Source organism: Raphanus sativus, chromosome 6 (assembly GCF_000801105.2).
Source record: "Raphanus sativus cultivar WK10039 chromosome 6, ASM80110v3, whole genome shotgun sequence".
NCBI lineage: Eukaryota > Viridiplantae > Streptophyta > Magnoliopsida > Brassicales > Brassicaceae > Raphanus > Raphanus sativus.
In genome coordinates this window covers 22,704,927-22,823,467 of record NC_079516.1, presented here as the reverse complement: position 1 = coordinate 22,823,467, position 118,541 = coordinate 22,704,927, and the positions used below count along the sequence as shown (strand labels likewise).

Here is a 118,541-nt window from a genome sequence, read left to right as displayed (position 1 = left end):
TCCCTAATATTTTTTTGTACATATTTATTAACCATAAAAGTTGGATTTTTTAACTATCTTCCAGAATTTTTGATAGAGATAACCTGTCATTTATCTGGTCAATGAGTTTGTAACAAATGTGACTCAAGAAGGGGAGAGGCCCATTTGTTTTTTTAATTAAAACCCAAAACATTTTATTTTATCTTTGTCCCACATTGAAAGTTTAGAAAACTTAGCTCTCTTCTCTTTTCTAATATAAAAAACTTTATAAAAAACTATACACTTTTTCTTTATTGATATTATTAAAATAGAAGTACAAAATAGAAATACCCCTTAGTTTTACAACTTATTTACATTAGAATGTCACTGAAGTACTTATTGAATCTATATTTATGTATACTTGTCTTTTCATAATATAATAATAGATTTAATCATTTAATATTTTTACTAATTTAAATAATAGATTTTCTTAGTAGAATCTTAACCTAAATAGACTTTCTAATTTGTTCAAAAAAAGACTTTCCAATAGATTTTTAATAGATTTCGTATTAACATAATAATATTTTTAATATTTATTAATAATAAATAATAAAATAAAAAATCACAAATCTCAATCACTTTCTATAACATATAAATAAAAATATAATAATTTATTCATAAATTATTAGTACAATGCTTTCATAATATAAGTCTAGTTTGTTAAAAATAATAGATTTTTAATATGATACTAGAGACGTGTCCGCGCTTCGCGGTATTCTACTATTTTTTGGTTGAATGTGTTATGGGTCGTCGACTTGTATTTTTTCAGTGTTTGGTACCTAGTTTGAGAGTAATACAAAATTATGCATTTGAAATTCTTTTTCCTTATCTGTTCAAATGCAGAATCAAATGATAGCATGTGGAACGTCCATGATATTAAGGTGAGTTTAGGATGTTATGTCATGCTTGCATATAGTCGTATTGTTGCTAAATTGTGTGTGAATTTTAATCTTAGGTTACTATATCTTTTTTATTAAAAGAAAAGTACCATTTTATCTATTGTTTAGAAGTCACATAGGACCATTTTTTAATTATATACTAGATTAGGACCCACCCTAAAGGGCGGAAATTGATTTGTCAAATTTCAATTAATAATATATGGTATATATAATATGTGTATATAATATTATATATATTTTGTGTAACATTTATATATATATATATACATATTAGACATATATAATATTTTATTAAATATATATAAAATTTAATAGTGTTATAATTTGTGTTGTACTTGTTATTAGTTTGTATTTAATCTTCTTTCATTTTTAGTATAATAATTTGCCTTGACACACCATTTACCTTTTAACTTATACACATAGTTATGCCATTTTTCAAAAAAAAAACTTATACACATAGTCTCGTAAAATGTAATATATAAAAAAATATATTTAAAAAATCTACTAACCATATGCCACCATTATTTGGTTGTTTGAACAAAAAAAATCATGTTCTTGCATAACTGTGTATGTTGTGATATGATGTAGGTGAAGAGTAAATATATGGAAGTAAAGTTAGTGATACGAACATGAGCCTATGTTGGTCTATGCCACAATTATTTGTTTTTGGAAGATCAATGAGCATAAGCATACACGGTCTTTGTATGCTTACGTTGTAAATGAGTCGGATATTTTTTCTCTTATGTTTGGAATGATATGGAACTCGTTGATTTAAGAGTGGTTCAGTTTTATATGATCTAATTATATTAAGAGATTAACCAAAAATATTATAAAAGTGTTACTGGTTAGGTTTAACTAATCTATATTGGTTAAAATTTGGTTTAATTTAAGTTGGTAGGTTGCATTGTATAGGAGGCATGATATATTCTAGCAACAACTATGAAAGAGTCCAAAATTTAAATGAGAACTTCAAATTGTAGATAATCCCTAAATTAATAGATTAGATTATTGTTTTATGTATATATCAGAAAATATGTATTAGTTAATCACCCTATGATCTCTCTTCCTTCTATAACTATCCTAAAATCTATACTATTAAAGTACAAGCATGTTTTGGATTTTTACTCTTTTTACCCCTACCAAATAACATTTCCTTTGTATTCATTAAGGGTATTCTGGATATTATGCGCCAATTTATTCTTAATTATTTTTTGATTTGTCATTAATCACCGGTTTCCTAATTTAATTTCGGTCTGCAATTATTTCTTTGTTTGATACTGCATCGATTATTTTCATGTTTGATACTGTTATTAACCACCGGTTTTCTAATTCTAAAATTATTAATTTTGACAACAATCATTATCATTTAGAACGATTTTGAAAAATATAAATATATTTTAAACAAATTTCCAACTTATGATCACCGAATTAGTCTTATCATTAGAAAAAATCATAATATTAAAAATACCGGGTTACAAACCGGTAATTCGTTCAACCGCAGGTCCGAGTCGGGTTTCAAAACACCGATCAAAACTATAAAACTGTTATATTGATTTATATTTAAAATATCTAATTCAAAATTAAAAACCTAAAAATACATGTACAATATAGTTTTAACCGAACATAAACCCGGATATAAAACACATATATGAGATGGGTTATATAAATGCATATACAAGACGGATTATATAAATGTGATTATATAAAATATTCACCAAATATAAACCCGCGCTTTGAAAGCGCGGGTCAAAATCTAGTCTATACTATTAAAGTACAAGCACATTTAGATTTTTACTATGTTTACCCTTATTAAAAAGGCTTTCTTTTGTATTCATTAATGACATTTTGGACATTTTACATTGGTTTCTTTTTAAATTGTTTTTGGTTTGTCATTAACCACCGGTTTCCTAATTCAATTTTGGTATGTGATTATTCCGTGTTTGATACTGCATCATTTTAATATTTTTCCAGCCGGACATGTTTGAAACTGCATCGTTTTTTCTCAAACTATTTAATGGTTTTGTTTTAAACCGTTTTCTTAAATATAATCCCAACTATCTAACAAAAAATTATTTATAAAAAATAAAGATTGTTTATTGGTTCAACCAGTGGTTCAACCGGTAACTGGATTTCGATTTTAGTAGTTTTTATTGGATTTTCAAATTTTGTTTTTTTTTCAAACCCGAACTGAATTTATCTTTGATCAACCGGTAATCCGTTCAACCGCAGGTCTCAATCGAATTTCAAAACACCGATCAAAACTATAAAACTGTTATATTGATTTATATTTAAATTATCTAATTCAAAATTAAAAACCTAAAAATACATCTATAATATAGTTTTACCGAACATAAATCTGGATATAAAATACATATATGAGACGGATTATATAAATATATATAAAAGATGAATTATATAAATGTGATTATATAAAAATTTTACCAAACATAAATCCGCGCTTTGAAAGCGCGGGTCAAAATCTAGTCTATACTATTAAAACAGGATCCTATTGTGTTTTTTACGTAAACATGTCATTTCTTTTTAAATGATTTTTTTGCATTTTGAAGGATAAAAAGGGTATTAACCTCATTGCCATTAAAAAACGTTTTCCTATAGCTTCTCATATTTTTTGGTAACAACTTTATTGTGAATCTTCTTTGATTGACAATCAAATATGTCTAACGTAATCTATCGTAATCTATCCACCACATCAAACAATTATAAGTATTTCAATTTTCCTAATATATATCTCCGAGAATCTTTCTCAATTATGAACGATATTATTAAAACTTCTTGAGCACTACTCTTTCATTATATAAAGGAACCAAACCATCGTAAGCAGTTAACATTTTCGTTTGAGTATGTTAAGCTTTCATATATACGCACCCGGGTTCGAACCGCTGGCCAGGCAATTGGGGTATCTAATTCCCCATAGTACCAAATGGTCCGCCTCGCGCCGAGGGGTTGGCCCCTGGGGGTGGAAGTCCCTCCAGATTAAACAAAAAAAAAAAAAAAAAGCTTTCATATTTTCTTAATCAATTGAATCTCACTATTTTATGTTATTTTGTAGATCATATACTCTTTTTCTATATCGTTTCAGTAACAACGTTTTTCGCTTTTAAATCTGGTAAATAGTTCTGTATTAAGTTTGTTTCAGTTTTCATTTGTCTTCTTAATCGTTTGAATCTCACTGTTTTAATGTTATTTTGCAGATCATATACCACTCCTATATCATTTTAATAACTCTAGCATTTTCGTTCCTAAATCTGGTAAACAATAATATTTTATGTATGTTTCATTTTCAGTTTTCTTTTTAATCATTTGAATCTCAATGTCTTTATGTTATTTTGCAGATCATATACCTCTTCTTTTATATCGTTTCCATAAGACTAATATTTTCTGCAATGAATCCGGTAAATAATTGTGGTTTGATTTAATGTTCAAAGGTTTTGTGGTTTAAATACTTAACTTATTTGTGTAAATACATGTATATTTGGAGATTGATACTAATACTTGAGTGTGAGTTTCCAGTAAGTTACATATTGTTTAGCTCACAGATTTTGGACAATGTTTTGTAGGATGCGTTCACAATCCTTTTTTTGGTAAAAGTGTATTCACAATCTTTTTTCTCTTTTATACTTTTCTTCTTATCTTTTTGTTTTTCAGCATACTTATATGGTAAATCTCTATAAATTTAATTTATACGGTTTTGTTATGCTTATGATCCATTTTTTTTTCTTTTTTCTATTTGTTTTCTTAGATTTTAGGCGGAGACGATGGTTTAGACGCTGTAACGAGGAAAATCTAATGGGACTGATTAACGCTCTGGACGCTGATCTTTGTTCTTAATTGTTACGAGGAGCCTGGTGAAGGTGTCCATGATCAGCAAGTCTCTTCTTTCTTTGTTCGTGTTCATTATCTCAAGAACGCAAAATTGATTGTTGGTTAAATTATCTTATATATTAAGCTAATTTTGTTTCCTCTGTTTCTCCAGATCAATGAAATTTTTTTTTAGTTCTTCTTGCCCTTAAGAAGAAAAAGTGGGATGATGATATTGGCTGTTTTATGGAGCTGCAAACAGGTTGAAGACAGGCGATGCTGATTTGTAGAAGATGACCGGAAACCTTCGCCGTTCACCGGTGGCACACAATTCGAGAAGCTGTTTCATCTTCTATTTTATGCAGCCACCGTGTAGTCTTTTTTTGTAACAGCAACACGTTTTCATTTTTGATGTATGATAAACTCACGTGTTTAGAGTTTCTTGGCCATTATCATTAAATTCTCTGTATTAAGTATTTGGACTTTAAATTAATAATATTGGGTTGACAAAAGAAAAGCTTCATCTAAAAAAGAAAAGAAAATGGGTGATTGTTTGGAAACTTGATTAGTAGACTTAATGAATTCTGTTTGGACACAAGAAAAATTATTTTTCTTCTACTAAAATCGAAATCAATAATTAAATTTACTCATCGATTAACTTCTCCTTAATACAACACTAAACTAAATACTATCTATATTTTATTAAAAATAATAGTGAACATTTTATTAAGTATAAAACTTTTCTAAAATGAAAATTTAATAAATAAAGTTGATATGATAAATATGTAAGAAATAAAACTGATATTATAAATTTATAAAATTGATATTATAAATATGATATTATAAAAATCATTTGAAAATAATTGAGCACGTGTCAAACAGATAATTTAAAATATTTTAATTCTCATATATATACACACTTTCATATCCGACTCAGACACATTGCTTAATCTGTGATTCCGTTGGCCCGTAGATAACCCGTAAATAGCATATAATTTGTTGGTGTTTGGAGACTTAAATAAACCTAAAAGATACAAATCCTAAAAAAATCATTAAAACAGTTGATACATATTTTATGTTGAATACATTCGTTTCAAAAAAAATTGACAAAGGAAACAAACCCGCGCTTTGAAAGCGCGGATCAAAATCTAATCTATACTATTAAAGCAGAAGCATGTTTGTGAATATGCCCCTGAAATTTTTATGTTATTACAAAACATTCCATTTACTTTCCTTTTTAAATGAAATTGTGTAATTAAAAGGGAATTTTGGCCACTTAAAAACTCAATAGAGTTTTAAAATAATTTGACAGTCCAATTTTTTTTGTTCAATCAATACTATTAAAACAGGAGAACTTTTTATCGACTATGTTTTGGACTATCAAAAAAGTTACAGTCCAACTAATATATTTGACTTATCTTATCCTAAATAATAATTATCGCAAATCTAACTACCTCCTTATTATTTTGACAACGATTTCATGGTTAAATAATTAACTGATCCTATGAAATTAATATCAACGTGCACTTCTATAATGATTTCTACAAAATCATTGTCTTCCATATAATACATTCGTAGTTTTTGAACCCACCCAAATGTCTGTGACCTTTTATGAGTTGATTCTATGAAATAGATATCGACGTCCACTTCTCGCAAGTAGATAAAATCATTGTCTTCCATATAATTCATTCGTATAATATTTCTCATATATATAACATATATAACATACTTAGTGTACTTATATATAACATAATTAATCATATTAATCATATTAATGGTCCAACCATTACATTTATTTAATTTCTTAATATTTCTCTTATAACCAACATAATTATTATTAAATATATACTATACCTAACCAATTATTTTAATATTTTCAAAACAAGATCTTTAAAAATATATTCTTAAGTATCTTTTACTAAGATTGCATCTTCATAATAAATATATTTTATTTAAAATGTAAATACACATTTCTTTTTAATATTTACTTTTAAATCATAAAAGTCATAATTAATAACTAACTGTAGTTAAAAACAATTTTAATTCATTTCTTATTCATATACTAAGAAATAAAATTCTATAGTATATATATATATATATATAATTATATTCATAATTAAATTCCCACATCAAGTAATAAATATAAAGTAACTTAATCCATCTATTAACTATTTTCTAAATTATAAAATAACATAATAAAATAAATGCATGAGTTTTACAACATATTTCAACTTATTAAAACAAATATTAAAGTACGATATATAAAATAATAAATAATTTCATAAGTTAATATATATATGTATATATTAAATATTTGTAAAATTTTAATTTATTTATCAAGTATAAGGCGGATTGAATGACAATAGTTAATTTTTTTTAATAATGCTAACCAAAAATTATAATAATAAAATAAATTTTATCAGTATAAAAGATTACAACAAAATTGCGGGTTTAATAGAATTTTTAAATAGAGTTTAACTAGATTACATATAGAGTCATCGATGTTATCGGTTTAGCTGCGGGTCCGGACCGGGTTATAGAATATTGAATCTAACACTTCATATGTAACATTTAAAAGTATGTACGCAATCAAAATTGCGGGTTTAATAGAACTTCTAAATATAGTTTAACCAGATTACATATAGAGTCATGGATGTTATCAGTTTAACTGCGGATCCGGACCGGGTCAAAATCATCAAAATGCCGCCCTTTTAAAGGGCGGGTCAAAATCATCAAAATGCAAACTTTTAAGATTGATAATTATCTTAAACATTTAATAAACGCAAAAGATCAATTCATAGGATGATGAAAAAAAAAATTTGCCCGCCCTTTAAAAGGGCGGGTCAAACTCTAGTCAATACTATTAAAACAGAAGCAATTTTTATCTAGTAGTCTATCTTATTTTTCTCAATCTAATATTAACTATGTATTGTTCCTTCCCTAGAAATCGGTTGGTTATTAATTTGGACATATATGTACATTAATAAAAATCATTCCACACAATACACGTCCTATTGTATATTTCTTAATTTCGTACCTTTTAAAAAGTTTTATTCTCTTCAATGTTTTTGTTATTATCATTCTAATTCTAACGTTTGTTTCTACACATATGATAAATCCATCCTTACTATCTACTACTGTAAGTGTATTATTATTTCATTGAATGACAAAACTATTAATATGTAACCATTTCTATGTTGACATCAATCCTCATATTATTCATCCGTAATCACAAACTTTTACATCGTCGTTGATAATATGAAGTACTAAACTATAAAACAATTTAATTCTGAAGATGTTAGGTCGCACCTGCATAGTTTGATCTTCCAAGTAATTATTAGCCATCTACACCATACGAAAGCTCCTTGAACTCCCATATACGAGAAATATATACCAGAAGTCCTGCAAACATCTTTATCAAATCAATGCTCATCTATCATTCACCATAATTTTAGATACACTTAATTTATTGAGTGATTATAAAATACTGTATATTATTATTAATATTTATGATCAATTATATTATAATGCATTATTCTAATTGTTTAACGTAAATCCATCGTTCAAAATCCTTATCCCAACAATATATTGTTTTAAATAGTATTTATTGATAACTACTAAGTTATACTAACAACTTATGTTACAAGGTTGTTGATTTTAACATGGAATATTTTATTTTGTTCCAAGCGGATACTCCAAAAATATCTATTAACAGAAGTTAAATCATAACTCAATGCTTATAAAATGTGGAAATCATCTACACAGACACCAAAACTAAGATAATATCCTAAATACGATAAGATCGCTCCAGTTCCCGGAAAACATTACAAAGGTGATGCCATGTATGATTACATGGACGTTTTATGGCAAAGTTCTTCATACTTGGAATCAATCCAATCCTCAGTCCGGTGGTTACCTAAACATGTTGTTAGTTGATAATCAGGTTATTGTTAATATAGTTTCAGTTTCGACTTTTTAATTGAGTTAATCAATATTCTTGACGTTTTACGTGTTTTTTATATCAGGGTGTATGATTCACGCCATCTGCAAGAAGTCCTACTTTGCTAATCATTTGATGTCGCATTACCGAGATGGATCGTGGATATTTGTTACTAATTCCATTTTGGGTGCTCTTTTTGGAGGTTTTGTAAAGACCAAAAATGTCTTTAGATGTGGATTTATGTCAGGAATTAAGATAAGTCGATCTTTGATCCATCAAGATGTCATTTACATTGATTTGGATGAGTTTCAAACTGTGCAATGTAAATTTAAAGATGATAGAAAGTTTGAGTTTTCCTGGTAAAGATGTTAGATAATATTGTTATTAATATATTGTGTTTATTGATTATGTATTCCTCTGTATGTTTGTTTTAGATCTCGGTCTATCAATGAATCCAACTGGAGGACTTTGAAGATTGAATTACGTTTCCTTTCACCAGCAGTTCATATCGTTCAATTCTGTCACCCACCCAAAAGGATTAACGTACCAGAAGATGGTGACCATGTTGATCAATATACTAATAGTGGTCTAACGAAGACTACTAGGTTATCTACATGGTTTGAATTGAACAAGGCTAATGATGTGGCCAGAAGCCTTGCCTTCGGTGAAACTCCTACAAGATTTGTTTGGAACAAGACAGAGAGGAAATTTTATTGGGTTGCTAGAAGTTTCTGCAGTGGAAGGATTTTTTTTCTACAATGTTTTCCTTTATATGATCTCTAGTGTTGTTTTCTATTATTTTTAGGATGGTTTTTTGTTTTGGATTATGGTATTTTATTTTTTTTCTATTGGGTTTTTGTTTGTTTTTGCTATGTTTTTAATCTTTTCCTAAATAAAATAAAACTATTCATAACCATTTATACCATTAGCAAAACATTTGTCAAACTATATTTACAATTTATATAATTTTCAAATAGGAGTAGTAATTAAATCACAAACAAAATAATGATACGGAATTCAATACTCCAACCGCATTCAAAATGTGGGATCAAAGTATTACCATAATATAGTTGTGATCTTCTGTCATGTATCTCCAACGTATATATTTGGTTCCTAGCAATTTTAAAAAAGGTTTGTATACCGGTTAAAAGAAACATTTACTATAATATGGTTGATATTCTCATATTTTGTTATATGAAAATAACTGTAAAGTAGTTAATGGTATTACATTGATATATTAAATACTGATAACGTAATTAATATAGAGGGCGGTTGTACTTTCAATAAGTACTACCATAGATGCACTAAATATATGCTTTAGCAAACAGAAAATCCACCAGTTATAATTTGGGAGTAGATTTAATGATTTACGAGATTTTTAACAACAATTAAATCTTTTAACAAACGATTTTATTTTGTGAATCTACTACCAACAAGATCAGTTTCGAAATAAAAACTGCTGTACCTGATTATATATTGTATATTTCAAGTATATTCTTTATTTTATCCTATTTTACAAATCTTATTCTTATCCCCATTCTCATCACAAGTTATTATATATGCACTTTATAAATGGTCTCTCGATCATCTAAAACTAATAGAACTGTTTATCTTTTTCTAAAGTTATGAGTTCAATATTAAGTGTCAACAACTTACGTGATGTTAAGCCTTACAAATCTACGTGGAGGGTCCAAGTTAAAGTGCTTCATACATGGAAGTCGTTCACTCCTCAAGTCGGTGCTTCACTTGAGATGGTTTTAGCTGATGAAAATGTATGTTATATATTCCAACTTTTGTTCCGTTTCTAACTACATTTGAGTATTTTGACGTTTTTACTAAATTTTTATATTTTAGGGTGACAAAATACACGCCATTTGCAAGAACCCTTTCATTGGAGTTCTCGAGGGACATTGTCGGGTTGGAGACTGGATAATCATAGATAACTTTTCTATCAGTCAAGCAAGTGGATTTCATAGACCCACAAACAATGTTTACAAGATTGCTTTTGTTGCGCATACTGCAATAAGTGATTCAGCATGTAGGTGCGATAATATGTTCCTCGATCTAAAGAGTTTCGATTCAATCCTGAGTGGTGGACTTAACCCATGTTATCTTATTGGTAAGTTTATTTATACTTTTCATCAATGTTTTTTTGAATATGTTACTTTCTTGATGTTTATAAGTGTATTACAGTGACTGCATAATATTATTTTGTTTGTTATATAGATATCATTGGTGAAGTCATATCTATGAGCGGGCTTGATGTTGTTCAGAGTCAACGAAAAGAAATCAAGAAAGTTGAGTTTATTCTCAGGGATGTCAAGTATGTTTTATTATATGGTGTCGTTTGGTTTATATTTGATGAAATAAAATTATTATCGAATCTTGAATTTTTAATGCTATACAGTGATCACCGTCTCAAGTGCTGTTTGTGGGGAATATTTTCTGAAAATGTGACTAATGAAGTCAAAATTCTAAAGGTTGGAGATATTTGTTTGATACGATTTGCTAAAATCGTTAAATACAATGGTATTGCTGTACCTTTTTCTGAATAGCTTTATCATATTATGAAACTCTACATATATGGATTTTTTATAATTATTGACTTTGTTCAATCTATGAAATAGGAGAGTGGCAAGTTGCTAATACCTACGACGCATCTTTGGTGTCTAAATCCTCAAATCGTTGAAGCAGATGTCCCAAAACAGATGTTACCACTTAGCAACTACCATATTGAATCGCTATTTCTTTTCTTAGATATATTTCTAATGAGTGATTTATTTGAACGAGTTAGGTTTCAAACTAAGGACAAATCAGTCATGCTCAACCAGGTTGATGACTTCAAGATTCCCATTCAGCAGAAGCGCAAGAAATGGAGTCAAAGTCCATTTCGAACCATCCAGCAAATTAAACGCACAGATAATGTTAGTTCAATTGCTGTATATATTTTTTCTTAGTTTAACTCATGATTTTAATATACTAAATTATTTTAAACAGGGTGGATATGCCAGAGTTATTTGTACTGTTTATGCTATTGATACACAACATGGATGGTATTATATTGCTTGCGCCTTATGCAACCATAAGGTTAACAAAATGAGAATATCATTTAATGACCTAAACGATACTGACTGGTGGTGTGAGTGTTGCAACACTGTTGTTACCAAGGTTTCACCAAGGTTGTTGTTTCATTTTTTTTTAACTCTAATATTATTATTTGTATTTCAAGTTTAATAAAAGGTAAATGCTTAAAATGTTAAAATTATTTGCCAGGTACAAGTTGCATTTGCTGGTACAGGATTCAACAGGAGAGTCTAACATAATGCTTCTAGATTCAGTTGCAAAGACTTTTGTTAATGCCTCTGCATCAAAACTTCTTAATTTTATATATATTGACCCGCCCAACCGGACGAGTGTTTAATTTTAATTTTATAAACATAAAAGTTTTTTCGTCATTAGTAATAAATAGTTTTAACATTAACCATATAAATGATAATATGATTTTTTCAAACACAACAATGTTATATGTTTGGAGTTTTTATGTTATAACAATAGGATAATGTATTGGGAAAACGAACTGGTTTGATAATGGTATAAATAGATGTTACATTTAATAGAGAATCAAATATTGATTTTTAAGCATTCTTAGGAGTCGATGGTTTATTTAGACGTGGCATATCATTAAGCATATGTTTAGTAATTAATAAATGATAATTGATTTCTAGTAAGGATCCATTTTTTTAAAAAAAAATCACACATAAATCAAGGTTATGACTTCTGTTTTAATATATAAGGTATATATATATTTTTTTAAAAAAATTAACAAATATTTTGAGAAATATTTTAACAATATCTTAATTGTCAAAATTATTATACTGAACTAAATATGATAAATTTATATTAAATTGATAAATTTATAAATTTTATTTTCAATAATGCAGAATATGTACGATAAAATTAAATATAATACTATGACAGAACTACTTAACATTCTGAAACTATATAATACATGTATAAAATCAAAATATCTTACATTTTTGTATATATAATAAAATGTTGCTAAAATGAAATTTAGTTTTGAAGGTCAGTGAATCATAATTGAGTAAAATTTTAATACAAAATAATTTTCAAATATGTTATTTCATGCATATATTAATTTGTTTAATAAGTAAATATAAATACAAAAATAAATATATAATAAAAGAGAAAATACATGTGACAGTTCTAAACAATTAATTAATTACAACATGTAAAATTTAAAATTATTATATTCGAAATATTTACATAATACCCCCGCAGATCAAGATCTAGTAGCAATTATAAATCATGTCACTCTTTCATCCGTAAAGATCAACTCTATAGTTGCTTTTCTATCTATCTCCACGAATGAATCAACTTCATTTAATTTGGAGTAATTTATTCTGGTTATAGTTGGTTAAGTACATATAATAATTTGCACATTAGACTGGTATGGAATGCTCATTTAATTTGAAATAATTTATTCTGGTAATAGCTGCCAAAAATTTAGGAGTATTGTTGTAACTATAGTGTCTAGGAATGAGGCTATAATAATTATTTGATTAGTTAATTAATGTAACATGAGTTTCTAGGAATAGCTAGGTCCATTTTTTTAAAAAAAATCACACATGAAATGAAGTTGCGACTTCTGTTTTATAATATTGCTAAAATAAAATTTAGTTTTGAAGGTCGGCGAATCATAATTGAGTAAAATTTTAATACAAAATAATTTTCAAATATGTTATTTCATGCATATATTAATTTTTTTTAATAAGTAAATATAAATACAAAAATAAATATATAATAAAAGAGAAAATACATGTGACAGTTCTAAACAATTAATTAATTACAACATGTAAAATTTAAAATTATTATATTCGAAATATTTATATAATACCCCCGCAGATCAAGATCTAGTAGCAATTATAAATCATATCACTCTTTCATCCTTAAAGATCAACTCCATAGTTGCTTTTCTATCTATCTCCATGAATGAATCAACTTCATTTAATTTGGAGTAATTTATTCTGGTTATAGTTGGTTAAGTACATATAATAATTTGCACATTAAACTCGTATGGAATGCTCATTTAATTTGAAATAATTTCATCTGGTAATAGCTGCCGAAAATTTAGGAGTATTGTTGTAACTATAGTGTCTAGGAATGAGGCTATAATAATTATTTGATTAGTTAACTAATGTAACATGAGTTTCTAGGAATAGCTAGGTCCGTTTTTAAAAAAAAATAACACATGAAATGAAGTTGTGACTTCTGTTTTATAATATTGCTAAAATGAAATTTAGTTTTGAAGGTCGGCGAATCATAATTGAGTAAAATTTTAATACAAAATAATTTTCAAATATGTTATTTCATGCATATATTATTTTTTTAATAAGTAAATATAAATACAAAAAATAAATATATAATAAAAGAAAATACATGTGACAGTTCTAAACAACTAATTAATTACAACATGTAAAATTTAAAACTATTATATTCGAAATATTTACATAATACCCCGCAGATCAAGATCTAGTAGCAATTATAAATCATATCACTCTTTCATCCGTAAAGATCGACTCTATAGTTGCTTTTCTATCTATCTCCATGAATGAATCAACTTCATTTAATTTGGAGTAATTTATTCTGGTTATAGTTGGTTAAGTACATATAATAATTTGCACATTAAACTCGTATGGAATGCTCATTTAATTTGAAATAATTTCATCTGGTAATAGCTGCCGAAAATTTAGGAGTATTGTTGTAACTATAGTGTCTAGGAATGAGGCTATAATAATTATTTGATTAGTTAATTAATGTAACATGAGTTTCTAGGAATAGCTAGGTCCATTTTTTAAAAAATTCACACATGAAATGAAGTTGTGACTTCTGTTTTAATATATAAGATATTGCTTCTTATTATGTATTTATTTTATATTTAATTTATTATGATCCCGACCTGTAATTCAAAGTGCTAGATTTTCTTGAGAATTTTGTTTTGTTTATTCAGTTTATATAATAAATTATTGTATATATAAAAGTTTAAGAAAATTTAATTTTGTATGCATGTATTATATAGTTTATTAATGTTAAACCATTCTACCAACATATTATATTTTTAGAATAAATGTTTTATATTTATGAAAATAAAATATACTAACTTATCAATTTAAGATAATTTTATCCTTTTTAGTTCAATATAGTAATTTTAATTAAAATGTTAGATTTGTTAGAAATTGCATACTTCAGAATTATTTTGTATTTAATTTACTATAATCCCGACCCGTAATTCAGAGTGCTAGATTTCTTTTAGTAATTTGTTTTGTTTATTCAGTTTATATAATAGATCATTGTATATATAAAATTTTAAGATAAGTTAATTTTTCATATATGTTATATAATTAAACAGAGATGGATATTGCTTTCCAACAAAATCTTTTTAAAATCTTTGTAAAATTTATTTTTGAAAAGTAATCATTTTAAGTGGCTATTATTATTATTACAATATTTTATATAATTTTATTTTTTGTTTATAAATCAAAACTAAATTAAATTTAAATTTCTAATTATATTTTATGACAACTAAAATTTAAATTAATCAATTTTCGAAAATAAATTTTAAAAGGATTCTGAAAAAATTCTTCAAAGATTTAGTGAGAATTTTTTTAAATTAATATTTATTTTTATCTTAAATAAAAATGAAGATATTAAATGATATTATTTAATATGAAGATTAATAATAGATAAAAATGCAGTTTGACCAAGTCTAGTAAGTAGTCCATTTTTCAAAAACATACATGAATTAGAAGTCATGACTTCTGTTTTAATATAATAAATTAAAATTAAAATTAATCTCCTTTATATTTTATCTTAATCACAAATGAAATACAACTTATGTTTAAAACTGAATGCATATGAAAACTTTAATATATGCATATTATGATAAGCATAATTATTTCTTTTTCAGGAAATTACTTATCTTTGATTTTTTGAATTCCTCTCGATCTCTCCAGTTTTCTCTTCTGGTTTCAGATATATATATAGCAGCCATCTGGTATGTATCCTTTTTACTCCAATCTCTTATAGGGAGGAAGATGTATACTCCTCAATCGGCTACTATTTCATATTCCTCTCAAGCTCTCCAGTCTTTTCTTCTGGTTTCAGAGACATAGCATTCATCTGGTATTGTCTATAAAATATAATATCAGTCTTACATATATAGAATATATATCTATGTGATGTATTCATTAAAAACCAATGTTTTGAAAACCGGACCGGACACCGACTCGGTGAAGCTACCGGTTGACTGGTTAGACCGGTTCAACCGATCGAACCGGATTTTTTATTTATATAAAAATGTATATAATTATATATTTATACTATATAAACTTTACTTCTACATATAATACCTTCTCTATTCCTTTTTTATTAACTCAAAATAAACAACAAACATAAATCTGATTACTATGTAAACTAAAAATTAATAAAAAAACAAATGATTTACAGCTAAAACAATCATATTTATTTATTTTTACAACTAACATTTTAAATTTTAAGAATATGACAAAATAAAAATAGTATATGAGAGTCAAAAAAATATTTTTCACATTTTTTTCTTAGAAACATAAAAAATCAATCAAATAATTATAGTTGAACATTAATTATAAAATATTAAATTTTAGCTAGTAATAATTAAAAACACTTAATTATATGTTAATTTTTAAGAACCGGGTTTTAAAACTAAACCGGGTCACCGGTTTTACCGGGTTTCAGCCGGTTTTACTGGTTTTTATCAAATCCGGGTTTTAAACCGAACCGGACTCGGCTTCTTCAGCGAGTCACGGTCGGACCGGTTCGACCGGCCGGTCCGATACGGTTTTCAAAACACTGTTACAAACAGAGTACAAAACCAGAAGAAAATTTAAAATGAAATATTTAATATACGAATATACATACCTTTTGAACGAACATAATATAAGACCTTTGCTATTAGTTCATAGCTGGATACTGCTGCATGCAAACAGATTTGCATGTACCTGAACAGAACAAAAAAAATCTGTGTTTTCAGATTAAGTATATGAATCGCAATATCACTTTCGATTGAGAGAGGAAACGATGTTATACCTTAATCTGTTTTGATTTTGATCTTTTTTTACTCATATAGAAGACATAAACCTTTGGATTCATCATCGTTTGTAGATTCTTTCGTCATCGCTTATTTTTCGGTGGAGAGACAGTTCTCGATCTGTCTGAAAATATTTTTTTTTCTTTCTAGGTTTTACAGAAGAAAAATAATAACGATAAATAAATATTATAATTTTCTTTGTTGGGTTTTAAACTATATAAGAATATATGTTGGGGGCCCAAACGGATGTATATTTAAAATAAATATAATTTTGTTTGTTATTATGGTTTTGTATGGATTAGTTATATTTTCTTTTTGAATATTATAATTAGTTATATTTTCTTTTTGAATATTATAATTAGTTATATGTTCAACCTCATTTTTTCTTAATTTTTAAACACAAATATTTATAAGTAACATATAAAATAATTTATAACTAAGAACATCTATTACAAAAAAATTATATTATTTTATATAAAAGTATTTAAACTTTTTTACTAAACATTATTAATTTAAGTATTTCAAATTACTTTTAATATACTATATTAATTACAAGTAAGTATAATATCAAAATATATTTATATGAAAAATATTTGAGACTTCATACTATATTTTGAAACAAACAAAATATAAAACTGGTGTAAATATAGTAAACAAAATCATAACACACATGATATACATCATTTAAGTACATATATATATGTGGTGTCAATAAGTATGTCAAAAACACATATCTTTTGGAGTTTTGAATTGATGGCACTACATCAGACATGTTGCAAATCTTATACAGTATAACCTCTTTAAATTAATAATTGATAGATTAATATAATTTCATAGTCTCAAATTGAGTTTTTGGTTCAATTAGTATCTCGATAAATTAATAATCTCTATAAATTAATAAAAATTATAGTTTTGGTGTAGTCCCAACATTATTAATTTATAGAGGTTTCACTGTATGTTAAAATATCATCTGAGGCACATTAACATCGTTAGTTTTGTTTATTAAATTAATGAGTTAGATATAATTATTACAAACTTAAGCTATATATAAAATGAGGCTAGATAAATTTACACCGAACATAAACCCGCACTTTGAAAGCGCGGGTCAAAATCTAGTCTATTATATTAAAAGAGAAGTCACAACCTTGATTCATGTGTGATTTTTTTAAAAAATGGACCCTTAACTAGAAATCACTTACCATTCATTAATTACAAAACATTTGGTTCAATAATAAATCATTCCTCATAAATTATTCCTAAATATCAAGATTGGTTAACAAACACATATTTTAATACTTAATAAATGATTTATATTTGTGTAATTTAGATAATTCCACAATTCTAGGGAACCATTTTTGTCAGTTAATTATTAGTCGATGGTTATATATATGATTAATAAGATATGCAAATAAAATGAATCATGATGGTATTTTGATATTAGCACTTGATAATAATTTTATTTTGGTCAAACACTTGATAATAATATAGGTAAATAGAATACATATGTTAGTGGACGGTTTATGTCAAATTATTTTATTTTAACTAAGGTTTCTAATGTGTTTTATTAAAAACTGTGTTTTATTTTTTGACCTAATATATTTTTAAATACCTATGATATTTAACATAGCATTACAATCTACACTTTTAATAATACACTAGATTTTGATCGTTTTTCGAAAGAGCGGGTATATTTTTTTTGAAAAAATTAATTTTATATTTGAAAATTTTAATTATATATATGTTTAATATTAATTTAAATTGATATAATTGTTCCTTAAATAAATAAAATATGAAAATTTTAAATTTTGAAAAGAAATATAAAACAAAAATATATATTTTCTTGAGAGGGCGGATCATGCTCAAATTTTTAAAAAATATATTGGTAAATAAAATAAGGAAATAATGATCCAAAAATATATATTATATAGAAGAAGATACAAATACATGTGAAAATTTGAAAAAACATATTCAACAAAAAAAAATATAAACGGCATAATTATTATGTTTTAAAAAATGATAGACACACTTCATATATAATATAATATATACCAATTTAGAATTAAAAATAAAATGTTAATATAAAAATAAAGAAAATAAATGAAAACAAACACCCACATGGTTGTGCGGATCGAGATCTAGTTTTTATTAAAAGAAAAATATCATTTTTATCTAGTGTTTAGAAGTCACATAAGACCATTTAATTATATATTATTGTTTTATGTATATATAAGATAATATGTATTAGTTAATCACCCTAAGATCTCTCTTCTTCTATAACTATCCTAAAATCACGTAATGCATTTATAAATTAGAAGTTTTGTTATTTATTACCCTTAGTTTCACGCCATGTATATTGAGTTATTCTTTGGTTCACCCCTAGAGGAACTTTTAGGTTCACCCAACCAATAGGAATCAAGTATTTCGTAATTAATATCTTTTAAAAAGGAAACGAAATATTGTCAAGTTATATTATATTTTTTAAATAAATAAAATAAAAACAAATAAAAATAATTGTCTTTATAAAAAATGATTTTTTAAAACTATTTTTAATATCGTCAAAAAAAACACTAAACTCTAAACCCTAAATCCTAAACCCTAAACCCTTGGGTACCCTAAACCCTTGGATAATTTTAAACTCTAAACCCTAAACCCTAAATTCTAAACCCTAAACCCTTGGATAAACCTTAAACACTTGGATAATCCTAAATTTTAAATCAAAAACACTAAAAACTAAAACACTAAATCTTAAAAATACTATTATGGTTTAATGTTTTTAATTTAGGGTTTAGTATTTATCCAAGGGTTTGGGATTTAGAGTTTAGAGTTTAGTTTTTTTGGTGACGAAGTTAAAATCTTTTTTAAAATCTTTTTTTTGCATATATTGTTATTTTTATTTATTTTTAATATTTTTATTTTAAAAATATAATATAACTCGACAATATTTTATTTCCTTTTTTAAAATATATCAATTGTGAAATGAGTGATTCCTATTGGTTGATGAACCTTAAGGTTCACTCTAGGGGTGAACCCAAGAATAAGTCATGTATATTTGATTATTTTCTTAACTAAATCACGTTATACAAATCACAAAGAGATCTTACACAACAATCATTTATTATTTTCCAAATTTATTTTTTTGGAAAAGTATATTGTTTTGTATTTATAGAAGAGAATATCGTTGTGGAAGCCCCCTTGGTCCAATGGTTTGACTAAGGATTCATGTAATGCTTCTACACCCAGAGGTCTGGAGTTCAAACCCCAGAAAATACCAAATTATGCAGATTATGGAGAAACGGATTACAGAAGATCTTCAGCTTGGTGCATGGCGTACCATCGAACATGGATCTCATAGGACGGCTCGGAGAGGTGCAGTCAGGCGTGTATTCTCACAAGATGGTAGAATTGTCGGCTGTATAATCGTCTTTGTAATATTCTCATCATTGTAATAGCATAATTAATCGATAATAATCGATCCAGACGTTCAAAAAAAGAAGAAGAGAATATCGTAAGTCCATAGGTGTCCAATCCAGATATCAGTTCGGTTTCGTTTCGGTCTTTTCAGTTTTTTCGGTATTTTGGTTTATAAAAAATAACTATAATATTAAACCATATTTACTATACTTTAGTTCGTTTTATATACAGTCTGTTTTTGGTTCATTCGGTTTTTTTATCAAAAGACCATAAATATAATTATGTTTTATAATATTATGTGAATTTTACTTTGTATAATTAGATATCAACTTTAATATAACAATACAATATTTTGGATTTTAAATAGGCTATTGTTTATTGGGGTTTTTACAAAAATGACTCAAAACTTTGAGTCAAACACAAAAATGACCTATGACTTTTTGAATCTTTGTTTTGCCTTATTCAACCTAGAAGTTCTAGTTATTTACGAAAATGCCATTACATTTTTTTCTTTTTTTATTTGAAAATGATGATTTTATCTTATCATCCTCATGTTCACCAAGTATTTACAATATTGCCATTAACATCAACTAGATTCTGATCCGCGCGTCCGCATAGGTGATTATTTTAATTTTTATATTGTTCAATTTTTTCACAAATAATTGATAGTATATATTTTACCACTTACCAGTATTTAATAGATGTTTAATATATTTTTGTAGTTTATATGCATCATTTTTTTTTATTGTTGTCATTTGTTTTGGTTCATTATATATATAATATTATTTGTGAAATAACTTTTCATATATAATATATATATATATATACTATTATTTACGAAATAATTTTTCGCATTCGAACTCTCATTTTAAAAGTTAAAGCGGCTAATATCGCTTATACTCTTAATGAATAAAATTATGAATTTTAATTTTTTGATTAGATAAATGATTAAAATTAATAATAATAAGAATTATTTAAAGTCTAGAAATAACAGGAAAAGAAAGTTGCGGATCAAGAGAAAGAGAGATGATCGGAAGTGAAAAAGAAAAATCGGAACTCCATCGCTATTTAAAGGAAAGCCTCAAACGGCTATATCGCGGTTCCCGAGAAACGTAATAATTGCCTAGGTTACGCTATAACCGCCATAATCGTTCCACCTTCGCCCTAGAAATTCACGCGCATGGCCGTTATACGGTGCGAAGTAACAGACGAATCAAAGCATTGAAAACCGGAAAAATCTAACCAATTCCCAAACCGAGCAAACCGAACCGTCTCTTCCCATTTCGATCAAAGGAAAAGAGACTGGGGGACAAATGTTGGACTCAATTTTGGACATAGGCTGAATGGGCCATGTTTAAAATGGGCCGTAAAAGTACAAGACCCATAGCGACGTCAACGAAGTAGAAATGGAGGTCGCCGAAGTCGAGAAGGTCGCAAAAGCAGTTGCAAGGATAGCAGAGTCGAGCTTATAAAAGGGAGAAGAGATTAATGTTAAAGATACAGAGAAAACCCTAGAGAGAGCACACCACACATTTTCACCTTTCTCACTTCGTCTTAGATCTTATTGTTTATCGATCTTCTTGTTATAATCAATTTCTTTGTTATTCCTTGTAATCGACCTTTTAATCAATAAAAGTCCATTTTTGTCAACCGAATTCCGATTACATCGTTGTGTTATAAAGATATGTTGCCTACATCTTTTGTCACTTCCCTAATTTATTTACAAACACTATAAAATACTGAGTGTAGATTTTAGATTCTACAATGATGATTGAAGTCTAGGATTGGAGTACTAGATACCTGAAAATATGTTCCGATAGATGAGCATCAAGAGAGTTGAAGATGGAGTCAGAGGATCTCAAGATTTGACGATGGATATAATCTAGCATTACTTTAGATTTAAACATAATCTAAAAACTAAATAACTAATACACATAATCCGCGTGCTTACTTTTAGGTTGTGTTTTGGGATAACAAAAGGACATTAACCAAGTAAAAATACATTGTATACAAATAAGAAATACAAACTAATACAGACAATTCAATGAAACACTTTACAACAAAAGCTAATCAAACAGCTAAATGTTGAGAAAGCCCGGTTTCAAACTCATGAATTTTCCCTGCTGTTCATGTATCACATTCATCCTTTCAACTTCCCTTTTCCTACCATCATCAGTTTCTGAGTCATCATCTGAGTCATCATCTGAGTCATCATCATTTAACACGATAATATCCGGACCACATGTCTTCTTCACGTTCATTGATATATCCGGTCCCTTAAAAGGCGTTTCTGAAACACTATCCGCATCATCTTCGGCGTCCGATGTTTCTTCATCAGACTCATCATCGTCATCCAACAGTATAATAATCTCATCTGGCCTAGAGACACATGGTGGCTTTGACTTGGACACTTTGACCTCTTCATCTGCCTGCAGATTCTCAATATATTTGTGATAATCGATTGATCCAAGCTCTTTTCAATCTCTAATGTAAAAATTAGTTATCACCTTGTTCTCACTTCCAAACTTCCTCTTTGAAGGCAAAGCTACACAACCACCGCTTTGTTCCTTCGAAACATCCACACTAACCTAAAACAAATATTCTAATGTCTTTTTGTGTCCTAGATTTGGGAGAACAAATAATTTATAACAGAGGCTCACCTTTTCTGAACCACACAAGCCTCTGGTCCTGACGCCCCGGGTGTTATTTTCAACCTGCAAAAACATCTTCGAACTCACAGAAGAAGACAAAACAGCTTCTATGCATGTTTCCTCAGTGGTGCTTTCAATATTCTTCTCAAAGACCTAAGAACCCATATCGAAAGTAGAGAAAAATCATAATCTCAAGGTTATGCACCACCAAAGTACTAGGAATTTGGATTAGTGACCGTCAAAATTAACTCTAGACTTAAAAACTGTTTTTCTAAAAAAAAAATTACTTATCAATTCAATCAAGCATTTCAAAAAGTACTCCCAACTGAAACCTTAAATTTCAAAAATACATAATTTCATTCCAAATACTCTAGAAGGCAACATTGCCATCAGCCTTCGCAGGATAGAATGGCAAATACACATCTATTGGTTAATGTAAGCAGACAGAAACCAAAAATAGTAATAACAACAATTTAAAACATATTTAAGTCTTACCGTTCTAGGATGCCATGTTTTTAAAGATTGAACAACTGGCTCGAACGCCGCAGCATTTTGCATTGATCGCCTGATGACACTGATCACAGCATCAACATTACGCTCGATGTAAGGGAGCTTTGACTTTAACAACCGTCGCAACTTTCCCACATTAATTGGCATTTCCTTCGCTATTATTATTAGTAATTAAAACAAATCAGCACCAAGTCAAAACCACTTAATTCCAAGGTAAAAGAGATCATATCCAAAAACCTGGATATGTGGAAGTAAAATATCTACCTATTTCAAGAAGAGTTTTATTTGGTAATACATAACCAGTGCTCTCATCGTCTGCTCGTGCAATCCGATCTCGCCATTCACAAAGCCCCTGCAAGGCATCAACTACTGTGTAAGCTCCATACGATAATATTGTGAATGTTGCCTTGCCTCTGGGCGCAAGTTGAGAAAATACCGCAACAATGGCAAGTTGAACCGCATTGAAATTAGCTGCCTGAACCCTGAAAATGCCCAAACGGAAACACATACTAGAGATTAGTCTTGGTAGCTATATCATGCACGGAGGGTAAGATCTAACTGGGAACTGCACTTAGCATAAAAAGCAGAAAACGATTAAGGGATGACCAAAAACCATGTACAACAGGCAACCAATAAAACTAAAGAGTATATATTCTTTCATGAAGGGGACAACAAGCAACAAACCCATAAATTTGAAGATATGAATTCTCAGTCAGAAGCTCTTTCTCATATAGTTGCATGCACACATCATAGCTGCGCTTGTAAACCTGCTAACTCCAGCAATTTCGTCAAAATAATTATTCAAAAGCTGAAGAAGGACACGGTGCATCCACTGAATGCATTGGAATATAGAACGCAAATCGTAGATAGCATAATACTGGGAAGAAGATGCATATGCGAATAAAACGATCTTGCCAATAGATAATGATTATCACCTCTACCAGAGGGGAGTCAGGTTTCTCGTCTTCTTTTGCTACTGTGTGCAAATCTATTCGCATTACATCATAAATGTACAAAAGATAATGTGTATCTTCTCTAGCATATCTGCCACCATACTAAAAAGTATGAGCTCTACTCAAAATCCAATGCATAACAATAATGACGAGAGACTAGAGATAACAGAGTCAGAAAATATATTAACCTTGTCATTACATCTGGAAGGGGTCGTATTCTCCAGTCTGCATTTTGGTATCTGCAGCCAATTGGGACAATGACGTTGAAGTGAGAAGATGAGTGCGTAAGAACAAATAACAAAGGCTGAATTATGACCCACTGTTTATTTGCAGCAACTCCACAATAATGTTTCAGAAGAAATTCAAGACTATTTCTCTCCAGCTTTAGCACTCTTGAGGCCTGAAAAATTCAAGATAAACAACATTCCCACAAAAAATAATATCCGGAAACAAAGAGCAGCGTTGAAGAGTATTTTCGAAGCTGAGTGCCTTCTAACTAAAACTATCATCTCATAGCCACAAGAATGTCAAGAAGTTTACTAAATGACCCAGCGCATATAGGTGAATGCTGTTCCACTGTCGTTAATGGACAAAATAACAAAGGCTAAGAAAAATGATTTCTTTTTTTCTCCATTCGTCAACATTGAAAATGTGTTTTGCAAAGGTGGTTTTTTGTTCCTACAAGAGACATGGCTTGCAAAGACAAAATCCATCAGAAATCAAACCTGTCCTGTGTCAAAGAGATTGCATACATATATGCCGAAGTCACGTTGAAGCCAAATAATATCTCGATCTGCTCCATGCATTACCTAGTAAAATTCAATTTGTTTATGTTGCAGTAGTCATACAGAAGGGGATCTGTGGAATGAAATTTTAGGCATTTTGGAGGAAACCTTTTTCTTTTTAGGGTCTTTGAAGACGTCCCGGAGAAAAGTACCAACGTGATCCCAAAGCTTGAATGTATCAACTATATAATCTTCCGTTCTTGTAGATATTTGCATCAAGCATGTTAATCCTTGAAAAGACCTATACTGATTATGCTCCAGATCAACCTACAAAAGAGCAAAAAAAAACAATGAACTTCAGGTTAAGCAAGATTTGTCCAAGACAACCAGTATCACTAACTCATCACTTCTGTCTGTCAACGTAAAATCTAGTTGGGACAGAGACTTATAGCCTGGGGAGAAGGTACAATCCCAAATCTCCGTTCTCCTACTAAAATTGACTAGCATATTGATAGTTCACATCCATTTTAGTTTCAGAAAACTTCCTATAGTTTGACCAAAACTCATAGCATAATCAAACTCTTACAGCCTCCACCAGAAAGTGTCATGTTTTTAACAATGCATTGCACATTTTTCTATCAAAAAAAAAATAGGAAAGAAAGAAAGAGAGAGGAATGTACTTACAGCAAACTCTTCAACACTAGACAGTTTCGCAGCTAAATCCTTCAGATCAATGATTTCTTGAACAAACTTGAATGGAGTTCCTTCCAAAGGGAGGGGATCAACAGGTTTCATCTCTGATAGATTTTTATCAACAAAGTCCATCACCGAAAGTTTCTCCTGAAAAGTATTGCAAACACACATAGAATAGAAGATCAAAGATTACCAATTCTGGATATGTATTTAGACAAGGCTGCATGTATCAACACTAACCAGTGGATGAATAAAGCCGAGATTGTTGTCCTTCTTTTCCAGCCAAACATGCTGAAACGGTACATTTCGGTTGTTGACCAAAATCTTATACTCCTCCTGAGGCTTCTTTATCGTTGCTATATGGAATGAAACCTTCTTTGCCTTTCCATCAATTTCCTTCTTCTTTGGATTTCCCAAATCCAAATCCTCATCGATTCTCTGGAGAACTCCATCGTTCAGGTTAACAAGCCAGTCATACGCATCATCATCATCTCCTGAACATCTCATCTGTTTCCCACAGAAGCCACCTATCGTCTCAAGAACACACTGCGAGCTTCCTGAAATCTCATCGATCCCACGCCTGAACTCCTCCTCGATCGTGTAGAAAAAGTGGAAATCGTTATTCGCTGGAACTGCAAGAGATGTAGAAGCTAACTTTGAGAGATTCTCCGGCAGACAACCACCAATCAACGCCTCCAGAGATTTCAGCCCCGGTGAATCGTCGCGTGCCATGCTTATCAGCTTACGGTCGCCGTAGGAGTAGGCCTGGGACTTATTATTCCGGGATCGAATCCGTTCCGAAAATATCCGCGGGATGAATCCTGATAATAAAACTAAGGCTCTGTCAAAACCAAATTTTGGATATCTTAATTTTCAGCTCCGGATATCCAAATCCGGATCCGTATATATAAAATATATTAAATTTATAATTTTATAATATTATATTTTTAGTTTCTTAAGTATTATATTTTTATTTTTATTTATAAATCTTGTATAAATATTTAATTTATGTATTATTTTAGATTTTTATATTTTTATAATTATTATTTTTATTTTATTAATTATTTTTATGTATTCGGATCCGGATACACGGATAATATGATATATAAACAGATACTCGACGATATCGAATTCTGATCCGGATACTAAATTCACGGATCCGACGTCCGGATACGGATACTCCAAATTTCTTGGATATCCGGATTCGTCCCACCTCTTCATAGGATGAAGAAAATATATTCAAGATACAAATTAACCACTCGTTTCTATTGTTACATAAGTAGTTTAAACAACTTGGATAAAACATACGCAATATAATAAAAATTAAAAATATATAGTATTGACAAATTAAATATATATGTGTGTTTAATTTTTTTAATATGCATACATTTATGGCTTTTTATATAATCATCTATTTATTGGACTAAGCATTTGTAATTTTAATAATGGACCAAAATCTATTTTGAATTTGTGATGAACTTGACCGATTTGAGTTTAAATTTTTTATCACCATGTTTATACTTATAAAAACCGTAATGTGGTAATCAAGTAAATATTTATTACAAAAACAAGTTCTACAATTCTTTTTAATATTTTACTTTAACATCATTGAGAATCATTTTATTATTCTATTTCCAAAATCGAATTATTTTGACTTTAATCTTCTACATAGTTTAAACGGGTTTCAGCTCGACGACTAAATTGGGGCAGTTCATTTTCTTGTTTTAAGTCATTAGCTGAATCCCCTAATATATATTTGAGAAGTGATTTGCCATTTATCGTCACCACATTAATTTTGAAAAAAAAATAATGACATGGCACACTAAATTGATGATATGGCTTGAAGCAAATTATATTTTAGGTAAGTTTTTTAAAATATGGTAATAGCTCATAGATTATCATTATATAGCAGTAGATAATATAATAGTATAAATAGAAATATAATATTATTTTTAAATTTTCAAAATTTAGTACTATTTTATAATTATATAATTATTTAGTAATTTTCTAATCTCAATACTATTAGTTTATTTTTAATATCCATAAATTTTAGAAATATTATTTAGTTTTATGTTTTGATAATTAAATACCTAAGAAAAGTTTCTCTTAATTTACAGAATTTGATTTGATATATTTCAACCAAAAGATATACATAAAGGAATATTTTCAAAATTGTATTTTTAAATATATAGATATATATATATATATATATATATATATATATATTACTAAATATACATTTAATAAAAATATTTATTTAATATTAAATTTTTACATATGATTAAATTAAGATTATGTATTGTAAGCAAATAAGAAAATCAAAAATTAACAAAACTTTTATTTTAAAATAAATTTTAAATTTTAAATTTTTTTATTTTTGCACATGGTGCAGGAAAACATCTAGTATATATATATACAATTTATTTATAATTTTAAAATTCTTATATATTTTAACTGAATATTAAATTACGTCTATATGATAAAAATTCATCAAAATATATGTTCTTATTATTGCATTAATTTTTTTTAAATAATGTATTATTAATATTTGAAATTAAAATTTCTCGATATAACTGAATATTCTCTTTTTGATTATACAAATTTAATTTTATATGATTAATATTTGGTATGCATTTCTCAGTTCTTTTTTAATAAACGTTTTATAAATTAAAAACCAGTTTTCAGATAAAAATTATTCTTTTTATTTATAAAATGTTTTCATTTTTTATTTTCATTATATTAATTTATAAGTAGTTATATTACCTAAGAAGTAAATTTAATTATCTATTGATGGCAACCAATCGTATATTGCTTGTGAAAATCTCTTACAGACTACATGAAGGATCATGGAAGAAAAATTTGGCATTATAATGAAAAATGAGATTAGTTGATCTTTTGATTATTGAATAAACATATTGGCGTATGACTTACAGGATATCATGATACTTATTTATTTTTATTTATTTTCTATTATATATATTGGATTATTTTAACTAATTATTTAGCTAAAATAATAAAAATAAGATAAATTATTAAAATATTGAAAACATGACGAATAAGTAGAATTACCTAAAATTATGGAGAATACGAATATAAGCAAATTCACTTCTCAAATAATAATATATATAAATGATGTCAAAAATAATACAATATCAATATTTCAAATAAAATAGTGGAGTTTAAATTAAATCAACTTTTGTTAATATATTAATATACAATTAATTATATTGACATGTATTAAATATATCAAACTTACTATAAGAAATCAACTTATAAAAAATAATGTGTCGGTCAAGCTCTAATCTTATTATATAAAGCTTGGTTCTTCAAAATTATTAATTATCATGATTGTGACATGTGTAAATAAATTTTTAAGATTGTGGCATGTGTCAAAAATATGATATAATTCTCTTTTCTTTATTATTTAATAGAGATTTCAAAAAGGAAAACCTTTTAAAAACGAAAGTTTCTAAACAATTACTATTAAATAATTTTTATAATTAATTTTCACTATTAACTAAAATTTAGAATTATTTCTTCAATATTATTTTTAGTATATATATTTTGAATCATTATATATTTTACATAGTCTTTTAAAATTCTATATTATAAAATATTTGATAGTAATTTCTTCTTTTTTTTAAGACTAAACAAAAATAATAATTGCAAAAAGGTATTAGAAAGTTAATTCTTTTTAAAAAAAAATTATAATGTTTATTCTTAAACTCACTAAAGATAGAGAATTATAAAAGATAAATTCAAATTTTAAAAAAAAATTAAACAAACAAATGGTAAAATCCCACAATTTCAATTATTTAATAAAAAACATGGAGAAAAACTAACTTTATAGTAAATACTATTCCTTTTTAAAAGCCTAATTTAAAAAAAATTGTAAAAGTACTCTTATTATTTTCTTATAAGTAACTAACTTTCCTTTCTAATAGATAATTGTATGTTAAAAACTATGACCAAAAATAGTTACAAACTTTTCACATCTATATTTAGGTTTAAGCTTCCACATATTATTTTTACAAAACACAATAGTATTTACATGAAAAGTATTACCTGGGTATTTTCTTTTAATTTCTTGATACAACTCAACATTTTATTATCATTATTACATTTTATTATAACATAACTTTCAATTTTGATGTTGTTGTTTACATCATATATTAAACAGATACTTTTCTATTAAAAATAAAATAGTTGCATAAAAATCATAAGGAAAAACTAATAAAATAATTAGTTTTCCTTTTTTTAAAAAAAAGTATAAATAAAAATGTAAAGGTAAAGTAATCTTATTTTTCTTATAATTAACTAAATTTATTTTTTAATAATTCTGTGTTAAAAAAATATAAAGAAAAAATAACTTAAAATTTTTCACCTGATGTGATTGCGACATGTGTCTATTAATAAAAAAAATAGATTTTGAATGTGTCAATCAAAACTGACATTATGTGAAAATAATTTTTTTTCATAAAATCTTAAATAAAAGAGATTTCTAAAAAAAATGATTTTCTAATCTTAACCAATTAAGATTTTTTCCCCTTTTCTTTTAAATCCTAACCAGAGAGAATTGTAAAATAATAATAGTAATTTTTAATTTAAAAATTCAATGATAAACATGATACTAACAATTATTTAATTAACAATACAAATTGAAAAAAAAAACATTAGTGATATTGAAAAAAACGAATTTTGAAAATGCCATCTTTTAAAACTAATTAATATTAATTGGAAGTAATTATTCGATAGAAATTTTGTTTTTATAAATCCTAGATGAAATATAATTGTAAAAGATTAAGTAATATTAATTTCCTTTTCTAAAATATAAAGCTGTAAAATAATATTTGATAGTTTTTTTCCTTTTTTTCTAAAATAAATCCTAAACAAAAGAAATTTGTATCATATTTCTAAGTCCTAACCAAAAGAGAATTGTAAAAAAAAAATTATAATATTTAAAGAAAGTATGTGATGATGAACATAATATTAAAAATTCTTTAATTAACGAAACGAAAGAAGTGTAAAAGTGGTATTGATACAAATTTTTAATAAAAGCAATTTTAAGATTATTTATTAATAACTAGAAATAATTATTTGATAGCAATTTTTTTTTCTGAAATTCTAAAGAGAATATAATTGTAATAGGTTATATGACAAATTTTTCTTTTCTAAAATCTGAAAAAAATAAAAGAGTATTTAATTTTTAAATTTAATTTATTTATTGTAACTAAATAGGAGATTTATAAAAAAAAAAATTTTCCTTTTTAAAATCCTAGCAAAATAAACTTTTTAGAACTTATTTAATAAAGCATTAAGGTAGTACATAAGAACATTTATAATATTGTTCTCGACTCGATTGATGTATTTAACTTTGATTTCTTTTTACCTTTCATTCAATTTCTTATTTTGGGTTGTGTTGAGTTTAAACGTTTAGGTATAGTATATTCTTTAATCCTAATTGCAAAATTTACAACATTGATCCATGAACAATGATTATAAAATACAAATATTAACTTGAACTTATGTGTGAAAAAGAGTTTTTAATTATAAAATAAATTTCATATAACAGAAAATCATAAAACTATAATAAAATGATTTTTATTATGTTTTTATTAAATAAAACATCAAACAAAACCCGTTAGAACGCAATGGGCTCATATCTAGTTTGTTTATAATATTAACTTCGCTTCTGGTTTGTTTCTTGTATTAAAAATTCACTTTAATTTTTGAAATTTAATTTATCAACTAAAACCACCTCAACTAAACCAAAAAATTGCTCAAATCCACCACCTTTTAAACTTTTTAAGTATTATTATGGAACTTTTAATTGTCAACAATCCGCGTTTAGTACATTGAACTAGTTGCCGAGATGGTAGGGGTGGGCATTTCGGTTTAGTTTCGGGTTCAGTTTGGGTTCGGGTTCGGTTTGGGTTCGATTTGGTTTGGGTAATTTGGGTTTTATAAAACTCAAACCAATTAAAACCAAAGTAGCTTTGGTTTGGGTTAGGTTTGGGTTTAATTCGGTTTGGTTCAGTTCGGTTTGGTTTAGATTTAGTTCGGTTTACATTATTATGGTCTAGTTTGGTTCGGTGTAGTTCGGATTGGTTATAAAATATGAAGACATCAGTTTTATACTTTTATTAAAAAATAATTAACTCATAAACGATAGAGTGAGAATATAAAAACTTATGCTACATGATTTTATATATAATAGTATTATTTGAATCGTATTTATAATTTTTTTAAAGATATGGAAGTTATGAAAAAATGAAAAACGAAACTTTAACTAAAATTTACAATATGTTAATATATATATATCATATATATTTTTACTATATATATATATATATTGAATTATCGGTTTGGTTCGGTTTGGTTAGGTTTAAACCCAAACCAAACCAAACCGTTCGGATTGAGTAAAACACGAACCAATTGGATTACATAAATAACACAGTTTGGTTTGGTTCGGTTTAACTTCAGTTTGGTTGGTTCGGTTTGGTTTGGTTTGAGTTTTTTTCCCACCCCTACGAGATGGTCATGGTTCAGTGGTCATGCCTTGTGACAAAGTTCACCTTAAGGTTGATGGGCTAACGGCCGGCCCGTTGTGGCCCAAAGTTGAAAAAAAAAAGAAAAGTACATTGAACTAGTTTCACGCATGTTGTCACGTGCTAGTTTTCCAAGAGCCGGATCTTTTTTGGTTTTGGTTTTGCCTTTTTAACATACAGTAGTTCAACTTCTGGACATTACTTTGTCGCTCTCCAGCATAACCTAGATTCCACCAATTAGGGAAAGTTTAAGGTATTAGAGATTTTGCAGCAAAGAAATCCAGCGATGAGTCGTGGAAATTACAAAAACCCGTGTTTGACTATGCATCAGCCATGGGCTTCGCTTCTGGTCCATGGTATTAAGCGCATCGAAGGCAGGTCCTGGCCTGCGCCGATTCGAGGTATAAACCTGAATTTTATCTCAAACAATCATATCCAGATTTTGAACTCTTTGTTTTGTATTCGATTTAGCTTTGTATTGTTTAGTTGCATCAACGCTGACTGTACTTGCACAGGTTTCAAACAATCATAACGGGGTTTCGTTAATTTGAATTTAGAATAAAAACTTCACCCAGAAATTGAGCCTTGTATGAAGTATGTGTGTTCTATTGGATACGTTAATCACTTCTAAAATGGTGGAAGTTTTTACCTTTTATAGGTCGTCTATGGATTCATGCTGCTAGTAAAGTTCCTGATGAAGCTACAATAAAAGCAATGGAAGCGTTTTATCAAGAAATTTACACTCTTGACGGGATCACCGATATTCAGTTTCCCCAGCATTACCCAGTTTCTAGACTAATAGGTATTTTTACTAAAGATTAATAAGTTCTCGTCTAAGCTCTGCCTGATTTGCATGGATAATGTTTGATTCGGTTTTGCTCGTATAGGATGTGTGGATGTTGTTGGCTGTGTCAGCTGCGATGAACTTAAGAACTGGGAGTCTTTATCTCAAGGGGTAGAACAATTTTGTTGTCTTTCTTACTGTGTTTCTGTTCTTTGAAATATTAAATCTGCTCCTTGTCCATATTTCAATAGTATAATGAGCAAACCATAAATGTTTTTTGTATAACAGGTGAGGCTTGAAGGACAAACCGATTTTTGTTGGCTATGTGAGCAGCCACAGGTGAATGATTACTCACTTCATCTTTTGTTTTTTTTTTTATTATTTTGATAAGCTATCGACCATTTGTTTCTATGGCTCTAGAAACTGATTATTCCGTTTGAGATGCGCGGGTACCAGGGAGTTTATAACTTAGAAAATAAGGTAATAAACTTTTATTTAGCACATAAGATTTTGGGGTGCGTAGCGTAGTAACATTTACTTGCTGTGTTTTTATTTATTTAATGAAACAGATTCATGCCGCAGCAGCGAGAGGTCTTACGCCTTCTCAAACTCCTTTTCCGGTGAAATTTCCTCTTCCAGACCCAACATGCACCTTTTCTTTAAAACCGGGTTCTGTTTCCTCTACAACACAAGAGAAGAAAAGACTTAAGACAGAACAACTTACCAGTCTCACAGCTGCAATTGCGGGCGCACGAGCAGCGGCTACACAATTTTCGAAGAAGGGAAAAAGCCCCCGAACCAGTGATACCAGTGCCTACATAACTAGAAGCAAGAGCAAAGCTACTGAAGACGACGCAGAGCCCCTATATAACCCAGTTTGTGGTTCTGACCGTACCACAAATATGGAAGAAGGATGCAGCGGAACCAGCAACAATGTGGAAGATCACACAAAATCGACAGTGAACTACAGTATGGAATCTAGTAAAAGAAGTGTAGCCACAAGGAGAGATGACAGGAACACAAGTGTTGGTGAAAGAAAGTTCGATCCTGGAACTGCCCGGGTACGTATATTTATTTATATTAATTACTTCTGACTGGAATATTTTTCTTTCTTTTCTACTTTAATTTAGTTTTACATGCGTGTCTCTCAGATTATGGCCGCTGCAATAAGGAACCTGAAGCCATCGTCTTAATCTACTGTGACCAAGTATTGTTACATAATTTTTTCATTAATAGAACTACAAGAAAAAAAAAAGATAACTAAAACCACACCTTTTCTTTGAAACGCCCTTAGATACTACAGATTCTGATTGCTCTATGTAGCTTTGGTTTGGTCTTTGATTAGTATTTTAATAGGATTGAGGTGGAGTGATGAATTGTGGTTATTGAATCTGTTTCGAGGCTGTAGTTCTTTGATGTTGTTGTATTTTCAAAATAATGTTTATTATCCCAATCTTGGCTGTTATTTGTTTTTTTCTTTGTCGTAACTTGTTTCTGATAACAAACATTTGGAAAAAAGTTTTTTGAAAGTGGACTACAAATCTCATACGGGAGTTTTGTCTTGAAATCTGTAATTTCACAAACTTAAAGCTGAAATTAATTAACGAAAGCCATATAGATCCTATCAGTTACATGGCGATGTTAAGATGTAAAAAAAACTTGAAATTGACTTAGATGGATTAGACATGGTTAAAACTTAAAACTAGATTTTGATCCGCACGTCCGTGCGGAGGTATATTTAAAAAATATATTGCTATTTATTTTTCATGTCAATATCAAAGCTGGATAAAAAATTCAAATCTGAAAAACCGAACCGATCACGATCCGAAAGAGTAATACCAAACCCGAACAATAATTGATTAAATATCCAAATTATTCAAAATTTTGATATTTAGACAACCGAAACCATAACCAATTCGAACCGAAGTATTTTGGATATACATATTAATTATTTTTAGTTTTATTGTATATAAAAACATCCAGAATATATATGATACTTTTAGGTTGGTTTAAATATTTAAAAATATATAAAAATAGTCAAAAATAAATATCTAACATAGTGAAAGTACACTCAAAACACCAAAAAATATTTAAAATAATTATTGATTATTGATCCAAAATTTAAACCAAACCAATTTATATGTTAAGTTTAGATATTCTGACATATATTATTCAGATTTATATACAATATATTATTTTATTTATAGATTTTAAGAAATTCAAAATATATAATGAATTTTAAAAATTAATTTAAATGGGTTATTTGAACCTGAACTGAACCCGCAAAAATCCGAATATAATTCGAACTAAAATTTAAAAGTATCTGAATGGGGCTGAAATCTTTGACTCCGAAAACCCAAAACCCAAACAGATCCGAAACGAACCTAAATGGATACCTGAACGCCCAGTCCTTGTCATAATTCGAACTGAAATTTAGAAATATATGAATGGGGCTGAAATCTTTGACCACGGAAACCCGAAACCCAAAGAGATCTGAAACGAACCGAAGCGGAATAAATACATGAACGCCCAACCCTAGTCACTATTATGTATCATATATATGTCATCGTATAATTAATTGTATTGGTCCATCATATAAATAATCATATAATTAATAGTATTTTATATGTATCATCTTATAAATAATCACATATATTATATTCTTAAAGTTTAATATGAAATATAAAAACCATAATTTAAGTTGGTATATGAAATTAATCTTTTTGTTGTATTTTTTATATATATATTGAAAACATTTTTAATAATGGTTATTGTAAAATATTTTAATAATTTTTTTTTTTGAATATATGCATATTTTAAATCAATTTTTGATATAAATCAACTTTAATTATTATTTTGATTTGAAATATGTATATAAACAATGTTTTTAGATTATTTTAGGCAAAACAATGTTTTTAGATAATTAGATTAGTCCATTTTGTATATTTTAAAACTGATATACTTTTATCCATGTTTCAAAATTTTAATATTTTGCATTATTTTTTTATGAATTATTATTAATTTTATGATATATTTTTCTTAAAAATTGAACTCTTGAAATTTTTATATTTGACTAAACAAAATAAGTTAATAATATTGTTTTTAAAAATTGTTATATATAATATACTATTTATATTTCAGTTTGTGTTTTTATTTTCACCATAAAGAATTGTAAATAAAAAGAAATATAAAAAGAAGGTTGTTTAATTTATTGTAAAAACAATGGCTAAATTTTTTAATAAAAAGAATTATTAATATTATTCATGTTTCCAAATAATTCTCATTTGTTATTAATTTATTTAAAATACAATTGATTAAATGTGTAAATAAAAGAAAGTACACATCTCTACTATCCATGTTTCCAAATATATCTCATTTATTCTACTATTCATATTTCTAAACATATCTCATTTATTCTACTATCCTTGTTTCCAAACAATCAAATTGTGTACTTCAACTTTAATAATATAGATAATATAGATGATTTATTCTTAACAACCCCAAACCAAAACGATTAAACCGACATAAAATTTACACTCTGGCATACTTTCTTCTTGCTCCTCATCACTTTAGCATACTTTTTTTTTTGCCGTCTACTATTATTAAGATGGGCCAAAAAGGCCAAGAAAACAAGAGATATACAAAGAAAGCCCAACCCTGGGCAACAACACAAACAAAACAAGCAGGCCCATCAGGCCATAAACCAATTCCAGCCCAAAACCGAAAAGGTAACCCGAACCACCGCGCACCGCTCAACGTGGAGAGACGACACGCCAACGGCACATGTGGCGAGAAAAACGAACCGTCACCATCAAAATTGGCTTGGAATCACCGCCGGGACCGCTAAACGTTTCTCCACCGGAGCAAGACCACCATCATCGTCTACGCATGAAAGTCGCCACCGTTACAATCCAATCATCGGACCACCGGATTCCACCGGGAAATACAACTCGAACACTGAAATCCACTTTCAACGACAGTGTTAAAAGTCTCGGGCTTCAGTTTCTTCTAGACAAACGCCGCAGCAGAGAGAGAGCTTCATCAATTGAAGCAATATCCCATCCAAGCTCGGCCACCCCACATGAAAACGAACCTCAACAGCGCGAGCACTTCCACAGGACACGACGATAGCCGGCGACCACCTCCGAGAAAGAAAACGGCGCAGCCCCATAGTCAACAAGCCAACCATCCATCTATCGGTAGATGTGATGTTGGGAACAAAACCCGGCGACGGTGATGCTCGAGAAGCCACCGCATCCCGGCAGAAGAAAAAACCAAAGGAAAGGGAGCGCAACTGTCCCATCTCCGCCGATAAAAACATGCAGCAAAGAAAAGAAAAGAAACATAGCCGGACCGACGGCAGCTGTGAGAACCAAAACCGTTGGTCGGAAGCAAAGATCACGGCGGCGGTTCTTAGAGAGAGGTCAGAGCGAGTTTGCTAGAGAGAGAATTTTTTCTCACACAGGTTAATAAATCTTTAACATACTTTTCCAATGTCACATACTAATCAAAATGTATTACAAACAAATCAATCAAATCCATTAGTACATCTAATTACAAATACATTAAATTTCATTGAATTCTTTCAATTAAGTAAAAACTCTGAATATAGATCGGATTTCAATGTATTGTTGGTTTGATTGGTTCAGTGGTTTTTGCTGGTATTTAAATGGTTTTGACGGTTTCTTTTGCAGCTCTGGTCCAGTTTTCTTTTTAAAAGAGTCGAAGAAATCAATGGACAAGATCATCACTTTTGTCGGGTTTTTTTTTTTTATGTTCTTCCACCGCGTGCCTAATCCTTTCCTCTTTGGATGATAAAACCCCAACCTGCCAGCGAACAAACAAGCTTTCTCAAATCGATTAAGGCGATCGTAATTGGAACATAGATTAGGGTTTCGAAGATGTGCTCGTTAACGATTCAGTTCTCGCTCTTACAATCACTGTCTCGCCCCTCCTCGTTATTTTCATCCAACCTTGAACCTAAACTGTCTACTTCCTCTGTGAGCTTCCCATTGAAGATGAAGCCGAGAATTTGCAGTAAAAATTTGGTTCTGAGAGTTAAGGCTCATGGTTCGTCAAATAATCAGCCCTCTGAAGAGTTCACACCTCCCAGTGGCAATCTGGTAAATTACTAATTTTGGGTCGTTTAGCTGCAGCTTCTTCACTGTTCGTAAACCTAATTCGTTACTTTTGATAAAGCCCAAAACCCGGAGGGACATTTTACTCGAGTATGTTCAGAATGTGAAACCGGAGTTTATGGAGTTGTTCGTTAAACGCGCGCCTAAACATGTAAGCTTCTGATTTATTTTGAAGAAGAGCTAGAACTTGTGATTTTATATGTTTCTTGTAATGTGATATTAGGTGGTTGATGCAATGCGACATACTGTGACTAATATGATTGGAACGCTACCTCCGCAGTTTTTCTCCGTTACAGTCACCTCTGTGGGTGCTTCTCGTAATCATACGTTTCAGTAGCTGTGTCCTGTGTTTTGTATTGATGTTGCTTTTTGGTTTTATAGGTTGCTGAAAACCTGGCACAGTTGATGATGAGCGTATTGATGACCGGGTACATGTTCAGAAACACTCAATATCGTCTTGAATTGCAACAAAGTTTAGAGCAGGTTGCTCTTCCTGAACCACGTCATAAAAGGGTAACAATTTTCTAGAGAAATTTTTACTTGGCCTGTGTATGTGTAAAGGACATCTCAGAAACTATAATTAAATTTGTTAGGTTGAGATGGAACATATTGGTCTCGTTTGGTCAGTTGTTAAGACCCTTCTTGCGTTAATTTACTTCTCTTCAGTGATTTCAATGAAAAAAAAACTATCACATTCTCTCTCTGTAGCTGGATTATGTGCGTGTTTGATCTCTAAAATTATTTAAGTGATTCTGGTTTTCAATTCTGATTAAGCCAGGGGGATGATCAAGACTATGCACCTGGAACGCAAAAGAATGTATCAGGGGAAGTGATCAGATGGAATAACATTTCTGGTCCCGAGAAAATTGATGCGAAAAAGTATATCGAGCTTCTGGAAGCAGAGATCGAAGAACTGAACCGTCAAGTAGGGAGAAAATCTGCGAATGAGCAGAACGAGATTCTGGAGTATCTAAAATCTCTCGAGCCTCAAAATCTTAAGGCATGAGAAGAACTCACTCATGTATTCTTGTGAATTTGTCTCTTATCAAATAATGGTGTCTTTTCTCAATTGGAATGCTTTGAATTTTCGTAGGAGCTTACAAGCACTGCAGGCAAAGATGTTGCTGTGGCTATGAATGCATTTATCAACCGGCTTCTAGCTGTATCAGACACAGATCCAAAGCAAATGAAGGTCTAGTGTCATCAACTTCTTTAGCTGAATCTTTGTTCTTCGTTTTGTTTTGTTATATAACGTGACTGATATCAATGCCTTGGTGGTGGCTACACAGACGAATGTGACAGAGACAAGCGCAACGGACCTTGCAAAATTGTTGTATTGGCTAATGGTGGTTGGTTATAGCATTCGCAATATTGAGGTCCGGTTTGATATGGAACGTGTGCTTGGTAGTCATGCGAAGCTCGCCGAGTTGCCTCCTGGTGAAATTATTTGAAAACCCAGAGCTTTTTTCTCTCCAAAAGAACTCAGATTTCGTGATTGCTATTTTTAAATTGATCAAACTGAATTTTCGGATAAGAACAATTGTGTAACATCCGATTTGTAGTATACAGAAAAATTTAAAATTTTGATTTGGTTGGAATAATAGAAGGATAAGCGATTTATTCCTGATTTAAGATATTGTGCGGTTACGGAGAAAATTCATAATGCTAGAAACCTATTAGCCATAGACTGTTAGGTGTTACAAATGGTATCAAAACTAAAACCAAGTTCAAACGAGTGTGGAGTCTTATGTGAAATCAATCTAACATGAATACATTGCTCTAAAAGAATGGTAACGTGAGTGAATTGTAACATCATGATTTATAGTATATGGAAATATTTAAGAGTTATAACATCATGAATTCCTATGAGGGTTATCAGTACTATGTTATAGTACCAAAGTGCATTTACCTATAGTATATGGAACGATTGAACGTCGCACAAAAAAAAAAATGGAACGATTGAACCATTGTCTTTGCCTGTGTTTCAGTTAGTTTTTGCAATTGCAAAAATCTTTCAATAAAAACCTATTTCAAATAACCCACCAACAATTCTAGTACGCTGAATTCAGCTTTGAAACATGTCTCCTAACAACGCTCCTAACACCTCTTTCAAAAACCATCACCCAGAATTTAAAAAAATTTCATCCACCACATCAGATGGAAAGAGATGAAACTAAGCAGAGGGTGTTGACATAAGCTTGAGATAACTTAGGAGAGAAGTTATCCTATGAGATTAGGATAAGAGTTATCTATAAAGTTGTTGTTATCTTAATGAGTTTAAGATTTATCTTGTGTTGTTTTACCTAATGATATTAAGAGTTGTCATGACTATATAAAGAGATGTAACATGACTTGAGAAGTTGTGAGTTTGAGATTAATATAAGTGAGTACTTATTGAGGAATTCTTGGTGTCTTGTGTTTACGTTTCAATAAGTGGTATCAGAGCATTATTGAAAGCTTAAACAAAAACTTCCGAGAAAGACAAAGTAAGCACTGAGAGACGACAGAGATATGGGAGACAAGGATATAGTTGTGGCGACAAGCAAACCAAAGGGAAGTAGACTTTCTGCAATCCAATGTCCGATGCTTACCACCACAAACTACACAGTGTGGAGTATGCGGATGGATGTGATGCTCAAAGTACATATGGTGTGGGAAACAATAGAACCAGGAATAGATGATGGAGATAAGAACAATATGGCTCGAGCTCTACTGTTTCAGTCCATCCCAGAAGGGCTACTACTACAATTTGGTACTCTTAAGACAGCAAAAGAAGTTTGGGAGGCAATAAAACAGAGACATATAGGAGCTGACCGGGTGCGTGAAGCTAGGCTGCAGACATTAATGGATGACTTCCAAAGACTAAAGATGAAAGACACAGAGACTATAGACGAGTTCTCTGGAAGGATCACAGAGATATCTTCAAAATCTTCAGCCTTAGGAGAAACAATTGATGAGCCAAAGCTAGTAAAGAAGTTTCTTCATAGCCTACCAAAGAAGAAGTACATACAGATTATTGCTGCTCTTGAACAGGTTCTCAACCTTAATACCACTAGCTTTGAGGACATAGTGGGAAGACTGAAAGCATATGAGGAGCGAATTCAAGATGAGGATCATAATGAGGAGCAAGGAAAGCTCATGTATGCGAACATGGATGCTCAAGGAGACCAAGATGGTGGTAGTGGACGAGGAAGAGGACAAGGTGGACGTTTCTCAGGTCTTAGAGGAAGAGGACGGGGAAGGTACAATAATCAGAGAGACTGGAAACAAGGACGAGATACCTCGAAAGTTGTATGCTATCGTTGTGACAAAACTGGTCACTATGCGTATAACTGTCCTGACCGTTTACTGAAGCTTCAAGAGACACAGGAGAATGATGATGAAAGCACTCGAGAAGCAGAGGAGTTGATGGTCAATGAGGTAGTTTATCTAAACGAGCAGAAAGTCACACCAAGCAAGTTTGATATACACACTGATCAAGACAACATCTGGTACTTAGACAACGGAGCAAGTAACCATATGTCTGGGAATCGAGATTATTTTTCTGTGATCGATGAGAAGGTGACAGGAAAAGTGAGATTCGGGGATGACTCTCGAATTGATATAAAGGGTAAAGGATCGATAGTGTTCATAAGCAAAGATGGAAAGAGAAAAGTCTTGAGCAACGTATATTACATTCCGGAGTTGAGAAGTAACATCGTCAGCCTAGGGCAAGCAACAGAGGCTGGATGTGACGTACGAATGAAGGAAGACTATCTCACGCTATATGATCAAGAAGGAAAACTACTTGTGAAGGCTATAAGGTCCAGAAATCGGCTATACAAGGTAGTCATGGAAGTTGATAATACTAAATGTTTGCTTCTAAGACAGGACAGTGATTCTACTCTTTGGCACTCAAGACTTGGACATGTGGGGCTAGAGAACATGAAGTCGATGATGAGAAAGAAGATGGTTACTGGTATACCTAACATACGAGTAGAGAAGGAGAAGTGTGCATCATGTTTTCTAGGAAAACAGACTAGGACAAGCTTTCCAAACGCAACTTCGTTTCGTGCTTCACAAGCTCTGGAACTCGTACATGGTGATCTCTGCGGGCCAATATCACCATCAACGGCAGGAGGTAATAAATATATCTTCGTTCTAATTGATGACCACACACGCTACATGTGGTCAATCCTGTTGCAAGAGAAGAGCGAAGCTTTTGCTAAGTTTCAAAGGTTTAAAGAATTGGTTGAGAGAGAAACTGGAGAGAAAATTAAGATTTTCAGAACAGACAGAGGAGGGGAATTCACATCAAACGAGTTCAAGAGTTTCTGTGATAGTCAAGGGATACAACGTCACCTCACCGCACCTTATTCCCCACAACAAAATGGGGTTGTTGAGAGGCGAAACCGGACTTTGATGGAGATGACGAGAAGTATCATGAAAGCTATGGAGGTACCAAACTATTTATGGGGAGAAGGAGTGAGACATTCGACTTATGTTATCAACCGAGTGGCAACCCGTACGCTTAAAGTCATGACTCCATACGAATGCTTGAAGAAGAAAAAGCCAAACGTTGAACACTTACGTGTTTTTGGCTGTGTCTGTTTTGCAAGAAGTGAAGCACCGTATCTGAGAAAGCTAGATGACAGGTCTAGAACGTTGGTGCATCTAGGAGTGGAGCCAGGGTCAAAGGCGTATCGCTTATATGATCCGATCAACCGGAAGATAGTAGTAAGCCGGGATGTGGTTTTTGATGAAAACAGAGTATGGAAGTGGAACTCAAGCAAGAAGGAGAAGCAAAACTCGGTAATGATCACACTCCCAGAGATCCAAACTCGAGAAGAAACTGATAAAGCTGCTGAAAGTTCTAGCGAGGAAGATGAAGTAACTAGTGATACTGAGATAGAAGAAGAAACAGAGGAGCATCCGATGGTAAGAAGATCAGCAAGAGAAAGTGTCAAGCCCAGATACTTGGAAGACTATGTGCTATTATCTGAGTCAATGGAGGAAGCAGAGCGGATTCTTTTGACCATTAATGAAGAGCCATGGGACTGGAATGAGGCCAGAACAGAGAAGGTATGGAGAGACGCATGTGAAGAGGAAATAAGCTCAATAAAAAAGAACCATACATGGACTCTTGTTGACCTTCCGGCTGGGTGTAAGGCAATTGGTTTGAAGTGGATCTTCAAAGTGAAACATAATGCAGATGGAAGCATAAATAAGTACAAAGCTAGACTCGTTGCAAAGGGTTATGTTCAGCGTTACGGAGTGGACTTTGAGGAGGTATTTGCTCCTGTGGCTAGGATGGAGACAGTACGAGTAATCATTGCATTAGCTGCATCTAATAGATGGGAGATACATCACCTTGATGTAAAAACAGCCTTCCTCCATGGCGAGCTACAAGAGGAAGTGTTTGTTTCTCAACCTGAGGGGTTCAAGATAAAAGGAAGTGAGAGCAAAGTCTATAAGTTACATAAGGCTTTGTATGGTTTGAAGCAAGCCCCGAGGGCATGGAATATCAAGCTAAATCGGATTCTGAAGGAGCTTAAATTTGTCAAGTCATCTAAAGAACCGTCTCTGTTTCGAAGAAGAATGCCTAACTCACTGCTACTTGTAGCAGTTTATGTTGATGATTTGCTGGTTACAGGTTCGAGTCTAGAAGATATATGCGAGTTCAAACAAGAGATGGCACTAAAGTTTGAGATGAGTGATCTCGGGAAGCTCAACTATTATCTTGGCATCGAGGTTCTTCAGGTACAAGGAGGAGTAGTTCTGAAACAAGAACGATATGCTGTCAAGATCTTGGAGGAGACGGGGATGGCTGAGTGCAATGCGGTTCATATTCCAATGGAAGTAGGGCTCAAACTATCTAAAGCGACCTCTGAAGAAGCAATCAATGAAAGGGCGTTTAGAAGAAATATTGGATGTCTACGATATCTAATTCATACGAGACCTGATCTAGCTCAGAGTGTTGGGGTCCTAAGCCGCTATATGCATGATCCTAAGACGTCACATGGAGCTGCGCTCAAACAGGTCTTACGTTATCTAAAGGGAACGACTTCTCTTGGTTTGTTCTACAGGAATGATGGAAGACAGGAGCTCGTAGGGTACAGCGATGCAAGTTACAATGTGGATCCAGATGATGGGAAGAGCACTACAGGACATATCTTCTATTTGAACGAGTGTCCGATAAGTTGGTGTTCACAGAAGCAAGAAATCGTTGCACTCTCTTCCTGTGAAGCTGAGTTTATGGCAGCCACTGAGACTGCAAAACAAGCGTTGTGGTTACATGAACTGCTTGAGGAGATTACAGAAGACAAGGAGAATAAAGTGGTCATTCGCTGTGATAACAAGTCGACAATTGCATTGACCAAGAACCCGGTGTTCCATGGGAGGAGCAAACACATTCACAGGCGCTTTCATTTCATAAGAGAATGCGTGGAAGATGGACTTGTGATCGTAGAGCATGTAGCAGGGAAGCTGCAAAAGGCTGATATCCTAACTAAGGCACTTGGGAAGATCAGTTTCAAAGAGATGAGAGAAATGATTGGAGTGCAAAGTGTGTCTAAAGATGATCTCAAGCTTAAGGGGGAGATTGTTGACATAAGCTTGAGATAACTTAGGAGAGAAGTTATCATATGAGATTAGGATAAGAGTTATCTATAAAGTTGTTGTTATCTTAATGAGTTTAGGATTTATCTTGTGTTGTTTTACCTAATGATATTAGGAGTTGTCATGACTATATAAAGAGATGTAACATGACTTGAGAAGTTGTGAGTTTGAGATTAATATAAGTGAGTACTTATTGAGGAATTCTTGGTGTCTTGTGTTTACGTTTCAATAGAGGGATGAAGTAGTTTCCATGTTTTAGAACCGACTTGTCCATGTTTTAGATCGTTTTTGAAATAGTGTACAATGTATTTTCAAACCAAACAAAAATTATAAAAACGTTTCATGATAACTTAAAAGTTTCTATATACTAGATTTTGTAATCATGATTTGGAATCACGGATTAATTGTCTGGAAGTCGAGTCAATGCGGTTATAGATGGAAATATCAAATTGAACAGGCACTTTCGAGACCAGATAAATTACTATGATTATATTCAGCATAGTAGAGCATCCCAACCCTACTTCTTGATACAAAGTGGGGGATCATAGCTAGTGAAGAGAGGATATTTTCAAACAAGTATATAAAATTTAACATCTGGAAGAAAATATTGTCAAGTAGCTTATGGAACTTGATCATCATTTAGCCGGCCTTTGATATCATGCCTTAGTAACTCCGTCTATTCCTGCAAATCCTCAAGCACAAGTCTGATAAGGGGGTTTTATCTTAAATATGGCACAACAAGTAAACTGGTTCTTTGATGCTTATATGAGCAAGACCTTCATCACCGCAGAGCTCATCCTCAAGGTCTTCTTGACTCATTGCAGTATTTTCGACCATTGCACGAAAGACATCTTTTGGTGGATCAGAGTGCTCAATCATTTGCACCATGGGTTGAACATTTGCCTAAGTAAACAAAACCAGTATAAATTCACTATACAGGATAGACCAAGAGGCTACTGGAAAGAATAAAAGCTGAGCCGAACCAAAAACTGACATTCTTTAACTCAAAATCAAAAATTATTAAGCTAGTCCATACTAGATTCTGTTTTTCTACGATTATAGATTTTGTAATCCAAAACGAAACTAGCCGGATTGAATAAGATGTGCTACCTGTAAGGGTTGATAATAATCAGGCTGCTGTATTAGGAATATAAATTTATTAAACCAACTATTCGTTTAGCTTTTTGATCAAAAAGTTGTTTTTAATTTATTAAGAATATCCGTTTAAATCTACACATATATATATATAAATATACACAATTATGATTTAAAAACTAGATAACTTTCAAAGGGTTATTAAGATTTGTGAAGATGGTAATCATGGGATAATTTTTTATAGCTAAAATTCACCATCTCAAAGAAAGAAAAGATGCATTGAATGAAGAATTTTGCTCGAGTTCGTCGAAGGAGTTTAAAATGTCCTTCGATGCAATTAATCGATGCATCCCGTAACGGTTTACGGTTCCAAGGCGAAGAAGCTCGTACGAAAAAAACACGAATGTGGCGTGATCCAGGGATTCGTTCCACAGAACCCTCCCGAAACTTCATTCTCGTTGATGTAATCAGAGCTTGAAGAACACAATGAAATTTAGAGGTTGATGGTCAACTTTCTTAAAGACGATGAATATGGGTCATGATATTATTTTTAACAGCCTAAATAACAAATATCAAAATCTAACAATTTAAACCGTGAAGTTCACATCGATTATTGACTTTAAATCCATGAAACATTGCATTTTAATGGGGGACACCTGTCACAACGTCAGGAGACGACCTTGTGACGTGGAATCCTAGCTGGCGCGCGAAGGAATGAGATAACATATTTTTAAATATTTGATTGTGTTTGTTATTGAATACAACTATTTATTTTCTTTATTATAGATTTACATATTTTAAACTTCTTATAAACAAATTTAAATTAAAATAATTTAGCATACATATAGATCTAGATGTAGATGATGATGACGTTAATTACTGATATTATATATGTTTAAAAAATAAATTCTTATTTTAAATATTAGGAATATAAATTTATTAAATCGACTATTCGTTTAGTTGTTTTTAATCAAAAAGCTGTTTTTAATTTATTAAAAAAATATCCATTTAAATCTATATATATAAAAATATATCCAATTATAATTTAAAAACCAGATAAAATTCAAAGGAGTTATTAGGATTTGTGAAGATGATCATCACGAGATGAACCTTTTTATAGCTAAAATCCACCGTTTCAAGAAAAGATGCATTGAACGAAGAATTCTGCTTGAGTGCGTCGAAGGAGTTTAAAATGTCCTTCGATGCAATTAATCAATGCGTCCCGTAACGGTTTACGGTTCCAAGGCGAATAAGCTTGTACGAAAAGAGACGAATGTGGCGTGATCCAGAGATTCTTCCCACACAACCCTTCCGAAATTCCATTCTCGTTGATGTAGTCAGAGCTTGAAGAACACAATGAAATTTAGAGGTTGATGGTCAACTTTCTTAAAGACGATGAATATATGCTATAATTTTATTTTTAACAGCCCAAATAACAAATATCAAAAATCCAATAATTTAAACCGTGAAGCCCACATCGATTATAGACTTAGATTAATGAAACGTTGCATTTTAATGTGGAATACGTGTCACAACGTCAGAAGACGATTTTGGGACGTGGAATCCTAGGTGGCGCACTAAGGAGTGAAAGAACATATTTTTATATATATAGATAGTAAATATACCATATTGTTTTTTTCCTTACATACAATTAATAAATTACGCATACTAAATTTCTTATATTATAGATTATATAACAAAACACTAAGCAAATAATGCATGTTTATTAAGCTTTTGTAGTTGAATATTAAGTCAAAACATTAAACAAATATAAAGAAATTAGAAATGTATACAATGTAGAGTATAATAAATTATATAATAAAACTAGGATATGATCCGCGCTTTGCGCGGGGTGAAAAAACTAATAAATTATTTTACGTACGTAATATTTTTTAAATTGTTATATACATGTATAGTATGAATATGTAAAATATGATAAAAGTGAGACAATGATAACACGAATATATGCATTAGAGGATACAAATAACAAACATCATGTCTTATGTTGAAAAGTTGAGGATCGACATATTGGATTAAAATAAGATTACTTTATGGATTTGTATTTGTTTTAAAATATAAGAATCTATCTCAAGTTTGAAATGGGTCATTCACTTGAAACTTATAAGACATAATTGTTGACATAAAATAAATGCTGAATAATATTTTTAAAAACATAAATAAGACATTAAAGTACTATTAATAATAAAGCAGAAAAGGAGCGCAAAAAAATTAAAAAAAACATTAAAAAAAAAGAATTGCCACTTATAGAAATTAAACTCCATTGTCTGCAATCCTATAAAGAGAACAAATAAAGGTTAATAGTATAACTATTTACAAATTTAATTAAGAAAGGCATAGAAATTAAATATAATACCTCTTCTTGAAAGCATCGATTTCTGGAACACCGTTTGGTTCAAAAACAACTTTTGAAAATCCATCAATGTTAGTAAGCTTCTTGAAGCGATCTTGCAAAAAAATACAAAAATGTGTTATTATAATTAAAGTATATATAGGGTTGAAATATTATTTTATACAATAAGTATTAAATATTACCATCTCTCCAATTAATTTGCCAATACTGCTAGGATAAGACCTGCGCTTCCTGAATGTTTAATTCAATAAAATGAACAGCTACGTGTTTAAGTATTTGTGTGGTGTAATCCAATAATATGCTTCCTGAATGTTTAATTCAATAAAATTATGATTTTCTAAAATCCCGAAAATACTAATATACATTACTCTCACTTGAGAAAACCGGTAAATTAAATTAAGATGTAAACCACTGATCTAGCATTTTAATATTGATTTTTTATTTTTTATTATAGAATACAAATTGTGGACCAGAACCAAAAGACTTCTAGATGGTGGAATATTAATTGCATTTTCGTATTGTAAAAATTTAAACAAAAAAACGTTAACATTTTAGAGAGAGAGCGAGACACATTAACATTTACATTTTGAATAAGTCATGGTCGTAATTATAGAAATAGTTAGCTATCAATCATTAATTTGGTTTCAGTTACCACTACGTTCCATAGATTAGGTCATCAAGAACAAAAATCAGTAATTATAGTCAAAATGTAATGAAAAATCATGCTGTAAATTTGTGACATACCAATGGCAATTGATGTAAATAATCTAGTAATTTAAGGATTAATGCATAGGAAGGCTGAGGTGTATTGTGAGGAAGACACCTATGCAAAATGGCAACATGGTAATAATTCTACTCTTTAAAGGTTATTCTTTTTAATTGCTCCTCTATTAATACTAAGGGGATATATTAATAGTAAATGATAGAACCAAATTCGACAGATTTACTAAACTTTCTAGTTGAATATTATCAAAACTATACGTACACAATCATCAATTAATGATTTTTTAAACACATTAAATGATCAAACATCTAAGGAAAGCCTTAAAAGGTTATTTATTATCATATTCAAATCTATATTATTAAAGTTAAAGTACAAATTGGAGATGTTTGGAAACAAGGATAGTAGGATAAATGAGATATGTTTGGCAACATGGATAGTAGAGATGTGTACTTTCTTTTATTTACACATTTAGCCATTGTATTTTCAATAAATTAATAACAAATGAGAATTGCTTAGAAACATAAATAACATATTTAATACTTCTTTTTATTTAAACATTTAGCCATTGTTTTATAATAAATTAAACAACCTTCTTTCTATATTTCTTTTTATTTACAATTCTGTCACTATATTTACAATTCTTTATGGTGAAAATAAAAACACAAACTGAAATATAAATATTATATAAAACAATTTTTAAAAACAATATTATTACCTTATTTTAAGTCAAATATAAAAATTTCAAGAGTTTAATTTTCAAAAAAAAATTATCATAAAATTAATAATAATTCATAGAGAACTAATGCAAAAAATTAAAACTTTGAAACATGGATAAAAGTATGTCAAGAAGAAAAAAATAATGGTTTATGTTATTAATAAAAATTAGAAATCCATTATATCAGTTTTAAAATATACAAAATAGACTAATCTAATTACCTAAAAACATTGTTTTGTCTAAAATAATCATAAAATAAAATTTAAATTTTATATACATATTTGAAATCAAAATAATAATTTAAAGTTGATTTATTTCAAAAATTGATTTAAAATATGCATATATTCAAAAATTTATTTTTACTAAAATATTTTTCAATAACCATTTTTAAAAAATGTTTTCAATATATATAAAAAATACAACAAAAAGATTAATTTTATATACCAACTTAAATTATGGTTTTTATATTCACATTAAACTTTAAGAATATAATATATATGATTATTTATAAGATGATACATATAAAATACTATTACTTATATGATTATTTATATGATGGACCTTTTTTTTTTTACGACGAAATGCTATTCTATTATTTATATGATGGACCAATACGATTAATTATATGATGACATATATGATACATAATAGTGACTAGGACTGAGCATTCAGGTATCCATTCCGGTTCGTTTCGGATTTGTTTGAATTTCGGGTCTTCATGGTCAAAGATTTCAGTCTCATTCAAATATTTCTAAATTTCAGTTCGAATTATGACTAGGGCCGGGCGTTCAAGTATCCATTCGGGTTCGTTTCAGATCTGCTTGAGTTTTGGGTTTCTGAGGTCAAAGATTTCAGCCCCATTCAGATATTTCTAAATTTCAGTTCGAATTATATTCGGATCTTTGTGGGTTCACTTCGGGTTCGATAACCCATTTAAATTATTTTTTTAAATTCATTATATATTTTTAATTTCTTAAAATCTATAAATAAAATAATATATTGTATATAAATCTGAATAACATATGTCAGAATACCTAAACTTAACATATAAATTGGTTTGGTTTAAATTTTGGATCAAAAATCAATAATTATTTTAAATAGTTTTGGTCTTTTGAATGTACTTCCACTATGTTAGATATTTATATTTAATTATTTTATATATTTCAAATATTTAAACCAACCTAAAAGTATCATATATATTATGGGTGTTTTTATATACACTAAAACTAAAAATAATTAATATATATAAGTATATATATCTTTTTCGGATACATTTTGATATCCAAAAAACTTTGGTTCGAATTGGTTATGGTTTCGGCTGTCTAAATATCAAAATTTTGAATAATTTAGATATTTAATCAATTTTGGTTCGTGTTTGGTATTACTCTTTCGGATCGTGATCGGTTCGGTTCTTCAGATTAGAATTTTTTATCCAGCTTTGATATTGACATAAAAATACATAGTAATATATTTTTGAAATATACAAAATTTAGTTTAAATTACAATGTAAATATTTAATTAATATATAAATATGTCACACTGTTTAAACAAAATATCAATGTAAAAGTATTGTACAGTTGCTAACTAAAATCATTTATTTTAACAACAAGTCAAATAAATATGTTGATTGGAGAGAGAATAAAACAAAGCGAGAGAAGCACATAGTTTACCAAAAACATTATATGTGTCGAATTTATTATAAAGAAAGTTTCACTAAAATAAATACATTTAATAACTACAAACAAATAATATATTTTATAAAAGTGAAAAATAATATCCGCGCTTTCGAAGCGCGGATCAAAATCTAGTTTAGTTTTATAACATAAAGTCTTAAGCGATCAATTCAATAGTCCGCGCCTTGCAATCCTAGTAAGATCGGTTCAATCAATCTATATATTTATATAAAATCGGGTTTAAATTCCTCCTAGGGTGTCCACGTAGGCAGACAGCCTGGAAACTCCTGTGATATCATGCCGCCACGCGTCCCGTGTATCGATTCGCTTACTCTGTTTTCTAAGCTTTTAGTATAAGAACTTTGAAGCATTTAGCAAAAAAAAAAATTTGAAGCATTGATTTTTTTTTGGTTATTGTGATTTCAACCATTGTTTGATAGGGTGCAACGGTTTATGTTTGTTGTATTGTGAGCTGCTAATAGATTAGCAATTAGAATGTTTACTATGTTCTCTTATACGAATGGAAAATAATTTTGCTCTGAAACAGTCAACTAAATGTCATTTTAGTGATTAAGGTTTGCTCATATCAGAACAAGAGCTTTACTTCATCATCACTTATGAACGTGAAACATGTTAAAATTGTGGCTTTGATTGAGCTTCTATTCCTCACCTCTATTTTTATCACCGTCAGTGAAACATACTAAATGGCGCGGTCAGCAATTTCCTTATCCTCCTGGCTTACCCAGCATTTGGGACTTGCACCAACTAGGCGAATAACCACACCAATCTTTATGGAAACTCACGAAGAAGTATGATCCTGTAATGTTACTACACTTGAAAGAGTTTCAGCTTAAAGAGTTGCAGAAGATCAAGGATTTTCAGATGAGCCAAAATTTGCTAGCTTGAAGCTTTTCGTTGTTACCCTGAAGCATGTGTTGTAATGATTTAAAACAATCTGGACTTTTGCATATTGTATGTTGCTATTTGTAACTGAAGTTTGTTCTTACGTGAGGGAAAACTGCAGAGCCACTATGCAAAACGTTGTAAATAGTGAGCCTATTAGTAAAAAAAAAGTGAAAGGTCATACCCATATACTAGATACTGGTTAAAATGGTGAGAATAAAAAATAAAAAAAAACTTATTAAAACTCAGGATTAATCAGATTAGAAGTAACGAAAACGTTTTAGGCTTTGATTTTGCACCTTAAAGATCAGTTTAGCTAGAAATTCTAATCTCATCTTTTATCTTCCATGATCTCTCAACATAAAAGTAACTAAAAAGAACAGAAAATAATAAGAGAAAAAAAAAATGGAAGAGACGATCAACATAAAAGTAATTAAAAAGAACAGAAAAGAATAAGAGAAAAAGAAAAACTGGAAGAGACGATTCGGGAGGAAGAGACGTCTCTAGACAATTCATGACAATTGTCATATTGAGAGATTTTTCATAATATACCCATTCTTTTCTTCTTGCAAGCATCACTATGTTGATATTCTTATTATTTCCTGCTTGCGAACAGCTGACGATTCCAACCGTTGCATCATATAAGATGATATTTCAAAAATCTTATTGAGGCAAATTTTACTCTTTGGGAACATAATTTCTAGAAGAACAGGTGCGGCCAATGTTGACTTGGTTACTGTTATTATCCCAATGTTATCACTACAAAATCGATCATCACTACCTTATGCTTCATTGATAGATCCCGGGCTTGCTGTTCATCATCTTAGCACTCTTTCTCTTAGATTCCTTTTCTCTATAGAACACTGAAGAGAGCCGCTACTACATTGCTTGAACAACTTGCAGTTCTCTTCATTAAGCTATTGCATACAAGTTCTACTTCTTGTCCTGCTTTAGCAAGATGAGGCATTCTTCCTCCTTCTCAATCTCCTTTACCATCGAAATCAAAGATGCAAACCTTTATGTTGATGGCCTTAACTCATCCCATCTGATCAACAATGACTGGTCTTGAATGTTCTCCACGAAGAACACACACGCTAACTTAGTCTCTTCTTCACTAATGAACGATGCCAAAACTGAATAAACAAAAACTTCTTCTTGTTGTAACAATGTGAATCTCTTGTCTCATTCCACTCGACGCTTCTTCATTACATCAGACATGTTTCTCACTTGTTTCTTTAACTCTCAGATCCTAGATTCCTCTTTTCTCACCCTCTCATCCGATTTGTTCACCAAATCCATCAACGCTTGACGGTCTTGATAATAAAGAAAGCATTCTCTTTCGCCTGAAACACGTGAAATAGACAGCATAATCAACAAAAGGTGTCAAACTAAATGTAATTTCACAGCAAAATCTACCTATTGAACCAAATTTATGTGATGTCCTCTCAGATAAAAACTATTTTATATTAAATTTATGTGATCCTGCTGAAGAGTGAAAATAAAATTTCGATATAAAACTTTGAGAACTCTGGGATTCAACGCCTGATTATGTTTTTCAACCACGAAGATCATGCTCCTCCTAGACGACAGCTTTAGTTTTAAACTAAGATGATCAAACACATGTAGGAAAAGAAACTACAAACAGTTTCATGATTCTATCTCTAATTGGCTCGTTAAAGATTTGGAAACAAAAGGCTGTCTGTTATGAGTATAAACGCCGGCGTTAGTTTTAAACTAAGATGAGCATGAAGTTTAAGAACAGAATCACCTTAGCAGGTGTATGGCCACACCCAGCTCTCCACCGCGCTCGCTACCCAAAATGAGAGACCTTGACGGTTGAAGAACAGCAGCAAGCCTGCAAATCAGAGAGAACGATTGATGGGTTAGCCATTATACTAAAATAAAAATCCTAGAAATATTAAGACTTGTGAGGATGATGCTAAAGGGTTGAAGGCTGACCTTTTTATAGATTGAGATCCACAATCTGGAAGAGAGATAAGAAGCATTGAATGATTAATCATCATGATCGTGGGAGAAGCATTGTATTTCCTAATGTTTAGGGGGAGAAAGTTAGCCGAACCGACACGAAGAAAACTCCACAACGTTAAACCACAAACACCGTTACAGAATCTAGACAGTCTCGGTGCCGATCGAAGACGAACGAAGAACACGAAGGAGAGCTTTTGATTGGGGTTTCGTAGGAGACTGTGTCGATGGGCCGCAGAAGAAGGTCTGGAAGCACTGGACGAAGCCCACCGCGAAGCCTGTAACCATAAATCAAAGCTTTAGTGAAACGGTGCGGATCTGATGTGTCGACACAGCAGAGCTCCTATTTATGACGTGACATCTGAGCTGGCATCCCCAGAAAAGATGAAAAGCTTCTTTTATATATAAAGATAGATTGATGTATTGTTTTTGTGTAAAAAAAATTGTGGTGTTGTGTTATTTGGATAACTATGTAATGCATGGCTGCTATGGAAAGAAAAATGTTGAATAAGCGGGGGCCGGGCCCATTGGGTTTCAGCCCGTTTCAATGTCACAGTGTGAAACGACCAAAAAAGAAAGAAATAGAACAAAGATACTAATTTTCAAAGAAGGAAAAAAACAAAATCTGCTTCTCTGTTAGCTCAAAGATCAACCATGGAAGCTACCGCCCTAAGCTCTGCGGCCACCATCGTCTCTTCCTCATCTTCGTCGCTATCCATCTTCTCTCCGAAGAAGAGAACACACTCATCTTTTCCGAGAATCGTCCGGCTTTCGATGAGTAAACAAACTTATGCATAACTTCTATTCCATTGCTTAATTATCATCTCTCAGGCTTTACTTTGATTATTTTTTATTTTTTATTTTTTTATATTCAGAGGACGACAAAGATTATGATCCCAAATCCGAATCGGATTCATTGAGCCTCGTTCCTCTATTCCAAAATCGAACTCTCTCGAATGTAAAATCTCGATCTCAAACATAGGTTTACTCTTTTCAATTTTTTTTTTTGAAATTTGGATTTGTAGGATGAGGCCATGGGATTGGTCTTGAGCGCCGCGTCCGTCAGAGGCTGGACTACCGGTTCCGGGATGGAGGGGCCGTCTCTTCCGGCCAAGGCCGATGTGGAGACGGTTTCAACATTTCCTTGGTCACTATTCACGAAATCGCCACGTAGGCGTATGCGCGTCGCCTTCACTTGCAACGTTTGTGGACAGAGAACTACACGAGCCATAAATCCACATGCTTACACTGACGGCACCGTCTTCGTGCAGGTTATCTTCCAGAAAAAGTACAATTAACAACTAGCAAGTTATGGACTGAGAGTAAATAGTATTTGTTGGTGATGCAGTGCTGCGGATGCAATGTGTTCCATAAGCTGGTGGATAATCTGAACTTGTTTCATGAGGTGAAGTATTATGTGAGCTCTAGTTCCAACTACCAAGATGCAAAGTGGGATCTTGGGGGATTCAATCTCTTCCAGATGGGCGACGATACTGATGATGATGGCGGCGTTGACGGCCACGATGACTCCTTCCCTCTTTAAAGACGTTGGGGGCTAATCAATAATTTGTGCAAACGAATGTCATATGTATATCTCTGTATATAGCTATCATCTAGCATGAATAACACCTTTGAAGTATCTCTGTTCCCATTAATAATAAAGTGGTCATATATATGTCAATGTTAAGAATCCGGCATTGCTTCCTTGTCTTGGAATGACTGTATTCTGATTTCACCGTGAGAGATCGATTGATATCTAGTAGATAGGAGCCTCCAGTTTCTTACAATTTTCAATTTTGGTTTGGTTAACGTATGGCTTAAATAACCTATACAGAGGCGTTTTTGTGCTATACTAAAAAAGACTTGGCGACAGCTTCGGGAACATCATCCACCTGTTACACGGAGCTTGATTGTCTGGTTTTTCTCATGCCCGCCCTACACAGACATGCTTTCATTACGTGGCTTGAAATCATAGACAAGTTGACTACTTGAATAAGAATAGGGAATGGGGCATTGATCAACCTTATGATAAACATCACGCTGGACTGGGATAGAACCAGTGGCGGAACTAGGAAAAGAAGCAACTAGGGTCGATAACTTGCGTATATAAAATTGGCTATTTATTCACGGGGTCAAACTACTGAGATTTAACCAATTAATCAAAGATATTTTGCAATTTTTATGCCTAGATTAAATTAAATTTTAAATTTTTGATGCATACTTCTTCGCAGGCTCCACCACTGGATGGAACGATTAGGTCACTCTCCAAATATTGCTTTCGTCGAGCTGAAGCATTGATTCTCTGCCTTGTCTTCCAAGCTGCAGTGTACTGAAAATGGATGGAAATAACGAATGGGAGAAGACATCAGAAGCAGCGTCACTCATAATTCAAAATGAAAAATCGAAAGCAACTCTCAAATCTTTCATCACAGTATGGAGAAACAGTAGAATTCCTCTCCAATTGGGACCTCGCTTGCCAAACGTGAAGTGAAATTATTAAAACCTCAATTTTTCTTTTTCTTTTTGAAGCAGTTTAGCTCTGATTTTTTATACTCTCAGCTCTGCTTTTTTTCCAGTTACAACAGACCACTGTAGGTCTTCGTAAATAAACCAAATTTTCTTGTTGATTAAATACAATTTCACATTTTAAGGAAAAATAAAATAAATTTTACCTTTTCACTTTCTATTTTATAATACAAATATGAGACTATTGTTTCTTTAGACCAACCTAATATATGAACAGAAACAGTCTTAAACCTTAACCTTGAAATATATGGTGTCTGTCCTAGCGGCTGATGACGAGCCAAACATGCTATTAAACAACAACAACAAAAATAAACATTGACTTATGTATCTAGAGCCTGTACATTATGATTCGCTATAAAATCATGGTTTTGAGCTGACTGGAATTATGGAGATCCCATATCTGCCACTGGAGCTGTTGCTCTGATCATGAGACTTTGGGTAAAAGCTACTGTCTACCACAAAGAAAATGAAGAAGCAAATTTAAACCTAACAGACAAGTGTTATATGAAACTGACTACTGATAGATAGATAAAAATAATAATTGCTTTTTTTTTTGAAAAAAAGTTTAGTGTTCTAAACAAAATGTCGTTCTGAACTTATTTAATTTGATTCACAAAGAGCATCATTACTGGAAAAAAAAATCCTAAGAATTAGGGGGAAATTAGTTTCAAAAACAAATTAGGGTAAATTGACAAAAAGAGTTATCAAGTACAATTTAAAGGTTCTCTTAAAACTTAATACAATAAGAACGTCATTTAGGAGTTTGAAGAAACTTAATTTTTAATTTTGTTAACATACGCTCAGAGGCATAAAATCAGTACTGAATTTAATCTATTAAAACAGAATCTTATTTTTATCTATTTAAAAATTGTTTTAAAAATTTGGACCTTTTCAAGTTTGTTACTATATCGCATATATTTTGGATCCTTTACTTGCTGCATTAATAATAGAACCAAATTACTTAAACTAAACCAAAATATAATCTATTACAACCATCCAAAATTAAACTAAAACTAAACCGATAGGTTTTTACTATTAAAAGAATAATACAGTAACTCAATTGGACATTATGTTAGTATAATATATAATATATGTTAAATATATTTTCTAAACACAACATGTAAATATAAATTATCTTAAACATATTTTTTTTCTATAATATAAATAAATAAAATTTTAAAATATATTATATGCAAAATGTATAAATTATAAAACAAAAAAATTGAAGGAAGTTTCTTTATTTGATTATTTCATATTTTTAATTTTTTTGTACCTAACTCGAAAATATATTAGTAAGTAATAAAAATCAATAACAAAGTAAAACGTTTGAAACAAATCATTATATATTAATAAAATCAAATAAAAATATAAACAATAATATTATATAGTTACATAATATAAACAATAAAATATTAGTTATACATTTAAAACATTTTTAATAATATAAAATACATATATAAATAGAAAAATATCCGCACGAACGTGCGGGTTTAAATCTAGTTTTAGACTTAAATGTAATGTAGGTGAATTTTATTATGAAAACCGTATATGCTTCGGCGCTGAACACATTCTTGTGCATTTGAATAGGACCCACATTTTTTGGAGCGCACAATTTAAAGGAAATCCTTTATAAAATAATTAGTTTTTCATATATAACTTAAAATAAAACTATAAAATATACAAACTAAAAACTTTCATATAAATAAGTTAGTTAAACTATGTAATATGTAAACATTTTGTGGAAATTATTTCAAATCTTTTCACATATCAGAACTCGGGATGTTAACCTAAAATAACTCTTAACTTTCAAGAAATAAACACTATTTTTTAACCTAAAATAACTCTATTTGAGAAATGAAGATAGTTTTAGTGTTTTGTTGGTGGTTTTGCCATTATTAACTTTTCTTTGTATTTTAGGTTCTAAACCTAAAAACATTTGAAAAAGGTTCAGTTTTCATATTTGATCAATATGAACCATAAATCTGGTTTAAAAAAAATGAGCTTGCATAGGGTCCATGTTTACTTTGAGATTTCGATTTAAAATGCAGAATGGCGAAAGTTATGTTACCATAGTAAACCCCGCGCACATAAGACTGAACCCTGGGAAATCAAATGGTGCTCTTTCAGAGAGAAACCAGCCTAGAAGAAGCAAAGAAAAGAGCACTTGTGTCAGTAGCAAGTATTGTCTATTTTTTTGATACAAAATGTCCTGTATTTTTAATTGATAAGTTTCAGTAGTTACTGTTGCACAAAAAAAAAAGGTTTTAGTGGTTACTGAACCTGTTAGAGGTGAAAATGCAAGCGGAGAAATGACGTTTGCAAGAGAGCATATGCTTGAAATAATCCCTTGGGCCTTACCCTGAGTTGAGTCAGAGAGAAAGTTTAAATGGTCTGTTACAAAATTGACTTCAAACTAAGCTCACAAAATAACATAGGTCTCATTTCCTTAGAATACCAATTAGTTTTTAATTCGAAATATATATTAAAATTTATAAAAAATGATGTATTAAAAAGAATATCATTTAATTTTATTATATTTAGAAAGGGATGTATTTTATATTAAAATTTTTGAATAAAATATTTATTTTTAGTTTGGATGTTGAATATATTTGATGTTTGGTTGTGTGAAGAATAAATTTTATTTCAAACTATAAACATTTATTTAAATTCTTTTCTAATATTATAATGCCAAATCAACTTTTAAAAATAGTTTGTAATCATTTTATATGTTTTTAGGAAAACATTTTTATTAATGTTATATACGTAAGTTTAATATGTATTCAGTTAACTAAAAATATTTATAAATTTTAATAACAATTCAATATCTATAAATAAAATTTAAAATAAATACAATTGTATAAGACTCAAAATAGATTAATTTATGTATTTAACGTTTTAGCATTAAAGTTTTGATGCTTTCTATGTTTTCAATTCAAATAAGTTAATCCATTTTAATTTCACAGTGATCAAAGTTTATTCTAATATTTTATGACTTAAGATTTAATATGTTATTTTAATCAATTTACAAACAGAAAACATCAACAATAAAACAAAATACCATAAAATAAAGTAACATAATATTTTATCTCGTTAATTATTTTTCATAAAATAAAAAGTATAACAAATTATTTAATAATCTCTAAACTAAAATTAATTATATCAACTTAAATATTTATAAATATGTTAAAATACAAGTATTCATATTTTGTGTATAATATAATATAAATATAGTATATGTTCTAATAATATTTAATTTATTAAGCTATTAAATATATTAATGTTTTTCATTATCTAATTATACTTGTGAAATATTTATTTTTATAATTTTATAATTTTTTAAATATTTTCTATATTTAGAATAAGAATTATTTTAAAAAATTATAACATTTATTTAACATTAAAGAACATCATTTAATGGTAAAATAATCTCATTTGTAATGATTCATCTTGTTAAATATAATCTAAAGTATAGTTAATAGCCAAAATACCTTTAATGAAATTTTATGAGTAGTTTTAATTTCACTGGTATTTTCAGAATTTTACATCAACAAAGTTAGTTCCATATGGATTCTATTTTATTAGAATATATTTAATGACTGTCTTATAAATAATTTCTTCCATTTTATCTTACATCAAAAGTTCTAGTGGTTTGGATTACTGTAAAGGAAAATTATAAGTACTTGCATTTATTGAATGTCTGTGTGTGATAAGCTCTTCTACCGATTTTAGAAAGTTTTATTATTTATTTAATTTTTATAATATACTAAGTAATTATTTTTTCTATGATGTTTTGATGTCTGGACATCAATTTTACTATACAAAGGTTAGAGCCTAAGATTTAGGATTAGTTTTGTTAAAGAGTATAATTCAAAAAATGATAAAAATCATCTGTTTCAGTATATCAAAATTTCTACATTACTTTAGTTCTATTTACAAACTTGATACCCAAAATTGTCATTTTTTAATTTCTTTTCAATTTTTCTTTTGACATCTATCAAATAAAATCAAAACTAATGTAGCTTCTTATAAGCGAAGAATTGTTTACCTGTTCATATGATGTTACTTGTTTGGAGACAATGCTCCGCATCTGCAAAATTGAACTACTAATAATATGAAATCAAAATAAATTGGGTTATAAGAAAAGATGTTAAAGTTGGATTATAATTTATAAACACAGAACCAACGAGCATATGATTCAGAATAAGATCAGTAGTCAACTCAAATGTGATTTGCGTGTCTCCAAAAAAATTTCTCTCAAAATGAAACATGCAATAAATCACGTATATTTTGTTTTGCCTTTCTGGCATTGGGCTTCGTTTGGCACTGGCACCGCGGTAGAGCTTCCTTTTCTTTTGTCCGGGTTCATTGGATTGGTGGAGGTGTTACGATGGGTTCTTTTACCGCTGATATGTCCTGCTTGAGAATGGCATCATGTTTTACTTTGTTTAGCCACCACCTCTTTGTGAACGCATCTCTCCTCTAATTAGTATATGTTGTGGTTGTGGCTCCTTGTTGAGCCGTCCGATTAAGGTGGTATAACAACGGTTGCTCTGTTTTAAATGCTTTCAAGCCATAACCAGTTTTACCTTGTTTCTCTTTTAGCGATTGGATATTAGTTCAGCAATGATCTTTTATCTTTATCTTGTTGACTTAACTTAAGCTTAAGCTTGAAGTTATCTAGATATTATCCTAATGAGTTTAGGATTGGGAAGATTTGGTTTAGAGTTATCTAGTTATGTGTTTTCTAATGAGTTTAGGAAACTAAGATATAGTTATATAAGAAGATATCATGAGATGATATAATGTATGAGTTAAGAGTTTTAGTTTTGTAAAAGTTTCTAAAGCATTGTGAGATCAATAAAGAGTTTTGAGTTTGAGTTCTTGATTGTTGAGTTACAATCATAGTTTTTGGTTTCAATAATTGGTATCAGAGCTTCCTTGCTGAAATCAAAACCGATCGTGTGAGAAAAATAGAAGATAACCAATATGGGGGATTTAATGGTAACCAACTATAAACCGAAGGAGAGTGGATCTTCAGCAATTCAATGTCCTATGCTTAGCGCCACCAACTATATGGCAAGGAGCATGCATACGGATGTTTTATTTAAGGTACATAAGGTTCGGGAAGCTATTGATCCAGGAACTGAGATGGAGATAAGAGCAATACGGATCGGGCACTCCTACAAGTTGGTAATCCAAAAACTGCAAGAGAGGTATATGGGATGCGATTAAGCACATATATTTGGGAGCAGATATGGTGCGAGAGGCGAGATTGCAGACACTTACGGATGATTTCAATCGACTGAAGATGAAGGATACTTAAACTATAAATGAGGTTTCAGGTAAACTCGTAGAGATATCTTCCAAATCTGCAGCCTAAGTCAAGATTCTTGAAGAACCAAAGCTCGTAAAGAAATTCCTGAGTAGCCTTCCAAAAAAGAAATACATATCCATTGTTGGTAGATTGAAGGCCTATGAAGAGAGGGTTCAAATTGATGATCAACATGAGGATCAAGGAAAGCTTCTCTATGCTAATACGGACTCACAAGGGCAACAAGAAAGCTATGTTCACAGAGGAAGAGGAGGAGGTGGTCGCTACAATAATATATGACGAGGAAGAGGACGCTATAATGGCCGGAAGCAAGGAGGCAAGGAAACAATTGGAGGCAAGGAAACGACTGGAGGCAAGGGAGTGAGAATGAGAACGATAGCACACATGAAGCCGAGGAGTTGATGGTACATGAGGTTATTTACCTGAATGAAGGAAAGGTCATACCAAGCAAGTTTGAGAGCAGTCTGGTGTTGATCATATTTGGTATTTAGACAATGGAGCTAGCAACCATATGACGGAAAATCGAGGTTATTTTAAGACAATCAATGAGAAGATCACATGGAAGATGTGTTTTGGTGATGACTCACAGATCGACATAAAATGAAAAGACTTGGTTCTATTTATCACTAAAGACGGGAAGAAGAAGGTGTTGGCTGATGTATACTTCATACCGGAGTTAAAGAGTAACATAATTAGTCTTGGTCAGGCCACATAATCAGGTTGTGATGTTAGGATACTATTTAACACTCCATGATCGGAAGGAAACTGGTTAGTAAAGTCATTAAGGTCAAAGAATCGCTTATACAAGGTCATAATGGAAGTTGAAGGAATGAAGTGTCTCCAACTTGAGAAGACTGGAGACTCAAGCGCTGTGTCATGCGAGGCATGGACATGTTGGTATTGATTCTATGATGACAATGATGAGCAATGAGATAATCACAGGAATGCACAAGATGAATATTGAAAAGGAAACATGTGCTTCATGTCTTATGGGAAAACAAAAAGGGTCTCCTTCGCGAAAGCAACAACTTATCGTGCGGAACATATACCCGAGCTCCTTCACGGTGACTTCTGTGGACCAATCTCGCCATCAACAGCCGGAGGTAACATATATATTTTTGTTTTGATATATGATAAATCGAGGTATATATGGTCAATTTTTCTAAAATAGAAAAGTGAAGCATGTGATCGTTTTAAGAAGTTTAAACGCGTTGTTTAGCAAGAGACTGGAGTTACCATCAAGACAGTCCACACAGATAGGGGAGGAGAGTTCACGTCTCAAGAGTTTCAAGAATTCTGCGATGATCATGGAATTAAACGTCACCTGACCGCGCCCTACTCTCCACAACAGAATGGGGTCGTTTAGAGACGAATGGGGTCGTTGACATAGTGTATCCAGCTTGTGACAATGGAGAGGTTGAAGAATCTGAAGAAAAGGAAGGCAGTGATCGTGGTGAAGAAGCGGAAGATAGTAACATAAGTGATGATGAAGTCAAAACAGAGGATCAGCCAAACCTGAGAAGTTCAACGAGAACAATCACAAGACCGAGTTACTTAGATGACTATGTTATCAAGACAGATGTGATCGAGACATGGAGGCTTCTTCTTCTCATAAATGAAGAGCCATGGGACTGGAATGAAGCAAGTGTCGAGAGGGTATGGAGAGAAGCTTGTGAAGATGAGATTACATCTATAAAGAAGAACAAGATGTGGACACTTGTTGAGCTTCCTGTTGGATGTAAAGCTATTGGGTTGAAATGGGTTTTTAAGATAAGAATGCAGATGGGAGTATAAGAAAATATAAGGCTAGAGTTGTAGCTAAGGGCTGTGTGCAGCGTCATGGCATTGATTACGAAGAAATTTTGCTCCTGTCACAAGAATAGAGAGTGTTCGTGTTATCATTGCTTTAGCAGTGTTCAATGGTTGGGAAGTTCACCATCTTGATGTCAAGACGGCATTTTACACAGAGATTCAGCTGAAGAAGTTTATTTGTCTCAACCCGATGGTTTCAAGTTAAAGGGGAGTGAAGATAAAGTTTACAGGTTACATAAAGCTCTCAATGGCTTAAAACATGCACCAAGAGCTTGGAAAATCAAGTTAAAATCGATTCTCAAGGAGTTAAACTTTAGAAAGTGTTCTAAAGAACCATATCTGTTCAAGAAAAGGACGAATGAGCATCACCTCCTAGTAGCTGTTTATGTAGATGATCTCTTAGTCACTGGTTCAAATCTGGATGTTATATGAGAGTTTAAGGCAGAGATGGCGGCAAAATTTGAGATGACTGATCTTGGACAGCTTACTTACTACCTTGGGATTGAAGTGATTCAGTCTGTAGCTGGCAATGTTTTGAAACAAGAAAGGTATGCGTCCAAGATTTTAGAAGAAGCAGGGATGAATTAGTGCAATGCAGTTCAAATACCAATGGATTCTGGCTTAAAACGGTCCAAGGCAGAAGAGGAGAAGGACGTTAATGAAACAGAGTTTAGGAGAAACATTGGGTGTCTCCGTTACTTGATTCATACGCGTCCTGATCTTGCTTACAACGTAGGGGTTCTGAGTATATATATATATATATATATGCATAACCCTAAGGTACCACATGCAGCGGCGTTAAAGCAAGTACTTAGGTAGGTACGAGGCAGTTGTTCACCTGGCTTATTCTACAAACGAGAGAACGAGAAAGGGCTTGTGGGATACAGTGATAGCAGTTACAATGTAGTCCCATATGATGGAAGAAGTAAAACTGGGCTTATCTTCTATCTCAATCAGTGCCCGGTTTCATGGTGCTCAACAAAACATGAGATCATGGTTCTTTCTTCGTGTGAGGCTGAATTCATGGAGGCAACAGATGCAGCCAAGCAAGCTATTTGGCTTCAAGAGATTATGGGGGGAGATCGTGGATGAGCCTAACAAAGCAGTGATACTGATTGACAATAAGTGTGCGATTGCATTGACAAAAAATCAAGTTTTCCATGGAGGGAGAAAATATATACACAAACATTTCCAATTTATCAGAGATTGCGTGGAAGATGGGCTTGTATCCGTGAAGCATGTAGCTGGAAAGGAGCAGAAGGCTGATATCTTGACTAAGGCACTTGGGAGGTGTAAGCTTAAAGAGATGAGAGACTTCATTGGTGTTCAAGAAGTGAAATAAGTAGATGTCAAGTTTAAGGGGGAGATTGTTGACTTAACTTAAACTTGAAGTTATCTAGATATTATCCTAATGAGTTTATGATTAGGAAGATTTGGTTTAGAGTTATCTAGTTATGTGTTTTCTTATGATTTTAGGAAACAAAGATAGTTATATAAGGAGATATCATGATATGATATAATGTATGAGTTAAGAGCTTTACTTTTGTGAACTTTTCTAAAGCATTGTGAGATCAATAAAGAGTTTTGAGTTTGAGTTCTTGATTGTTGAATTACAATCATAGTTTTTAGTTTCAATATAGCTTACAGGTAGAGCTGAAAATTTGAATCATATCCTGCGGGATCCACCCCGATTAACCCGTTATGGAGCCGATATGGATTGAAAATTTTGAAAAATTTGAATGTCTTGCCAGACCGGATCTAGTTTATTTATTCGAGAAGAGTCGCCAAACCCATAAAATTTATGTTAAAGATTATTTAAAGAAGAATTCATAAAAATATTAAAAACTAAAAATATTTATAAATTTTTTATTATACATATTTATAATTTTAACTATAAATATGTGATCTTTAAATATCAATTAAAATATGATCAAAAAGTATTCTATTATAGTTAATATTGTTGTCGGACCTGGAAGTTATCTACAAATTAAGTGGAGCGGTGCCAAATATATATTTTCTCTGTGGCTTATGCAGATCAAAATTATAAATAACAGTGACTCAGCCCGCAGCAGGGCGGGTCAAGCTGAGCGAATTTTTGATTGATTTCCAACGTTACTTGCAAGTTATTGTGTGGTGTGTGTAGCAGATTACCGAGCCCAACATTTTATGTTGCGGTACGGATAGTAAAACTACTGAACTGTGGGTAGTAAATTGTTGTTGATTTTATAGGGTTATTCATTTGTTTTTGTATAAGGTAGTAAGACAACTTAACTAGGATGCTTGATTCTCTCCAATCCGACATCGTAAACGATACTAATTATTTTTTCAAATTAACTTTATTGATAAAGCAGAAAGATGGAAAGGGAAATGGCTTCATGAGATTTGTAAGCAAAATAAAAGCTTATATTATCACCAAAATATAAAGATTTAAATGATTTAAAATGAGGAGAGACTAATAAAACTATGCTCAAACTCTAGGCAAAGTTAACATATTACAATGACTTTAAACATTTATTTATATAGTTGAAGACTGTTATTTTAGAGAAATACATTATATTAGCCTCAGCCCGCAGCAGGGCGGGTCAAGCTGAGCGAATTTTTGATTGATTTCCAACGTTACTTGCAAGTTATTGTGTGGTGTGAGTAGCAGATTACCGAGCCCAACATTTTATGTTGCGGTACGGATAGTAAAACTACTGAACTGTGGGTAGTAATTTGTTGTTGATTTTATAGGATTATTTATTTGTTTTTTTATGAGGTAGTAAGACAAATTAACTAGGATGCTTGATTCTCTCCAATCAGACATCGTAAACGATACTAATTATTTTTTCAAATTAACTTTCTTGATAAAGCAGAAAGATGGAAAGGGAAATGGCTTCATGAGATTTGTAAGCAAAATAAAAGCTTATATTATCACCAAAATATAAAGATTTAAATGATTTAAAATGAGGAGAGACTAATAAAACTATGCTCAAACTCTAGGCAAAGTTAACATATTACAATGACTTTAAACATTTATTTATATAGTTGAAGACTGTTATTTTAGAGAAATACATTATATTAGCCTCAGCCCGCAGCAGGGCGGATCAAGCTGAGCGAATTTTTGATTGATTTCCAACGTTACTTGCAAGTTATTGTGTGGTGTGTGTAGCAGATTACCGAGCCCAACATTTTATGTTGCGCTACGGATAGTAAAACTACTGAACTGTGGGTAGTAATTTGTTGTTGATTTTATAGGGTTATTCATTTGTTTTTGTATGAGGTATAGTAAGACAAATTAACTAGGATGCTTGATTCTCTCTAATCCGACATCGTAAACGATACTAATTATTTTTTCAAATTAGCTTTATTGATAAAGCAGAAAGATGGAAAGGAAAATGGCTTCATGAGATTTGTAAGGAAAATAAAAGCTTATATTATCATCAAAATATAAAGATTTAAATGATTTAAAATGAGGAGAGGCTAATAAAACTATGCTCAAACTCTAGGCAAAGTTAACATATTACAATGACTTTAAACATTTATTTATATAGTTGAAGACTGTTATTTTAGAGAAATACAATATATTAGAGAGAGAGAGAGAGAGAGAGAGAGAGAGAGAGAGAGAGAGAGAGAGAGAGAGAGAGAGAGAGAGAGAGAGAGAGAGAGAGAGAGAGAGAGAGAGAGAGAGAGAGAGAGAGAGAGAGAGAGAGAGAGAGAGAGAGAGACCCACGTTTTATGAGTTACTGAAGCAGTGTCGATGAATAACAAATAGACAAGAAAAATTTGAGCATGGTCTGAGTTGTTTTTTCTTTAAATGCTATTGTAGAAGTAAATATAGAGGTGCGTTGGAGATGCTGATACCATGTAAGAACTCTTAAAACATCTCTACTTTTCTCAATGTGCTTTATTGATTAAACATTAAGATGAAAGGGAATAACTTAGTCATGAGCTTTATTGAACAATATAAAGTAAGGGAAATAAGCTTGGACTGTCAATAAGCGATGAAGATTTCAGATTGATTCATAGAAAGGAAGGAGAGGATGCTCAAACTGCGGCCAAATTTAACCTATTACTATGACCTTAAACATCTATCTATATGAGTTCCATCTTGTTCAAAACCCTAGATACTAATAGTGCACGGCGAGCTAGTGCTTCTAGGGTATGCTGGTTAGTGTATTTCAATCCGAAGGCAGGTTTATTACATGAGCATTGTATCTTAAACGTTATGGATAGGCTTTGGTCGAGCCTCTCTTGACTGCTTAGAGTAATACTTTTTATTCGGAGTACCGAATTTGATTATTTGTATTTCTTTGAATTTCTCTCTTGTTGATTCTATCACAACATCTCTTCAAGGGTTTATTGCTATTAATTGGTTTACACAAAGTACTAGTTGGATTCGTTTCCATGTTTTTTGCCATGGAACCATTCTCCTAAGTCAAGCAATTTGTAATCACTATTTGTACATCTAAACTTTCATTGATATGATATTTACCTTTTAGCAAAGAAAGTAATAATAAAAATGATATGATAGAAACTTACACATGACTGAGGAAATATAGAGACAAGTGAAAACATGGCCGCCATATATGGAACCTGTTTCAAATGCCAAATTATATAATAAAGAAGAGAAACCATCCAAAAGTAAAATATGCTTGAAAGGATAGACTTATTACCCACGCGGACCATGCCATACCGAGAAGGAACATCTTGAAGATTAAAACATGAGAAACAAAGACGTAACAAAATCAAAGAAAAGAAAAACGGAAGTCTTGTTAAGTCTCATAAATTTATATCACGAAATCAATTTAACATTGAACTATACTATATAGATTATCTTCTATTCTCCTATTTGTGATCCTAACAAGTTTAGAAAATTGTAACACTGTAGATAAAGAGAAGCTGCTTACATGCGCACAGCCGAAAAAAAGACCAATTGAGAGCAGTTTCTCCTCTTTTAAAGTAGGAATTAAAATGGGCATGAAGAGCAACTGTGATATTGATTTTTTTTTTTGTTAGTTAAATAATGAGGATAAATATAAAATTTCATAAGTCCTAGAAAAGTAAAGCATACTAGTTGTCCTCTACCTGTGAAACAGACCCGGCAATACCAAATATGATCATCAAGTCTGCAAACTGGTCTTTATTGAAGTGAAACTTGGCCTTTAAATAGTACTGCGTGAAACAATTGGCAAAAATAGTACTGCGTGAAACAATTGGCAAAAACTTGGCTTTGAGAATTAAAGAAATGAACAAAATTAATCAGCTTAACCTAACTAAACCACAAGAACGATTGTAGTTAAATTAAGAGGAATTTTTGGAATTCTGTTTGTTTAAAAATGAAAATTCATATATGTGCATAAAGTTTTAAAATAGTTATGTATATCAATGCAATTCTAATTTCATTTTTATTGTCTCAAACTCCAATTTCACCTCTTTTTTTGTTTTTTTTTGAGACAATAAAAAAAGCAATAAATGACGTTTAAAAAACCAGTAAACATCTTTTCACCTCTTTCCCTTTTTTTCTTTTTAATTTTGTTTCATTTTTTCACTAATCCTACATAGTATTTTGATTGGTGCTAACATTTTGAGATGAATTTGAGAGTTCACCGAAAGGAATGAACCAAAATCTTGTTCATTTCCTACTTATTATCATTATCATTTACTTAATTTTTTCTATTATTGTCATCATCCAAGGCTGACCTGGAAAAATTGGAGTTTGAGACAATAAAAATGAAGAGCATGTGTTTTATTAATATCAAAAACTTAAATTATGAAGGAAATAAAAAAAAATTATGGAGAAGATAAAGGCAATAAGACTTTGATTCTATAAAAGTGGATATGTTATGAAAATTCTAAATGAGGTGTTTACTACAATTTTTTCTTTTCTACACCATTTTAAAATCGTAGGAAATATATGCATCAATAGTTAGATGCTTAAAACATACCATAGATGAAGCATGCAGACCGGCCTCACCAAGACTACTGAAGAATGAAACCATTGCGACTTGAAAAAGTGGAACGCTGGAAAAATAAACCAAGTGAGTTTTTCTTGCTAAAACCCAAGTGAATGTTGACTAAAACTAATATGAAGATTAATCGACTTTATTCACTAAAAAGAGTAATGAAAGAGTAGACGCACCTGCTCCTCATTAGAGAGGCCATTTCACTTACAGAACGTATTGTTCTTGATATTTGATTTCTATGTCCAGGGTAATCTTCAAGTAACGCATAACTCAATTTCTCGGTTGAAACAATGGAAGTAACCAAGCTATTGTCTCGGATCGAATCAGGTAGAAATATTCTCATGTACACTGTTGAAAAAATTGCTACTGTTGTCGCGACCTAAAGACAAAGAAAGAAATAAATATAAGAATTTGAAATGAATGTTCACTACAACTTTAAATGCACATGTCTACATATATGAATGGAAAGGAAACCTGAAATGTAGCAGTGGTGGATAAGAAACGAGCACAGCAATTTGCACATACAAATGCGCAAGATCCAATTCCGGTAAGTATTCCAAATGCAGAAGCTCGTTGATTTTCGGATACATTATCAGCCTATAAATTGTCCACAAATTTTGTGAAAAGTTGGATTTTATATATAAATAATCAATTAAATATATTATTGATAATATTATTTAAAACCAGATTAAAAATGTTATCAATACTTTTAAATTTAAATTCTTAAATAATTTTAATTGGAAAATACTTTTTCAAAATATTAAAATTGAACTTCAGAAAGAAACATTAGGATGAAAGAAATAGTTTTTATAGTAATAGTATTTTTAGACCCGCAAGCATTAGAAGCGACCACGTAGAACCTCAAGTTTTTTTCCAAAAAAAATTAAAGCTAAATCTGTTTATAGAATATCTTTTCAAAATTCACACAACTAAAATCCAGATTTTGTGTGGAGCCTTTAATACTGGTAGACCGGCGCTGGATGTTTTGAAAAAAAAAGAACTCATATAAGTACACGTTTTGAGAAAACCCCCCTATAAATACAAATACAAGGAGTCACCTATGGATCAAACTGAAACATAAATCTTATATATACTATTTTGAGAACATATTTTATCAAAAATTTGTAATAAAAGAAACTCAAACAGATTACCATTTTTACTCTTATGTATATATATTTTTTTATATTCTTATATCACATATGTTATTGATTCAATATAAAGATCAAGTTCGTATTAATGTTATGAATTCTAATATAAAAGAAGATATCGTGATGGATTGATTTTGATTAAAACATTAGAATTCAGGTTTATTGATAATCCCTATCCTTATCCTTACCATTTTATTATTTATTTATACGTGTACATAGTATCTGTAGTAAGTAAATATTTAATTAATCTACTTAAAGATAATGATGATATATAGTATTAATGCCTTTCTGTATTGTTTATTTATACGTGTATATAGTATTTGTAGTTAGTAAATATTTAATTAATATTTACTACTTAAAAATAATGATTGTAGTATATGTGTGCAAATGGTGGTTACATAATAAAACGGTGTTATTGTAAATTGATAATTGTCTTAGACCATCACAACCATTGCCATCGTAACTATTAACAAATATATATAAGCTACATGTTCTCCTTTTGTAACATTACCGTGACAAAAAAATATCAAAGTGAGAAAGACAGATTTGATTCCTCTTCACCAAAGGAATCATGAAGGTGAAAGGTTAAGGATAAAGAAAATCAATGGGTGATGTTGCATCCATACAAAGCCTAACCAAATATGGATAAAAGTGGGTGTTTCTTCCCTCTTGTCGAAAAACAGATTAGGGTTGAATTAAAATAAAATCAAGATTATGTATTTGAGATATATTTCATAATAAAAATCTTTAAAAGTCATCGAAGCATTTTCATCTTTACTATTTGTTGATACCATTATTCATGTTTATATTTTGGTCCACCACTAAAGAAACATTTTTAAAAATAATGTTTTCATTAAAATGCAAAAGACACATATATCTTTTTCTATGTGTATATATATATACATATATATATATATATATATATATATATAGTAAACAAATACCAAAATAAATAAATTTTTTTCTTTTTTGTAATTTTACTTTTTCAAAATTTGAACCATAAACCCTCAGCTCTGAACCTTCAGTTCTAAACTCTAAACGTCAAACCTTAAATCCTAAATCCTAAAACCTAAACTCTAAAATCTAAACCATAAATCCTAAACCCTACCCTACCTCTCAACTCTTAATGATAAGCTTAGAATAGTTAACTATATGGTTATAAATGTCTTTTGCGCTCTTTAAAAGTGAAGGTAATAATGGTTAGTGTAAACTTAAAAATTGGTATTATAAATGTGATATTTTTGATAATTCTCCGAGTTTATCTTACATGTGGTATAGAAGCCATTCTAAATTTAATTAATTCAATGTAATTAGTTTTCATCAAGTACATGAACATATTCTGAGGAAACCGTTTTAAAGAGTGTTCATGATTTGTTTCATTCACCATAATTAAAACGCAGGGAATCATTTATGATTTATTAAATATACGGTGTTATATGTTGATGTGCAAGTTCCTAGTTAGCATGTATACAGTAACCAGTGGCGGATATAAATTTTTATCAACTTATGTATTCAAAATAATGGTAAATATTAATTTTTATTAAAATCATATAAAACTAAATTAAATTTTATAAACCAAATTTTAAATTTAATATTCAGGTATACATGTAGAAATATATATTCTTAAAAATTAGTTATTTAACTTTTTCAAGTATTTTTTTCTGTTTCTAAATTCATACATTAATCAGTACTTAAATTGAAAAAAATATTTTCCTGACATATATTATACATATGTGACATTAAATAGATATGGACTTGACCAAAACTATGCTTATCATGAAATATCCATTATAAAATAAACTCCAAATTTTAATTGTAAGGAACAAAGAAAAACAATGGGTGCAAAATTATATTCTAACGTGGGTGCATTAAACTGAAATTAAAAAAAAAAAAATTTAACATAACTATATTGACCATTAAATTATGAGTGGGCGCAAGTGCACCCTCCTTGTATAGAGTTTATCAGCCCCTGACGGTAACGTTGTGCGATTAAGGTTTAAGTGTGTTATTGCCTAATTGGTTGAGCGTGTGTTCATGATAATACATACGTGGACGACATCTTTTGGTGACGTAAGTTTCCGCCCAGAGAGGAAGCCATAGAAGCATGTGCTTCCGGCACTCTTTAAAATAAGTAAAATTTTGGCCATTGAATTTGTAAAATCACTTGTAGTTCAGTCGGATGATAGCTGACGGGAAAACGGCCAATTCCACCATGAACTTGACGTCTCCATTGTTTTCATACACGAACTATTAGATCAAGCCAAAAGCATCATGAACTAATTTTTATTTTGGATTTCCCACATGAACTTTTTCAATCTGGTCAATTACTACATAATCGGAATCAATTTCGGTTTAGTTGCTGATGTGGTGCTTACGTGGACGCCATATAGGAAATTGGGTTGATTCGGTTTGACATGTGTCCAATTTTTTAAAATCGAATTGTACAAAACTACGTCGTTTTGATATTTAAAAAAAATGTTGTCAAAGAGGGTCGAACCCTAAACTTAGAGTTCTTCACGAAGTGCTCAACCACTAGACTAATTATACTTTCAACGATTATGTTCCATTACAATAATACTTGAACTAAATATTTTCGTCAAGCAAATTCACGTCTATGAGAGTAAATAGATTAAAAAAAAATTAATCCTATCTACTTCATCTCCTTCGATCTAAGATTGTCTCCAATGAATCTCTTTCCAGTAACAAATTCGTCAAAATCACCAACTAATTATTTGCTTCTCCGTCTTTCTTCGATTGAGACTTGAGTGTGACTGTATCACGGAAGAAAATGAGTTGAACGTAAATCTGGGGGGCGGGGGTTCTTTACTGGGTGGTCTACGTGCGATTCATTGAAGAATTGAAGGAGAAACAATGGCTAAAGTAAAGAGGGAGACGGTGGTGGTATGCATGACTTATTCCCTCTGCGACAATCTCCTCCGTGACGCCACCACCATCTCTAAGTGCTTTCACACATGTTTGTTCTTATTAGAATATTGTGTTCACGTATTATTGTAATGGAATATAATCGTTGAAATTTTAATTAATCTAGTGGTTGAGCATTTAATTGAAGAACTCCAAGTCTAGGGTTCGATCTTCTTTGACAAAGAATTTTGTTAAAATACCAAAACAATGTCGTTTTGTACTATTCAATTTAAAAGAAAAATAATTTGGACAGATGTCAAACCGAATCAAACCAATTTCCTACATAGCGTCCACGTAAGCACCACATCAGCAACTAAACCGAAATTGATTCAGGTTATGCAGTAATTGATCAGATTGAAAAAGTTCATGTGGGAATTTCAAAATAAAAATTAATTCATAATGCTTTTGGCTTGATCTAATAGTTAGCGTATGAATACAATGGAGACGTTAAATTCATGGTGGAATTGGCCGTTTTCCCGATAGCTGACAAATACTTCGAAAGATAAAGAGTTCAAAACTTTTAGTCATTTCACTACTTTTTCTTTACCTCTATAGTTTTGGGATTTCCGGCCCAAAATATTTTAGGGCCGGGCCATGTAACCGTAATTGCATAACGTTTTGAAAGATTAACTAATAGTGTTTCATTGCAATATATAAATAACACAAACTTGAATGTTAGGATAGATTCATGCACGTATGCTTTATATATCCTGGTATTTTGTTTATTTTTTCTGCTGATTCTCTCATGGATGCCTTAATTTACATGACGTGCTAAAAAAATAATTTACTAGATGCCTTAATTTGTGTGAAATTTCTACAGCGTCATATAAAAGAAAACAGAGGGATTAGTTGTTTGTGTGCTGGAAGGATGCATAATGATTAGTTTCAAAAAAAAAAGAATGACATAATGATTGGTTGTTAACTATGATTATTTGTTAAGAACTGTAGCAACCATTTATTGTATTTAAGACAAAATATGTGTTCGGTAAGGAACCAAATGAACGAATGTTTAAAACTCTTCATAATAATTTTTTTTTATAATAAGTGTCATTTTAACTTTTTTTTTTGTTACACAAAAATATCATTTTACAATTTTAGTGTAAATTATACTTAATTTCAGCAGAAAATTAACTGCAAACTGTATTGATTTTATAAAAAAAATTATTTATCTCAAATATTATTAGTCATAGATGTATTATTAGTAACAACTTACATATATTCCCATTACTTTATTAATCGAAATAAAAAATGTCAAAGTGACACTTATTAAAAAACTGAAAGAATAATAAGGTTAGTGACATTTACGAATGGAATTTATGTTGTGGTAAAACAACTAAAAAGAAAAATTTATAAAAGATGTCGTAAAATCATGAAGAAGAAAATTATGGAGTTGCACCTTTTGGTTATTTTTTCCTAGAATTTATTTAATTTTGTCCATGCATGAGAGGTTGCAAGCTAAATTCTGGATTTTAGGAATAGTTACAGATAAATTATTTGGGAAAAGTAATTTAGAATGTTAAAAGGAAGGGAAATTGCCAAAAATACTATTTTCATAATACCACTTTTCATGTTTACAATAACTAATTTTATCATCACTTTTAATGAAGAGTAAAGCACATTTATATCCCTAAGATTAACTTTAACAAAAAAAATCCTAAGGTTAACTAATATAAACTTAAAACCTCAACTATAAACCCGAAACCATCAACCATAAACCCTAAACCCTAAATCTTCAACCCTAAACCCTAAATCTTCAACCCTAAACCCTCAACTCTAAATCCTAAATCCTAAGCCCTAATTTTTTCAAAATTAAAACCCTAAACCCCTAAACTTCAGGGTTTAAAGTTGAGAGGTGGGATAGGGTTTATGATTTAGGGTTTAGGGTTGAAGGTTTAGAGTTGATGTTTTAGGGTTTATAGTTGATGTTTTAGGGTCGAATTTGAAAAATATAGGGTTTAGGGTTTCGAAAGATATAGAGTTTAGAGTTTAGGTTTAGAATTTTGAAAAGCATATAAAAACAAAGATATAAGAGTTTTTAACCTTTCAATGAATAAATATTTTTGATAATGTGTCTTTAATGGTGGTAAAAATAAATAATGGTACCATGAAAGTGGTAAATTTGAAAATTCTCCTCAAAAGTGTTTAATTAATATGTTTCCGCTGTATTTTAATAATATGTGAATTGTGTAATGAAATATTATTAACACACTATGTAGATAAATTATGTTATGAAATTTTAACATAAATTGAGATATTTTTACATATGGCTGATTTAATATTTATATAGTTTATAACATGTTAGTCTCCAAAGTGACTTTGTTATTTTCTTATAAATATTAAAATTAATAACAGTGTGATTAATCATGATAAAAGAAACATTATGAATAATATAGATGAGGCATCTTATGTGATCAGAATATAAATCTTTTGAGATAGATCAAAAAGACTATTGAGTTTGTCTCAGAAAATATATATTAGTAAGACCTTATATATAACGCTCTGTAGAAATAGTTCCAATTCAGAAGAGGAAGTTTAGTAAAATGTAATGTCTTAAGAATGAATTGGAGTGTAAAGAACTAGAAAATTTTCTTAGACATTAGTGGTTGGGAGCTTGATCTATATCGGATAGTTGGACGGACATGAAAATAAACATAGAATGAAGCACTAGAACGATACAAAAAACTCTTATAGTACTTAACGAGTACATGCTTGCAAAAAAGAGATCCAATTAGCTAAATATCATTGGGTATTCATATTCAAAATATGCTGGATTCATTGATGGTAAATATTAGTGTTTGGCTATTGTTTTATTAATTGGGAGAAGAAAACAAAGAAAAGTGAAAGCAGTCTATCATTGCTACTTCAACTATTATAGTTGAATTGTGTCATGATTTGAGACCACAGTTCATGAATAGTGGCTGTGAAAATATATCTCAGGGTTTTGGATTGTCGACCTGCATTAAAACCAAGCCGCTGAGAATTTATGGTGATGATTTCGCAGTTGTTTTCTTTTGAAATGATGAAAAGTATATGAATGATGGTAAACACATTAGGTTAAAGTATTTTTCTATTAAAGAAGAAGTTCAAAAACATAGAGTGTCATTTGAGCACATAAGAAAAATATAATGATAGCGGATCCGCAAACTAAAGCTTTACCACTCGTCATATGGGTATTATAGATAAAGCCTTGGTATTATAGTTATGAAATGCTCATTAAGTATTTGACACCTAGAAATTCATATAAATTAAGTTTCTGGTTTCGGAAATATGTCGTCATTAAAGGATGTATATACACTTTAAGGTTTAAAGATATCACATATGCGAATATGCATTGACAGCAAAGCGATCAACAAAATCATGGTGAGATATCGCTTTCCCATTCCATGCATGGATGATTTACTTGATCAGGTGGGCATATCATCAATGTTCCCTTAGATTGATCTCATGAGTGGATATCATCAGATACATATACGCCCCAGAGATGAATGGAAGACAACTTTTAAGACGAGTTAAGGGTTGTTTGAGTGGCTCTTTGTGCCTTTTGGCATGTCGAATGCTCCGAGTACATTCATGAGAGTCATGAATGAAGCGCTCAGACCTTATATTAGGATTTTTGTAGTGGTGTATTTTGACGACAAACTGGTCTTCAGTTCTTATTTGGGGGAACATGTGAATCACTTGCGATAGATCCTACTTGTCTTGCGCCAACAACAGTTGTTTGTCGCTAGACAGAAGTGCGAGTTTGGGGTTGAGCAAGTTATCTTTCTGAGTTATATCATTTCGTCCGGAGGATTTTTTTATGGATATGAGTAAGGTAGATCCATTTCATTTCTGGCCAACCCCGAAGACAATAACCGAATTTCAAAGCTTTCATGGTCTCTCTTCCTTCTACAGGAGGTTTGTTCAACACTTCAGCACAATCATGTCCCGTATAACAGACTGTGTGAAGGTTGACGTTTACCTGGTCTAAGCAAGCTGAAGAAGCATTTGTCTTGATCAAGGAGAAGCTCACAACGGCGCTAATCTTGGTGCTTCCTGACTTCACACAGCCTTTCGAGCTTCATTGTGATGCATCGAAACTGGAAATCAGAGCAGTGTTTAGTCAATAATCAAAACCAGTGTATTTTATAGTGAGAAGTTGGAAGGAGCTAGAAGCCGCTACAACACCTATGACCTGGAGTTCTATGCCATTATCCAGGCAATTAAGCATTGGAGACACTATATTTTTCATCGCGAGTTCATCTTGTACACAGATCATGATGCGCTGAAAAATTTGGACAGCAAGGTAAAGGTTTCTGGTAGACACACAACCTGGGTAGCTTCTACAATAGTTTACCTTCTCCATTTGTCATCAGTCGGGTAAGCTGAACAAGGTTGCCAATACTCTCAGTCGCAGACATTTCCTTGTCAACACTCTGCATACATCAATTCAAGATTTTGCCTCATTCGCTGAGCTATACATACTGATCCATACTTTGCGCTGATTATGCGAGATGTGCAGTTAGGAGTGCGTTCTGACTTCAGTTTATATGATGGTTTTCTCTTCAAGGCTAACCAGATTTTTTCCCCATAGAGTAGCTTGTGACTTCGAATCATACATGAGTTACATGGAGAGGGTCATTTGGGATGAGACAATACACTACAACTGGTCACAGCCTCCTATTTTTGGACGACATTGAGACGAGATGTTTAGAGGTTTGTTGAAAGGTGTCGTCCTTGTCAAATGGCAAAAGGTCGTGCGTCAAATGCTGGGTTATATAATCCGCTGCCTATTCCTATACAGCCATGGACTGACTTGAGTATGGATTTCATTCTTGTCTTACCTCGCACACAGAAGGGAAATGATTCAATTTTTTTGGTGTTGACAGGTTCTCAAAAATGTCTCACTTCATCGCTTGTAAGAAGACAACAGATGCAGTAGTTGTGGCTCAGTTTTTCTTCAAGGAAGTGTATTGTTTACATGGCCTCCCTAGTTCCATTGTTTCTGACCACGATACACGATTCTTGAGTCATTTCTGGAGATCATTGTGGAAGTTACTAGACACCAGTCTTGACATGAGTACAGCCTACCATCCTCAAACGGATTGACAGACAGATATTACTAATAGAGCTCTCGGAAACATGCTAGAATCTTGGTTGGAGACAATGTGAGATCGTGGGAATCGAAGCTGCCACATGCTAAGTTCGCGTACAATCATGCCAACAATGAAGTCTTGGGTTTTATGTCCCTTCCATGTGGTTTATGGTAACATACCCAATGGTCCTTTAGCCCTGAGGATGTTACCAGACCACACACAAGTGCACGGGACAACACTGGAATTCGTCAATTCTCTGCAGGAGGTTCATACAAAAGCTATCACGAACTTGGAAAACTCAGCAGTAAGGTACAAGGCAACATCAGATAAGCACATAAGAAAGTTTTTTTTGATTCAAGATATTTGGTTTGGGTGATTCTTACAAAAGATCGACTGCCCCTACATGAGTATAACAAGCTTAAGTCGAGGAGAATTGGTCCGGTGAAGGTTCTAGAGCGCATTAACTCGGAAGCTTACCGCGTTGAGTTACCGCAACACATCAGGACAGCCAATGTCTTCAACGTAAAGCATCTCAGTCGTTCAAAGGAGAGCCAGACACTGCAGATTCAGAGGTGAATCTTTTTATACTCTCAGAGACCTGATGCAGCGCATCTTTAGCTTGTGTTGTTATTCATAATTTTCTTTATTATGTTTCTGCTATTTGAATAAGTAGTGCTCCTATATCTTAGGGAGAGTGGGATTTCTTTTGACCCGATCGTTGGAGACAAGAGTTGTTGGGTTATTTATCATTGGCAAATCTAGAAAAAAAACTTCGTGGGGACATAAAATAAATAAAAGGTGTAAAAGGGCAGGTGGGGATTTGAACCCTGGTCTAGGGGGGGGGGGCAAACTCTTAGTCGAAACAAATTTTGCTACGGAATATACGATGTTTATTAAGCAAAAAACGTTTATTAATAGATTATTGTGGGGCAGTTGTCTCTTCTCTGGTGAACGTAGGTTCTCCACTGTTATTTATAACTTAAACATGCTTGTAAAACTTTTCATGTTGGGAAATAGTATCAGAGCTTTAAAATTAAAAATCCTTTTTGATTACAACTTTGATAGATTTAATCTCAAAGAAGGCTTTTTCGGGTAATTGGAGAATCAATGAGATTAGGGCTTTGTGACATTGGCTCTACACTAAACACACTTATGTAAGAGCTATTCGTGATTGCCTCTATCTTTTGTTACTCATTAATTTGTGAATTGATGACAAAAAGAAAAAAAAGAAAAAAAGGAAAGAGCGGAAAGGACATACCACATAAGCAAGGGCGAGACAGAGCACACTTCCTTCACAAAATATGGACGTGAAAGTCTTGAGAACATAGTAGATGTAGAAGACAGACGTCTCTCTTCTATACGCTAGTATAGCTGTGTTTCAACCAAATTATATCAGACTATTCGTTGATATTTTCTAAAAAAAACAAATAACAATGTGGTTGATAATGATTGATGTCATATACCAATATTTTACAACATAATAAACTGAGAAGTTAAAAAGTGATGGGGAAGGACAGGGTTCTTTAGCTATTTTGGATGAATGTAGAATTTTGTTACTTTGTACAAATGTATATTAAAATTTATGATTGGGGGGGGGGGGGGGGGAGGGGGTTATAGTTTAGTTTATTTGGTAATCTATACGAGAACTAAAACATATATCAAATAGATGGGTGATTTATTATTTCTTTCTAAATAAAATATTATTAGATGTTAAATAAAGTTAAAACTATTAATATTAAATAGAGAGGATATTTCATGCTAGTGGAGTGTTCTAATTATCACTCACTTGTCTTTAATTTTTGTTGTTTTTCTGATTTTTACCAGGTTGTCTCGTGAAAGTATGTGAAACATAAATGGTGCTGTTGCTTTTGCTTTTGCTTTTGCTTTGAAGCAAGGCATACCAGACGTGATTTAAAAAAGCTTATGAAAGCTCCTAAGTGGGACCATGAGGAAACGTACCAAGAGGCAGAATGTTGAGTGCCATTGGAAGTGTGAGTAAACTTTTTCTTCCATGCTTATCTGACAAGCTTCCTACCAACGGCATCATCATCAAGGACCCCACACCCGTTATCTAATAACCGCAGATATTAAAGACAATTTGTGGAAGATAGGATTCCATTTCGTTTTAAACTATATAACTAGGTATATATATATTTTTTTTTTTACAAATGACATCTAAAATTAGATGGTAGACTTCAATATATCTCATATTCTAACGAGACAAATAGAGTTTAGATTCTTTAGTTGAATCTGTGAATTTTTTTTCATAAAAACTTTTGTTACAATAGTTATTCTATTCCACTTTAATTACCTAAACTACTTTAAATCTGAATAATATAATATCTTTGTTACCAAAAAAATCAACCAAATTATTTTATTTTCTTAGTTGTAATTTAGAAAATGTATGTTTTAATAGGACTAAAAAATGTTTTAATAGGACTATTATGTTTGTAGTTTCAGTCACTTTGTATCTGAAATTATTAACTTGTTAGTTCGTTTCGTTTTGTGTCTTTTAGAAATTTAATATTAAAATTTCAGATGAAAATATATTTTAAAAAACTTGGTATTTTCTGTATGAATACCTTCAGTTTAACTTATTTTTCTCAGTATGTGATCGTTTTCATTCATTTTGGATAAATTAAGTTTATGAATTTAAGCTTCAATCTTTTTTATGAATTTATTCCTATTTGCAGCCTTACCCGAATATACATATTATATATATATATATATATATATTTTTTTTTTTACATTTTTTAAAATGACATCTAACCCGTAATGAGATTGGTGTTTTATAGTTTGTGTACATTGTAAATTACATGCTTGTAAGAAGATTTTAAATAAAAAAATCATTAGAGAAATCCATTTGGTAAAACCTCACAAAATTTCTGAAGAACATAATATTATTATTTTCAATATGCTTAAACAAGATAATTAATTACTATGGTTAATCAGTAACAGAATATCAACTGTTACTAGATTGTCTAATGAGTCTTTTAACTATGAGAAATCCTTTCCCAAATATGTTTTATTCTGAATTTTTTAAAATTTAATATTTATGATATACTACTATTTTCTTAGAAGTGAGGTAGACATTATAGCTTTGTTGCAATGAAAGAAAGTGAATATATATATATATATATTATTTTTTTGGTAAAATGTTAAGCTAAGTGAATATATATTTTTGTCTTCATTGATTTATAATAACTGATGTCTTTGTACATATTGTGAGGTAAAATTAGAATGTATGTTTTGGACGTGCAACCAAAAACGGTAAGCAAACCAATACCGATCAATTGAATAGCATTTTTTACATAAAAACTGATTGACTGATAGACATAATAAATCCAAACTAAACTAAACTTTACACAATTTCCATACAATTTTAAGTCTTTAAACCCGTTAGAATGAAAAGGTAAACAAATGAACCGAAATTAAGCAGTTAATCGAAATGCTCATTCATTTATACTCTTATTAGTGTTTAGTAAGTGACTATAGAAAACAAAAATAAAAGGTTATACGAATAGATAAATATGACGTAGTGAAATTTTAAAAGTAAGAACGTAATGGAAAATATATTATAATTTAATACGTACAGCCTGTTGAAAGCCTGAGAGGTAAATTGCGAGGGAACACTCGTCTTTTCCGGGACATAGAGCCGCCATGCTGACGTCTGTAATGACCGGGACTACAATGAACACGGAGAATCCGTGCAAGAAGATGGTCATGAAAAGGTGTCTTAGCCCCCGAAACGTTGTTGTTTCCTCCATTGTTAAGAGAGGTCCTGTAAGCAAATGAAAAAATGTGTGTGCAGATCAATTAAACATGAGAGAGATTAAATATAAGAATGAATAGAGGTTGCTTCCTTCGACTTCTCATTCACTTTCAATTTTTACTTTTATGCTCTTACTTGTTGTTGGAGCAACGCCAAAGGTAGACGTCGTCTTACGCAAGTTAAAAAGGGGATTTGCTAAAACCAAACACAAATATTGATCGCAATTCTAAAAATAGTCAATCAAATGAAAAACCAACTTAAAGCGGTATTGAAACTATTGTTTAGTCTTTATGATCAAACAAAAAAACAGTATATTATATTACGGTTATGTCCTTCGTAAGTGTAAATGTAATAAAGAAGATTTACATATATGTAGACCTATTACGTAGTCTACTATATAAACTTATTTTTGTAGTCTACATCGTGGTTTGATCGAATTAATTAATTTTAAAAATGTATAAAATAGTTTTTGTGATGGTATTAATTAATCATCACTATCAAAGTTAATATGAAGTTTATAAATTAAAAATATATATAATTGAACTATTTAAAATAATATATGTTGATTTGGTAACGATGTATTTGACCATGTTTATGGTTTAACAACAAAAAGTGCTAACATGTGATATCTTTAAATGTTAGATTCTTAGGGTTAGATCTAGATCATTTTTTGTTTTATTGAATTAAATTTGCATATTAGTGTTTAGTAGTTTATATTTTGCAAATTTTGGATATTTGATACAATAATTGAGACTATTATGACTATCAAGCTAACATCTAGGGTTTGATTTTTGGGGTTTAGGGTTTCTTAAACTTACAATTCAGTCTACTTGAATTAAGTTCTGTATGAATAAAAGTGTGAAACTATATATTATAACTATAAAAAGAAAAAAAAAATTAGTAATTCATATATAAATTACTAAAAAATAAAGAAAATAGGAAAATAAATTATGTGTAGACTAACAAAGAAGTCTACTCTCATCAAAATTAACCTAACTGGATTTAACCAACTAAATTCTAACATAATCCAATTTAAACCCAACCTTATCGGTGCATACTGACAAAGAATCTACTTAGTAGACTTACAATAAAGTATACTCCAAAATTTCAATTTAGTAGACTTCAAAAGAAGTCTACACTATCGTAAATTTTAACCTAGTTACAATTTTTAACTCCATATATAAATGAAATTTATACAATCTCTCTCTAAAATGGCTATACAAGTTTCTAAAAACGATCTCACTTCTCTCTAATACTCTCTCCCTTCTCTTTAAAACTCTCTTATTTCTCTCTAAATTCTTTGAATGTGAAGATGAACTTTTATTTAGTTTGTTAATTTCTATCCTGTCTTTCTCACAATATTATCTTGTGTTTGTAAGTTCATTCATGGTTATCATCTTCCCTTCTAAAAATGTAATTTTTAGATCTATAGATGTTAAATGTGTATTTTTATGTTTATATTCAAATAAAGTTATAGATTCAAATTTGTGCATTTACTTTGCTAGTATTTTATTATATGAATTCTGTTTCTAAAGTTTTTTCAGATCTAAACTATTTCTCACATTTTCAAATGTACATATTTTTTTTCAGATCAGAAAATTATCTCATATTGCAGACTTCATTAGAAGTCTACAAAAATAAGGGTTTTTTTGTATTATGTTTTTCTCATAATTATATCTTTATTTTGCATGTATTTTCTTACATGGTTTTTATTTCTTCCTCCCCAAAATGTAAAATTTACATTTATAAATATTAAATGAGTATTTTGTATTTATATTTAAACAAAGTTACATATTCATACTCTATGTATTTACTTTTCTACTATTTTATCTTATAAATTATATTTTCTAATTTTTTCTCAAATTTAAAAATATTATTTCACATTTTCAAATGTACATATTTTTTTTCATATCTGACAATTTTCTGATATAGTAGACTTCTCATTAAGTCTCCTAAAGCTAGTAAACTTGAAATGAAGTCTACTAGCTTAAAATTTTAAGCAGACTTTGAAGTCGACTAGCTTATAATTTTAAGGAGACTTTCATATAAATCTACAAAATATGACTTTAATTATTTGTCTTATTTTTTTCAGAAGGAACATGTATTACACGTGCAAAATCTATAATTTTATTTTTATTTTTATTTGCAGGTATTTTCTTCTATGATTTTTATCCTATCCTCCCAAAAAAGTAAGGTTTACATCTATAATGTGTTTTTGTTTATATTTAAATAAAACTATGTATTCAAACTCTATGTCTATACTTTACTACTTATTTTTCTTACAAATTATATTTTCTATAGTTTTCAGATTTGAAGCTATTTACATGTTTTTAATGTATATATATATTTAGATCTAATTTTTTTTTGATTCAGTAGACTGTAAATGAAGTCTACTAGATAACCTTAACTTTTAAGAAGGCTTCATTAGAAGTCTACTCAAATATGATTTTAATTTTTGTCTCATATTTTTCTCATACTTTTATCTTATTTTCAGGTTTTCTCTTCTAAAAATTTCAAATTATTTTCCCAAAAATGTAAGATTTATATCTATTCATTTTAAATATGTATTTTTTGTTTATATAAAATTAAATTTATAGATACAACATTTATTTTTTTGCTTTTCTGCTATTTTAGGTTAAAAATACTATTTTAAAATGTTTTGTAGAACAAACTATTTTCAAATTTTGTAAATGTACATTTTTAAATCTGAAAATGTTTTGGTAGTGTAGACTTCCAGTGAAATAGAAGTGTAATAGCATGAAGTTTAGTTAAAATTAAGGTTAGTAGACTTTAAATAAAGTATACAAAGCCATAAACTTTCAGTAGACTTCATAAGAATCTACTAAAATATGATTTGAATTTTTATTTATAATTTTTTCATAATTTTATCTTATTTTTCGGGTATTCTATTCCAAGAGTTCATTTGAGATATCAGGAATATGAATAATCAAACACTCTAGATTTTTTTTAATAAATTGCTATTTGTAATAACTTATCATTACAAAATATTCATTAGTAAATAATTATTTTGATGCTTAATCTATAAATATTGTATTCATTTTTAGTTTTTTTTCATTGTATGATATTATTAATTTTTGTATGATGAGCTAAAACAATAACTAACACACATGTGAAAAGAAAAAAAAAATATACAAACTTTCCAAGAAGTTTAAAGAGCAAAACTAATTACAAAACTTTACAATATATATTTCTCAAGCGTATACTTCAAACAATAAAAATACAGAAACATACTTCTAACTAAGTCTACACTTATTAAACTGATGTAATAGGCTTTTGTACGAGACTTGTGATTGTAACAAATTTATGTATGTTGCTTGTCATTAGACTTAATTATTTGTCTTTTTATAGAAGACTTCTACAGAAGTCTGCTGCTCAACTATCGTACATCCTTTGTATCAAGGATTTTCATTGTTAGTCTTATTTGAAGATTTAAGACAACACCCAAAACAACAATGCAACTCATAAGTTCAACACTGACTAAAGACATAAATTCAACATAAGTTCCCATAATCACTGTAGTTTACAGCATCGCCAGTATCAAAAGCAACATCAGCAGTTACTTGAACACCATCAGCAACATTCCAATCTTCATCAAACCCTTCGTCAGTATTTTCATCAGCAAAAATACTAGCACTATCATCATACACAAGGATTATTTTCCTTTTCCCCATTATCGACCACAAACTCCCACAAAGAGCCTTTTACCACCAATTCTCTGTATACAACAGGTAACTGAATCATTACCTGTAAAAAGAATACATTTTACAAAATTAGCGAACAAAATTTTCAAGTTGATAAAATTAAAAATGTAGACTTACAAAAATGTCTAAGGTTATTAGTTAACTACATACTTAAACAAAAAAATTGATAGTTTCATAATTATAAACTATTATCTTTCCAAAATAGTTCAAGACCATTAGGATTAACTAATACACACCTTCAAACATTGAATTCTTGAAAATACATTATGAATAATAAAATTTTTTCACTTTTTATAGATTTTCGAACGTAGATTTCTTTTTCCGTCAACAAAAAGATACAATAATGCGGTCACAGGAGACACTCATACCCCTCGCTTTCAACAATGTGTGATCATTCCTTTCTGAATTAGAATAGTGGGGTCACAGGAGACAATATCCCTCTTCTTCCAACAAATCATTTCAATTTTTATTCTAATGGATGCTAAAGAGAGGTGAAAAGGGGAATCATAAACATACAGACTCTAATATCTTCCAGACTCGCAAGAGGACTCCGATCTATTGTATACCAAGCACCAAAACAAGTACATTAGGTTAATTAAAGTTGGAAGTCAGCTTTGATTTCTTCAGACATTCTCAGCATATGTGGATGTTAGCATTACGTGATCACTGCAGTGTTTCCATCTAATACATCATGTAATCAGTAAATCTAGATGGTGCTAGAAAATGGTTAAAATAGCAATTAATTTGTATTTGATCATAATGCCCTTCTTGACTCAATAAAACTTTGTGTAAATATTTTTTTTTATAAAGCTCATAATAAAACACAGTATTAGTAACTATCTCCCGAATTTAAATAACATTGTCCCAGTGTTATTTGATCTAAGATTGGTAAGGGAATAAATCATAAGTACTAATTAGATACCAGAAAATGAGAGGAGTTTCGGACCTTTCCATCTCGAGCATCACCTCGGTGTAGATCGATGACGCCGATACATAATTTTTTTTCTTTTAAGGTAACGTGTCATATGGCCTAACTCATCAGATCAGTCCTGTCAGCATAGTTATATCTGTTAGACCATCCAACTACACACATCAAGATAAGTAAATATTCTCAAATCATAGCATAAAATAATAAAAAGTGCAAAATACATCCTAAAATCTGAAATTAAATAAAAACACAAGTAGATAGGGGATAGAAAAATGAGGACTAATCCTCATCAGTGTCCTTGTCGGTGGCGTCCACTGAGTCATCATGATGTTGGTGTGATGGACCTGCTGCTGATAGTGGTCGCGCTCTCACACTCCTCCTGCTCGTGCAGCGCCAGCAGCGGCATCTCGACACTCTAACCCATATGGCATGAAGCGCATAAAATAAGACGCGCTGAAAGTCACCATGATTGTGCATTGGTATGTCCGGGGTAGCGGAGAATTCAGGGATAGGACCCTCTTGGTGATCACGGGCTGCTCGGGGCACTGCTGCTCATCGAGGCATGTTGGCATGATTGCGGAGGAGGAGCGGATCAGGGTGGAACGCGAGGCGGGAGAGATCGTCCTCAAAATTTGTAGTCTTCCTGTGGGGCAACTGTAACAAGTGTGTCCATGTGTCATCCCTGAAAATCCAATACAACCCTCCTTGAGCCAGCTGGTACTTGTCAGATGCACCACATCATGTAAACTCGGCCTCTGATGGCCTTGACATCCTCCAAAGGGATGCAAAGCTGAGTGAAGATCGGAGTGAGTAAACTCCCTACTGTCTCCTTCTTCCTCCCCTTTCCCTCAAATGGCTTCATCTTCAGCTTCACTAGATGCTCACCAAAGATAACCCCAAGGTTGGGAACTGGCCCTCCTGTGGCTCCTGTAGGTCTCCCAAATCGACCAGACTCCTCACTCCAAAATAGAGTAATGTGAGCTCCTGTACCCTTACCTTGTTGGGTTCCATCTTGCACAACAGTGTGTTGGCAAGAATCCTCATGAAGTAGAGTAGGGTAGGGTGGCAGATATCGGTCTGAGTGGCTGCCCTAGAGTCGAAGTGTCATGCAGCCAATAGTTCCCAAAAGTCTGACTGCCCAGAGAAAGCGGGAACGATGCAGCATGTGTACTCATAGTTCTCGAACCCGTATATTTTGCAGAGCGTGAGGAGAGGGAGCATGTATCTGATGCCTCGGATGAAGAAAATCAAGGTGTCCTCGTTTGTGCTCTTCACCCTCTCGTTGGTATAGTAGACTTGAACTGTGGCCATGAACTGTCTAACCAGCTCAGGGTAGAGGTCGTAGGAGCTGCTGTCCATGTGACCGAGGCCCAGCTCTGTGATCATCTCTCGCAAGTCCACGTCGAACCCCAACTTCCTGACAGTGTCCCAATCAATAAAGCGTGTGGGCTCGATGCTCACATCCTGCCAGGCGCTGTGGAACAGGCTGTCATAGTCGTCCCAGTTGTCCGTGATCTCACAGTGGGTGCAGTTCTTGTGCTTGACAGCAGCCTTAGGGGCCACAAAGTTCCCAAAGGTCTCAATGGGCTCCTCGTCGTCTTTTGGCCAAGGATCGCGATCCCATGCTTGTGGTGGTGATGATGGTGGTGGTGGTAATTGTGGTCTCTTAGAACTGCTCGCACGATCAAGACGTTTCTCTGCTCTTCGCTCATCTATCTGCAGTCAAAGAACCACAAAAGATGATGAGATGTTAGCGAGGATGTTGAAACAGTGATCGATGTCGATCGATAAACGATGCTCGACATCGATCGTCAGTAGGATGGAATAATCGATGGATATGACACTTGTGTCATCGATCGATAATCGTTCGTGAAACCTGTAGAAACCCAATCAACACAAATCGTGATTTCAAAGTGAAATAGATGCATAATTCCGTACATAATGCCTATTCTATCAATCCATCAACATAAATCACGGTTTCTCATGCTTAAATCCAAGTTCTAGTTCATCCCAATTATCAACCCTAGAATATCTCAAAATTATAAAATTAAAAAGTCATACCTTGTGAGATTGTTGATTTAGTGAACTAAACGGATACAGAAGTGAAAATCAAGTGGATTAAACTCATGAAACACCAAATTTTGTTGCGAATGGAGATAGCAATCTTGGGGCGGTTCGTTCGAAAGGTTTTCGGGTTTTGGTGAAATGAAGTTAAGTATCGAGTGATTTAGGTCAGCTCCCTCGACACTTCACCATCGATTAATGTAACCGGCGTATCATCGATTGATGCTAATAAAATATTATATATATATATTATTAAAACTAATTGTAATATAAAATTGGATTGCCTCCTAACAGCGCTTATTTTAAGTCTTTAGCTTGACTTTCAAAATTGAATTTAATATGAGGAGGTTCAGTCGTAGATTTTGATTGTCGGGAGATGCGCTTTAGTCCAGTAGTGCTTTACTCGATGACCATTTACCGTGAATTCATTTTCTTCGTTGCTGATCAGAGTAATATCCCCATAAGGTTTTACTTTATTTTTTGTGAAAGGACCAGACCAGCAAAAACGAAGTTTCCGAGGAAATAGTGTGAGTCGGGAGTTATAGAGCAGCGCTAGGTCATTTGGTTAAATGCTTAGAAATGATTTTCTTATCATGATAGGCTTTTATTTTTCCTTATACAGTTTTGAATTTTCATAAGCAAGATGTCTAATTTTTTCTAATTCGTTCAGCTAGATAAGTCTCCTCTCAGCAGCTGGCTTAATGTCGAAACTGGTCAGTTTCACTGGCAAAGCTGCTTTGTGTTCTAACTCGAATGGTAAATGACAAAATTTTCAATGGAGTAAGTGGAATGATGTGGTTCCCAGTGGTGTTTTGTATGCTGTCCTGTAAGCCCAAAGTGTATTGTCTAATTTTTTAGACCAGTTTTTTCTTGTCGTTACGATAGTCTTTTCTAAAATTTCTTTGATCTCGCGATTTAAAACTTCCACTTGTCCACTAGTTTGTGGATGGTATGGCATGTCTATCCTCTGGTGTACTCCATGATTTTTAAGCAGTCTGTCAAATGCTTTATTAATGAAATGGGTGCCTCCATCGCTTATAACTACTCGAGGAACTCAAAATTGATATACCCTGGATTTGATCCGATTTTGGCCATGGTATATAGGAGTTTTATAATAAATTTATTATGTTTTGGAGTATAGATAGCATATTTACAGGTTCAGAAGGGATTGGAGAGAAGATGGTGATTTTGGAGCACTTTAGAGATTTCACCCGAGATGACCATATCGACCAACATTTGAGGTCGACACGGAGATATACATATCGATCGACGCACCCCTCGTGACATCGATCGATGGGGAGCGCGTAGAAGCCCAGTTTGGTCACAGCCGACTTGAAGCCCAAGACTCCATATAATTACCGAAACACCCCTGACGAGTTTTAACCTAATATTTACAATATTTATATCTTGCCTAAGTGTTTGAGACAGAGAGAGAGCTTTTTAGGATTTTCATACTTTTCATAGAAAACAGTTACGACTTTAGAGAGAAAGAGAGATCTTTGAGAGCTTTCTTGTACTCCCTTACTTTCTATTCATCTATCTATTCTATGCAGTTTTATTTAATTATTATGATGTTTTGGTTAGTTATGTCTGAGTAAACACCTTGTTAGGTTTAGGGTTCAAATAGGTTTTGAGGGATTAGCCCTAAAATGAATACTTGAGTTGTGATATTCATCTTTGAATATTGTTCTTAATGGTTGTCTAGGATTAGCTAACCTATACTTGAATAGTGGATTTGTCCTCTGATCTATCTTCTCTGAGCTAAGACTTGCTAGAAACAAGCGAAATCTGATTTAGCAACCCTAGTGAACTGTTATCAACCCGCACATAAAGCTTATTAGAGGCGCGTCGATCGATTCTCCTATAGAGACATCGATTGATTCGACGTAAAGCAATGTCGGTCGATACGTCCTCATAGACATCGATTGATGCTTTCCTGATTATGATCTGCGCGCATAGTGAATCATTGGATCTAGTAATAGATAACCCAGAAAACGAGAGTGGTATCGGTTTTTGTTACTGTTGGGTTCTTTAATATCATGCAAGAATCTCATATAAGCATTCATATCATTATAATCTTGATAACCTGAATAGAAACCGTAAGTCTAACGCCTTCATCATAACTGTTAAACCCCAAATCAATCAATTGAGCAATTGTCTTGTTCACCGCTTTAAGTTTACTTGCAATTTATTGTCTTTGAAATCTTCAACCTAGCTTAGTCATAATAAGATATAGTGTGTGCCCCAGATCCTTGTGGATTTGATCCCTAAGTACTACAACTTAACTACTTTTGATGAGAGTAAAGTTGCTCTAGGGTTATTTGAGTACGTATCACAAATCTCGGAAAATAGTGCTCTTAAATAATTTGATAACCGCAGCTGCTTCATTTGTCAGAGAAGCCACAGATTCAACCCATATAGATACGTAGCTAATCTAAACCAGAATGTACTTGTCTCCATACGAAGAAGGAAAATGACCCATAAAGTCGATGCCCCAACAATCAAAAATTTCCACTTCTAGGATGAAATTTTGTTCTATATTGTGTCTTTTGCTGATTTTTTCTTTTCGTTGGCATCTATCGCACTGTGCTATATATGCATGAGCATCGCGAAACATGGTTTGCCACCAAAAACCTGCTTGTAGGATTTTAGATACTGTTTCGAATGTTGCGAAGTAGCCATTGTAATCAGAACCATGGCAGTGGAATAATATATCTTGAACTTCGATTTCCGCAACACATCGTCTATATATCCCATCAGAACTATGCTTGTAGGGATATGGTTCATCCCAATAATATCTCCGAATCTCTCTCAGAATTTTTTTCTTTGTATATCCCTTAAATGATTATCGTTCTACGTCGGCAGCAAGATATTTTACTATATCAGCATACCAAGGTCTATCATAGGTATTTCTATCCAGTGCAAGGTCTATCATAATTAAGGGGATTACACGCGACTTTGATGTCTAAATTGATAGTGAGTTTGTTTGAGGAAAATTTGGGTCTGTTAATTTCTGTAGTATCGATCAACAAAAGACTGTTTGTAACGATCGATGATTCATCAGAGGCGAGACAGATTTGACCAATAAATGTCGAATCTACCTGGTGAACGTTTTCCGTGGGTAGTTAATCATCAATTGGGATGTCATCATCAATTCTTATTCTGGAAAGATGATCGACAACCCCATTTTCTACTTCTCTCTTGTCTTTTATTTCTATGTCAAATTCTTGAAGTAGTATTACCCTACGCGAAAGTCTTGGTTTTGCATCTTTCTTTTGCAGGAGATAGTTCAACGCAGCGTGATCTATGTGGACAATGACTTCTTAACCAACTAAGCATGGCCGTATTTTTTCGAATGCGAACACGACAGCCAGTAATTCCTTTGTGCATCGTCCATGTCATGTCCCTGATCCTGGATATGATCCTTAGGAGCGACTATGGTGCAAGGAGACGCACCAGTCAGCTCATGTGACCTAAACACAAGGGTATCATGGCCTGGAAGTAAGGTTAAGGGCATCAGGAAGCTAAGATATAGCTAAACCAAGAAGGAGACAAGTATAAAGGAGCTGTACAAAGTGTATGGCAGCTAGGCGATGCAGTGAGCAAGCTCGGCCAGCTAAATGAAGTGTAGTGCAGCTCAGTGTAGCTCACTGAAGAGTGTGTCAGCTCCCTGAGCTGGATGAACTAGCTCACTCAGCTGGGTCAGCTGGGGATCAGCTCAACTCAGCTAGACTGAGTGTTCAAGTCTTGGGCAGTTGGGCCAGGTCCGGACAGTGGTCGGACCATGTGGACCACCCGGGTGTGCCGGTGAGCCGGTGGGCACTTGTGGTTGGACCAGGGGCTTGGGCAACCAGCTAAGGCTTGTGTGTGACATGTCTAGGAGCAGTTAGGCATGTCAAGGACGTCAGGTAACTGCCATAGGCGAACAGGTGTGATCTGGACCATTGATTAAATCAATGGCCAGAAATGATACCGAAAGGGTGCAACCTTTGGAAAGGTGACCATTCCTTTTCTATAAATGCAAGGGCAAGTCCGTGCCTTTGCAGGCACGTCAGGGCTTCATTCTTCTTCCTGAAACACAAAGAAAAACATAGAAAAACAGAGAGATGGTCGGATTACACAATCCAAGACCAAGGAGGCTTGAAGGCAGCAAAGAGGCAGTTTTGATGGCAATCAAGAGGGGAGTTGAGAACGACCCTCTGGTGTGTTTTGCTACTGGTTTGCCACGCCATAGGCTTCCTCTACATCCTTACTACACATCCAAATAGCCAGGGAAGAAGGGAGATGACCGGATTCACTCTCAAAGTCCAAGAGCAGCCTTAAGGGCAGTGGTGTGTAGAAAGGCAGTTTCATGGGTACTGAAGTGGAAGCGATGCACGACCCTTGGGTGGTGTTTGATCATGGATGAACACACCCTAGGCTTCCTGTGTCTTAGGGACACACGCAATGGCCAGAAGAGAATGGAGAAGGCCGGACTCCACTCCCAAAGGCATGAACAGCCTTGAAGGTGGATGCAGTGCAGAAACTGTTTTCATGGGAGTTCCATGGAAGGGATGATGGGTGCGACCCATGTATGGATCTTATCAATACTGGAGGTATGTGATAAGACCTGATTAAGACAAGTGCAAGAGGCCCAAGGCCGGACCTGATCAGGGAAGCACAAGGTCTAGCAAGATCAAGTATGAGGTAACATGTGTTGATTACTTATGTTTATGTTTATGTTTATGTCTGTGTTGTGTCTCTTGGGGTGGGATCAAGGCCAGGCATGGCACGCCCCTTGAGGAATGTATATTGTGATGTGTCTTAGGAATCCAAGACCCTGGACAAAGGGGCGGATCATAACTGATCTAACTCATCCATGTGGGATGATGGTTAGATGCTGTTCATTGGATAGTGATCAATGATGGATCATGGTTTGGTGTTGGGTTTGATCATGGTGTGAACCATGAGTCCGACCCACTGATGAGACACATGGGAGTCCTAGAGACAGAGGAACCATGTGGAGTGTAAGGTCCAATTCGTTTGGATCCAACAGCAAGCAAAGGAGAGGAGTAAGGCTGGTACTTGTTGGTATGGACCACAAGTATTGTGCTGGTGTGTTTATACAAGGAAGGCTGTGTGTGATCTGATCATGGGCAAGGATGGACGACCTGATCCATGGATGATGGATCAAGGTGTCTGATCTGATTGATCAAAGGATGCACCAGTGGTAAGAGCAACACTAATCAGGTTCAGTGGGACATAGTTCCATGGCCGGTTAGGTATGTGTGAAGACTCATCAGTTCTGAGTCATGTGGGGTGGTTGGTTGATTGACTCAGGAACTGGTGGGCATTATTAATCCTATTATATGTTGATCAGACGTGGAGGTACTGAACCATGGAGTGGCCGGTTCAGAGAAATCTCTCCATGGCCTTGGTTGGGCAGGTAAGTGGAGATCTGATAGTTCCTGAGGGAATTGTTAGGATCCGACTTCAAATATCTCTTAATGGGTATTTATCATGAATTATCATGGTGAAAGATTAGTTTTATCTCATTGATTTAGAGGTGGTCAGTTATGGCCATATGGGCTGTTCATGGGCGAGATCAGTATGATCGAGGCCAGTTCTGAGAAATCTGACTTGACCATTCTCTTAGTTATGAATTATCATGATTATCATGAATTTTAATTAGTTTTTGGAGCATGTTTGCTTGAGGTTGATTTTGCAGCTGAAGACTTCCCAAAGGTACTTGGTCTGTGGGGATGGTTGGTTGAATGACTAAGTACCTAAGGGGAGAGTTTATACAGGTATAATGGGGAGTTGGACGAGTGGATGGGGAGCTAGGCAAAGCTACCTCGCAGCTCGATCAGCTGGAAGAGAGTTGGGAACCTCAAGTGAAGTGGTTCAGTTCAGCTAGCTGAATGAGCTAGCTAGACAGCTAAGGCAGCTGAGACAAAGAGCTATCAAGCTCCGTGGATGTGGCAAAGGTATGATCTAGCAATATTGCATAGATCTAGATAGAATGGTTAGGGGAATGGAACCTCAGTTATTGTATGACTTGGATTAGGTTCAGGATCAACCTTGGAGCTGGTAGTAGTTGTGTCTACTGATCATGGCTAAGGTGATTCGACCTGACAAGTGTTAGATTGGTTTTAGACCAATGGTTGATAGATAATATTCCGCTGTGCATAAGTTGAAAGGATCTAAGCTAGGGAATGACTAAGGTAGTCTTAAGCTAAGGTCCAAGATAGACTTCGCCTTTAGGCGAAAGTATATATAAAGATTGAAAAATTGAGTGGTTCGGTCAGGGTATGGACTGAGCGACGTGAGGCATCGACCGCGGCCTAGCCGGCCGGGTTCGGGTCTTACAAGTTGGTATCAGAGCATGCTTGATTCTAGGATCGTTGGGTTGTGGTTGTTCACCCATGCATCCGGACAAGTAGATGCTGATGTGATTAATCCACCAGTTTTATTGTTGACTCAGCTGGAGGAAGTTAACAATGAAGCTGGATTGACTGTAAGTCAGCTCAACCCTACTGAGGTTCTAGTGGGGGAGAGCTGAGCTGCAGCTGGAAGGGGAAGTTGAATCCTCTTGTGATGTGAACCGGGCTGATCCAAAAAATTGTTGCAAACAATGAGAGGACTAACCGGTTGATTGGGCAGCTGTTTTGGCAGCTAATGATCAAGCTGGGCCAGTAGCTGAGGTGGTCTAGATTGATCCACCAGCTAGGGCAGCTTGGTTAGTGGACTACCTGAGGGTGCTGGAGCACATAGCTCAGATGAGAACTAAGTATTTCTCAGGTAGTGTGGATCCTTTTGAGGCAGATGAGTGGAGGTTCTGATTGGGTTGTAACTTCAGCTCAACTCACTGCTCAAAGGTAGTATGTTCCAAACCAAAATTATTTCTGGAAACTGAGACGACCATGGAACCTTACTAGGTGAGCCAAGAGGGAGCTGAGGCAAGATAGGGTATCATGCTTGTGAACGGGAAAGTTCCAAGGTGAACCGGCTTGGCCAAGATGCATTCTCCAAGGGCAAGATCCTGAAACAGAAGGTTGGTTGATCTAGTTATCTGGAAATAATAGACGGATTGGACGGATCGATGCAATGCAAGATCTTTTATGGATGACCTGGACCAGGGAAGTAACATGAACCTGAGAGTGGCTTAGGTTGAAAGAAACGTGCAGCACTCTTTGGGGGTAAGTGTTATCCTTGGTGGCCGTTCAAAACAAGTGAGCATTTGCGAGGTTCAAGTTGGTTTAAGGGAGATGCTACATGGCTAGTATACGAGTGGCTTGGGATCAGATGGATCAGCTGGGACTCAGTATAGGCCAAGGTAGGATTCCTTAGATCAATTTGAATGGATTGGGTATATGATGTTAAGTGGCTTAGTATGATGGGGATTGAGGTATATTATAAACACTCTTGTGAATGGTATGGGACATTCACAGAAGTGTGACACTTTGGAGAATGGTATGGGACGTTTTCCAAATGTGTGATCAAACCGATGTCTTACTCATCTAGGTACTTAATGATCAGTGGTGTGGAAACACATGTACTTTCTGATACTGGAGCTACACATAGGTTTGTGAGTCCAGGATTGATCGGAAAGGGTTTGTTCCAGATGGGAACATGGGATTGTCTGGTTAGAGACATCCTGGTATTGATCACAGACAGGGTAATGCCTGCGGATCTGATTGTTGATCACAGACAGGGTAATGCCTGCGGATCTGATTGTAGTCCGCCTTAAGAATCACGAGGTGATCATAGGCATGGACTGGCTTGGCAAGAATCGGGCCACCTTGGACTGTCATCATGAGAGGATGCAGTTTGAGAGTGGGTGTGGACCCCCGATCAAGTACCAAGGTATTAATCCGGCCTCTGGATGCTTAGTGTTATCAGCAGTCCGTGCAGAAAGGATGCTTGAGCGGGGTTGTTGAGCCTAGTTGGCCACAACCAGCACTAAGGAGGTCGTAGGGGTTGGTGGCCCGGACGGGATACCGCTGGTCAGTGAGTTCGAGGATGTGTTTCGGGCGCTACAGGGCATTCCCCCTGATAGGGCTGACCCGTTCATAATAGAACTGGAACCAGGGACGGCCCCAATGTCAAAGAACCCATACTGCATGGCTCCTGCCGAGATGGCCGAGCTGAAGTCGACTAAGTCCAGTGAGGGACGAGGGTCGCAGCACAACCAAGTCGGAGATTGACCTATGGTTGGATTGAGACGGTGGAGTCCCGGAGTGGACAGGACCGGAATGTGATCGAGTTCTTTAAGACTTGACTGATACATTGAGTAGCTTGGAGATTGGGTAAATCTACTAAGACTCGAGTATGCAGTATGTTCTTAAGGACTGAAAATGATCTAGTCATGGACTAGGATCAAAGTATGACTATGTCTGGTGATGGACAGAAGTCAAGTATGAGGCGGTTTAGTCTAGTAGGGACTAAGATCGCAATAGGGCCAAGCTGGGATAAGCTGTGGTCAGTTAAGGAATGATCCAGTAAGTTGTGACTGGGGTCATGAACCTTAGCGGATGTGCAGGAAGCAAAGAGTTCAGTTGGAACCTTTGTCATGATATGGGATGTAAGCACCACAGGATTCGAGGACGAATCCATTCTAAGTGGGGGAGACTTGTCATGTCCCTGATCCTGGATATGATCATTAGGATCGACCATGGTGCAAGGAGACGCACCAGTCAGGTCATGTGACCTAAACACAAGGGTATCATGGCCTGGAAGTAAGGTTAAGGGCATCAGGAAGCTAAGATATAGCTAAACCAAGAAGGAGACAAGTATAAAGGAGCTGTACAAAGTGTATGGCAGCTGGGCGATGCAGTGAGCAAGCTCGACCAGCTAGATGAAGTGTAGTGCAGCTCAGTGTAGCTCACTGAAGAGTGTGTCAGCTCCCTGAGCTGGATGAACTAGCTCACTCAGCTGGGTCAGCTGGGGATCAGCTCAACTCAGCTAGACTGAGTGTTCAAGTCTTGGGCAGTTGGGCCAGGTCCGGACAGTGGTCGGACCATGTGGACCACCCGGGTGTGCCGGTGAGCCGGTGGGCACTTGTGGTTGAACCAGGGGCTTGGGCAACCAGCTAAGGCTTGTGTGTGACATGTCTAGGAGCAGTTAGGCATGTCAAGGACGTCTGGTAACTGCCATAGGCGAACAGGTGTGATCTGGACCATTGATTAAATCAATGGCCAGAAATGATACCGAAAGGGTGCAACCTTTGGAAAGGTGACCATTCCTTTTCTATAAATACAAGGGCAAGTCCGTGCCTTTGCAGGCACGTCAGGGCTTCATTCTTCTTCCTGAAACACAAAGAAAAACCAGAGAAAACAGAGAGAAAGTCGGATGGCACATCCAAGACCAAGAGTGGGATGAAGGCAGCAAAGAGGCAGTTTTGATGGCAATCAAGAGGGGAGTTGTGAACGACCCTCTGGTGTGTTTTGATTATGTTTGCCACGCCATAGGCTTCCTCTACATCCTTACTACACATTCAAATAGCCAGGAGAGAAGATGGAGATGACCGGAATTCACTCTCAAAGTGGAGACAGCCTTAAGGCAGTGGTGTGTAGAAAGGCAGTTTCATGGGAACTGAAGTGGGAAGTGATGCACGACCCTTGGGTGGTGTTTGATCATGGATGAACACACCCTAGGCTTCCTCTACATCATGGTAACACACGCAAATGGCCAGAAGAGAATGGAGAAGGCCGGACTCCACTCCCAAAGGCATGTACAGCCTTGAAGGTGGATGCAGTGCAGAAACTGTTTTCATGGGAGTTCCATGGAAGGGATGATGGGTGCGACCCATGTATGGATCTTATCAATACTGGAGGTATGTGATAAGACCTGATTAAGACAAGTGCAAGAGGCACAAGGCCGGACCTGATCAGGGAAGCACAAGGTCTAGCAAGATCAAGTATGAGGTAACATGTGTTGATTACTTATGTTTATGTTTATGTTTATGTATGTGTTGTGTCTCTTGGGGTGGGATCAAGGCCAGGCATGGCACGCCCCTTGAGGAATGTATATTGTGATGTGTCTTAGGAATCCAAGACCCTGGACAAAGGGGCGGATCATAACTGATCTAACTCATCCATGTGGGATGATGGTTAGATGCTGTTCATTGGATAGTGATCAATGATGGATCATGGTTTGGTGTTGGGTTTGATCATGGTGTGAACCATGAGTCCGACCCACTGATGAGACACATGGGAGTCCTAGAGACAGAGGAACCATGTGGAGTGTAAGGTCCAATTCGTTTGGATCCAACAGCAAGCAAAGGAGAGGAGTAAGGCTGGTACTTGTTGGTATGGACCACAAGTATTGTGCTGGTGTGTTTATACAAGGAAGGCTGTGTGTGATCTGATCATGGGCAAGGATGGACGACCTGATCCATGGATGATGGATCAAGGTGTCTGATCTGATTGATCAAAGGATGCACCAGTGGTAAGAGCAACACTAATCAGGTTCAGTGGGACATAGTTCCATGGCCGGTTAGGTATGTGTGAAGACTCATCAGTTCTGAGTCATGTGGGGTGGTTGGTTGATTGACTCAGGAACTGGTGGGCATTATTAATCCTATTATATGTTGATCAGACGTGGAGGTACTGAACCATGGAGTGGCCGGTTCAGAGAAATCTCTCCATGGCCTTGGTTGGGCAGGTAAGTGGAGATCTGATAGTTCCTGAGGGAATTGTTAGGATCCGACTTCAAATATCTCTTAATGGGTATTTATCATGAATTATCATGGTGAAAGATTAGTTTTATCTCATTGATTTAGAGGTGGTCAGTTATGGCCATATGGGCTGTTCATGGGCGAGATCAGTATGATCGAGGCCGGTTCTGAGAAATCTGACTTGACCAATCTCTTAGTTATGAATTATCATGAATTATCATGAATTTTAATTAGTTTTTGGAGCATGTTTGCTTGTGGTTGGTTTTGCAGCTGAAGACTTCCCAAAGGTACTTTGTCTGTGGGGATGGTTGGTTGAATGACTAAGTACCTAAGGGGAGAGTTTATACAGGTATAATGGGGAGTTGGACGAGTGGATGGGGAGCTAGGCAAAGCTACCTCGCAGCTCAATCAGCTGGAAGAGAGTTGGGAACCTCAAGTGAAGTGGTTCAGTTCAGCTAGCTGAATGAGCTAGTTAGACAACTAAGGCAGCTGAGACAAAGAGCTATCAAGCTCCGTGGATGTGGCAAAGGTATGATCTAGCAATATTGCATAGATCTAGATAGAATGGTTAGGGGAATGGAACCTCAGTTATTGTATGACTTGGATTAGGTTCAGGATCAACCTTGGAGCTGGTAGTAGTTGTGTCTACTGATCATGGCTAAGGTGATTCGACCTGACAAGTATTAGATTGGTTGTAGACCAATGGTTGATAGATAATATTCCGCTGTGCATAAGTTGAAAGGATCTAAGCTAGGAAATGACTAAGGTAGTCTTAAGCTAAGGTCCAAGATAGACTTCGCCTTTAGGCGAAAGTATATATAAAGATTGAAAATTGAGTGGTTCGGTCAGGGTATGGACTGAGCGACGTGAGGCATCGACCGCGGCCTAGCCGGCCGGGTTCGGGTCTTACAGTCCAGGGTTCGGCTGGCATAATAGACCATGTTTATATTCTTGTCTTTCTTTTGGCCGAGGACTGGGCTTACAGCAAAATCACTTGCAACATTATCTTGAAAAGAAGACTCCAGTGTGGAGCTTGTACTATTGGAGCGGATATCAGTGATGTTTTTATTTCTGTGAATTCTTTTAGGCATTTAGGTGTGAAATCAAATTTATCTTCCTTGCATAGTAGAGCTGTAAGTGGTCTAGCGATTTTCCTAAAATCTTTTATAAATCTCCTAAAAATCCAACGTGTCCGAGGAAACTTCTCAAGTCTTTGACAGTCGTAGGTGTTGGTAACCCAGTCATTACCTCGATCCTTGCCCTATTTACTTCTATTCCGGCTGCGGACACTTTATTTCCGAGGACAATTCCATCGTTAACCATGAAATGACATTTTTCCCAATTCACTACAAGGTTATTTTCTTCACAACGAGCCAATACTTTGCATAGATTAGATCCGTAGACCGAAAAATCGTCCATAAAAAAATCCATGAAATCTTCGATCATATCTGTAAATATTGACATCATGCATCATTGGAAAGTAGCAGGAGCGTTGCAAAGACCAAATGGAATTCGGCGATAAGCTAATGTACCATAAGGGCAAGTGAAGGTTCTCTTTTCCTAATCATCTGGATGTATGGAAATTTGAAAAAATCCAGAGTGTCTGTCAGGGAAACAATAATATTGGTGATTTGCCAGTCTTTCCAACAATTGATCAATAAATGGTAATGGCAAATGATCTTTCATAATGGCAGCGTTCAATTTTCTATAGTCAATGCACATCCGATTTCCGGTAACAGTTCTCATAGGTATTAGTTCATCTTTATCATTCTTTACTACTTTGACAACTCCCTTCTTAGGAACAACATGCACATGACTCACCAAGTTACTATCGGAAATCGGGTAGATGACTCCTGCATTGAGTAGTTTAATGATTTCCTTTTTCACTACCTCCTTCAGGTTTGGATTTAATGTTCTTTGGTGTTTAATTGGTTATTTGGAATCATCTTCGAGATTGATCACCCATGACTTAGATATTAGGTTTAATTTGCGCAAGCGACAGCAGGGTAAATTACCCGAAAATAAACTAGACTGATCTTATTAATTAGCTAAAACGAAATTTGCCCTAGTTAATCTGAGAACCTATCAACCTGCTCAGTAATGCTTACTGGAAGGCTAATCGATTGATACGACGTTAGAGTCATCGATCGATTATCTGAAAGACCTATCGATCGATCGTCATAATGTTAGATCGATCGATGCTTTCTCAAGATGTAGCGAGCGACATCTGACTGTCTTGAGATCCAGCTAATAGACAATTACAAAGATTGTTCCTAAGAGTTGAGTTAGAGAACAACCATATTTAAAACCCTTTTAATCCCTAAAAACAGCATACTTGTCATACCTAAAGGTTTACCTTGATCTAGCTATTTACCGAATTGATAACAAACCTCATAATCTGAAATCAAACAATTGTCCTGTTCGTCGATCGATATACGCTTCCGAATATCGATCGATTTTCCCGTTTACACTCGAATTCAATTAAGTTACTGCTTTAAAACTTTTCAATCTAGCTTTATTTCAAAGACTATAAGATCTATTGTGTAATCCAAGAGTCTCTGTGGATTCTATCCCTAAATACTACAACTTGACCTCTTTTGATGAGAGTAAGGTTGCTCTACGGTAATTTGAGCACGTACTTAATTTGGCGCCGTTGCCGGGGACTCTTTCTTATTTCCATTAGATTATGTTTAGAATATAGTCTAGATTTTACTTTTTGTTTGCTAAAGTTCTCTTTCACTCCCTGTTGACACTGGTACCTAGAAGAAAGACACACACGTTTCACCCACCAATCGATCGACACGGAGATGTCCACATCGAATGATACACTGACGGACGAAACAACCGATACTACGAAGCTGGAATCGATCGACCTGGATCTGACAAAATCGACCAATATGGATCGACAAGAAACAATCGACACACAACCATTCACATCGATCGATACCGACCAGCCAGAAGCAGGTAAGTTCTCTAAACTTACCAGTACTGATAATGAGAAAGAAACCCTAGGAAAACCAATGGTTCCATCATGCAACGCAATTAGCCAAATTATAAAAGAACAGGGAACTGCAATCCCTATTAAGATTCATACAACATCTGAAAATAAAAAAGAATTGTCTTTGCAAGAATTTTCAAACCCTAGCAGGACTATTGCAATAGGTCCGCTATAAAGTTACCAGAAATTGAAACAATAAGGTCCAAGCTTAACATTGAGCACCTTGTTCTGGTACGACATAACCTTTTCCATGGGACTCTCTCAGAGAACCCATTGGACCACATCGAAAAACTAGAAGACATGCTGAATGATGAGAATAATCACTGCATACTTTTCTCTTTTTCTTTAGCTGGTGAAGCCAAGAAATGGCTAGACCAATCACCAACAGGATCACTAACTTGTTGGAAAGAGATTAGAAGCGCATTCATAAACTACTTTTACGATGATGCTTGCTACTGGAATGTGAGGATGAAAATCTCCACATTTCGCCAAGATGTTCGAGAATCCTTTAAAAAGGCTTGGGGAAGGTTTAAAAATCACCAAAATGAATGTACCCATCATGGATACTCGGAACCCCAACTGATTAACGCCTTCTATGGAGGTGTTAGCTTACACTTCCAAGCTATTCTCGACACAGCAAGTGAAGAGAGCTTTAGCACAAGGAGCCTGATATAACAAGAATTTGACCCAATTTTAGTCATGGTATATTAGTATTTTAGGATATATTCTATCTATTCTTGGGTCTATATTGCATATTTATAGGTACAAAAGCTAATGGAAGAGAGATGATGATTTTGGAGCATTTTGGAGCATTTTAGAGTTTATACACGAGAAGGACCGTATCGACCACCCGAGGTCGACAAGGAGAGACGCGCCTCGATCCATGCACACTCAGTGCTATCGATCGACACTTAGCCGCAGAAACCCGGATTTGGTCATAGCCGACTTGAAGCCCAAGACACCATCTATTTACCATAATGCTCTGACGAGTTTTAACCTAATTATTCTAGTATTTAAGTCTTGCCTATGTGTTTTGGCACATACACAGTTTTTACAATAGTTTTTGTTTCATAGTTTTTGGTGAGAGAAAGAGTTGTCAATTTGAGAGCATTCTTGAACACCATTATTTATCTATCTATTTTATGAAGCTTTTTATGATTATGTTCATGTTTTGCTTGGCTATGTCTGAGTAAACATCTTTGTTAGATTTAAGGTTCAAATAGGTATGAGGGATTAGCCCAAAATATGATTACCTGAGCATGCGATATTCATCTTAGAAGATCGTGCTTAATGCTTGTGTAGGAGTAGCTAACCTACACATGAATACGAAGAAATGAATCCTTGGATCTATCTTCTCTGAGGCAGCAATTACTTAGAACAAGCGACATCTGACTGGGTGATTGCTTGCTGAACTGTATTCAACCAACGCGCATAAAACTTACTAGTAGCGCATCGATCGATAGACGCATGGCACATATCGATCGACATCGGCGACAAAACACCGATCGATGCTCTAACCTGTGTTCACAAAGGAGGTGTTTCATCGGTTCTAGTGATTAGATGGACACAACGACAGTTGGGCTATTGTTTAGTTGGGTTCTTTAATACCATGCAAGCATCTCATATAGAAAATCATACCTCTATAATCCCGATAACCTGAATAGCAACCCTAGATCTAACTCTTTAAATCATACTTGTTAAAACCCAATCCTATCATCTTGAGTAATTGTTCTGCTCAAACCAGTTTCCTGTTTACTTTTATTTACAACATTAATAATCTCCAACCTAGCTTAGTTAAGATAAGATCTATTTATTCCTCAGCTTCTTGTGGATTCGATCCCTAAGTACTACAATTAACCTCTTTTGATGAGAGTAATATTGCTATAGGGTAATTTGAGCAAGTATCAAATTTGGCGCCGTTGCCGGGGAGCTTTGATCGTCATTAGATTTTATTTTAAGTCTAGGTTTTGTTACTAATTAATTGTCACTGATAAATTTTTCTTTCTTTTCTTTTCAGCTGCATGCCCAGTATAACGAGAAGCTAGGAAAACAAGGAATAATTATCTGCTAACCTCACTTCTTTGGAATGTTCAATCCGCAAGCAGATCCGTTCCGCATCGATCGATACACCTGCCTGTGCATCGACCGATTTTCATCGTCTACCGAGTTTCAGACACCGCCGACCGATACCAGTTCACCGACATCGATCGATCTCACTCTGACATCGATCGATACTATTCCATCCACCTCGACCGATACTCTTTAGTGTCCGTCGACTCACATCTTTCATCCGATATCGACCGATACCACAACTCGCATATCGATCGATACTGAGAACATGGTCGCAACTTTGATACTCCGAGAAGACGAACATGGAAACATGCGTGATCAAAATGGTCACCTGTGTAATGCAACAGGTCAAAATATTAATGATCAGGGGGCTGCAATCCCTGATCTAGAAGCTGAAGCTGCTGCAGCTGCTGCTCAAGCTGCAGAAGAAGCCACCAGAAAAATATCACTGGCTTACTACAACCGTCCAGATCAATACTACGCCAACAGATTTGCAATCCGTCCTCCAGAGATTCAGAGGACTGATTTTGAGGTGAAGCATATCTACTACACACTTGTAAGACAGATACCCTATAGTGGAGCACCTTATGAGCATCCTATGGACCATCTAGAGAGGTACGAGGATCTCATATCAGTTGTTAAAGCCAATGGAGTACCAGCTGATTATCTGCTTTGCAAGCTTTTCAAGCACTCTCTTACTGAAGAAGCTTTGCAATGGCTTAAGAAACTACCACCAGGATCTCTTACATCCTGGAATGACATTAAGAATGCTTTCTGGATCAGTTTCTTTGATGAGGTACGCACAGAAGACTTGAGGACTAAAATTGCTACCTTTATGCAGAAGCATGCAGAACCTTTCAGATGATGTTGGGTTCGTTTCAAGACCTATCAGAGAGACTGTCCTCACCATGGATTCAACCAAGTGCAGCTACTTAGCACTTTCTTCAGAGGATTATATCTGATATACCAGATAGCTCTAGATACAACTAGTGAAGGAAACTTCAACCCCAGGAATCCAGAAGAGGCTATGAGAATTATTGAGAACTTGGCAATTAGCAACAGTACCAAGAACACGGATTATGAGAGGAGAAAAGTGGCCAATGCCCTAGGAAAGGAGCAGTTGGACGAGATGCAAACCAAACTTGACAGTGTTAACAAGATACTGAAGAAGCAAGTTAGTTTTGCTGAGGATGTAGAAGCTGTAGAGACTGATGAGGAAGAGGATGTGGACTACATAGGAGGATTCCAGAGATATGGGAATCAGAATCAGAACATGAACTTCTATGGCAACAGTCAGAGGAGTAATTTCAACCAGAATTCACAGTACCAAAAGCCCTTCAGCAAGAGCAACTACAACAGCAACATGAACCTCACCAATTCTTTCTACCAGAATTCACCACCACATACTCAGGAAAACAAGATTGGAGCCATGCTTGACTCAGTTCTAGATGGTCCACAAAAGCTCACAGTGGATTTCAATGGGAAGATAGATGCTGTGTACAATAACTTGACCTCAAAGTTTGACACTTTGAGCACTCATGTGAAGAAATTGGAAACACGGGTGGTTCAGACTTCTGAAGCTATCAAAAGGCAAGAAGCTTTCATCAAAGCAAGAGAGGAAGATCTCATCAGGCACCACATCAATGCTATTGTGGTGGATGATTTCTGGGAAGTGGATAAACATGGGAACCCCCATAAAAAGGTTGTTGAAGCCGGCGATTCAATGAATGTCGACACCCATCGATCGATAGATGATGATCACGATAACATGGGAAGAAGACTATCGTTCGATGTTCGAGATACCGAATCGATCAACATATCCTACGAGATCTACGGCTACGAGCAAACAAGTCCGAGTTATGACACATGAAGAGTTTGCAGAGAAACACCCTAACCCACTCCACCCTATCGCCATTCGATCCAAAGAGGAAGAAATCAATACCCTTACTGCTAATTCCATCGATCGACATGAAACTACTGTCGTCGATCGATGCGGAACTTTTAAACCACGAGTGCAACTACGTAAGATCGAGATGACTATGATCGATGCACTCAAGCCCCGACCCAAACCTTCAGATAACCTATCAGAAGAGGTTGAGGATACATCAAAGCATATGGAGATAGAAAAGGAAAGTGCAAAGGCGACCTTAAGAAAAAGGAAAGAGAAGGTTCACAAGCACCTTAAAAGAGTTAGAGAATTTCAAAAAGAGAGTTTTGAAGATCCTAATAGACAGAACCTTTGAAGAAGCTTACTTCACACACATATTGTGGATGTTCTTCAGAGAGACAAGAGTTACAGAAGCTGACATTGAGAAGATGTTCAACCAAGTCAGAGATGAGCTGAAGAATAATATTACCTTGAAGAAGAAGAGTGATCCTGGGGAATTCATCATCCCATGTTGTATCAAGGGCATCAAATTCACCCGTGCACTATGTGATACATGAGCATCAGCCAGCATCATACCAAAGGTTATAGCAGATCATCTAGGTCTGAAGATATAACCTACAAAGGAGTTCTTTTGCTTTGTAGATTGTTCAAGGAAGAGTTCATTGGTAATCACCAAAGACCTTGAGGTACAGATTGGCAATACCCTAGTTCCAGTTAACTTCCATGTCCTAGACATAAAGTTAAATTGAAATTCTTCTCTATTACTTGGAAGAGGATTCTTAGCCACTGTTGAAGCTGTTTGTGATTGGCAAACAAACAAGATGTGCTTGACACTGATAACCCTGAAGATTTACTATGATCCAGTCAAGATTGTCAAGCCACAGACGTCCTGTAACCAGCCTCCAAATGAAGCTAAACTCGTAGCATATTGATACTGTGAAGTCGAGTACGAGACAGAGTACTCGAAATCGATCGACAGCCACAAAGAGTCATCGATCGACACTGCTACCCAGCCATCGATCGACCGGTCCGTCGTTACATCGATCGATTCAGGCGACAATTTTCACTCCACATCAATTGATAGTACAACTATGTACGAAGTTGATCACTTTTCCGGTGATTATTCAGTTGGGAGTTGGGAACCAGACTACTACGTGCCTACATGCGCAGTGGAGACACATGAAGAGGATCTTGATGAGGAATACATAAGGGAAATAGAAGAAGAGTATGATGAAGACTACAATAGGAACATCCCATACACTTACAACCAAGACGTGTATCACCCTCCAGTGGATACAAGGGATGATGAGTATGATAAGGATTACTGGAAAGAAATAGAAATTGAGTACTCTTTCCTTCGCAGAGATAAAGTACCCACCCGATATGTTTCCCACCCTTTCATCCAACCACAACATGCAGACACCTATCAGGAAGGCACCAGTCACAAACCGATCCTGAGACCAGATAATTGGAAATCGATCGACACAATTCATTGTGTATTGATCGATACGAAAGTTTCTACTGAGCAAATCGGATTGCCAGCACACTTCTATCCTATCTTTGCCCTAGAAGCTACTACACCTTCCCAATACAAGGAAGAACATGAAGAGAACCATAAGGAAGCATCAGCTACAGATCTACAAGGAGTTCTCACTAGATATGGATCTCCATCACATGGAACCATGCTACCCGCTCGAGTGACGCATCACCATCATCATCGATCGACATCAGTCCAAGTCGAGGACAACACGAGGAGAAATCGATCGATACATTTACAATTGAATCAATCGATACCGGTCTAGCCGACATGAAGAAAATTGGAAATTTCAAAAATGGAAATTCCAAATTTGGAAAAGTTGAAGATGTAGAGCACTATAAAGGAAGCCACGGGGTTGAAGTTATTTCTCAAACCCTATGAGCAGTCAAGATGCATCAGCCACATTCCAAACCTCAAGCTAATGGAGAAGCATTCAGCTGCAGACTTCCCCATCAGCTACACAACACGAAATCGATCGACGAGCATTCATCAGCATCGATCGATACTCAAACTTTACCATCCGATTTTAATACTAATGCCAAGTTAGATCGTGACTATCTAACACCAGATTAGTTTGATATTCTCAGGGACCCAGAAGGCAATGCAAGATCTATGGATGGATGCATTCTACAAGTATCCAGAGAGGATCATATAACAAACATTCTTGCCATGGCAATTGGACCAAACAACCTATTCACTAAGAAAGTCGAGGATCCAGTCTATCAGAAGCAATTAGCTGATGCAGATTATGCAATAGCCTGTGGGAGAGAACCGGAATTCAAATACATCTATCAACTGGAAACATCAGAATCGATCGACGGAGACACCTCTACATCGATCGATGAAGTTCCTCCCGAGTTAAAGGAAGAAAAGGATAAGTATGGCGTACACAGGGACATGTATGGACGTCCACGAAACCTTAAGGGAAAATTTATTCCAGTATCTTCATACCATAGACATCCTGCAAAGAGCTTCCCTATGTGAGCCATCTTTCATATGCTTACAAGAGCATCGGGAGAGATTCAATACAAATATACCTTCAGATTTAGTTGCCTACAGCAGAGAAGAGATGGATAAGAAGCTGAATGAGATCTACACCATTCAGTACGATTCAATGAATGATTTCAAGTGCAAACTTGATGGTGTGACAAGATTACTTGGCTGACCAAGACCCTAAAGCAGCTTTCAGACAATGTCATCATCATCTTAAAGCAACATAAAAGAGAAATTCCAGCAAGGAGTTCTATGGCCTCAACATCGACCGACAACCGGCAGATTCCATCGACCGATCCAGATAACTCAAGATCGATCGATAGTAACTTTAGTAAATCGATCGACAGACGTTTTATGAGATTGGAAGACAATTTATTCTCTTTTGAAGAAACACTTGGTCATTCCTACTACCCGATGAGCGATAACATCGACGCACTATCAAAAAGAATGGATGCCTTGCAACAGCAGATGGAGACAATTCAGACGCAACTGAATTCTCAAAGGATGACATCTCCACCAATCTATACTCCTACACCTATATCAGCTGCCTACCCGCAAGCACCAGCCGATGAAGAGACATAATTGATCGACACCAGAGAGGTTGCATCGATCGATTGCTACACCAACCATGACGGATGGAATTCAGAATTTCATTAAAATCCGAAGTATGGAGTTAGAGCAGATGACACCCACATGGGACAGAAGAGAAGCTAGTCAGATACATTAGAAGATCCAGCAACTCAAAGAAGAAAAGCTACATACACTCAAGAGGAAGTTGACAAGATGATCTCTGAGTTATATACAGCCTTAGAATATGCGGAAGAAGAAACACAAAGAAGTTTGATGCCGTCTATGAGTCATTCAATGACAACTTGGACACTTTGTACCCACGAATGGAAAGATTAGCAAAGGATATCAAGGATATTCAGCGATAATTTGCAACTCAACCTTCAAAATGGAAATCGACCGACATGCCAACTCATGTATCGCTCGATACTGACAACCCGATACCAATCGACTATGCACCAGTTGCATCGATCGATACTGCAGCACCATCAGTCCGACATGAACCTACTATGGCTGCGCTATATTCAATGCAAGAAGAACGGGCAGAGATGTCAAGATACTTTTCTTCCAAGCTTGGAAACCATCACTTCCGAATTGAAAACATTGAGAGGAGACTTCAACTGCTAACAGATGATTTAGCAGATATGCACCATATATGGACTAGATCAGATGATTCCACAAGAAGCCTTACTGCAACTCACTGCAACTGCTCCTACCACAACTAAGTCATTCAACCTCCAAAGTCAAGTTAAATGACTATAACAAAACGCTGAGTGGGAGGCAACCCACTATTAGGTATTTTTACAATTATTATCTATATTTACTACTTATTTTCGTCATTATTTTTTGCAGGTCTATAAAAAAAATGTATATCTAAGTAGACGTTTACCTTCTCTATCGACCGACAGGACCAAGTCGACATCGACCGACATCACTACATCCGCCACGATCGACACTCTTTCATCTACATCGATCGATATGGTATCGGTCAGGTATAACGTTCTAACTTGTTAATTTCTTACTTATAATTATGGTTTTTATAAACTCCGACTGTTTTACACTGGAGACAGTGTAATTTAAGTCTGGGGGGATTACTAATTATTATCTATTATTTTGAGTCTTATAAAAGTGTTTTCAAAAAAGATTTATTGAGTCAAGAAGGGGACAATGATCTTATTGATATTTAGCTTATCATTTTCTAGACCAGTTTTAGATTTACTGATTACAGAAATGCTAGAGATACTAAAAAGGATCAACATGTCTACTATGTTTGCACTTACTGAGAATGTTTGAAGGTATACATGGGATCGGATTTTTCAAACAAGTCTGGAAGATAAAGCCTTGTATATTTACATCTTTCTCTCCCTATTTCTAAATCTTAGGATAGTTTCAAAAAAAAGGAAAAAGAAAAGAAAAAGAAATTTAGATTTTAGAAAAAAAATTCGAACAGGACTTGGTGGCAACAACCATTAAAGCTTGATTCACAAGAATTATATAGGTAAAGAATTTGAACATGACTTGGTGGCTACAACCATTAAGGCTTGCTTCATATAAATCATAGGATATAGGTCAAAAAGAAGTGAACAGGATTTGGTGGCTAAAACCATTAAAGCTTGATTCATGGAAGCCTGTCCAATCTTGGTCAATAATTGACTGAGAGAGAAAGAATAGGAACTACTGTTTACCAACAGGTCCAAATACTTGTTTGAGCATCTTTGCATCCTGTGATCGATACTCCCAAGGTAAAGCCAACACATTTATTTTCTGCAAAAATTGAGGTTAGTAGAGGAAATTTTAGACATGATTGGTTAAGTTGCTGACTAGGAGAACTTGATTGCTAGACTAGGATATTGTATAGTGCACTTTTGTGGTTATGATGTCTATGATTTGGATTGCACTACTGGAAAGATATGATTAAGAATGATAGACATATTGAGTCCCCGCTGTTTTCAAATATTTTCCATGACTACCAGTTGTTTTTGCTTGAGGACAAGCAAAATGTTAAGTCTAGAGGAGTTGATATACCATGAATTTGACCCACTTTTAGTCATGGTATATTAGTATTTTAGGATATATTCTATCTATTCTTGGATCTATATTGCATATTTATAGGTACATGAGCTAATGGAAGAGAGATGATGATTTTTGAGCATTCTGGAGCATTTTAGAGTTTGTACCCGAGAAGGACCGTATCGATCACCCGAAGTCGACAAGGAGACATGCGCGTCGATCGATGCACACTCAGTGCTATCGATCGACACTTAGCCGCAGAAACCCGGATTTGGTCACAGCCGACTTGAAGCCCAAGACACCATCTATTTACCATAATGCCCCTGACGAGTTTTAACCCAATTATTCTAGTATTTAAGTCTTGCCTATGTGTTTTGGGACATACACGGTTTTTACAATAGCTTTAGTTTCATAGTTTTTGGTGAAAGAGAGAGAGTTGTCAAATTGAGAGCATTCTTGCGCACCATTATTTATCTATCTATTTTATGAAGCTTTTTATGATTATGTTCATGTTTTGCTTGGCTATGTCTGAGTAAACATCTTTGTTAGATTTAGGGTTCAAATAGGTATGAGGGAGTAGCCCAAAATATGATTACCTGAGCATGCGATATTCATCTTAGAAGATCGTGCTTAATGCTTGTGTAGGAGTAGCTAACCTACACATGAATACAAAGATATAAATCCTTGGATCTATCTTCTCTGACCCAGTAATTTACTTGGAACAAGCGACAGCTGACTGGGTGATTGCTTGGTGAACTGTATTCAACCAACGCGCATAAAGCTTACTAGTAGCGCATCGATCGATACTCCTATAAAGTCATGATCGATAGACGCGGGGCACATATCGATCGACATCGGCGACAGCACACCGATCGATGCCCTAACCTGTGTTCACAAAGGAGTTGTTTCATCGGTTCTAGTGATTAGATGGTCACAACGACAGTTGGGCTATTGTTTAGTTGGGTTCTTTAATATCATGCAAGCATTTCATATAGGAAATCATACCTCTATAATCCTGATAACCTGAATAGCAACCTTAGATCTAACTCTTTAAATCATACTTGTTAAAACTCAATTTAATCATCTTGAGTAATTGTCCTGCTCAAACTAGTTTCCTGTTTACTTTTATTTACAACATTAATAATCTCCAACCTAGCTTAGTTAAGATAAGATCTATTTATTCCTCAGCTCCTTGTGGATTCGATCCCTAAGTACTACAATTGACCTATTTTGATGAGAGAAATATTGCTATAAGGGAATTTGAGCAAGTATCAGAGCCCCAAAGAAGCAAAAAGACTAATCGAGAATGTAGCAACTGGTAGAGCTTACTTGAAGCCGACTTGGTGATTGATGGGTTACTCAGACATAGCCAAGCAAAACATGATGTTTACTCAGACATAGCCAAGCAAAACATGAACATAATCATAAAAAGCTTCATAAAATAGATAGATAAATAATGGTGCGCAAGAATGCTCTCAATTTGACAACTCTCTCTTTCACCAAAAACTATGAAACTAAAGCTATTGTAAAAACCGTGTATGTCCCAAAACACATAGGCAAGACTTAAATACTAGAATAATTGGGTTAAAACTCGTCAAGGCATTATGGTAAATAGATGGTGTCTTGGGCTTCAAGTCGGCTGTGACCAAATCCGGGTTTCTGCGGATGGATATAGAGAGGAGAGACATAGTAGAATGCACAGACGAATCTCAGCTAGCCTATTTTAAAGAGGCCCTAAACTCATTCCAATCCTTCTTAGCTGAAAAAAAACAAAGAGGAATTTTCCAAATAAGTGATGAAGTACTATCTGAACTTCAGGAACAAGTAGACTTCGTGGATGCAACACATCTAGGCGATCAACCCATCAATCACCATGGAGGTAGTTTCACTCAAAGCTGTGATATGATCTTCAGATCACGAAAAGAAAATGCCAAATTTAGTCTAAATCAAGCTTTTACGGGAAATCGAAGGCTGACCGCTGATTTCAAAGGAAAGATTGACATGATCTGGAGTGAGTTAATGAGAAAACTCGAAACCCTCGACGAGTTCATAAAGATTCTAGATAGCAGAGTAGCAGATAATGCACTCGCTATTAAAAGGAGATATAACGTCTTCTCGGGAGCACTGATGCAAACCCGAGGCATCAGGTTAGTGCTGTTCTTCTTAGGAGTGGAAAACGCCTCACTCCAATTGCAAAAGAAAGCATTACTAATTATGATCTCATTTACTTTGACAAAACTGGAGAAAGCAGATCTGAACCAATAGTCCTCGATTACCAAACCAATTCGTCTTAGCGATGAGGATGAGGAATAAACGCATGTCGATTGACAAGACAAAGGAGGTGTCGATCGACATGAAGAAGATAGTATCGATTGACGTACTAGTAATGACATCGATCGACAGCCTACACCTCCTCTGCCGGAAATGGTGCCCGCCGTACTGGTAGTTGAGAGAGTGTACAGAACCTTACCACACTTTTTCCTCACGAATTCGCAAACCAAACAAGAATTGGAAAAATGCACTCGACAAAATCACAGTCGAATTGCCACTGAGTGATGCCATGAAATTTCCCCCCTCCATAAATAAATATGTTAAAGACATGGTGTCTAAAAGATTTCCATCTGCGGAGCACAGTATCATGATTGTATCAGACAAAGTGAGTGCCATGATCCAAGGCGAATTACCAATAAAAAGACCCGAGCATGGCAGTTTTGTCTTAATTTACAACATACAAGACAGACAATTCAATCGATCACTTTGCGATCTAGGGTCAAGTGTTGATGCCTTACTCTGTTGCCACATCCTTAGATTTTAATAAATTTAAGCTTACCCGAATAACCTTAGTTCTTGCTGATAGATCCGTCCGTGTACTAGAAGGTATACTAGAGGTTGTACTAGTAATGATAAACAACTATCATATACCTACTGACTTTGTTGTCCTAACATACAAGTAAGAGCCAAAGGATCCCCTTATTTTAGGAAGACCCTTCCTAGCCACAGCTGGAGCAATCATTGATGTCAAGGAAGGACGAATCCGTCTAAACATTGGAAACATTCCAATGAATTTCGACATGGAAAAATTAATCAAGCGCCCCTTGATTGATAATCAAGCATTTTATGTAGACGACATCCCAGCTTTAGCTGAAAATCCCTTTGCAGATTTACATTCTGAAAACACCTTTGAAAATACTCTTTCGACTTCTAAAGAGAAAATTCTTAGCATATATAACCGAACTGAGGAATGTACGCGGTTGATGAATGCAAATGGTGATATCACGGAAACTGATGAAGAGGATACAGATGAGTCTAAAATCAATATCGATCGATACCTCCAACGTACCATCGATCACAACCCTCCTCGCTAGACAACTGGAGCTCCGAAAAAGCACCAAAAGTCGAGTTAAAGAAACTACCAGCCGGACTGAAATACACATTCCTATATGATAAGTCCTATACAGTTATAGTAAATGCTAATCTGAGTAATGGAGAACTTGCGCTATCACTAAGCAAGTTGCGCAAGCATAGGAAAGCCGTCGGGTATTCTCTCTAGGATATTCCTGGTATCTCTCCAGATCTCTGCATGCATCATATTTATTTAGAAGATGAATCAAAATCATCCATAGAACATCAAAGGAGGCTTAACCCAAATCTCAAAGGTGTAGTAAAAAAAGAAATTATCAAACTACTGGAAGCCGGAGTCATTTATCTGATTTCAGACATCAATTGGGTAAGCCCGGTGCATGTTGTACCTAAGAAAGGAGGAATCACAGTGGTAAAGAATGATAAAGACGAACTCATCCCTACAAGAACCATCATTGGACATCGGATGTGTAAGGACTATAGAAAATTAAATGCAGCCACTCGAAAGGATCATTTTCCTCTACCCTTCATCGATCAAATGCTTGAAAGATTGGCAAATCATCAGTATTACTGTTTCCTCGATGGTTTCTCTGGATTTTTCCAAAGGTGTAGCCCGCTACATTTCAGCGGTGCATTATGTCTATCTTCTCGGATATGATTGAAGACTTCATGGAAGCCTTTATGGACGACTTTTCGGTCTACGGATCCAATTTTAAAAGTTGTCTCGACCATCTATGCAAGGTATTGGCAAGATGCGAAGAAAAAATCTTGTTCTAAATTGGGAAAATGCCATTTTATAGTTACTAGTGGAATCGTCCTTGGACATAAAGTGTCTGCTTCCGGTATAGAAGTAGATCGTGCAAAAATAGAGGTTATGACCGATTTACCAGCAACCACTAACGTGAAAGATGTGAGAAGTTTTCTCGGACATGCTGGATTTTATAGGAGGTTTATCCAGGATTTCAGCAAAATTGCTAGACCATTAACAGCCCTCATATGCAAAGAAGTTAAGTTTGACTTCAACCCCGAATGTCTCAAGGCTTTCGAAGAAATTAAAGCAGCTTTGATTAGCGCACCCATCGTGCAAGCACCTGATTAGAACTTCCGATTTGAAATCATGTGAGATGATAGTGATTTTGCTGTAGGTGCAGTTTTAGGCCAAAGAAAAGACAAGAGGTTACATGCTGTTTATTACGCCAGTCGAACTCTCGATGAAGCGCAAAGGAATTATGGAACAACGGAGAAAGAACTACTAGGAGTAGTTTTTGCATTCGAAAAATTCTGCCAATATCTTGTCGGCTCAAAACTCATTGTTCACACTGACCATGCTGCGATTAAATACCTCATGCAAAAGAAAGACGCAAAGCCGAAACTTATTCGATGGATCTTGCTAAAGATAAGAAAGGAATATATAATGGAGTTGCATATCACTTATCTAGGATAAGAGTCGATGATGATATTCCAATCGATGACTTCTTACCTACGAAAAATGTCTACCACATTGACGACCTATTCATAGGTTGCATTGGACTGACTGATAACCCATCGATCGATTCTGATGATCCAATCGAGATCGATGCGGTGAATAATAGATCAATCGAAGCGAAAGATACTCGATCGATCGATATCGCATATGAGCAACAAATTGAGACTTCTTCAAACATAATTACCGTTGATTTAACAGTCCATGTTTCCTGCGACCCTCTAAAACCTAACCCGGACCCTCCCAGAGATAACAGTTTAAGTCTGGGGGTGCACGCGATAGACGTAAGCCTAAAGAATCGACCTTGGTATGCTGACATAGTCAATTATCTCGCTGCTGATGTGGAGCCAGCCGATCTCCAATGTTATTCGAGGAAGAAGTTCTTTAGAGAAGTTCGAAGATATCATTGAGATGAACCTTACTTATACAAGCACTTTCCCGATGGAATATACAGACGATGTATCGCCGAAACTGAAATCAATAATGTCTTATTTTATTGCCATGGATCTGACTATGATGGACACTTTGCAACCTTTAAAAACGGTAGCAAAATGATAGACCCAAAATCGGGAGGATGGCTTTGGCCAGATGTTGGATATGAACCGAGAAGGCGAAGGCACTTCTGGAACTGGAATGGAATGAATGGATCGTCAAAAGGTGCGGAATGACTCTTGATATACCCTCGGTCTAAGGCTAACCACCAAAGAACGGATGTAGTGCGTTGGCTAACCACCAAATAACACACAAAGATGATTGGCTGACCACCAAATCAACAAGCCGGTTCACACCGATGAACTAGCTAAAGAACTCTCTCTCACTCAGAGAAAAGAAGAACAAAAATAAACTCCAAACTAATCTGATTTTTATTTGTTGGGGTCAAAATCGGTCAAGACGAAATCGATGTCCGAAAATCTCGGAAAAACATGAAAGATGTTAGAGCAACCTCGAGAGACTAATTGTTAATCGAGAAACCTCGGGAAAATATTAAGTTCGAGATTAATCATCTCAAAATCAACTGCTAGAAATATTTTCCACACAAGGAAAAACCTACGGAAAACTAAAAAAGCAAAAACACGCACAAACCGAAGGAAACGAGCAGCCGACTCCGGTCGTGGTCGTGGCCGCCGGGCGGCTAGCCATGTGCTGGCCGTGGCCGCCGGCGGCTAGCGCCCGTGCTGGCCGTGGCCGCCGGGCGGCTAGCCCCGTGCTGGCCGTGGCCGCCGGCGGCTAGCGCCCGTGCTGGCCGTGGCCGCCGGGCGGCTAGCCCCGTGCTGGCCGTGGCCGCCGGGCGGCTAGCCCCGTGCTGGCCGTGGCCGCCGGCGGCTAGCGCCCGTGCTGGCCGTGGCCGCCGGCGGCTAGGGCCCGTGCTGGCCGTGGCCGCCGGCGGCTAGGGCCCGTGCTGGCCGTGGTCGCCGGGCGGCTAGCCCCGTGCTGGC

At 33.8% G+C, this 118,541-nt stretch overlaps 5 protein-coding genes and 3 long non-coding RNA genes across 17 annotated transcripts; 4 read left to right on the top strand and 4 right to left on the bottom strand.

Annotated features, from left to right (window-relative positions):
* The first annotated feature begins 3,726 nt into the window (after positions 1 to 3,726).
* On the top strand, positions 3,727 to 5,239 carry LOC108833766 (uncharacterized). 2 transcript variants are annotated; one of them, XR_008935052.1, is made up of 4 exons: positions 3,727 to 4,044; positions 4,130 to 4,186; positions 4,271 to 4,330; positions 4,678 to 5,239. It is a non-coding gene; the product is annotated as an uncharacterized LOC108833766 (long non-coding RNA). The 2 variants fall into 2 exon arrangements; XR_008935051.1 differs by having other exon boundaries at positions 3,728 to 4,044; positions 4,271 to 5,239.
* Positions 5,240 to 12,626: 7,387 nt separating this feature from the next.
* Positions 12,627 to 16,956, bottom strand: LOC130496206 (uncharacterized). Its single transcript, XR_008935314.1, has 3 exons — positions 16,819 to 16,956; positions 16,651 to 16,730; positions 12,627 to 15,883 (listed from the first exon to the last, which is right to left on the bottom strand). It is a non-coding gene; the product is annotated as an uncharacterized LOC130496206 (long non-coding RNA).
* Positions 16,957 to 22,214: 5,258 nt separating this feature from the next.
* On the bottom strand, positions 22,215 to 26,630 carry LOC108835260 (protein RRP6-like 1). 4 transcript variants are annotated; one of them, XM_018608538.2, is made up of 14 exons: positions 26,003 to 26,628; positions 25,754 to 25,909; positions 25,238 to 25,396; positions 25,070 to 25,153; positions 24,665 to 24,744; positions 24,533 to 24,583; positions 24,327 to 24,435; positions 24,076 to 24,161; positions 23,828 to 23,873; positions 23,656 to 23,743; positions 23,377 to 23,546; positions 22,891 to 23,034; positions 22,738 to 22,818; positions 22,215 to 22,659 (listed from the first exon to the last, which is right to left on the bottom strand). In XM_018608538.2, exons 1-14 carry the CDS (start codon positions 26,492 to 26,494, stop codon positions 22,309 to 22,311), a joined length of 2,097 nt encoding a protein of 698 aa, XP_018464040.1. In that variant the 5' UTR covers positions 26,495 to 26,628; the 3' UTR covers positions 22,215 to 22,308. The 4 variants fall into 4 exon arrangements, with proteins under 4 accessions (XP_018464040.1, XP_018464041.1, XP_056845097.1 ...); XM_018608539.2 differs by having other exon boundaries at positions 24,076 to 24,158; XM_056989117.1 differs by having other exon boundaries at positions 22,891 to 22,944; positions 24,076 to 24,158; positions 24,533 to 24,744; positions 26,003 to 26,630.
* A 5,844-nt stretch (positions 26,631 to 32,474) lies between these two features.
* Positions 32,475 to 34,565, top strand: LOC108806740 (uncharacterized). The gene is made up of 7 exons (XM_018578927.2): positions 32,475 to 32,711; positions 32,969 to 33,112; positions 33,198 to 33,265; positions 33,383 to 33,433; positions 33,515 to 33,574; positions 33,664 to 34,155; positions 34,246 to 34,565. Exons 1-7 carry the CDS (start codon positions 32,597 to 32,599, stop codon positions 34,285 to 34,287), a joined length of 972 nt encoding a protein of 323 aa, XP_018434429.1. The 5' UTR covers positions 32,475 to 32,596; the 3' UTR covers positions 34,288 to 34,565.
* A 3,232-nt stretch (positions 34,566 to 37,797) lies between these two features.
* LOC108806699 (uncharacterized) lies at positions 37,798 to 39,859 on the top strand. The gene is made up of 7 exons (XM_018578871.2): positions 37,798 to 38,217; positions 38,294 to 38,383; positions 38,456 to 38,536; positions 38,614 to 38,745; positions 39,011 to 39,232; positions 39,326 to 39,424; positions 39,522 to 39,859. Exons 1-7 carry the CDS (start codon positions 37,996 to 37,998, stop codon positions 39,681 to 39,683), a joined length of 1,008 nt encoding a protein of 335 aa, XP_018434373.1. The 5' UTR covers positions 37,798 to 37,995; the 3' UTR covers positions 39,684 to 39,859.
* A 12,740-nt stretch (positions 39,860 to 52,599) lies between these two features.
* Positions 52,600 to 54,677, bottom strand: LOC108809987 (uncharacterized). The gene is made up of 3 exons (XR_001942941.2): positions 54,270 to 54,677; positions 54,079 to 54,165; positions 52,600 to 53,653 (listed from the first exon to the last, which is right to left on the bottom strand). It is a non-coding gene; the product is annotated as an uncharacterized LOC108809987 (long non-coding RNA).
* Positions 54,678 to 54,890: 213 nt separating this feature from the next.
* On the top strand, positions 54,891 to 55,988 carry LOC108806726 (uncharacterized). Its single transcript, XM_018578910.2, has 4 exons — positions 54,891 to 55,074; positions 55,172 to 55,254; positions 55,322 to 55,567; positions 55,645 to 55,988. Exons 1-4 carry the CDS (start codon positions 54,951 to 54,953, stop codon positions 55,837 to 55,839), a joined length of 648 nt encoding a protein of 215 aa, XP_018434412.1. The 5' UTR covers positions 54,891 to 54,950; the 3' UTR covers positions 55,840 to 55,988.
* A 140-nt stretch (positions 55,989 to 56,128) lies between these two features.
* LOC108805791 (uncharacterized) lies at positions 56,129 to 83,069 on the bottom strand. Of its 6 annotated transcripts, XM_018577732.2 has the most exons (15): positions 82,964 to 83,069; positions 82,650 to 82,837; positions 81,016 to 81,127; positions 80,315 to 80,427; positions 70,386 to 70,508; positions 70,088 to 70,290; positions 69,894 to 69,969; positions 69,034 to 69,120; positions 68,856 to 68,936; positions 68,622 to 68,654; positions 68,488 to 68,541; positions 60,868 to 60,909; positions 59,103 to 59,181; positions 58,891 to 58,961; positions 56,129 to 56,625 (listed from the first exon to the last, which is right to left on the bottom strand). In XM_018577732.2, exons 2-15 carry the CDS (start codon positions 82,821 to 82,823, stop codon positions 56,482 to 56,484), a joined length of 1,392 nt encoding a protein of 463 aa, XP_018433234.1. In that variant the 5' UTR covers positions 82,824 to 82,837; positions 82,964 to 83,069; the 3' UTR covers positions 56,129 to 56,481. The 6 variants fall into 6 exon arrangements, 5 of the variants coding, with proteins under 5 accessions (XP_018433234.1, XP_056844545.1, XP_018433238.1 ...); XM_018577735.2 differs by lacking the exons at positions 56,129 to 56,625; positions 82,964 to 83,069 and adding an exon at positions 56,948 to 57,270 and having other exon boundaries at positions 82,650 to 82,948; XM_018577734.2 differs by lacking the exons at positions 56,129 to 56,625; positions 82,964 to 83,069 and adding an exon at positions 56,948 to 57,274 and having other exon boundaries at positions 82,650 to 82,947.
* Positions 83,070 to 118,541: the final 35,472 nt, after the last annotated feature.

What these genes read in the sequence shown, in the direction of transcription:
- LOC108806699 (XM_018578871.2), top strand. Translation starts at nt 37,996, where the DNA reads ATGTGCTCGTTAACGATTCAGTTCTCGCTCTTACAATCACTGTCTCGC. An exon ending in CACCTCCCAGTGGCAATCTG is followed by an intron (nt 38,218 to 38,293) that starts GTAAATTACTAA and finishes CTTTTGATAAAG; the next exon opens with CCCAAAACCCGGAGGGACAT. An exon ending in TCTCCGTTACAGTCACCTCT is followed by an intron (nt 38,537 to 38,613) that starts GTGGGTGCTTCT and finishes TTGGTTTTATAG; the next exon opens with GTTGCTGAAAACCTGGCACA.
- LOC108806740 (XM_018578927.2), top strand. Translation starts at nt 32,597, where the DNA reads ATGAGTCGTGGAAATTACAAAAACCCGTGTTTGACTATGCATCAGCCA. An exon ending in CTGGCCTGCGCCGATTCGAG is followed by an intron (nt 32,712 to 32,968) that starts GTATAAACCTGA and finishes TACCTTTTATAG; the next exon opens with GTCGTCTATGGATTCATGCT. An exon ending in GGGAGTCTTTATCTCAAGGG is followed by an intron (nt 33,266 to 33,382) that starts GTAGAACAATTT and finishes TTTGTATAACAG; the next exon opens with GTGAGGCTTGAAGGACAAAC.
- LOC108805791 (XM_018577732.2), bottom strand. Translation starts at nt 82,823, where the DNA reads ATGGAGGAAACAACAACGTTTCGGGGGCTAAGACACCTTTTCATGACC. An exon ending in ACTCAACATTCTGCCTCTTG is followed by an intron (nt 80,428 to 81,015) that starts GTACGTTTCCTC and finishes GTTGAAACACAG; the next exon opens with CTATACTAGCGTATAGAAGA. An exon ending in GTCTGCATGCTTCATCTATG is followed by an intron (nt 69,121 to 69,893) that starts GTATGTTTTAAG and finishes TGTTTCACGCAG; the next exon opens with TACTATTTAAAGGCCAAGTT.
- LOC108835260 (XM_056989116.1), bottom strand. Translation starts at nt 26,494, where the DNA reads ATGGCACGCGACGATTCACCGGGGCTGAAATCTCTGGAGGCGTTGATT. An exon ending in TCGGCTTTATTCATCCACTG is followed by an intron (nt 25,910 to 26,002) that starts GTTAGTGTTGAT and finishes AATACTTTTCAG; the next exon opens with GAGAAACTTTCGGTGATGGA. An exon ending in AGTTTGGAAGTGAGAACAAG is followed by an intron (nt 22,660 to 22,737) that starts GTGATAACTAAT and finishes GAGAATCTGCAG; the next exon opens with GCAGATGAAGAGGTCAAAGT.
- LOC108806726 (XM_018578910.2), top strand. Translation starts at nt 54,951, where the DNA reads ATGGAAGCTACCGCCCTAAGCTCTGCGGCCACCATCGTCTCTTCCTCA. An exon ending in AAAATCGAACTCTCTCGAAT is followed by an intron (nt 55,255 to 55,321) that starts GTAAAATCTCGA and finishes TTGGATTTGTAG; the next exon opens with GATGAGGCCATGGGATTGGT. An exon ending in ACGGCACCGTCTTCGTGCAG is followed by an intron (nt 55,568 to 55,644) that starts GTTATCTTCCAG and finishes TTGGTGATGCAG; the next exon opens with TGCTGCGGATGCAATGTGTT.